General features: G+C 38.0%; 5 protein-coding genes and 4 pseudogenes across 7 annotated transcripts; 6 read left to right on the top strand and 3 right to left on the bottom strand.

Moving 5' to 3' along the window:
• Positions 1–2,746: 2,746 nt before the first annotated feature.
• Positions 2,747–9,671, top strand: LOC143530450 (small ribosomal subunit biogenesis GTPase RsgA 1, mitochondrial-like; annotated as a pseudogene).
• Positions 9,672–20,254: 10,583 nt separating this feature from the next.
• LOC143530449 (small ribosomal subunit biogenesis GTPase RsgA 1, mitochondrial-like) lies at positions 20,255–42,308 on the top strand. The gene is made up of 6 exons (XM_077025986.1): positions 20,255–20,543; positions 37,350–37,705; positions 39,670–39,891; positions 39,981–40,175; positions 41,061–41,152; positions 42,143–42,308. The coding sequence occupies exons 1-6, from the start codon at positions 20,255–20,257 to the stop codon at positions 42,306–42,308; spliced, it is 1,320 nt and encodes a 439-aa protein (XP_076882101.1).
• A 1,088-nt stretch (positions 42,309–43,396) lies between these two features.
• On the bottom strand, positions 43,397–43,824 carry LOC143530471 (signal peptidase complex subunit 1 pseudogene; annotated as a pseudogene).
• Positions 43,825–47,566: 3,742 nt separating this feature from the next.
• Positions 47,567–128,698, bottom strand: LOC143530448 (large ribosomal subunit protein uL22y-like). Its single transcript, XM_077025985.1, has 8 exons — positions 128,695–128,698; positions 128,617–128,651; positions 49,993–50,029; positions 49,036–49,076; positions 48,676–48,906; positions 48,326–48,428; positions 48,167–48,234; positions 47,567–47,614 (listed from the first exon to the last, which is right to left on the bottom strand). The coding sequence occupies exons 1-8, from the start codon at positions 128,696–128,698 to the stop codon at positions 47,567–47,569; spliced, it is 567 nt and encodes a 188-aa protein (XP_076882100.1).
• LOC143530470 (uncharacterized) lies at positions 55,327–71,898 on the bottom strand (annotated as a pseudogene). The gene is made up of 21 exons (XR_013134858.1): positions 71,688–71,898; positions 64,168–64,253; positions 63,977–64,078; positions 63,776–63,882; positions 63,582–63,682; positions 63,422–63,509; positions 62,911–62,999; positions 62,071–62,210; positions 61,813–61,966; positions 61,112–61,247; positions 60,915–61,011; positions 59,865–59,994; positions 59,717–59,776; positions 59,507–59,625; positions 58,668–58,792; positions 57,876–58,082; positions 57,633–57,775; positions 56,795–56,924; positions 56,562–56,644; positions 56,330–56,415; positions 55,327–55,549 (listed from the first exon to the last, which is right to left on the bottom strand). The product of XR_013134858.1 is annotated as an uncharacterized LOC143530470 (transcript).
• Positions 78,630–82,635, top strand: LOC143530469 (putative arabinosyltransferase ARAD1; annotated as a pseudogene). Its single transcript, XR_013134857.1, has 5 exons — positions 78,630–78,924; positions 79,018–79,268; positions 81,117–81,405; positions 81,485–81,580; positions 82,144–82,635. The product of XR_013134857.1 is annotated as a putative arabinosyltransferase ARAD1 (transcript).
• LOC143530468 (putative arabinosyltransferase ARAD1) lies at positions 87,304–95,218 on the top strand. Its single transcript, XM_077025999.1, has 4 exons — positions 87,304–87,888; positions 90,624–90,920; positions 91,000–91,095; positions 94,699–95,218. The coding sequence occupies exons 1-4, from the start codon at positions 87,304–87,306 to the stop codon at positions 95,113–95,115; spliced, it is 1,395 nt and encodes a 464-aa protein (XP_076882114.1). The 3' UTR covers positions 95,116–95,218.
• LOC143530437 (uncharacterized) lies at positions 97,107–103,888 on the top strand. The gene is made up of 7 exons (XM_077025978.1): positions 97,107–97,346; positions 98,251–98,512; positions 98,651–98,763; positions 99,742–99,835; positions 100,676–100,948; positions 101,557–101,894; positions 103,685–103,888. The coding sequence occupies exons 2-7, from the start codon at positions 98,356–98,358 to the stop codon at positions 103,886–103,888; spliced, it is 1,179 nt and encodes a 392-aa protein (XP_076882093.1). The 5' UTR covers positions 97,107–97,346; positions 98,251–98,355.
• On the top strand, positions 106,279–113,803 carry LOC143530481 (meiosis-specific protein ASY1-like). Its single transcript, XM_077026009.1, has 22 exons — positions 106,279–106,322; positions 106,484–106,540; positions 108,663–108,759; positions 108,853–108,921; positions 109,009–109,101; positions 109,213–109,339; positions 109,421–109,490; positions 109,584–109,625; positions 109,740–109,868; positions 109,946–110,038; positions 110,383–110,422; positions 110,511–110,552; positions 110,651–110,775; positions 110,874–110,886; positions 110,981–111,057; positions 111,145–111,249; positions 111,323–111,473; positions 111,568–111,644; positions 111,749–111,803; positions 112,421–112,590; positions 112,673–112,813; positions 113,756–113,803. The coding sequence occupies exons 1-22, from the start codon at positions 106,320–106,322 to the stop codon at positions 113,801–113,803; spliced, it is 1,824 nt and encodes a 607-aa protein (XP_076882124.1). The 5' UTR covers positions 106,279–106,319.
• Positions 128,699–133,047: the final 4,349 nt, after the last annotated feature.

The raw sequence follows: 133,047 nt of genomic DNA, 5'->3' as shown, positions 1-133,047 counted from the left end.
AAATCAAGAGTCAAGCTAAGTCTAACTAAATTTTCACATAAGGAAAATTCTAAATATTTATATGTACACAAGCTCGAAAAGAGATTTTTAATAGTTTATGCATATATTAGTTGTTTTGCGCAAATCAAAAGGATCTTTATAATAACAATATTTTGAAATAAAATATTTAAAAATTAGTTTAAAAGGCGCAATAAATAAATAAATTTAAACGTTTTTTTATTTCTGGAAATCACCCTAAATGAGAGTTCATGAAAATTTAATTTAGGAATTTTAAAAGTTATAATAAATATAGCAAATTAATTTAATAGATTTAAATAAGGTTTAATTTTGAAAATAGCTTATGTGTCATCCTATGTGGACACTTTAGAAACATGTCATGTGTCCATAATGATTTGATTTAATGTAATAGTAAGATTATGTAATGTATATCCAAAAATTAATGCCTCTTAAACCATAAGATTCATATAGATTTGCATACACTATACGAATATGTGTGATGGATCAGAATCACTCTTTTATATGACACATAAAAACAAATATTAAATATTACATAACATTAAAAAAATGTAGAGCTATTTACCGTGCAACCCCTAGAGGTGTAAAGAAGCCGAGTCGAACTTGACTTGTTTTGACTTACAAGAGCTCGAGTTCGGCTTGTTTTGACTTATAAGAGCTCGTTTCGAGCTCTTTTTTCTAAAGCTCAAGCTTGATTCATGCGTTGTTTTTTCAAGCTTGAGCCCTAATCGTTTATTATTATTTTTTAACTAAATTTATATAAGTTTTTAACTATTTTTATATGTTTTGAGAAAACCTTAAACGAGCCTAGGCTCTGATCAAGCTCGTGTATTAACTTAAACGAGTGAAAGCTCGGCTATGTAGTGTGAAACTAATACATAAAAATCCAAAAGAGACAAACTTTAAAATATACAAGGCTTGTTAAAGTCTGGGCTCGGACTCAATAACTAAACGAGCTTTATTTGAAGCCCGAGCTCGAAAAAACTCGGCATGTTTGCCAACCCCGTCACAAGCATACATTAACTATGGTTAAAGCCTTACCATACCTAACCAACATCTAGTGTTTAGTTATATACTTATGTAGTTATGTGCAGTTGGATAAGGTCTTTTATACAATACCAATAGCTTTACAAACAAAACATAGATTGCAATGGCTCTTCAGTTGATACAAAGGTTAAATGTTTGTTAGATTTTGTTAATGGAGTTGCTAATATTCTAATTCTTAAACTCTTTGACCCTATACTTGTTTAACTCATAATCCCTTTCACAACATTTTTATAAAACTAAAAGGAATAATTAATACCATCCCAAATGTTTTATACAAAGAAGTATTTATAATGTATTTTTAACATAATCGTGTTCTTTCGTTCACCTTTAAAATTTTTAAAGAAATTATTTGTTTCAAATAATAATTCATTGTATTAATTTACACATTGACAGACCCCGTGTAATACACGGGTTCAAAAGCTAGTTATAATTATGTAAATATGTAGCTAATACATTTAAATTAAACATACAAGGATAAGCATGAGTAGGTCTAGTTCGATCATGAGTCAAAACTGCACCTATAACCGATGTCTTGGTTTTTAAACTTTGTAGAGGATCAGTTTTAGTTACAAATGGTTGGGTTCTTTCGGTTTTAAGTAAGTACGAGTCAAATCAAAATTCATTTTTAACTAACCAATACGAGTTTTTATTCGATAAAAGTCAATGAAATACGAATTAAAAGCTGGGTGGCTGAATTTTAGCTAGGGGTGCAAACGAGCCTAGTTGCTTGCGAGCCACTCGAGCTCGAATCAATAAAATTATCGAAACAACCGAGTTTATTCAAAATTGAGCCGAGCCCAAGCTCGAGCCTTATCTGGGAAGCTCATTTAGACTTGTCGAGCCTTGTATATTTTAAGTTACAACTATTTTGGACTTCTATGTATTAAGTTATCACAGCAGAGCTCGAGCTTAGCTTTAGCTCGTTTAAAGCACTATACGAAATTGAGTCGAACTTAGGCTCATTTATATTTTCTCAATATATATAAAAATAATAAATATATATATATAAATTAATTAATTAATAGATAACAAAAAAGCCGAGTCTGAGCCGAGCTTAGACTAATTTATAGATTTTCTAAAATTATATAGAAAAATAATAAAAAATGTATATAAATTAATTAACAAACAATAAAAAAGCTGAGCTCGAGCCAAACTTAGACCCATTTATAGTTTTTCTCAAACTATATAAAAATAATAAAACATGTATAACATTTAATTAATAAATAATAAACAAATCTAGTCCAAGCCAAGCCGAGCTCAAGCTTGAAAAACAACTCATAAAGAAAAAAATTTCGAAACAACCTGAGCTCGAACTCAATCCCTTGTATGTCAAGACGAGCCTAGTCAAGCTCATGCTCAGTTCGGCTCGTTTACAACGGACAACTTAACTCCGTAACGCTTGAAGAAAGAACGTAGAAATAAAAAGAAAGAAAGCAAGCAAAAAACGACAACGTTTCAAATGCATGTCCATTGTCCAAAACCACCGCATAAACCCTAACAACCACCGATGACGTCACTTCCATTTCCGATCACCTGCAACCACCACACACCGTTAACATCACAGTCCGTACGCCGTCACCGTTACCGTTACCGTCAACTCACGTTCGCCGTTTCCAGAAACCGCGAAACCGTATTGAAAAAAGCCAAACAGTATCTACGTAACTCACGTGACGCCGTTTAACTTAACGGCGCCGATAACCTCCGTCTAACGCCGGACCAAGCCGTCGGAACAGTCGTGTCCGCTCAAGCGAACTTCATGCGCGTTGTAATTAAACCGAATAAATCGAATAAACCGAATAATAATAAACTTAATGAATTAGAATTACATGAAGAATATTATTATGGAGTGGAGTTGTTGTGTTCAGTTAGGAGTTTGTTGAAGAAGATTAAGAGGAGAGTGATAGTAGGCGATACGGTGTTGGTTCGGTCGATCGATTGGATCGAGCGAAGCGGAATGATAGAGAACGTGTTTGAGAGGAGGACGGAAGTAACCGATCCGCCTGCAGCGAATGTGGATCGGTTACTGGTTGTGTTTTCTTTGGATCAGCCGAGGCTGGAGACGAAAACACTTACTAGGTTTTTGGTTGAGGCTGAGTCGACGAAGCTTCCGTTTACGCTTGCTTTGAATAAAGCGGAACTCGTAGATGAAGAGGTTTGCATGATATATGATATGATGTTATTTATGATATTTTGGTCGATTAATTAACTAACTAAATGCTGAACACGAACAGAGGCCATGTTTGTTCAATTATATTTGTAAACAATCGATAACGTGTTTGTGTACGTCCGTTTATGTTAGTTAATGTTTGTTTGTTAGGTTTTTAGTACCTTTTAGCAATGCAGTCAATCTCGGTGACATATCAATGGTATCTCGGTTATCGTTCCTCATGTGAAATATATATTGCAATAATGTCAGCTATATTGACCGATATTTCACCGATATTCCCAATATCATTGTTTTAAGTCTTAATATTCAACTTTTAGTGTTTAATGTTGGTGTTTCAATTCTTAATCAGTTCCTACTTGCTACAATTGTTAGTGTTGCAAAAGGTTAATTTATTAATAGTAGGAGAATATAATGAATTGTTACCGTTAAAGTGCTATATATATAAATTCTGCATGATATTAAAATTACCAGTATCTCACCGCGATAACCGATATCTAAGATATTGGTCCTCGACCGATCTCCGATATTTTTCCGCATTAACTGCTTAGCTTTTTAGTGACTTTTCTAATCTTATCATAAATATTTAAGCAAAATTATTTACTATCAAACAAAAATGTATATGAGTAATATGTGATTAATTAATATATAGAACTAACGAATGAATATGAATGTTAAATAAATATTCACCAACACAAAGTTGGTAGTCGGACCAACCGTTGGCACCAGCTATTTTTGGTTAGCCAGATCAAATAAAACATTGTTTGCGTTCATGTGTGTCGTTTGTTTGCATTCGTGAATGGTTCACAAACAAGTTCATTTCCTTAATGAACAAACATGAGCAATAGGTTTCGTTCAGTTAGCTGTTCGTGCACGCACTTGTCTATTAAAAGCTTAACAGATGAACATGAACAAAACCTTGTTCGATTCGGTTCATTTACAGCCCTACATGGAATTAGGTCAGATGTTGTATTCATTTAAGATTATGCAGTAATCAGTAATCTGCATTAGTGTATGTTCATTTATAATACTTTTCGGTTTCATGTATTATTTTATTTTAATGCTGACTGCGAGTAAATGGAAAACTATTCTTCGCATCTGGGGTTATGAACCGATCATTTGCAGCGTCGAGGCCAAAACCGGACTTGATTCTCTGCAACTCAAATTAACAAATCAGACTTCTGCCAAGTGGTGTCGGAAAGTCCAGTTTGATTAATGCTTTAAGAAGTGATCGCTTTGGTTTTGTGTCTGCAGAAGTGGATCATTGGGCCAACTCTGTAAGATACTAAGATCTCAACTTGTTTGCAGGGCCATCTTCGTGAATTTATATATCTCGGCTAAATTGAGATAAAAAGGCCCATAAGCCCTAATGAGTAATGAAGTACATAAACTAGGTTTTTCAAAATGACATTAACGTTATAACAGTAGATATAGCAAAAATGTAGTAATAAAGTCAAATACAGTAACAGCTAACGGCTACAGATGATTTTGGTTTGGGCCATAACCTAAACTTTACCAAATGGTTTATGAATATAAAAAAAATTGTTAGGGACTATAATTTTAAGATTTATTTTTTAAAATATATGTATATATGTAAACAAAATATATGAAAACTTTTTGGTCCCAAAAAAAAGTGACTCGGCCGAGGGTGCGACTCGCACACCTCAAGAGCCGGCCCTGTTTGTAGTTTATTGATTTAAACTTTCAAATTGTAATTAAATCTGTTTCGTTTCACACAGATTTCAAGAAGCAAGTAGCTTGAAGACCAACGTGTTGGTGAAGTATAATAGCCAAAAAAAAGAAAAAGAAAAAATCAACTACCAATAAATAAATGAATTTCCACTGAATTATAATGAGATAATAACAATTGTTAAATAAAATATAAAATAATAACACATGTGTGTGTTTCGTATCATAGTTAGACTTAATATTTAAACGAGTACATAAAAATTGAACCATGTACCGAGGGAAATTTAATATAGTTGGCCTCTATGTAATAAATTAATAATTCTAAATATATTACCCACACACATACATGGAAAAGATATCTAGGAAATAATGATAATATAAATAAAAATGGATAAGTTACACTATAAAATGGTGAATCATATGGCTACGTGAAAGCCATCCAAATTCCATATTTTATCACTGTAAATTTGAATTATTTTATTTGAGAAGCAAAACTTCTTTGAGAAGCAAAGTGATCATAAGATTTACTATAAAATGCCAAATTAGGAATCCTTACAAGCTCACAGAAATCATCTACCACTCTTCAAGTTTTGAACTTCTTTTTATTCATGCCCAGTGTCATGAACTCTAACTACCAATAAACCACCAACAATTTTGAAAGGTATTTATTCTTTTACTATTACCTTATTTAATAATTTAGAAATTGACTATAATTGAGAATATAATAAATATTTATAGGTATTATTTCTACGGGATTTTAGAAATTTTATTAAAAGTAATATTATTATTTTAAGTATTAGTTAACAGAATTTGATACTTCATATTATATATATATATATATATATTTAAAATTCTATGAAACAAGAACTTAAATTTACATACTAAAAATGGAATGTTGTAGTTTGCATAATAACCATGAATAAATTAGTATTTTTTTTATGTATCTATTAATTAACTAGTAAACTAAAAATGCAAATATTTGTAAACTAGTAAACTTATATTTTTCTCACTAGCTATAAATTATAAACATATCTAGTTCAACCAACTAAGCATACAAATTTGTAACATATGGGATTTTTGTTCTATGCTTATTTATATTTGTATTAAAGCTTTTCTTAGAAATAAAGTTTTTAATAACGAAGTATTACTAACCAACTTAGTAAAATAGTCAAATATGATATGATTATTTAATAGCATTAATATTAGTAATAATCCACATGATCGTTATATTATGAACTATAAATTTAATTTATTAATTGTACAAATTACAATGAACTCTACGTCAGGTTATATTATTATTATAAAAACATCCAAATAGCAATCATCAAAAAGTATTTTAAATACAATATATAAGTTTTATACATAAACATATTAAATGTTTAAAATGAGTTTACATATCTCAAATGTTCACTTTAAATTTAACAAATATAATTCTAATTTGAATATAACTCATATGTAGATAATTACTAGAACGCTCGTGAACAAGTTATTATTACCTTGGAATAATAAAGGTACGGATCCTTACCCCCGCTCTCGATTGCTTTCATATTCAATTGTTATAAACCCATTATTTTCATATACATTGGAAATTCCCCGCATCTTTAAAATATCGATTCAGTTGACTTTCCGTTGAATTGCTATTCTGACTATGATATAGTTTGTCATGCGATAGAATTATGTTAGTTGTACTCATTATCGCATGTTCCTATATATGTTACGATAAAATATTTGCTATGAGTTATGTGAATAAGATCATTTGTATTCCGATACCCTGAGTGCCGCTTCTCGTGGAGTGTCCCACGAGCATGTTGTTGCGGCATCGACAGCATGTGCACCACCCGTGACGGTGAGATCAGTTCACAGCGTCTCTTAAGTACAAGTGGTACATATGACTATTAGGAGGCGTATGGATCGGTCCTAGGATTAATATTAAAGAGATGGATAGCGGGTATACCAACTTGCCATCTCGTGTGATAAATATACAGGAGTAGCTACCTGTCTATTATTACGTTTTATGTTTCACTCATGGGTACATCCGTATGATACGACTGGATTTATTTAATAAGATTACTTTGCATCGTATCACTTGTTATACGTTCATTCTAAATGATGTCCCATTAAATCCTTAATTGTTTGAGCTTATTATTCCGTACTGAGCATTTGGCTCATTCCGTTGTTACTTATTTTTTTTATACAGGTACACAAGTTACTTTGGGTGGGGTTAAGAGAGAAGAATAAAGCATCATAATCCTAATAAAATATCTTTTAAGCATGTTAGTTTGTAAATTAGACTTAAGTTTTCTTGTCTAATGTATTATGACTTTGACAAATAAATAAATAAATATTATGACTTTTGTTCAGAAACCATGTGTATTGTGACACGTCAGCCCCTTGCGGGCCGGGGTGTTACATGAAGTGTCTGCAAAAAACTGGAAAAGGAAAGCAAATGACTCGCCATGTGTCTTTGCTTCCATTATCTGGTGGAGGATATGTTGCTGATACTCCTGGTTTTAATCAAGTGAGTCTATTGAAAGTTACACAATAGTCCCTTGCACTTTGCTTCCCAGAGGTCAGTCTTGTATTGGCTTATAAATGAACTGAACATTCGGTGAACTATTTGACGGGAAATCCGTTTATGTTTGTCCATTTAATAAACAAGCAAACATGAACACAATATTTTGTTCATTTAGTTAAATGAACGAACACGAGCAAATATCCCATCTGTCCATCTGCGTTCGTGAATGTTTATTTATGTTCTTTAAAATATTCCTTCAAATTTATTTATTCCTAATATTAATTTGAAACCAATGTGATTTTCATATTTTTAAAACCCTTTGTTAAGATATATTGTTTAATTTTGAAATGTTTGACGTAATGATGATGGTATTTTAGACTTTAATTTGGATATTCACATTTAGTTTTAACTTGTGTCGGTTTATTTTCTTTCATATATGTTCATATATGTCTGTTTATGTTCGTGAACGAATGAACACCTTTTTTTTTCAGCACGACCAAGTAAACATATATGTTCATGAAATGCCGTGTGTTTTTGTTTATTTAATAAGCACAATGAAAATAGTAGCATAGAAGAAAACACATGAATCGGGTCAAACAAGTAAAACGTTGCTTAAAGTTGACCATGTAAATATTTTCTGGAAAACTGTTGTGTTTTGTATGTAATGTAATCACACTACTTGTATATATAATTACACTATTTGATTTGCACGTTAATTTAATTTGTATTTGATCCAAACTCTCTCTCTATATATATATACATAGAAAATATATAAATAAAGAAGATATTAAAGTTTCGAAAGTCGAAACTTTTAACAAACAAAATCGGTTTGTTCGGAAAATATAAAATATAATTAACTAATATATTTATGAGTCTTGCATGTTAAATGAATCTCTAGAAACAAAATACATATGTTCGGTTATGAAAACCCGACATAGTGTCAAGCGGTCAACCCAACCCATTTGACCTGTTACACAACCTGTGCGACCCTTTGCTACCTATTTATTTTGGGATCTATTTTTGGTCTCAAAACCACCTAAAAGCTTTTACAATGATATGATTATTATTTTTTGTCAGGTTCGGAAAATTCTTTCGGACAACGAACCATTAAAACGTGCATTCAGTAACTGTTTGCATGTTGAGGGCCCCAAATGTGCTGTGAAACCCGTGTGGCGCGTTGAGAAACCTGCAGCGTGTTGCCATGAGGAACCTGCATGGTGCCTTGAGGAACCTGCATGGTGCCTTGCAGAACCTAAGTGTAAAAGATATAAACACTATTTCCAGTTGCTTGAAGAGATCAAAGTCAGAGTAGAATTCCATTTGCGAACTCTAGGAACCAAACGCGAGGGCGATGTCAGGTATGCTCATAATCTTCTCGAGTAAATATTTATTGTAATATTAAACTATGAGATTTTAGGCCTGTAAATGAACCGAACGCTCATGAACTACTCGGTGGGAAGTTTGTTCATGTTCGTTTATTTAATTAAACGAATGAACATGAACAATCTTTTTGTTCCTTTAGTTAAACGAACAAATGAACATGAACACACGTTTTATGCGTTCATTTATGTTCGTGAATGTCCATATATGTTCGTTCATTTACGAGTGTTTAATTTTTAATAAATATTATAGTTGTTATAATTATATAAATGTAAGCATAAACGAAGCTCGTTTAAATTTAAACAACTAATTTAGATGTGTTTTTGGATGATTTGTGATGCATTGGACTTGTTCTTTTGTGTTCATTAATGCCAACTTATGTTCATTTACGGTTGTTTAAATTTGTTTGTTTATGTTCATTTGTGTTTGTTTACGTTCCGTGAACTGTTTAGGTTTTAAATGAACGAACATAAACGAACACAAACATGCCCATTTTCTTAATAAACGAACATGAACAAAAAAAAGTGTTCGATTATATGTTCGTTTGGGTCATTTACTGGCTTACATAAGAAAAATATTAAGAGTTTAAAAAGTAAGGGTAAAGTTGTCACGTTTTGAACAAAAAATGTTTTGATCAACTAACCCGTTCGACTTGGAATTATACTTAGATTCAAAATGGGAGATATGGGAATCAAGCTAGCTGAACCGAGGTTGGATCCTAAGAAACATAGGAGACAATCGTTTAAGACCACTAATCAATCTATACTAAATGACTTGGAGAACGAACTTGAAGATGACGACGATGAAAGCTATCTAGACGATGATCCGGTCATACATGCAACAGAGAACGAGAAACGGTAAATTATGCCACTTGCTCAACAACAAAGTAATTCGTAAATACTAGGTTTTATCCGTTAGTCGTTAAGGATTTTAAAAGTAATTTAGTTTCACCCTTTTGTTATGTTATTATTTTTAGTTTTGTACCATTGTGAAGAAACACTAACCGGACCCCGGACAGATTACGGGTAACCTGGGGGTTAGATAGATGTTTCCCACGAGGGGTTAGACCCAGAAAAGATGGTTCTTCTGATAACCTGCAAAACAGACACCGTGAGCTTGTCACTGAGAAGGGGGGGGGGGTTCCTCCTTGTGACCACCCTCCGGCGTGAGAATCAGACTAGATTGCTCTTTAAATATAAATGTATATTAAGAGATTGCTAGAGCAGATATCAGGTATAATATGATGATAATGTGATATGATATGATAAGATGAGATGGTCATACCATTTGTGGTATTTATAGCCGAAGGTAGGTTTCCAAGGAGGTGTGGCCGGCTGCAATAGTATTCCTGTTCCACCAACAGTGGCCTACGCACGTGCCCTGCTGGTAGTTGGTGGGTAGGCAGCGGCTGATAGTGACCAGGCCTGCTGTGTACTATTCCTTTTCCACCAACTGCCGGCTATGCACGTGGTATGACAGGAGTTGGTGAGTAGGCAGCGGCTAATAGTGACATACAGTACAGGAGCATGCTGCTCGCCATACTGTTGTCAATAAGCTGTCGTATCTTTAGTCAGATCTTTTGCCCATACCTCGTCAGGTACAGTACAGAAGATCTTCCCGTATCGTACGGACTGGCTTATGGGCGAGAGTATTCCCCCTCCCGCCTTTGTGCGGGATTGTCCCCGGCTTTGCTCATTCCTTCAGGTGACACTGAGTGACTGAGAGTTAAGTGCCTTGTGCGTGTAGCCTTGCTGCGTGGGTGGCCTTCCCTGATGGCTTGTATCCGCAGCTGCGGGAACAGGCAGAGTCCTTCACCATTGGGAGGCATTTCCTGCGGGAACAGCTTGCGTACTGCGCGTAAGGACGTCACGTCTCTGAGCATGGTGGGTCCTGCGGATCCAGTTGGTTTCTGCGCAGACGTCCCTCTTCAAGGTGAGTCTTGCGGGTCCAACTGGGCTCTGCTGGGACCTACCTCTTCAAGTCCCCCCAGTCCAATGTTCTTCTCATGAGTGTTTAATAAAGTGAGGTGAACTTTTGGACTTAAGCAAAGGGTTTTGAAAAGGGTTTTTTAAGGTTTTCCATGGGGATTCTTCCCGCGGAAGTCCTTGTCACTTGCAGAAATTCCCGAGTTTCCTGCTTGATCTTTGGGTATGATGCGGGTAGGTCTGTAACCTCCTCGCAAGTCAGGAGCGTTGAGTCCCACTTGTGTGGATTCTCCATGAGGTTTTGGTAGTTTTGAACATAGTGATCAATTATGTTAAAACCACCAATTCCATCCTGGAGCTTCAAACAATGTAGTTGACGACGTTCCCGCTATGCGGGGATGTTATTTCCGTTTCCGCAAGCATTGCCCAGGAGATCCTTCTTGGTTTCAATTCCCTGCGGAGCGCTAGGTATGTGAAGGGTTTTGCCTTGACACTGTACCCGCGCTCGTCTTATGGTTACTTTACTTCCAAGGTATTTCTGGCGTCAATTCCCTGCGGGTGCTAGGTATGTGAAGGGTTTTGCCTTAACACTGTACCCGCACCCGTCTTACGGTTACTTGGTTGCCAAGGTATTCTTGGCTTCAATTCCCTGCGGGTGCTAGGTATGTGAAGGGTTTTGCCTTAACACTGTACCCGCATCCGTCTTACGGTTACTTGGTTGCCAAGGTAAGGGGTATTTTCCCGCTTACTTTTGAATCTTTTTGAATTTTGAAATTCGAAGAGTTGGTGAGAGGATAAGAACAGTCCAAACCTCTGAAACGTCGTGCGACGGTTTCTTCTGACTGTGTCAGGACGTGCAGGAAGTTATGGTGACGTGACAGTACATGGTCATTCCAGACGCTTTTTCAGGCGCGTGGGCGCGATTTTTCGGGCGCGTGGCCGCGAAATTAATGGTATGCGTCCTGTCAACAGCTGTTGCCAGCTTGCTTTTTGCCACGTGTCATAGTTTCATTGCACCTTCGATTTCTCTCTCTTCCGCATTAAATGCATCGCATTAATTGCGATTAGTATATAAAGGGGGAGAGGGTTCTTTGTAATCCACACTTTCACTCTTCTCTTCATCTTCAGAACGATTTCCGGCGAATACTCATCTTTCAGTCGAGCATTCTCTTGAAATCGTTTTCTTCTTTCTTTTGCAAGATGTCGTCTCGTGATCTCGAATCTACAGCCGATGACAAGAGTACTGCTGGCGAGTGCCAGTGTGCTCTGCCTGTCGATCTGTATCAATACGTCGTCAGGAAGTTCATGCTCGAGTCTCTCGAGCCTAAGTTTCCTGAACCCCATCAGACGGTGTACGATGCCCCCAGAGGCAAGATCGGGGTATATGCTGCATCCTTTGTTTATGGGAATCTTAGGTTCCCATTGACAAAGTTTGTTTACCGTGTCCTTGAGAGGCACGGTGTGCACCTGACCGAGGTGCATCCGATGGCGATTGCCAAGGTTCGCCACTTCGAGTGGGTGTGCCGGATTCTGGGCATTGAGCCCTATGTTGACCGCCTGATGACCTTCTACTCTTGGAGGTGCATCCAGGGGTGGTATACTCTGATAACCCGGATTAAGGGTTTGAAGATTTGCGCAACCGAGCGCAGTCTTCGCTCGTGGAAGCGGGAGTTCTTCTACATCTCCGCTCGCGCCATCCCCCTTGCCATGAAATTCAAGAACGGGCAAGCACTTCCCAGCCTTCACGCCTCCAACTACCAGGAGGCGGAATGGTTCTCGAAGATATCCCGGGTCCAATCTCCGGTTTACCGGTTTGCGGAGTCCGGGATGGTGATGCTCGGGATGAGCCGGGTGTGGAAGGATGCGGATGCGCGAAAGATTCCGATCGTCCTCGAATACGGTTCGAACTCTGTTCCTTACGGTATGCCTTGTTTCTTTTTGTTGATTTAGAATTTCTTCTAACTTCTTTCCTGTTTATTTCAGAGGGGAACGACTTGCAGTCGCTCATGTACCCGCGGGAGGCTGACGGTCCCGCTCGGATGGGTACTCGCGCTCTAGACGAGAACGAGTTGCCCATCCTAGAACAAACGGCTGGATCGGTTCGTGGAGGTCTACCCGCTAGGCCACGAGATCCTTAGCGCTAGGCGGCCAGGTAAGGCGCTATTCGACCCTCGACCCCTCAATGTTGAAACCTCTGCTGGAATTCCTCTAATCGTATGTTCTGATGAGGAATCCGCAGATGGTCCTCCGTTGGTGCGGAAGAAGAAGGCTGCCGGCGGGAAGGGGAAGGAGAAGGTGGCCTCCACTGCCGATCCAGTGCCTCGGTCTGACTCAGAGGCCGAGAGCGAGGAGGTGGCGGGGAACCCCGGTGGTGATAAGACCACCGCTCCGGAGGCTGCGACTGTCACCTTCGGAGAGCCCCGGATGACAATGGTGACCGGCGTGAAGAGGCCGGCTCCATCGGGTTCATCCCCGCCTGTCCGTACATTTAGGCTCAAGAAAACCCGTAAGTACAAACTTCCTTTTATCTTTAACTTCATAGCTTAATATCATTAACACTTTTCTTCTTTGTGCAGGCGTGGATGTTGACGCATTCCAGGGTGGAGCGCAGAGTACTCCGCCCATGACGGTAGGTTTGGTCAGCCTACCTGAGGCGACGACCCAGGCGCCTGCGCCTGCTTCCGCTGGTTCAGTTGCTCACTCCTTTGAGCCGACTGTTCCAGCTGTGATGACGTCACCGCCGGCTGTGAGTGCTATTTTTACCGCATCTTTCACCGAGCCGGCGGTTACTTTTGCTGCGGATTCCGCAGCGGTGACCGCGGCGACTGTTACCATGCCGCCTCCGTCATCGGCCACGACGGCCGATCCTTCAGGTATGCCTGGGGCTTATCGCCAACCTCTGCCTCCTTCCCATCTGCCTGACCTCTTGGATGGATTTCCCTTGGGTTCAGGTGATGGGATTGGCGGCTATCGGCCTGTTATTGACCCTACAGGTGCGTAGGGTTCTTTTGGCCCTTTTCATATTTTTATCATCTTTTCCTAACTGCTTTATGTTTTTTGCAGTGTCGGATTCCAATGAAGTGTATGTTCCACGATGGAACATTCGCCGAGGAACAACCCTTCGCACCCCTGTGGAGTGCGTGGAGTGGGCTCGTCACGCTGCTCCCAGTGGTGCGTTGGGGGAAGCCATGGCTAGCTACCAGGAGGGTAGGCTAACCAATGAGCTTCGGGTTCTCCTGGCCCGGATGCAGCCGCGCGTCGAGCTGCTTTGTCGTGAAAACGACAAGTTAAAAGCAGCTCGTCTTCAAGAAGTAGCTCGGGCGCGGGCTGTCCGGGAGGAGAACGTAAAGCTTACCGCAGCTGCTGCGGAAAAGGAGAAGGCCTTCAAGGCCCTCGAGGTTGAAGTTCAGGCCCGGCTCGAGGCCCGTTCCAAGGCTGCCCAAGCTGTTAATGAACAGCTTCGGCTGGCTAAGGAAACTGCAAGGAACGCAACCGAGAGGGCCACCAAGGCTGAAGCTGTTGCTGAGCCTCTACGCGTGGAGAATGAAGAGCTTAAAGCCAAATTAGAGGCTCTACAGCAGGCTCATGATGCCTTGGCGATGGAAGACGCCAAAAAGCTCCAGGAGATCTTGGACCAGAGGGGGGTGCTTGACCATACTGAGCGTAAGCTAAAGGGCGTCGAAGAGGCTGCGGCTAAAGATGTGTTGCTTGCCAACCTCAACAAGAGTGAAGCCGAACGCGCCCGTAACGAAGCTCAAGCTGCCCTCCAAGAAGCTCTGGTTGCCAAGGAATGGCTTCTTCGAGAAGCGTTGTCTCAGGTAAGCTTTTTCATGTCTTTACGCTTTTCTTTGTAAATAGAAAAGGTTCTGATACTTGTATTTTTTCTTGTAGGTTGTGCATCGGGTCTTTGCTGAGACGTCTTATGACTATGCTATGAGCGCAGCCCTCAACGCTTCTCACGAGGATGGGGAAAAGGTCGGCTTCCTGCTTGGTCTAGGGTTCGTTGAGAAAGGCATCCCGCCTTCCAACTTCCCTTTGTATAATGTTGATACTGAAGCTGTTTATGACCAAGCAGTGAATCAGTATGCCGCCTTCCCGCATCCGGTGGTGGAGAAGGTGAACCAAGTTGCTGCTGCTGATGATGGGCTAGCTATCTTTAAAGCTTTCCTTGAACTACCACGCTCTACTGATGGTGCTGGTCCAAGTGGAAGTGGCCCTGAAGCCTGATCCTGAAGATCCCTTCCCACTGCTAGGATAGATTTAGCTTGTATAGATTTATTTTCTTGTAGGCGGGTAGTTACCCGGCCATTCTTGTAATGAATCATTGTGAAATATAAATCTTTGTGCGGGTAAGACCGCTACTTTCTTTGGATTCCTTACTTTATAAACGTTATATGACTTGCATACTTTAGTTTAAATTAGCAATTTTCCAAGTGTTTAGAATAAGTTAACCTTTGAACGTGGTAGATAATAGGTTGAAGTTTTGCTTCCTTTTTCATGATTGTGCGGGTAGGACCGTCACTTGCACTTAGCAGGATGGCTAAACTTTACCATCTGACCTGCGTGGAGGTTTTCCTCATCTTTTTTTGAAATTTCTAAGTCTTTAGGATAAGTTAACCTTTGAACGTGGTAAATAATAGGTGTGAAGTTTTGCTTCCTCTTTCGTGATTGTGCGGGTAGGACCGTCACTTGCACTTAGTAGGATGGCTAAACTTTACCTATATCTGACCTGCGTGTAGGTTTTCCTCATCCTTTTGTTAGAAATTTTCTTGAATAAGTTAACCGTTCGACGCGCGGTTGTCGATAGGTTAGTGTTCAGTTTTCTCTCATGATTCATGCGGATAGACCGGCACTTTCATTTAGTGGGATGACTGAACTTTTCCCCTTCAACTGACCTGCGTGAAGGTTTGCCGTTTTTTGGGTTTATGCGGGTTTTGCTGCCTTCCCCAACCAACGACTTTCCACTTAATTATGCGGTGAAAACCAGCATATTAGTGTTGAATAAATTAACCGTTCGACGCGCGGTTGTTAATAGGTTAGTGTTCAGTTTCCTCTATCATGATTCATGCGGATAGACCGGCACTTTCATTTAATGGGATGACTGAACTTTTCCCCTTCAACTGACCTGCGTGAAGGTTTGCCGTTTTTTGGGTTTATGCGGGTTTTGCCGCCTTCCCCAACCAACGACTTTCCACTTAATTATGCGGTGAAAACCGGCATATTAGTGTTGAATAAATTATAAAGTATAAATGTAAAATCATCAGCGTCGATGTTCTAAGGAGAATCATTTCCATTAGAAGTGGCTCTTGGCCTTTTTACAAATTTGGAATTGATCTACATGCAAACTGTGTAATTGAGCTCCCTTCCATGTTGTTGGGATGGGAGTGCCATCGAGCCGATACGCACCTGGTTCGGGATCTCGTTCTTTACGCAGCATGTAGTCTCCACATTGAAGCTGGAATTTTTATTCGTGTTTTCCCCAGCTGGGGTTCTACACGCATCAGCCTGCTCAGCGTTCATTGCGCCACGAGGTGCGCGAGCGTCCCATCTCTGACAAATGCTTCGACCATGCCTTTTACGTATGTGCATTCTTCAGTGTTGTGGCCTTTTGTCCTGTGAAAGTCACAGTATTTGCTCCGATCAGCATTGGGACGATGTCGGATTATTGGAGGTTTTGGCCATGGGAGCTCCTCAGTGGCGAATATCTCGGTGACGCTTTTGGTGAGCGGCGTCCATCTGGAGTTCTGGTTAGACTGTACGTTACCCCTTCCGCCTAACCGATGTTGCAAGCCGGATGAGGTGTCAAAGTTTACCCTTGACTGCCAAATGCCTAGCTTCTGTTTTTTGTTTAATCGGGCGGTAAGGACGTTGTCTTCTCTTGTTTTCTGGGTGTAGAGGTTTGTGCTCTGTGGGAGATCTCTACCCAGTTGCTTCTCCGTTTCCGCAAAGCGTTTAGCTGCTGTCATGATGGCATCCCATGTGGATGGCATGCCATCTTTACCCGTTAAGGTGCGGATGAGCTCTGGGTCGTTCGCGCCCTGAATAAAAGCAGCGCGAACAAGATCTTCGCTACTGTTACCCAGACTTAGCTTCTTCGAGTTGAAGCGAGTGATGAAGTCTAACAAAGATTCATCTTCCTCTCGAATGCATTTGAGGATTGTCCATTGCTCCTCGGTATACTTTCTTTGCTGGCTGAAGTGTTGGCTAAACTTCTGTTGGAAGTCTGCCCAGTCGTAGATGTGGTTGACTGGTAGACGATCGAACCACGCTCTAGCAGCCCCAACAAGCGTCATTTGGAACATGTAACACCACGTAGGTTCCGTCCAACTACTGACGGTTGCCCCCGCTATGAATCTGTTCAAATGATCATCTGGGTCAGATATACCATCATATGTGCCTATGCTGGACATTTGTTTGGCACTTTTTGGGGCAATTGCTTCCGCAATGTCCCTTGCAAATTTGGACGTTCCCGCATTAGCAACGTTTGGTCTGAATGTTTTGGAGAAGTCACGTGGACTTCCACCTGTGTTTTTTGGTTTGAAGGCTTCTCCAAAATGCCTTCTCGGTTGGGAGTCCGTTTCCTTACGCTTCCCTTTTGCCCTATGGCGAGGGTTCGCGTCGGTGTCGGATCCCTCCGAGTCATCGTCCAAGTATTCTTCAAATTCGTCAGCCTGTTGGACGGAACGCAAGCGTTCGTCCAACTCAGCTTGGAATTCCTTTTGACGTGCCTCCGCCCATGCCTTAACTTCATCGAGTGTTTGGCGGGGGAGTCTTGTTCGTTTCTCTAACTGGGTATCGGTGATTCCCAGTGAGCGATTATTTACTGCACTTGCCCCAGCTTGGGTAACTGGGGTAGTGTTCGTAAAATTTACTTCACTTGCCCCGGCTTGGGTAACCGGGGTAGTGTTTGTAAAAACTGTGTAGCCGGTATTCCCCCCAGTAGCTGGGGTTGTGGTTACCGGAGTTTCTTTAACCATCTTTCCAGAAGTTTGAAAAAACTGGAGAAAAATGAAGTTCTAGCTTTTATGCACGGATGGCGCCAATGAAGAAACACTAACCGGACCCCGGACAGATTACGGGTAACCTGGGGGTTAGATAGATGTTTCCCACGAGGGGTTAGACCCAGAAAAGATGGTTCTTCTGATAACCTGCAAAACAGACACCGTGAGCTTGTCACTGAGAAGGGGGGGGGGTTCCTCCTTATGACCACCCTCCGGCGTGAGAATCAGACTAGATTGCTCTTTAAATATAAATGTATATTAAGAGATTGCTAGAGCAGATATCAGGTATAATATGATGATAATGTGATATGATATGATAAGATGAGATGGTCATACCATTTGTGGTATTTATAGCCGAAGGTAGGTTTCCAAGGAGGTGTGGCCGGCTGCAATAGTATTCCTGTTCCACCAACAGTGGCCTACGCACGTGCCCTGCTGGTAGTTGGTGGGTAGGCAGCGGCTGATAGTGACCAGGCCTGCTGTGTACTATTCCTTTTCCACCAACTGCCGGCTATGCACGTGGTATGACAGGAGTTGGTGAGTAGGCAGCGGCTAATAGTGACATACAGTACAGGAGCATGCTGCTCGCCATACTGTTGTCAATAAGCTGTCGTATCTTTAGTCAGATCTTTTGCCCATACCTCGTCAGGTACAGTACAGAAGATCTTCCCGTATCGTACGGACTGGCTTATGGGCGAGAGTATTCCCCCTCCCGCCTTTGTGCGGGATTGTCCCCGGCTTTGCTCATTCCTTCAGGTGACACTGAGTGACTGAGAGTTAAGTGCCTTGTGCGTGTAGCCTTGCTGCGTGGGTGGCCTTCCCTGATGGCTTGTATCCGCAGCTGCGGGAACAGGCAGAGTCCTTCACCATTGGGAGGCATTTCCTGCGGGAACAGCTTGCGTACTGCGCGTAAGGACGTCACGTCTCTGAGCATGGTGGGTCCTGCGGATCCAGTTGGTTTCTGCGCAGACGTCCCTCTTCAAGGTGAGTCTTGCGGGTCCAACTGGGCTCTGCTGGGACCTACCTCTTCACATTGCATGCAAGAAACCTTAGCATGTAAAATGATGACCTGGCCTTTGCCATGTCACATGGTGAAAAAAAATGACGAAAAGTTATATTTTAATGTAACAAACACATTTTATATTACAACTAAAGTAACATTATGATTACAAAAGCCATGCCATTGAAATATAGCAATTAAAGTTGTAAACGAAAGCGATTTTGGAGGTTCCAAGCATGAAAGTACACTTTGAGCGAGTTTTGACACGTTTTGTTTCAGGAGTAGAACATAGATGAATATGAAGACCTATTGATTATTGTTAGTTTATCAGCTTTGTAAGTCAATCTACAAGGTGGATTTTCCGCCTCTCTCATCTATTAAATATTAGATATAACGTGTCGAATTCTGTTTAAGTCTAGATTTAATCTTCCGTCTCTCTCTTCTATTAAATAGTAAAGATTTTATTTAATTTGGTAAATAATATGGTTACATTATAAGTTTTTTTTTCTAATGTAAAACGTCTTTAATAATGATTTGGTTTAATTCGGTAAATAAACATATTGCCCGTGAGCTAATGCTGGAGGGATAATGGAGAGACTTGGTGTTCCATGTGATCCGGGTTCGATTCATGCTCCATCGTTTAGTTTTAGCAGCACCATGTGTTGATGAGAGACTAGGCGAGCATGTGATTTTCACTAGTTTGATCCCTGAACTTAACGAGTTTTATCTCATTGCAGTATCGCTCCTTCGGGTGAGTGTTCACGGGCGTTCACTTTAGGTGAAGGTTTTTCCCAAATCAGAAGACGAGTATATCATGATTTAGGTGTTGTTTGTTTTTTTTTTGAAAAATGTTTGCGCATGCTCTTTTGTCTGCGCCGCACAGACATTGCCATCTGCAGTCTGTTTGTTTTTTGAAGACATATCATTAAGAAACATCTGCGCGAACTCTTCTTGGTGCAGACTTGACCCATCAACTTATAAGATCTTCTAAGGTCTGCAGAGGTTTAAACACTACCACCACCACCACCTGCCGTCCACCACCACCACCCGCCGTCCGCCACCACCACAACCCAACATCCATCACCGCCACTGTCCATCACCACCACCCACCGTCCACTTACCACCACTATCGTCGTCCAACACCACCACCCACTACCACAGTTTGTACGCCACTACCAGTTTATTTAAGCAATCTACAAATGTTAAAAAACAAGCAGTTTTCTTCTTACAGACTGCATATGTTTGGTCCACATTTTCTTCTACAGATTGCATATGTGATCCGCAAACATTTTACCTCTGAAAAAACAAATAACACGCCATTCTTTTTTTATAGCATACGGAATATACACCTGTATCCGTATTGTTTGTAAGAAGAAGGTAGAAACAAACAGAATACAAACCAAAACGACGACGTTTCACAATTCACAATACAACAGTACAATCATCTTCTTCCACCAATAATGACTGAAAACCACCTAACAACCACCGTATAAACGCTAACACTAACAACCACCACCGATGACATCACTCTCCTTCACACTCCTCCGTCATCACCACCACACTCCGTTCACCTCACCTTCTTCCATCCGCCGTTACTCCTCCACCTCTCCGTTCATCCGCCGTTACTCCTCCACCTTCCGTCCACTCTCGTTAACCGTTTCCAGACACCGCAAAAACCTAACGCGTAAATCTCAACCGCCGAGTAAACACCTGCTCAAAGCATGTGACGCCGTTAAACAGTTTTCCTCGTTAACGCCGTCACTTAACGCCGCTGATAAGCTCCGTTTGGCTTCCGATCAAGCCGTAGGTAAAGTTGCCTCAGCTCAAGCTAATTTCATGCGCGTTGTTATCGAATCGAATAAACCGAATAATTTAAATTGAAGGGGTATGCACCCGCCTTAACATCGAGCGGGGCGGGTCAACCCACAAGATATAGACAAGAGGCTTGGAATCAGGATGTCATGAAGACACAAAGCCAAAACCTATGCGCGTGGCGCATATCACATATGCTCACGCATCACATATGCTCACGCATATCACATATGCTCACGCATCACATATGCTCATGAAACATCTGCGCGTGAGAATAAAGAGAAGACCTTGCGCATCCCCGGGATAGGCGCATAAAGGACAACACAACAAATGAGACAATAGTCTAATCCAAATCAGGATAATGACAACCATGATTGTACTCATCAGACAACCTTCCAGAAGGTATCTTTTAAGGAATAAAGAATGTGCTGATGTTGACAGCTGCCAATGAAGGGTGGACAACTCAGCAAAACCCATGTGCCACCACGTGATGGCACATGGGTCAGGTAAAATACCTTGGTCAGAGAATAATCAATGAAAAAGCACCAGGTGTCCTAAGTACACGTGGCGCGAAGCAATAAGAGGAGGCCAAAAAGGCCCTAATTGGGTCTGAGCCCAATCATTGGAAACCCTAATACTATAAATACCACACCACCTCCACAGTTGGGGTCATGCAAGAAAATATATTCTAAATCCTTTACTCATTCTTACATTCTGATTATCCTCTCCTACAATATCTTATTCTCACACCGGAGGGTTACCCCAAAGAGGACCCCTCTGTCCCTTTCTGAGGGGTAAGTTCACGGTGCTGTTCGTTTTGTAGGTGGAAGAACTCGTATCTCGGAAAACCATCGGTGATATAGCACACTCGTACCCGAGGAACGTTGATCGTATTCAAGTAAGTCGATCCACGCTTCTTCATTGGCGCCATCACCTGTTACAACGGCAACAAAACCACTTTTTCATCAGTTTTCTCTCTGAAAATCTTTACCATGGTTTCCGGTGTTCGAAACAGCGATCAAGTTCTGGAGGATAATGAGCTTGAGGATGTTATTGAGGGACATCAGGTTCTGAGGGCGCCGCGTGACACTGCGCGCACCACCAGTAACCATCCCTTCAACACAACACCTCATGGTCAAACTGAAACTCCCCCAGACGATCTCACGTTCCAAAATCTGACTGGTACAAAACAAAAAGGACCAATAGGCCCGGAAGTTGAAACCAATGACCCTAAAGAATGGCTCATAAACGAACAACGGCGTTTAATGGACAAATACAATTAGTTGGTAAAGCACAAAAAGTTAGCCGATTTAACACAAAGGCTCGCATTTGATAAACAAACCATTCAGGGAACAACAAAAAAGACGCGCGCGCTGGAAGACGGTCATTCTGTTCACACCGAACAAGCTGATATTAGTGATGAGGAAGAGGTGCACAGCATGAAGAAGACGCGAGATACTCATGCAGGAGGTTCACAGCTTCGCGTACACATGCACATAGCACCTGGAGCCAAAGCTGATATGGATTTATACACACCATACAACCCACAAGCGAAAGGGCAAGTGGACGTAACCACATCATATAGGCCAGCCATCTTGGTAAAACGTTCAAAATTCTCTGAGCGCATTGCGCAGGCTCCCATTCAACACAAAACCAAGATGCCAAGTGGTTTAGGAAAGTACGATAGCACAACAGATCCAGATGATTTCTTACAAGGTTTTTATAACACTGGAAACTTTGAAAGCTGGACGATGCCAACATGGTGTCACATGTTTGCTCGCTGCCTCACGGGTGCAGCGCGTGTCTGGTTCGAAAGCTTGCCGACAGGACAAATCGATGGGTTCGAAGAGCTATTGGAAAAGTTCCAGGCTCACTTTGTACAGCAACGCAGACACACGCGCGACCCCGATGACATCATGCACTGCGTACGCAGGAATGATGAAACAATTGAAGACTACATAACTCGTTTCAATCAGGAATCTCTTGCAATTGGAGGCATCACTGAACAACTCTTGCTCGTGGCCTTTATACAAGGTGCGCGCAGTGATCAACTCCGCAGAGCTCTCGTGAGCAGAGAAGGCATGCCAACCACTTGGGCTAAGCTTATGGAAGCATCGCGAGTCTTCGCGCGAAATGAAAAACAAATTGCCCAAGACAGAGCAAGAGATAAAGGGCATCAAACAGAAGCACCACGCAACAATGCAAGAAGGGGCAAACAAAACTCTGTATGGTCCAGGTTGCAACAAACCAATTATTCTCCTGCAGAAAATCAAGCGCAACAAAGTTCACCCCAACCCCAAAAAGACATTCTTAATCGCGGAGAAGGTGACAAGAAGGAAGGTGGCAGAGAGCCTAACAGACCTCTACCAAGAATATGGACTCCCCTCACCAAAACGCCTTCGCAAGTGTTAAGCACAGAGAATGTCCAGTTTAAAAGCCCCAGGCCATTACTCCATAAGGGACCACCAAACAGTGGCAAATATTGTGAGTTTCACAAATCCACAGGGCACAACACCGATGCATGCCACCATTTGAAGGATGCGATCGAAAAAGATGTGAAATCAGGCAAGTTGGCTCACCTAGTAAAAAACCCAAGACCAGAAAATGAACAACCAGACGGAGCCTCAGCCAGTAAAAAATTCAAAAGAATCTGTGTAGCTGAAGGAGGAAGGCAAGGGCAAAGATCGAGGAAGAGAAGCGCGCAAATCCAAGGGGATTGGCGCGAGCAACAAGTAATCTTTCCAAGAATCAGAGGAGGCCCGTCTATCAGCAGTCCTCTAGTCATCACTGCACACATCGCTCATTATGAGGTGTCAAGAGTCCTGGTGGACACCGGTAGTGAGTCAGACATCATGTATGAGCAATGTTTCAGGAAGTTGGATCCAGAAGACCAAGCAAGGCTCGAAGTTGTGAGTGCACCAATCTCGGGTGTCTCAAACGAAATTATTCACCCCCTAGGTCAGATACAATTCGAACTAACTATGGGGGATGAGAAGCACAAGCGAGCTGAAATTCTCAACTTCCTGGTCTTGCCCACCACTTCATGCCATAGTATGATCTTGGGTAGAGGAACAATTGCCCAATTCAATGCCATACAGTCACCAGCGCATGGCGCGTTGGGATTCCCAACACCAACAGGAGTAACATTTGTGTATCGAGATCATTTATGTGCAGTAACAAGTATACCTCGAGAAGGGAGAATGAAACTTCCAGTGGCAAACAACGCGCCAGAGGAATGGATTCTCAACCCAAAATTCCCAGAACAAACAATCACAATCGGAGCTACGATATCAGATGACACAAGAGTGAGAATGAAAAGATTGCTCACAACGTATATGTCAGTCTTTGCGTGGCAACATTCTGATATGACTGGGGTTCCGCGAGACCTGGCGCAGCACTCTCTCAACACATTCAAGTCCGTGGAGCCAATTGCTCAAAAGAAAAGAGTCATGGGAGACGAGAAGACAAAGGCCATGAATGAGCAAGTAGAAGATCTACTGCGCGCGAATATCATTCGCCCAATACGATATCAAACATGGGTAGCCAATCCTGTGATGGTAAAGAAGAGCAATGGGTCATGGAGAATGTGCATTGATTTCAAGGACCTCAACAAAGCGTGTCCAAAAGATTGTTACCCCCTCCCAAACATTGACGCGAAGGTGGACTCTGTGGCGCCATTTAAGCTCAAATGTTTCCTGGATGCCTATAAGGGCTATCACCAAATTCAAATGGCACCACAGGATGAAGACAAGACTGCTTTCAGAACTGACAAGGGTGTTTTCTGTTACACAAAAATGCCCTTTGGTTTGAAGAATGCAGGAGCCACTTACCAAAGACTCATGGATGCAATTTTCAACGAGCAGATTGGAAAAAACTTAGAATTCTACGTGGATGATTTGGTGATTAAAAGCAGGGAGGAAAAACAAATGCTTAAAGACATCGAAGAAACCCTTCGGCGCCTAAAGGAAGTAAACATGAAGCTCAACCCGAGCAAATGCACATTCGGCGTGGAAGAAGGGAAATTTCTCGGCGTAATGGTCACCAAGGATGGTTTCAAGGTGAACCCAGAGAAGGTGGAGGCTATCCTCGGCATGGCCTCACCATCCACCATGACGGAAGTTCAAAAGTTGAATGGTAGATTGGTATCAATTAACAGGTTCCTAGCAAACCATGCAAGCAAATCTACCCCATTCATTAACACATTGAGAAATTGCTTAAAGAAAAGCCAATTCAAGTGGACGCTTAAGGCCAAGCAAGCTTTCAGTAAGATAAAAGAATGTCTAATAAATCTGCCTGCGCTCACAGCTCCACTACCTGGTGAAACTTTAACGTTGTACTTGTCAGCAGGAGAGCGCGCCATTAGCGCAGTACTATTGGTAGATCGCAAGGGAATCCAAACACCAATTTATTATGTAAGTCGGGTGCTGACAGATCCTGAGACGCGCTACACCATCATAGAAAAGTTAGTTTTATCACTAACGCATGCGTCGCGCAAGCTGCACAGATATTTCAATGGTCATCCTATTGAAGTCCTGACTGATTACAACATCCAGCAAGTCTTGCGACGTCCCGCGCTCTCAGGAAGGCTGACAAAATGGGCGCTGGAATTAGGGGAGCACACGATCATGTAACATCCCGAAATTTCCAAAATGATATTAATTATATTACTTAATAATAGAGGGAAAGTTTACTCGGGTTATCGGGAAATAAATAAATAGAGTAGGAGTTGGTATGGGTCGGGCTAGTGTTGGGTAATGGATATGGGTTATGGACCTGGGTTATGAAAGAAGGAAGGAGAGTCCATGGGCTTAAGCCCATGATCCCTAAATATAAATACCATTAATCACCATTTAATCCTCATTCTCACATATTCCATACACCACCAAAACACACACAACCCGAACCAAGATCCGAAGGCGAAATCCCGAGCTTGTTGGTGCTGGAACGTTGTGACGGACCAAAACAACATCAAGGCTTAACCGTGTTCGTAGTTCGACTCGTTCAAGGTACATTTATAGTTAGAAATCGTTCGTATAGGTTCGGTTTGATTTGAGAAATGATAGATCTGAGTTTGTATGGTAAAAACGAATCCAACAAAGCTAATCTTACTGAAAATGGTTATGATTTGATGGGTTAATCGATTGATAAAAAGAACCCGTAACCTATATGCCTAAATCGCACCCTTTAAACATCGATGTTAGGTCGATTTGATGGTTGGGGTTTGTAGGCGCTGGTCAGACGATCCCGTGGGTACCTAAATCGAGATATTTGGTTAAGAAACGAAGGTGATTAAGGGATTTAAGAACGAACAGTAGCTGCAGACGACAACTTCGCCTGCAAGCTAAGTTTGCCTGATGAACTTCGCCTGCAAGCTAAGTTCGCCTGATGACAACTTCGCCTAAAGCCAAGTTCGCCTGATGACAACTTCGCCTGCAAGCTAAGTTCGCTTAAGGTTGAACTTCGCCTGCAAGCTAAGTTCGCCTGATGACAACTTCGCCTAAAGCCAAGTTCGCCTGATGACAACTTCGCCTAAAGCCAAGTTCGCCTGATGACAACTTTGCCTAAAGCCAAGTTCGCCTGATAACAACTTCGCCTAAAGCTAAGTTCGCCTAAGGTTTAACTTCGCCTAAAGCTAAGTTCGCCTAAGGTTTAACTTCGCCTAAAGTCAAGTTCGATTAGAGAATAGATTAAAACGATAAGTAAAAGTAAGCTAATACTAGGCCACCAGATTAGATCAGGCGAGTATTGATACGTGTAACTTATACAGTCAGCCGAGCTCAGTTAAAGAAGGGATTTACAACTATCAGAGGAAGAAGCAGAGTTCAGGTAAGTTTCTAGCCCCATTCCTTGTTATGTTTTCGGGGCTGTGTGCATACTCGACGTGTTGTTAATACATTTATCCTAAGTGATAAGTGTATGCCATATGTGATATATGTGATGGATATGAATGATTGTTTGTCAGTACGCGAACGATCTTCGGATATTGCGCGTACTGTCAGGTTAAAAATAAAGGTACGAATATTATATATCGAAGATGTATGAATATTACAAATGAATACTTGTCGGGGCGTGAACGATCTTCGGATATTGCACGTAACGACAAGGGGTATGGTTGTTAAATGAAGGATGTAAAGAACGCCTAGAATGTTTTTATGCTATAATGTAATTATTGTATATGTGAAGTATGTGTATACAGGTACACGAATGGTATGTGAGTTCTACGTTCGACATAGTAAGTTAGGATGGCAAATCCCTCTAGCTTCTGTCGGACATAGACTCGGCTGGTGATGGCGTAGTTAAGGACTGCGAGCCTTATACGTGATGTAGATGATAGATATAAACGTAGATAGAGACGGTAGGCCTTATACGTGTTATAGGAGATAGACGCCAACGTAGATAAGGACGGCGGACCTTATACGTAACGTAGATAAGGACTGCGGACCTTATACGTAATGTAGATAGGCGTCATCACAGGAAAGGACTGTGGACCTTATACGTGCTTTAGCATGGGGGAGGACTGCGGACCTCGTACGTGCTATGAATTAGGTTGCAACATAGGGAAGGATCATGGACCTTGTACGTGTTGTGGATGTATGATGGTATAGGGAAGGATCGCGGACCTTGTACGTACCATGAATGGTGAACATAGGTAAGTTCTGCGGACCTTTTACGTGTTCACGATCGTGAGTACAGGTATAGACGGCGGACTATGAACGTACTCTCGGTAGACTGAGGTTAGTGATTGTAGATATGTATATATGTATGGTAGTAAGTATGTATGTAGAACAGAAGGGTAATTGGTTAAGTATGGATATGTATCTTCGGATATGTATGTATGTGTATGTATTGTGTGGCGTCCGATTATCTAGAACTCACTCAGCGTAGCTGACTTTTAGTATGCACGCAGGTGAGTAGGATGAGGCAGCTCGCTTGAGGAGACACGTGGCACTGAATAAGAGGCTGGCATCGGAAGACTCAAGACGTTTAAGTTAATGTTCGTTAATTTTGAAAGACAAAATGATGTTTTAAGACAAGACGTGTTTTGTTACGAAATGTTTTATGAAAGCTTTTATATTCCGCGAATGTTTTAATTAACTCTGATATTTAGAACTGCGTTTATGAGTAAATCCAATGCTAAAGTAGGGCCACCGGTGACGGGGCCTTACAAGATGGTATCAGAGCAAAGTTCGAGAGATTTAAGCATCCTACATGCTTAGACTCGAACAGAGAATGGGATTTAAGTAAGAAAGGAAAGAAGATGCCAGTTCAAGAATGCCATGTGTCGCTCAAGCAAGATCAGTAAAGGTAAAGTGTATGATTAAATGATATATGTTAATGAGAAAGAAAAGATACGTGAACGGCAGGGATAGGAATAATTGATTGTTTGATTTGACTAACTGCTTAAGTAGAACCGGCACAAATAGACTCATAAAGGGAAGTGTATAGGACACGGAAAGCAACGTGATCAGCTAGTCACAGCTGGCTACTGTTATTACCTGTTAGCCTTGCTATCCTTGTACTAAATAGTTCCTTGAGTGATGATGTTTGTGTTTTCCCTTTTAGAATACTAATGGCTGGAGCTGGAGAATTTGTTGGAACTGGGGGTCGCACTGGACGTCGTGGCAGGCCTCGTCTTGTCCGGCAACCCTCGGTAGAAGAAGCTTCCCACACCGAAGATGAAGGAAGCGCAGCTGGAGGATACCAGAACAACAACGAAGAGGTTCAACTTAGCCCTGCAGTTCAAGCAGCCATTGTTCAAGCTGTAGTTGCTGCTGTGAAGAACCTGAATCCCAAAAGATCTGCTGGAAACCGTGAACGAACTGCTGAAGGGGCAGGTGGTGATGGTGGGAAGGATGGGGGAGGAGAAAGAGAGGCCTCGAGTGAGGATAAGTCTGTGAAGGTCGATGACAGGAAAAGAGGCCAAGATGGGTGCAACTATAAGTCCTTCAAAGGATGCGACCCACCAAAGCTGACTGGGTTGGGAGACGCAATCGCTACTCTCCAATGGATAACCACTATGGACAAGATTATCCGTATTAGCGAATGCCGTCCCGACCAAGCTGTGGGTTATGCTACTCAGTCATTTGAGGGAGAAGCTATGTATTGGTGGGAAAGTGTGGAGCAGAGAAAGACTAGGGATGAGATCAAGGCGTTGAGATGGGACGATCTGAAAGAGTTGGTGATGAAGAAGTTTTGTGCAGATGCCGAGGTTGAAAGGACGGAGATGAAGTTCCTGAATTTAAAGGCCGGTACGATGACGCATCGTGAGTATACTACTGAATTCAACCGACTATCTAGGTTGGTGCCTGATATGGTTGACACTGAGGTCCAGAGAATCAAATGTTATGTGAGGGGATTGCCACAAAAAGTCGCATGTTAGTCAGGGCAAATAAACCTGCTACTTTTGACTCTACTGTTGAACTTGCAGAAGTGGTTTACGCTGACCTGGCTGAGGACGATGTGGTGGTGGAGGAAAAGAAGGAGAAGAAATGGGCTACCTCTGCTAAGCGGTCTGGCGAGATGGTGACAACAACTGATGAGAGGAAGGCCAAGGTTGGGAACAAGAATGCATGTAAGACGTGTGGGCGAGTGCACCGGGGAGAATGCAAGACTGGGACAGACAGGTGCTATCGGTGTGGAAAGAGTGGGCATTATTCTCGAGAATGCCCTGATCGTCCAAAGTGCTTCAAATGCGGAAAAGCTGACCACATGGCTAGGGATTGCAAGGAATCAGGGGCGGGAGGTGCGAAAGGATAAAGACTTGGGGAAACTGCAGAGAGGAACACTTGATGAAGAAATAATTGCTCATGCAATGGTTTTATTAAGTTACTTTTGCTTAAGGACTTGTTTTGTATTAAGGTTTAAAACTTATGTTTATCAGTGACGTGTAATATGTTGAGGTTGGTTATGAATGATTATTATGCTATGATGAAAGGTTGTTTTAAACAATAGTGTTAAAAGTACTAATCGAAGCCTTGGAAGAATGAGATGAGTCTTGGTACATCGAGGGTCTCATGGACGAGCTACCTTAAATAGCTAAAACACATGACCACCATTCGATGACTACAAGTCAGGAGTAAGAAGGATAACTCAGAAAGCAAAGACGATTCAATAAAGTGTGTAAATATAAGAAGTTTTCCTTTTATAGGGAATAAGTTAGGTTTCGGGGACGAAACCTCTTTAAGGAGGGAAGACTTATAAGCCTCGTCCAGCAATCAAGGGACAAGTCTTAGCTGATTTCATTGCAGAAATCCCTGAAGGAAAAGTCGAAGAGGCTCAGCGCGAAGTAGACCCTCCGCAAGCCAATAATGAAGAAAACGTTTGGAGATTATTCACTGATGGAGCTTCAAACAACGAAGGGTCCGGCGCAGGCCTCAAACTGGTGGATCCAGAAAATCATGAGTATACTTACGCAATCAGGTTGGATTTCAAGAGCACCAACAACGAAGCTGAGTATGAAGCCCTGCTGGCTGGTTTGTGCATCGCGCACAAATTCGGAGTTAAAAAGCTAGAGGCTCATGTAGATTCATACCTGGTAGCAGCACAAGTCAATGGCCTTTATGATGCCAAGGAGAACACCATGCCTCTGTATCTAGAGCAGGCAAAGAAACTCACCGAACAATTTGACTTTTTCAGAATCATACACATTCCGCGCAGTGAAAATAAATCTGTCGACGCGCTAAGCAAGATGGCATCAACCAGCTTCGATCATTTTGGCAAAGATGTCAGGGTGGAAGTAATGAGCAACCCGTCAGTGGGAGCGAAGTCTGTTCTTGTAACTCATACAACACCTTCATCATGGATAACTCCAATAATGGAATTCTTGAAGGAGGGAAAGTTACCAGACGATCGCGCACAGGCGAGGAAGATAAGACACAAGTCGCAGAACTACGAAATGCTCGATGGTACGTTATATCGACGCTCTTATCTTGGACCACTCATGAAATGCCTAGGCGCTGAAGAAGCAAGCTATGTGATCAGAGAGATACACGAAGGAATCTGTGGAATACATGCTGGCCCGCGCATGGTGATCGCCAAGGTAATGAACGCAGGTTACTATTGGCCGGGCATGTACTTGGACGCGTTAAAAGAGATCCAAAAATGCAAAGCGTGTCAGAGCTATGCGCCAAATACCATGCGGCCAAAGAACAACTTGATTCCGGTGACCTCTGCATGGCATTTCCACAAGTGGGCAATCGATATTGTGGGTCCCTTACCACAAGCGCCAGGGCGAGTAAAGTTTTTGGTAGTGGCAGTAGACTATTTCACAAAATGGGTTGAAGCCAAGCCACTGGCAAAAATCACAGCCGAGGCAATGAAGCAATTTATTTGGAGCCACATCGTATGCCGTTTTAGCCTGCCCATGGAAATCGTGAGCGACAATGGCAAACAATTCACTGACAGAAAGATATCCAGTTGGTTCAAGGAATTGCACATCAATCAGGTCTTCACTTCAGTATACCACCCTCAAGGGAATGACCAAGTGGAACGCGCGAACCAAAGCTTGCTGAATGGGCTGAAGAAAAGGTTGGAGGGAGAGTCCCATGCATGGGTCGAGGAATTACCTAATGTTTTGTGGGCGCACAGGACATTAAGCAAAACCAGCAATGGCGAGTCCCCGTTCAGCCTAACCTATGGAACAAAGGCTATGATTCCAGCAGAGATTGGATGCCCATCCTATAGAGTGCTCATGATGACTAAGATGGATAACGAGCAAGAAAGGAGGTTGGATCTCAATTTACTTGAGGGACGCAGAGAGGCGGCTATCATCAGTGAAGCCAAATACAAGAAAAAGCTAGAAAAATACTACAATCAGCGCGTGAAAGAATGCCACTTCAAGAAGAATGATTTTGTCCTTCGGAACAATGAAGCTAGTCGCGCAATACCCCCGGGAAAGATGTCTCCCAACTGGGAGGGACCTTATCAAGTCTCGGAAGAATTGGGAAAAGGCGCATACGCTTTAAAAGATTTAAATGGAAAGAAGATCCAGCGCACATGGAACGCAGCACAACTTAGAAAATGTTTCATGTAACAGTTGTCAAGATTTAATTAAGGCTTTTTAAGCCGTTACGAATAATGATACGCTCTACTTTTTCTTAATATGCGTTCTATTACCTTTTGCATACATGTTTCACACTTCCCTTTATTAATTTTGAGCAATATGACAACATTGTATTGACATCAAACTAAAAATAAAACGAAGTAAAACATACATGCGCAAGCTTCACGCTCAGACGCGTTAACGAGTTTTAACTCTAAAACGTCAGGGCCTTAGCCCAATAATATGAGCCTTAGCTCAAATTACTCATAGCGTGAGCTTCAAGCTCAGACGCGTTAACGAGTTTTAACTCTAAAACGTCAGGGCCTTAGCCCAATAATATGAGCCTTAGCTCAAATTACTCATAGCATCCATCCTACGTATTGCGCAGCTGGACCATAAAAATACCTAAGCACAACTAAGGCAAAGCACATGCCAAAGCATAGTTGTTAAGGTCTCAGGTCGGGGCCGCGCATGGGATTATAATGGATATAGGCAGAGTAACACATACTGACACGTAAAGGCTAAAAAACTCATGCATAATTCCCTATAATAAATGCACGATAACGTCGCGCAAAAGAGGAATAATGAAATGCCAAGGCACGTGTCAGCATATTCAGAATATCGCAAAGTAACTTGAAATATGACAACTATTAAGGATTAAGTAAAAATAATTTCCTTACAACTTTGTTCAAGTTTCAATGTGTAAGCATACCTTATATTCAACAAGCACACACATGCAATATAAAGAGATGAATTGGGAATGCGCAAGATGCGAATAAGGGAAAACCAAAATTTCATTCCGAAACATAGAAGTTTACAAATTTACAAATGATGAGGTAAAAACTACAAACACACAAAAAAAAAAGAAGGGCTTTTCAAGTCTCTATGTTAATATCAGCCTCTTCATCTTCCTCATCATTATTTCCTCCCTCAGCATCTGGCGCAACCCGCTCCTCTTTATCTCCAAACTTACCATAATCAAGCTGTTCGTCTTGAATATAGTCGTCTTCTGTCATGATAGCGTCAGGAGTAGGTCCTTTGGCCACGCCAGAGCCGCTGGCAGAGGTAGCGTTGCCCGCGCCATCATTACTGCCACCAGTCCCTTCACATTCATCAAGTAATTTCTTTAAAGCGCCAAGATCGGGCTGGTCAGTAAGCGCGGCTATCTGCAAGTCACAAGGAACAGTATAAGTACAAAAGATTATGAAAATAAGTCAAGTAAACTCATTAAGGTTAAAATACCTGCTCAAGGATGGGAACTGGAGTATTCAAGTACTTCTCCCCCACCTCAGCCATGTCAGCGCAGGCAGCGTCGAGCTGATAAGGGTAGTCGGATGGATTATTCTTTAGCATGCCATATTCATAACCATCCTTAAACCCCTCAGCTTGACCCACCAAGCGCGACGCCGCATTACAATCCATCACAAGGGTCTGAAACTCGTCTGAGTATTTCATCGCATAAGCGCAACGAGTCACACCCTGTGAAATCAGCCATTGACGGTCCTGCGCGAGGGAAGAAACAGACGTCTCAAGAGCAGGGATCTGAGAGTTTAACAACTCAACAGTTTCCTTGGCTTGTTTTAGCTCTTCTTTGTCAGACGCCGCTGCCGCCAAGGCTTCATTCTTTTCCGCTTGCGCAGCATCGAGCTCTTTCTTCAGGCGCGCAACCTCACTCTCCAATAAAGATTTGTCAGTATTAACATGCGCAATAGTTTGGTCACGCGCATCTGCTTCCAACTCCAGGTCACGCGCTCGACGCGCGTACTTGGCCGTGTCTGCCTCTGCCGCTTGCAGCTTCTCCCGTGCAGCTTGCAGCTCAAGCCCTCGCTTCACAAAAGCAGCGTTGGCACTTGCCCGGTTCTCACTAAGTTCTGCTTGGAGTTTCTCAGCCCTCTCTCGGACATCAGAAAGATTCCAAGCAGAAATCTTAGCCTCTCGCTTGGCCTCCGCAAGGGCATCACGTACCTTTATATAATCACTGCGAAGCTCTTGGGAGGCAGCAAAGAACGCAGACCCAGCAAAAAGGTGGTCATTAAGCAAGTCCACGCGAGCGCGGTCCTCTTGGAACCTCCTTTCAGCTGGAGGAACAGAGTGAGCCCAAAAGTCTTCACATACGCCCAAGGATTGGAATGAGCTCTCTTAAGTGATACTCCAGCTCGGGCGGTATATGTGATCGGCTCCCTACAAACACAAAGCAACGCAAAGAAAGGTTTTAGTTATCTAAACACCAATTTGGAAGTCTGCGCAGCGGAGCAAAATAAACTTATACCTGCGGAGAACCGGCAGAAAGGTTAGCGCCAGCTGGTGAGCTCCTGCCTGCCCCATGAGAAAAAGGCTGCGCCACGAAATCTCGTGGCGCTATAGGGCTTACGCGGCCACCATCAGAATCTTCAAAATTAACCTCCTCATCATCCTCTATAACAGGTCTCTTCTCCTGCGACTTGGAAGAATCAAAAATAGTCTCACGAAGAGGGCTGCGCGCAGGAGGAGGTGAGGGAGATCTTGACGCTGTTAGAGTAGTGCGAAAAATAGTCTCCTGCTCCTTAGTGATCCCAATGAGGGGAGATTCAGTACTTGTTGGAGCAGGAGCAGAACTAACGGCGCCAGCGCTAGCAGTGCCACCAGCAGCTTGTGTACCAGCTATTATTCCTATGAAAAAACCAACAAGGAGAAATGATTCATGACTTGAACTAAAGGAAAAAATCAGACAATCAAAGCGCAATAAATACCTTGGCGCACCGCAGTCCGCGAATTAAGCATCGCCATGAAGTCCATTTTCCCCCTTTTTGAGGGTAAAACAGGGGACTTCAAAACAACCTTAGGCGTAGCCTCGGCACCTTGCTGCGCCTGAGGTTGAGCCACCAACGTTACCGGCTCTACAAACATTTGAGTGAACAAAGCTTCATTAATAACTCTATTGGAATCACGCTCATAAGACCACAAAATATAAACAAAGTATACCTGTTGGAGAAGACGAAACAGCAGGCGCAGCGCCGCTTCCCATTTCCGCCGCGCGAAGAGAGGAGGTGGCAGCACCATACCTCGTGTGGACTGGAGGATTGCCCACACCTCGAGGCAAAGAAGACGAGGAAAACTGGGAAGTAAAACCCTCGGTTTTCTCAAGTCCCTTCGCCTGAGTAGGAGGAAGATTCTGGGCAACAGAGGCATCATCTTTTTTCTGTTTTTTACTGGCCCTTGCGCCAGTTTTGCCTTTAGCCTTGCGCTTGAGTTTTTGCGCTTCAGCTTCTTCCTCCTCCACAAGCTCCAACTCATAATTAGCGAGCGCATCTACAATACGCGCAACAGAAATGTTAAAACCAAATTAGGTACTCTAAGGGCCTAAGCACAAATACAAAGGCTTACCAGGCGCATCGCTTTCAAAACAAAATTCTAAATCGACATGGATGAACATATCATCGAAGCGATCAGGGAAAGCAACTTCCCCAGCGCTCAGCGCGACAGAGCCACCTTCCATATGCTCGTCATAGGCGGCGTGGATGTATTCCCTGCTTTCTGCATAAAACAAGACAAGTGATATCAGCAAAACGAATTATAATCGCGCAAAATTAATACAATGAACAAACAATTCACCTGAGCCGTCAACATAGATGACAGGCTCAGTCTCGCTGCCAATCCACCTCTTGCTCATGCCAACCCCCACCAACGCTTCCTCGCAAATTTTTCTGGCGGGGGATGGTTCAGCAGATAACTTCTTAACCCACGCGCCAGATGGATTCTTAAGAACGTCATCATCCGCGGGCGCGGAAGTAATTGCGCGCATAGTCATGCGGATGGGAATCACACCAGCCTTGATATAAAAGAATTTTTCAGCCCAGTCATGAAGGCTTTTGAAGGAAACAGTGCAGCACTTAACCTTCTGACTGCGCGGTGTGAATGAGAACCAAGAATCTTGGATTTTCGGCTTATAAAAATATTGAAAGCGCCGAGGGGTAGGCTCCTCGTGCTGAGCTTTGCACATGAACTCAAAATGAGTCATGCGCACTAATCCACAGGGATGAACCTGAGATATATGAATCCCGTAAAACTGGAGGAGCGCACCTATAAACCTCGTCATTGGAAGACGAAGATTACAGTGGGTGAAAAAATGAGAGTATAAAGAGATATAGCCGGCGGGAGGATCCGCCGCCGTCTGCCCGGCTGCCGGGAGCAGACAACCATACTCAGGGAGAAAACCCTGAGAAGCAATGAGACTATCAAGATCATGTTGTTTCAACTTGCAGGGAATCTCATCCCATCTCTTCACCGTCTTGTTCTTCCTTCCCTCCTCCGACGAGGCCTCGGCAACCCTAGTACCCTTGCCGGTTTTCTTTAAAGTAGACATAACCACAGATTTTACACGGCTTTTACTAGGGGAAATTGTGGTGTCTGGGTTATCAGACATACAATTGCGAATCGAACAATATGGTTACCTTAAGCACGGAAATCTGGAAGCAAAGATAAAGGCTCTTAATCGGAATGTAAATTGAAGAAGCAAAAGCTCTGAAAATGACAATTGAGATGAAGAAAAAACCGTTCAAAAGGTTTGGTTTTATAGGCCCAGGGGAGAGAAAGAGAAACAAGTAATAATCAGATCTACGCTCACGCGCCCCCACGCGCAGGCGTAGGCCAACATAAGCGCGACACGTGTTCCTGACACTGTATGAGGAGACGTGAAAGGCAACTGTAGCACCTCGAGCACGCGAAAGTTCTGACACATAACGTCTCCATCTTTGATGCATGTCAGCATCAACCAACCACGTGCATTGACGATTCGTTTTAACCAAAGGGATAGAATTTCGCGCAACGCACATATGAGAAATGAAAAAGAAAAGACAACCCCCTATTAAAAGAGCAAACTATTAAGTCTAATATCTATCTTACCTCGCTCGCGCGAGACAAGACACACATTAGACTGGGGGGGCTTGAAGGGGTATGCACCCGCCTTAACATCGAGCGGGGCGGGTCAACCCACAAGATATAGACAAGAGGCTTGGAATCAGGATGTCATGAAGACACAAAGCCAAAACCTATGCGCGTGGCGCATATCACATATGCTCACGTATATCACATATGCTCACGCATCACATATGCTCACGCATCACATCTGCGCATGAAACATCTGCGCGTGAGAATAAAGAGAAGACCTTGCGCATCCCCGGGATAGGCGCATAAAGGACAACACAACAAATGAGACAATAGTCTAATCCAAATCAGGATAAGGACAACTATGATTGTACTCATCAGACAACCTTCCAGAATGTATCTTTTAAGGAATAAAGAATGTGTTGATGTTGACAGCTGCCAATGAAGGGTGGACAACTCAGCAAAACCCATATGCCACCACGTGATGGCACATGGGTCAGGTAAAATACCTTGGTCAGAGAATAATCAATGAAAAAGCACCAGGTGTCCTAAGTACACGTGGCGCGAAGCAATAAGAGGAGGCCAAAAAGGCCCTAATTGGGTCTGAGCCCAATCATTGGAAACCCTAATACTATAAATACCACACCACCTTCACAGTTGGGGTCATGCAAGAAAATATATTCTAAATCCTTTACTCATTCTTACATTCTGATTATCCTCTCCTACAATATCTTATTCTCACACCGGAGGGTTACCCCAAAGAGGACCCCTCTGTCCCTTTCTGAGGGGTAAGCTCACGGTGTTGTTCGTTTTGTAGGTGGAAGAACCCGTATCTCGGAAAACCATCGGTGATATAGCACACTCGTACCCGAGGAACGTTGATCGTATTCTAGTAAGTCGATCCACGCTTCTTCATAAATGAATCGGATAAACAGGAAGGTAGTGGAGTGGAGTTGTTATGTGTGGTGAGGAATTTGTTGAAGAAGATTAAGAGGAGAGTGTTGGTAGGTGATACGGTGTTAGTCGGTTCGATCGATTGGATTGATCGAAGAGGAGTGATAGAGAATGTGTTCGAGAGGCGGACGGAGATACTCGATCCGCCCGTGGCGAATGTGGATCACCTGCTGGTGTTGTTCTCGTTGGATCAGCCGAAGCCGGAGGAGTTTTCGCTCACTAGGTTTTTGGTAGAGGCGGAGTCGACTAGGATGCCGGTTACGCTTGCGTTGAACAAGGCGGAGCTTGTAGATGAAGAGGTATGCATGATGTTGATGCGTTGATAATATGTTGTTATGTTAGTTACTTGTAATGTATCCTGTTTTATGTATGTTTCTAGAATTAGACAGTAGACACTATTGGATTATGATATATAATTAGGTATTTAGGTCACATTCTGTGTTCATTTAAGATAATGCAATAATTAGCCATTTCTGTTACATATTACACACTATCTGAGTATTACATATAGTTAGGTCAAGTTCTGTATTCATTTAAGATGATGCAATAATCTGCCATTTTTGTTTGTTAACATATCTTGTTTAATGGATGAGTGATGACTGATGAGTCTAGGTGCATTAGCTTCTAGAGTTAGACTATCTGATTGTCACATATAATTAGGTTAAATTCTGTATTCTTTTAAGATAACGCGAGTAATCTGCTGTTCCTGTTATTTACTAATAATATATCTCGTTTCATGGATGTTTCTAGGTATATTAGCTTCTAGAGTTAGAAACTATATGATTTATCACATATAATTCGGTCAAGTTCTGTATTCATATAAGATATTTAAGATAACGAGAGTAATCTGCCAAGTTTCATGGATGCTTCCAGCTATATTAGCTTATAGTATTAGACACTATCTGATTATCACATATAATTAGGCCAAATTCTGTATTAGTTTAAGATGATGCAATCATCTGCCATTTTTGTTTGTTAGTTATAACATATCTTGTTTCATGGACGAGTCTAGGTATATTAGCTTTTAGAATTAAGACACTATCTGATTATCTCATATAACTAGGTCGAATTCTGTATTCATTTACAATAATGCAATAAACTGTCATTTGTGTTAGTTCCTTTGTAATAATTTTGGTTTTATAAATGTTTCTAGGCATATCAGCTTCTAGAGTTGGGTCAAATTTTGTAGTCATTAAAGATAATGCAATAATCTGCCATTTCTTTTTTGTTACCTATACTATTTCATGTTTCATGATGTTTCTAGGTATATTAGCTTCGAATTAGGCACTGTCTGATTATCACATATGATTAGATCAAATTCTGTTTCATTTAAGATAACACGATTATTATTCCATTTCTGTTAGTTCCTTCTATCCTGTTTCATCTATGTTTCCAGCTATATTAGCTTTTAGTATTAGATGCATCTGATTATCACATAAATAATAAGGTCAAGTTCTGTATTTGTTTAAAATAATGCAATACCATGCCGTTTTCTGTTAGTTACTTATCAAGTTATAATATATCATGCTTCCTGGATGCTATTAGGTATATTAGCTTCTATAGTTAGACACTATCTGATTATCACGTATAGTTAGGTCATGTTCTCTATTCATTGAAAACAATGCAATAATCTGCCATTTCTGTTAGTTCCTTCATAATATATCCTGTTTCATGGATGTTTCTAGGTATATTAGCTTCAAGTATTCGACACTCTTATTATCATATATAATTAGGACAATTTCTGTATTCATTTAAGACAATGCAATAATCTGCCATTTCTGTTAGTTTCTTTTATCCTGTTTCATGGATGTTTCTTGGTTTATTAGCTTCTAGCATTAGACACTATCTGATTATCATATATAATTAGGCCAATTTATGTATTCATTTAAAATAATGCAATAATCTGCCATCTGATTATCATATATATAATTAGGTCAAGTTGTGCATTCATTTAATATATTGCAATAATTTGCCATTTCTGTTAGTTTCTTCATAATACTTTTGATTTCATCGATTGTAGTAGCATATCAAGTATCAGTAACTCTACAATATCTGATTATCACATATAATTAGGTCAAGTTTTGTATTTATTTAGGATAATGCAGTAATCTGCCATTTCTGTATGTTCCTGCATAATATTTTTGGTTTCATAAGAAGTATGCATTACTTCTCGGATAGCAAGAATCACTAGATATACAATTAGGCTCATTACCCGCTAACAAGGTGTATATTATTTTGAACATGACTATTCATCTTATTGCAGACTGTGACTTCATGGAAATCCAAGCTTCGCAGCTGGGGTTATGAACCGGTCATTTGCAGTGTCGAGACCAAAACTGGACTTGATACCCTGCAGTTCAACTTAAGAGATCAGACCTCTGTAATTGTGGGTCCAAGTGGTGTTGGAAAGTCTAGTTTGATTAACGCGTTGAGAAGCAACCGCTTTGGCTTTGGGCCTGCAGAGTTGAATGATTGGCCCAACTCTGTAAGATACTAAGATCTCAACCCTGTTTGTAGTTCGATGATTTAAATGTTCAATTTGTAATTAATTCTGCTTCATTTCACATGTAACAGATTTCAGGAAGCAAGTGGCTTGAAGATCAACGTGTTGGTGAAGTGTCAGCAAGAAGTGGCAGAGGAAAACACACTACTCGCCATGTGTCTTTGCTTCCATTATCTGGTGGAGGATATGTTGCAGACACTCCTGGTTTTAATCAACCGAGTCTGACGAAAGTTACAAAACAATCACTTGCACTTTGCTTCCCAGAGGTCAGTCTTGTAAACTTGTTAGCGAACTCTCGGTTTGAGTTCTCATACCAAGCTTGTTGGTAAATGTGGCTATTTTGACCCATTAAAAGGCCTGTAAACAAACCGAATGAGAACAAGGCAGGGGCATGTCCTTGTTCGTTCGTTCTTTCAGCTTTAACCGAACAAATGATCAAACACAAAAAGTTAAACGAACGGGGTTTTCTTGTTGGTGTTTTTTCCTTAAAAAAAGGTGTTCATGATCATTTGTTAATAGTGTAACTGAACGGTTCATGAATGTAAACAAACAAATGTAACTGAACATAGATGAACGAGTACATCAGCAAACACTAATTAAAAGTAAACGTGAATATTAATTAATATACATTAAAAAGAACTACGCTTAATTGTAGTGGATGATATTTTAATTTAATAAGACTAGACTAAAGTGTAATGGGCCTAACAATTTAAATGAATACATATACGAACAAACTTAAAACAAACTATAACGAACGAGCATTCACGAACATAAGTGAACAAACTCTCATGTTCGTTCATCTAACTAAATGAGCAAAAAGTTTTGTTCTTATCCGTATGTTAGTTAAATAAACGGAAATGAACGGGCTTCGCACCGAACGGCGGTTCGTTTACAGGCCTGCCCATCATCTATGAAAATAGTAGCTTAGCAGAAAACACATCAGATGGGTCAAACAAGTAAAATATTGCTGAAAGTCAACTATGTAATATTTTATGGACAAAGTGTTTAGAATGGTCACCCCAACTCGTTTGACCTGTTACGCAACCTGTGTGACCCTTTGCCACCTTTTCTTGTTGGGATAAAATTTTTGGCTTTTACAATTATAATGATTAGTATTTATTATCGACTCATTGAACTTCTGTTATTACCAGGTTCGCAAAATTCTTTCAGAAAGTCAACCTTTGAAATGCGCATTTAGTAATTGTTTGCATATTGGCGAACCTGCACTGCACTGCCCTGCCTTGTGAAAACTGATTGGGAAAGATATCAATACTATTTCCAGTTGCTTGATATAAACAAGATATATTGTTTAGTTATTTTTGTTATAATTTAATATATTAAATAAAAAATTTATACAAATAATAGGCTTGTGAGCCAGCTTGTTCTCGATATTTTACTCTTAAATTAAAAAGAAAAAAAATGAGTTTAGTAAAGTTGTCACTTTGACTTGCTCATTTTGACTCGTGACCGTTTGACTAATGCAGATTCAAAATGGGAGATATGGGAGTCAAGCAAGCCGAGCCCCGACTGGAGCCTAAGAAACACAGGAGACAATCTCGTAAGACGACTAATCAATCTATACTTCATGACTTGGAGAACGAACTTGAAGATGAAGATGATGATGCCCCACTTGCTCACCAAACTTGAAGGTGGTGATGTATTTATCTTTCAAAATTACAATTGTGAAATTTCTATAGCTAATAGGAGGTTCTTATTTAGCTTCATCTATATTCATTCTATAAAGATATCTTGTTATGGATTAGTCGAATCAGATCACCAGATTATGTTTTTTTAAGATGCTCAAAACAGGTCACGGGTATCTTTAATGCATAAAACCTCGTCAATCTTTTTTACTATTCTTACTGATATAATACATTGTTTGTAATCTTACTTGTACACAACTAGCGGTGTAAACAAGTCTAGCCGAGCTTAGCTCGTTTCGTGCTCTATTTCTAAAGCCCGAGCTCTGCTCGTGAGTTGTTTTTCATGCTCAAGCTCAAGCTCGGCTTTCACTTGGCTTGATTATTGTATATTAATTAATTTATATACATTCATAGTAATAATTTTTATATATAAACAAGATATATTGTTTAGTTATTTTTGTTATAAAAAATTTATACAAATAATAGGCTTGTGAGCCAGCTTGTTCTCGATATTTTACTCTCAAATTAAAAGGAAAAAAAATGAGTTTAGTAAAGTTGTCACTTTGACTTGCTCAGTTTGACTAATGCAGATTCAAAATGGGAGATATGGGAGTCAAGCAAGCCGAGCCCCGACTGAAACACAGGAGACAATCTGGTAAGACGACTAATCAATCTATACTTCATGACTTGGAGAACGAACTTGAAGATGAAGATGATGATCCAATCATTCGGGCAGTGGAGAATGAGAAACCGTAAAACATGCCCCACTTGCTCACCAACATAGTAAGTGGCCGATTGTGTGAGAAGCTGACTCAATGACTGATATGCTCTTTTGTTGTTTCTATTGTAAAGGCTAATGTAGAAACTAGATCTCCTGCGGTAAAAAATGACCGCTTCGTGAATCTTAAATGGTCAAATATCAAATCTCCTCTTGGGTTTATTTTGTCTTGAACTACTTGTTTCATTGTAAAAAAGATAAAACTTTTGTTTTCAAAATTATTCGAGACGTTTAGGTTCAGAGGCATGAGACCAAATAAGCTTTTTGTATGACTAAAAGAAATGCTTCTTTCTAATCATTTTTAGATAACAGCATTTTAATAAAGCAAATCATTCATAATTTATATACTCTTTTGATATATTTACACATCAGGCTTCTCTAGATCTTATTATATTCGACTAATTTTGACAAAGCGCCTGCTAAAGACGTCAAGGTGTTTTTGCAATTTTCTCGTGTTTGTATTGTAGGTAGGCGTGTCAAAACCCCTACCTCTTCAATTCTTATATCGACCAATTTTGACCCATATGTTTATGAAGTCTCATCAAAACTGTCGAGATGTTTTTAAGTCGTTACGCTCCTCATGTGTGCGCAAAAAACTGGTTTAGGAACCTTAACCTGTTGGTAATTTGGAATCAAAACCAGTGTGGCAAAAAACGGCTAGGAACCGAACCGAACGGAACGCTGGTTAGTGATCTGGTTAGAAACCCCTTTGTTGAAACCAGTTAAAATCAAACGAAACCAGCAAAAATCTTAACCAAGTTTGAACCAAATCGTTCTTTTTCCACTCGAAAACCAGTTTGGGCAGGAAATTTTGAACAAATTGTTCTTTTTCCACTTGAAAACCAGTTTGGGCAGGAACTGGAACCGGTCTACGCAAAAACCAGTTTTAACTTTTGTTGAACCATACCGAACTGGTTTGCGAAAAATAAGATTATCTCGGTTACCAAGTCGGTTTCAGTTTAAAACCAAACCAAAAACAATTTGTGATTCAACTTGGTTCAATTTGTTTTTATCGGTTTCAAACCGAATCATTAACTTCACAAACCAAGTAAGATTAATTAAGACATTTGATTTCTCACCATCATAAAAATCTAATCCTGGTTATAAATAGTTTATCCAGCTAAACATTTTTAAAAACCGAAAAACATCAGTTCTGATATAACCAATCAAACGACTTCTACTTCTTGCCGGTTTTCTTCTTTGAAACTGGAGCTGTAACCTGTGGTTTAGGATGCTTTTCGGCCTCACTTGGGTCCAACCATTTGAGTGGATGGCGGTTGAAGAACGGCCAGTTGGGAATGGCGGTCAAGATGGTCAACACGACTCCACCAGCGTACACGTATATCATTAACTCAAACGAACCGACGACATAGCCTGTGACGAATGCTGCAATTGCGAATACTACCAGCATTATTTGCATCAGCTGCTCTGCTACCTTTTGTCCTTGCCAATCCATCTGTTAGTCAAAGGGCAGAATCGTAATTAGTATCATCGGTTTAGCACTTTTTAAGTGACAGGTTGGATAACAGATCGACATGATGTCTTTTATCTTTACAACTTTTTAAGGGTTGAGCACGCCAAAAGGTAACTTAAATCTAATCAAGTTATATAACCTCATGTTGACCAACTTGACATAAAGTAAAGTACATCAGATTGAAACGCTACAAACCCTAATAAATTCCAACTTAACACCAGAGCTACAGCTTATAACTGCAAAACATTTAACTTTAACTTGCTATCGAAACATATATTGTTCGATTTCAATCTACAGCACTGATTTCAATTTCTCCAGATCTGTATACACAATTAAGATCAGACTCTCAAAGACAACAAACCGACAACAAAGCAAAAGGTCGATGATTAAAGTCAAATAAAAAACAGTAAACGCAATCAACTACCGGTATCCTAATTACAATCCGATTAGAGATTAATCTTGAGGATACATAACTAATCAAATATTGATTTTTTTCCAAATTATATGAATGAAAATTGTTGCAGTTTTCTAATAATTAATGGCCACTTAACTCTAATCAAGTTATATAAACTCATGTTGACCATAAATTAAAACATAACAAACCGAAACACTACAACCCCTAACAAAAACCAATTCAACAACACCAAGCTACAAGTTATCAAAAACGTATAGCGTTCGACTTCGATTTCAATTTCAATCTAAAACACTAATTTCAATTTCTCCAATTCTGTGTGTGCTATCAAGATCAGAAACATCAAGCAAAAGATCAACTGGTCAACATTTATAGTCGAATCAAACACAATAAACACAACCGACTACCGATTTTCCATAATTACAATCCGATTAGCGATTAATTGTACAAAACACATAATAAATCAAGTTATATATACATATATATATAAATATAAACTCATGTTGACCATAAACTGAAACACTACAACCCCTAACCAATTCCAATTCAATGACACCGAGCTATAAGTTATCAAAACATATATAATTCGATATCAATCTTCAACACTAATTTCAATTTCTCCAATTCTGTATATATGCAATTAAATCCGAAACAACAAACAACACAACGAACCGATAAACGAAACAATAGCTCATTCGGTCAACATATAACGCCAAATCAAAACGGTAAACTTATTCGACTATCGATTTACCTAATTATGATCCGATTAGCGACTAATCGCACAAAACACTAATTAAAACCTAATCTACAACGCACAGCAAGTGCGAATTATGATCCGATTAGCAATTAATCGAATGAAAAAGTGATTAATCAGTAAATTGTTAGGTTTTAGGTTAAATTATGCACAACGAGTAGCGGCAAATGATAATAAGCTTAGATCTATAACGAACAGCAAGTGATAATCGTATACGAATAAGATTGAATTGAAACAAAAACGAGATCTGATGAGAGAAGACTCACTGTGATTATTATCGACGGCTAAAATTTAGGGCGTCTGTTAGAACTGAATTTGGGGGAAGAATATTATTATGGTGTATATATATATATATATATATATATATATATATGGAGTCAAATGCGGTTTTATAACAGTGATTTGTTTAAATTTGCGGTTTAGTTTAATAGTTTTAAATTAGCGATTTTTCATTTATATGATTTCATTTCACTTGTAAATTGTAATTAAACCCGAATTCACTAATCACGTTAAAAATGGTCGTTAAACCCATCAGCGTGTCCTTCACATGAGGGGCAGTTTTGTACTTTTCTTTACCAAAATCTAGCCTTTCTCCGAAGTCGATGACTATTCATCGCGATTACCTTAACACCAAAGGAGAGTTCGACCCAATGCTTTATTTCTGTCCTAGTTGATCCCGATTCGACATTAGAAGTATATTGATTTTCCCCCAATAACCGAATGTTCCTTAAAAACCTGTGCCTTTTTTAAAATATCCTGAATAGTTCCTGTAGCTGAGTGCCTTTTTCAAGGAAATAGAGAATAGCGGAACGTTTAATAAGTTTGATTCTTGATAGGATCATAAAAACCCTCCAATCCCTCATGTCAAGGGGCTTGCGAATTAGGACTGGGGCTTATTTAGGGAGAAAAAAGGACAAAACTGTCCCTCACGTGAAGGACACGCTAATGGGTTTAACGACTAGACTTAACGAGATTAGTGAATTCGGGTTTAATTACAAGTGAAATGAAACCACATAAACGAAAATCGCAAATTTGAAACTATTTAACGAAAACCGCAATCTAATTTTATGTATTTATGCACTTGTAGTAAGTAAATAAATGTGTGAAATGAGTCCCTAGACTTCATATAAACTCAAAAACGAACATCTTAACCTTATCCCGCATGTCACATCAGCTTCTTTAACCTTTACCTTCTTTCAATTTCTTCCCACAAATGTAGGCGTCAGGCATATTTTGGTATTCCTCGTTTTGATTAAACATAAACTTTGCTTTTAATCGTGTAAATTTTATCAATTATAATCGGCATCCAATTAATATTGTGCTACCGGAATATAAACTGTTAAGCACATCATCTGATCTACACGGGTTTACGGATTCTAATCAGGTTGTGAATTTATTAATCAGGTTTGTGGGTTGTGAAAAAATAGGTTAAACGTGTTAGCTGGTAAAATGTTTAACTAAGCGTGTTGGTGAGTGACCTGATTAATTAAACAGACTGGCGTCAACCGAAACACAACCTACGACGCTTTTTTTAAACAGATAAATATGAATACAACTAGTTTATTATATTAGTAGGATTTGAAAACCAAACCCAAAACCTTTTTATCATTATTGTGTTTGCCAAAAACTGGTAACTAATTAAATAAACAATGCATTTGCTTGAGCTTCAGCTAGCAAAATCATCTTAAAAAACATTCATCTATAATAAATTATTTTAAAACATAATATGGCCATCTAAAAAAACAATAACCCAAAAAAAATACACACATACTATAATAATTCACCTTTAAAACGTTATGAATAATAATGACCAGATAAATAAATTTGGAACAAGTTTTCTTCAAATGTTTGCTATGCATTTCGGTGTTAAAACTAAACTAAAACTTTAAATTTTTAGATTAAAAAAACCTGATTTAATTTACCAAAATTCAATTCAATGAACCTAGAGGTGCACAAAACAACCGGTTCCGGACACGACCCGATGGTTCCTACCCGAAACTGGACCCGACCCTACCCGCGGGTATGGACCGGGTTTTGGGTTTTCCTCTGAAACTGTACCCAGAACCAACACGGGTTCCGCCAATCCCCGATCAAAACCCTGTCGTACCCTACCCGAAACCCGAAAAAAACCCAATGGAACCGGTCAAATACCCGACTATACCCGAAACCAGTTCATACGCAGACCTGTTTTTGACTTTTGTTGACTATACCCGGTTCCGGTTCCTACCCGGTTCCAGTTTATGAGAATACCCAGTTTGTGCACCTCTAAATGAACCTAAGGTCAAGTGATCGATGCACCTCTAAATGAACCTAAGGTCAAGTGATCGAATCCTACAGTACGCATGTAGAACGAACAGATCAATCATTCAATCCAGGCCCGCTACTTGAACGAATTAATCAATACGAAATACTATGATTTGATGAACAAAGCAGGCAATCAGAACATCTTTCATCTGACAACAAAAGAAAACATCCAACAATCGATTATACTCGCCACAAAAACGAAGGTGTCCAACAAAGATTTGTCTTCGAAACACATGACAAAAATAGTTCAAAACTGTTTCTGGTCAAAACCTACATCTTACTATGACATGAACTAAGCAGACTTCTTTGTCTTTCCACTGGTTGCCAGTTGCGATTCCGCCTGCAGCAACAGAGAACCCGCATTAGATACTTTATACTTATCTTAAAGAATCCCGAATAAAGATACTATTATAAAAATAGCAATAGATGAAAAAAGGTAATTAAAAATAACAATAAATGTGAAAAACAACCCTCTGCTGGATTCAAGTGACCTTTAACTGAGACTAAAAAATCACGATAACATTTGATACAGTTATAAACGCTTTTATTATATTAGTATAATCAACTGGTGTTTCACTTATAAACGCTTAAACAAAAGAATGAAATGATGGTGTAAAGTAAGATTTTTGTTGTGCAAGACTAAAAATTTATTTCCTAAAAACAATTTTACTTAAACAAAAGAATGAAACAATTTTACCATTATTAGTAATATGACTAATGAAAATAGATTAAAATATTAAAATGTAACATAAGAATTTGAGCGATTATTAAATTATACTTTTTTAATATATATAAATTTTTAATTAAAATATTCATAAAATAAAAGGATCCAATTACAATAAAAGAACGATTATAAAAATGTGAAAATTAGGAGCCCAGGGTATGGGGTTACCTCTTTCTTCACAGGCTCTTCCTTTTCAGACAAAGTCAACTCAATGTGACAGGGAGATGACATATAAGCTGTAAAACAAATTTTCCAACCAGTTAAAAATATATCTATATATAACACATCTAACCTAAATTTCCTCAAAATAAAATCACGGATACTTACGGTTGATTCGCCCATGAGCTCGGTATGTTCTACGCCTTTGTTTCTGAGCTTGGTTTACTTGAATGTGAGAAATGAAGAGCACATCAACATCCAATCCTTTAACCTTCATTCAAAACAATAACAATTATTATGTTTTTATGTCAAATTCCAATAAATAACAAACTTTTGGATTCATGTTATAAATTATCACAAATAGTTTGGTATGAGTAAAATCATAAAATAAAAGTGATTAAAAAAACAACTCATCACTAAATAAATGTGCAAACACAAAAACACACTATTAAAAGATATGTTTATTTGAATGCATACAATTATTTTAAATAAAAGCAAAAGGTTTTAAAACAGGATACCTCAGCATTGCTTTCAGCATTTTTGAGTAAATCCAAGATGAATTTAGCTGACTTGGCAGGCCACCGACCTTGACCATTAGAGTGCCTGTTTTTCGCCTGAGCTGTACGCCCAACACCCCTGCAAAAACGGGTGAATGGTATAGCCTGTTTGTGGGCCAGAACATCCTCCAGGTATCTCTTTGCCTTGATCAAAGGCAACTTTCTTATGGCATGAGCGGTTTCTCTCGTGTTCTACAAGATTGTAAACAAGCTTTTAAAAATTAATTACCGTCTATTACATAAATATTTTACACTATATACAGGTGCAGTGGTGCACGCATACACCACTCTTTGAAAATCATAATAAAATTGAGAAAGTACCTTGAAATGACATCTGAGATCCGAACCTCTAGCTTTGCAGGCTGTAAAATAAAAGGAAAAAAATTCAAAACCAAGAAAAACGACCAAAATAGATCATTGCGAAAAATAAATATATTTCATATGCATCTTGGTAAAATAAATCTAAAAAGTAAAATCAATGCCCTTGCCAGGGAAAAACATTGTTACAAACCTAAACCCCTATTTGTAAATGTTACCCAATAAAAGCTAGCATAATCTCAAAATTCAATCAGTTAATTATTAATTAACAAAAATGTAAAACGGTCAATTAATTAAACTTGTTAATTTAAAAAACATGTAAAATAAATTAGTGATGTATAACTAAGAGACATTAGTGTTGCAAACAAGCTGAACTGCTCAAAACCTACTCCAGATCGACTCGTAAAATAGCTCAATCGAGCCAAGCTTAAACGAGTCCGAGATTCACTTATCAAGCTCAAACCGGCTCGCGAGCCTTAACAAGCCTATTACTTATATAGCATTTAATAAATATATATATAGTTACAAAAACATAACTAAATTAATTTATATATAAAATTATATATATAAAAATAAATAAACACGCGCGCAATTGTACATGCATAAAAATTAAGCCGAGAACAAGCCACGCTAGAGCTTAGAAAACTCCTCACTGCCGAGCTCAAGCTTTAGCAATAGAGATCGAATGAGCCACACGGACCTCAAGCTCTGTCTAAGTTAAGCGAGTCAAGCTCGGGCTTAGCTCAGCTCAGCTCTGCTCTGCTCTAGACATTATAACGTTTTCAAACATCATCCAGTATCTGGTAAGTTGAGAGAGAATTTAAAATCAATTATTATTATTATTATTCTAAATGCTCAAATCGCTGCTTATAAAACACGACATACAACACGCACATTCAACATATCATAACAATTTATACAAACACGAATCGAATATGTAATAAATAAATATCGACTTACACTTTGTAGGATTATCAGGCTCCTTTGAGTATTTCACCTAAATAAATAATTAACAACATAATCCATTACAAATTGTTGTTAATTATCAGATTATTATAATTATAATACAAAATGTAACACGAGAAGTACCATTATTGCTGCGGCTGCTGGTGTTTCAATGAAGGATGAAACCCTAAGTGGTGGTTATAAATAATTAAATATAACGATGGTGGGTTGTTAGTTGTTATTGGGCTGGGTTTGTAATTGGGTTGTTAATGGGCTATTTGGAAAATCTTTGGGCTTTCTTTTTTCGATTTATACTTGATTTATTGTTAACCAGGACTAGGATAGTGCCCGTGTTACACACGGGTAAAACATATTTAAAACGTAATATATATGTGTATATTATAAATTTAGTAAAATACAAATGTCATATATATATATAAAAAAATGATACCTTTATATAAATTATGAGACATTAAATTGTTACTTTAATTCAAATATAAAATCATACAAATACTAACAAAGATAAATAAAAAGTTAAAACATCTTTATAACTTATAACATGATAACAAAAAACGCATATTAATTGAAAGTTAATTGTCTGATTAAATCAACATCCAAAATGACATCCCTCATACACAATTACTTAAATATAACAAAAATAAACATTGTGTAAATTTCAGCACAGATACATTAGATAAACAATAAACACTTAGTGATAAGGAAATTAATTAATAAAAAGAAAAACTTTACATAGACGTAATTGAAGAAATCATACCTTGATGGTGTTTATGTTATCCAAAACAATTTTAAACCAGTAAAATGTCAAAACCTATGAATACAACACCTAAAATTAGTTACAATTTTAAATAATACCCCAATTTATATCTTAAATTACTGCAAGATTAATAATAATGAAACCCGTATTTGAATTAATTACAAATTAAATATTTTTCTAATTAGATTGCATGTATAAGTTGTTTCAAAGGATTTTGATTTTAATAATTTCTATAAATAATTTTGAATGAATAGTAATGAAAGTTTTCATTGTATTTTGAGAAATATTTATTTTATGGTGAAACCGTTTAAAACCTAATGAGTTAGTCAAACCTGTAAAACAAACATTTATTTCAAAAATTTAAGAGTTTTAAAAGAGCATTTAAACAATTTATAAGATATAAACATTTGTTTTTAAATTTATAAAGTTAATTGATTAAGTGTTTAAACTTTTAAACTTAACATATTTAAATAAAGTCAGCTACTATAAATTGAAAGATTTAAAATTTTTAAAATGAATTATGATTTATTTTTTTGTGTTTATTGATTGATAAATGCTCGTTAAATCAATTACTATTGTTTGACTAACATTATACCAAATGAAGGAATGTGTTAAATATAATAAACTAATATTTGTAATTATTATAACAGTTAGGTTCCTATCCATATATAATAAGATTTTCAATTTTTAAATTGATAGATCATCAAAATAAATTAATATTAGTGAAACTTGAAAAAAAAATGCGTATTAGAAACAAAAAGTCACAATATAAAAACATAATTTTAAGTAACTAACATATTAAATATCATATCGATTTAACCGATAATTTAAAAAAAATCATACCTTTAAACCCTAAATAGATTAAAACATAAATCAATTAATATGAATAGATTAAATATCAAATCTATTAACCGTTAGTATAAAAAATCATGCAGTTAAACCCTAAATCCAATAACAGTGAATCAATTTGTTGTTCTTTACAAATATCGATTACACACTAAAATATAAATCATACCTGATAATTGCAAACGATTAACATATTTGATGTTGTTTTGATTATAAAACCGACAAATCATGAAGAACCGGTTATAGATGAGGCGAAAAATCTGGTTACAAACGATGGGGAGCGTTATGATTTTTGAACGAAGCATGTGTCTGTTAAAGAAAAAACGATGAACAATTTAAACCTAGTAAATTTAATAAGTGTTTTAATTTTAACAATAATTAGAATAATTAATATCATAATTACATTAATAAGTTACAAAAATATAAAAGTCAATATCATTGATTAAAATTTTATTGTTAATATGTGGAAATTAGATTTATGGAAGGTTGATGACATGGAAGTCTATGTGGACAACCAAGGTGAAGGACATGTGGACAAAATTGTGTTGCTTTAATATATTAGTTAGATTAGATGGGTGAGTACTAGAGGTGTAACAAACCTGTTTGGTCAACGGCTGGTCAAAACCAGTTTGATTTATACCGGTTCGGTTTATAAACCGGTTTAGACACAAGATAGGCCGGCCTGGTCATGTCGGTTCGGTTCGGTTTATTAACCGGTTTTAGCCGGTTTTAAACCGGTTTTTTCTCAAACCAGTTCTGTTTAAAACCGGTTTGGTAGATCTTAAGGGGAGCCGGTCCTGAAACCGACGGTTTGGTAACCGGTTTGGGTGAAACCGGTTTTAAACCCAAACATGTTCGGTATGGTTTGCCTAAAACCGGTCCCAAACCGGGTTTTTTGTACACCTCTAGTGTGTACGGTTCGGTCAGTTCGGTTAGTTTTTTGGTTTTGGTACGGTTTGGTTAATTTCGGATAATAACCGAAATCATACTTGGGCTTAAAGTTTTTGCGTAGAAAATAGAAATATATGAAATGGATGCATAAAGATAAATATATGATATGAAGGTATAAGTTTGTGAAATGGAGGGTTTGGTAGATCTTAAGGGGAGCCGGTCCTGAAACCAACGGTTTGGTAACCGGTTTGGGTGAAACCGGTTTTAAACCCAAACATGTTCGGTATGGTTTGCCTAAAACCGGTTCCAAACCGGGTTTTTTGTACACCTCTAGTGTGTACGGTTTGGTCAGTTCGGTTAGTTTTTTGGTTTTGGTACGGTTTGGTTAATTTCGGATAATAACCGAAATCAAACTTGGGCTTAAAGTTTTTGCGTATAAAATAGAAATATATGAAATGGATGCATAAAGATAAATATATGATATGAAGGTATAAGTTTGTGAAATGGAGATATAAATACATATAAAGGATGTATAAATACACAAAATTGTCTTATAAACACATGAAATACTTGTATAAAAGCCATAAATATATTAAAAATTGATAGGTTCAGACTGGTTCATTTCGGTTATCCAAGGGTACAAAAAATAACTGGTTATCGATTGTCGGTTAATTCAGTTAGTTTTTCAGTTTTCGGTATGGTTTGGTTAATAACCAAAATCAAACTTGGGCTAAAACTTTTTACGTAGAAATACATGAAATGGATGCGTAGAGATAAATATTTAAAATGAAGATAGAAATACATGAAATGGATGCATAAAGATAAATATCGGAAATGAAGGTATAAGCTCAAGAAATGAGGATATAAATGGATGTATAAATACAAAAAATGAGGATATAAATACATGAAATCGATGTATAAATACACGAAATTGTGGTATAAACATGAAATACATGTATAAAAGCCATAAATATATGAAATTTGAGTGGTTCGATTTGGTAAATTTCGGTTAACCGAGGGTACAAAAATAACTTATTATCAAGTCGGTTAATTCGGTTTTAGGTTCGCTTTTGGTTTTACGCACACATAAATAAATGTTATGGTTTAATATTGATAAGAAATTAGGTTGTGTGTGGGGTGACTCCCATACCACCTCACACACACTTTACAAAGGATGCTCTGCCAAACCACAACACCACCATCATTATCAAAGGGAGCAAACACATTAACACTGATATTCTAACAATGAGATGGGATCCATCGAAGCCAACCAATCACACTTTTTAAATTTATTTAATTTGTTTTTTTTTTAAACACAACAAGCTTGTTAAAGGGTGGATTAGTTAAAATCCATTGCCTAAGTTGCAAAGCGTTATCCATTTTTTAAGCTGTACGACGACACATAATCTTAGGCTATGTACTATGGATAACAGGATGCAAGAAAACAAAAAAATATATATATATACAAAAATGATTTGAAACCGTAAACCAAATCGAATTCTTAATTTTTTCTTGCATTAATCATTTAATGTATAGTTTAACCAAATGTAGCATTTGTCCCCATACCAATCAACAATGTTAGTTTGAGCACATGCTGGAGCTTTACTCAAGCAAGCAAATGTAGCATTTGTCCCCATTCCCAGAATGTTATATATTTAGATTGCTCTCACTCAAGCAAGCATGGAATTCGTATCTCGTCCCACAACCAATACGCCCAAAACACATCGGTGATATTTAAGACGGTACTTTACTTATGACTAGATATATCTCATGTGAATAAAATAGATCAATGTAGATGTAGGGTTTGCCTAAGGTGCTACACCGTTCATTTCACTCATGCATTATCAAACCAACAAAGAAAACGAAAACGAAACACAATAATTTGGCAAACTACATGGACTAAATCTGTAATATTTAAAGATGATCAAATTAATAAAACATGCAGTTTAACTATTATTAACAATGTTTTAAAAACCGGTTTTTTACTCGTACCAGTTTGAGCTAAAAATGGTACAACCGGTTGAACCAGGTTATACCAGGAGATTCAACCGATTGAATAGTTTATTTTATAATTACCTATAAATGCAACTTGAACTCCAAAAATAAGCCAAAAGTAAATCATTCCATAATAAAAAATAATCCAAATCCAAAAGTTAATCCATATTAAAGAAAATAATACAAAAGCACTCACTTAAAAAAAAATAGTCCTAAAGTTTATACGTTTCAATGTTAATTGCTCGGTTAAAAGTAATTTTGAAAAAATAATGGGCCAAAAATATCAAAAATTTCTCAGACTTAAAACCAGGTTGCCGGTAAAAACCGGTATTTTAGAAAAAAAACCGTCCGTTCAATTTTGTAGCAAACCAGCCAAAAATATCAGGCTTAAATTACCAGGAATTGAGAGAATACCCCAAATGAATTTGACTTTAGTCTGTTTCCAAAATAACTCTCATCAACTAGCACTAGTTTGAACTAGTTTGATGTGAACCTTTAAGAGTAATTCATTAAATTAGTTAGATCTAAATTAATAACATAACCTTCGTATGACTCACTATGCTAAATACGGATTAACCGGTTTAACCGAATGGTTTGAATCAGTTTTTAAAACACTAATATTATTAATATGAGATGCTTGAAATAAGAATTAAATAAAATTATTTTAGTTACATGATACTTGAAAACATAATAGTTTTCAAGAGGTTTTTTGATCATGTAAATGAAAAATCTTTATTTTTGTAATTTCTTCCCACACTTATGTTTAGCAATAAATTTCTATAAACCACCACTTTTATCTTTTAACCAATCAAGTGGTTAATTTTGCATGTTCATCTTATAAAGAACACTAATCATGAAAACATTTAACAGTGCCGAAATACAATGTCTGTAAAATGAATAAATCAAAGTACGGTATTTAGACTAGAAGATATACGTCGACAAAAAACTTGAAAGCGTGATGGTATCCACCCACTCGGGGAAACGACCTCTTAATGTCTTCATCGAGTCCATTAAATATTGTTCTAAAACACCAACATCAATACGTACATCTCCTGGACCATCGGTCTGCAAATTAAAAGATACAAATTAAACGGGCTGTTGGGTAATTAGCTAAAGCATGGTCGGGTCGACCCAAAATTGCTTCTCGTCCTTTTGTTGGGTAATTAGCTTCACAGATTTATAAGTAAAAGTAATAGACTTGCAAAACCTATGCTATTTCAAGAATATATAATTTTGACAAAAAAAATTGTGTTTAAGATTACCCGTCGGGATGTGACTATTACCCAAAATCTGATCTTCAACTTGCCTCAAAAACTGACTTGTTATTAAATGCTCGATTACACTCCAAAAAATTATATAACTAATTTCAACTTTCTAAAAATTTAACTTATTACTTATAATGCTCTATAAGATTATATAAAAAGCCATAAAACATCAGTTTGAAATTCGGAAAATAACAGAGGTCCATTGACAGAAAAATAGTCGAAAGGTTGGACCGTTGGCAGAGATTTTTAAAGATGGGGTTATTATCGGTCAATACACAAAATGGGATTATTTATTTCCAATTTGCCATATTAAAAATAAATTCAGTATTTGATTCAGGTAAACTGATCCGCGTAATCGATCGCTTAACTTATTACTTATAATGTTTTATAAGACTATATAGAATATTAAAAATATATTCAGTTTTTGAATCAGGTAAATTGGCTTGGGTAATCGAGTGGATATCACTTGATTCCATACCTATCCTAAACACGGAAATTTCTTAAAAACCAATCGCATACCCGATATATTTTAGTGATCAATGGTTTTAAGTGCTAACAGTACAGCTAAATAAAATTTTACCTCCAACCAAAAGGTCCAATTTTCATTTGCTACACCGCTTAATCTACATATGTATGATGGAGGAGCACCTTTAACAATTTCAGGGGCTGCAAAAAACGTAAAAAATTAGAATCGGCAATTAATTTCGGTTATTATCTACACACCAATCAAATAATTCGACTAATAGTCAAAACAATTCCATATAAAACTAGATAACGGGCCAAAGTTTTCAATATGATGACAGTTAATTCACCTGGAAGGGTACTGTTTGCAAATGACCAACCAGAAATGGGGCCCGTTATGTTGAGGACGGAAACCCATACCTCCTTCAAGGAACTGAACATAAACAAATAACAGAAAACCGTCATTTAACCATTCTATTAAATAATTTGAGTTTTATTTTAACTGTATAACAGGGCAAACATGTCCAAGTCAAACAAATTAGTTAAAAATATACGAGGGTTGAAACTAGTTACTTTCACTTACCCTAAAGAAAATTCCAAGTGAACTCTATGGTCTCCTGCTTAGTAGTTGACATGTGAGGAAAATATTTGTAATGTCTCGTGATTTCGTCTTTTAAGCTTCGTAAAAACAAGAAAGACAACGGATATATTCCCTGACAGAATGAACAGCCATGATCAGTAGGTGTTACATGTTATGGTTTTAATCTCTTAACAGTTCAAATGGGTAAAATAAAATAATAACTGGCTAAAAAGAAAACAAACACGTTTGACCCTATGCAACCGATATCGCCGACATATCCCATTATATCGGTGATACATCGGTTATCAGTCCCTTGGTAAAATATCGGTACTGATAATATCGACGATATTGACCGATATATCACCGATATTCCCGATATCAGTGTTTTAAGTCTTCAGTTCCTATTTGCTACGATTGTTAGTGTTTTGCAAGTTGCAAAAGGTTAATTTGTTAATGGTAGGAGAGTATACTGGATTATTAATGGTAAATTGCTATATATATGAATTTTACATGATATTAAAATTACCGATATCCCACCGCGATAACTGATATCTCAGATATCTGTCCTTGGCCGATATCCGATATTTTTCCGCGTTAACTGCTTAGGTTGGACCTAGACAAAAAGAAGTTTCGGGCCATTTGGAGAAAAAGGTGTTTTTGGTTATGTCTTTACCTCTAAATGTTCAAATGGATAATAACATCTAAAAAGAATTAGATTATTAAAAGATATAAACTTTGCAACCTGGCCCAACCCATACCATACCGAAAACTGTAAATTCAACCTCCCCAACTTTTCACCTCTAATTTGAAAAAATAAAATTACTGTTTTAAGAGTTGTTACCATCCAATCTTCTCAAATGAAAAATCTGAATCCACATGCAGCTCTTTTGCAACTTCAGGAGCATGTTTGAAAAGGTAAGATAATGAATTGGAGTCCACTACAGACAAGTCGTAACTGGTATCTTTAATATTTCCTGAATGAATCTATTAAATCAGAGGAATTAAAAGTTGTTATAAGAGAGATGTACAGCATACAGGACAAAAGAAAGGCGGCACTTAAAGTAGAGATATATTTTATACCTGCTGTAACAACAGTATGCTGTAGAATGACACGTTTTGGTGCATCGTAGCTGTATGGAAAAAACTGTGATGTGAGGGCCAAGGCAATCACACTGGTATGCAGCAAGAACTGCACAATGGATGATCGGCCTAACCGGTAAAATGGGTCCCACACACACACCAGTCACTGCTCCAATAGTTGCTGCCACTATAACATCAGGAATGTAATACCCTGTAACCGTCAAAACAAGAATATCTTAGTAATCTTTGGATAAATGCTTAACATGTTAAATGGGCCGATTTGTATGTGTTTTATCTTAAAACGGTCCACGTTAGAAAAAACTGGGCGAACGGGTCAAAAGGATTGAACACCACCCACACACGATTTTTAACATGCGCAACCTCTTGAATCATTTTACTCAAAGAACTAAATTATTGTCTTATAAATAATAAATGGGAAACGCAAACCATAGCTATTAGACAGTAGTTAACAACTACAGAAGGTTGTTTTTGGTTAAAAAATATTTAAACAAGTTAGTTTATTTCTATAAGGTGATTTGTAACTATGGAAATAAGTTGGTCAAACTAAGAAGCTTTTGTCATAAAAAGTTCGCATTTCACTAAAAAAATTGTGTGATAACAATTGAAACACTAATGGCTAAAAATATACAAGTTTTGATCAGCCCACAATTGGCATATATAAAAGCAGATATACTTTTACTCTAAAACATTTATTCAAAATTATGAAATTTAGTTTTGAGGAATAGCAGAAGCCAGGTTTGTACATAAATAAATTTACCAGTTTTTTGGTACTAACCATGAGGAGGTGGAAGCGAGCCCATCATACCCATTTTCTCAATTAAAAACTGAGCTAAAAACCCAGAAAAATAGACAGAATGCAGAAGGCAGGGTATCGAAGGTACAACTAATAATGCTGCCGGCCTGTCAAAACAAATTAAAGTTAGACATCAAAGTCATAAAACACACATAACACCAGCACTAAATATTACTAAACTATATAGTAGGAAAATACATTAAATCAACTGTCATTTGAGCTTATTCAAGTTGATAATAGATGGCTGACTCAAAGAAAAAATGAGCAGGTAACTATTGGTACAAGTCCTGTTGGGTTGACCTGACATGTTTTTTTTTCCCGAAAACTTAGTTTTGTTACAAGTAATCAGTGTGTCAAAAAAGTTTGATGTGTTCTTTGGCATCACAAATTGAAAATTGCATAAAGTCTTAAAAAAGTGACTTTAGGCCTTGAAATAATAAATTAATAATCTTTAGTTATTGTGGAAAATCATTAGGACTTTTACTTGATTCACACATAAGTCCTTACTCCTTAGACTTGATGTGTGCATAAAAGTCCTTTTTGGCATGATTAAGTCACATGAGTTTATTAAGGGGACCTTTTGCAAAAATAAGGCCCATGGACTTATGTTGTAAGTTCATGGACCATGAGTATACAAATTGTGTGATGGTCAGCATGTTTGACCAGTTTCTATTTTTGTTATTATTATTATTATTATTATTTTCTCATTTTATATGTTTTGGAGAAAAATAACCCAATTGACTCATGCGTAAGGAAATGGGTGAAAATTGCCACCTTTAGAAAACAAGGACAAAAATGAAACTCAGAAGCCAGTGCATTACCTTTGTGATTCAGTACCATAATACTTGACAGATAAACGATACAAAATCCATGCGGGAACCATAAACGCAGCTAATGACAAAGTCAAGAAACCTCCACTTAATCCAAAAGAGAAATAGGCCTGTTTTAAAAGGTTGTATTAGCTTTACCAATCTGAAAAAAACAATTATGCCATAGAATAAAACGAATTGTAATAATATATTAATACACACCATACTGATAGAAGCATATAAGCCAAATGCACCCCAATACCGAGCTTCCTCCACAAGTTCCTGTGAAACAAAATAAATAAGTAAACCATAATTCACAAAAAAAAAAACATAATAAAATAAATAATTAGAAAAATGATAAAAAGCAAACCTTTTTTGATGATTTGAGAATATAACGATCTTGAGAGATAGGAAAGAAATTCCAACAAACTCTTGGAAATAACATCCCAGCAAGTGAGCATGGTATAAACATCAAATACGCCAAGCAAGGATGAGCAAACCTACATTTGGGAACAGATTAAATAATTAAAATAGGTCAGATATGAAAACATAAGTAGATAAGGGTTGAACATTTGCAACTACTAAACTCAAATCCCATTAGTAGAGGTGGTAAACTCATCCTAGCTACTTATGAATGGGTCAGATCAGGCTTTTAAAGGATCAAATGAGTAAATTCATAAATAGCTTTAAAAATGGGCTAAGCATGTCGAACGGATGCGTGAAACGAGTCGAAAGCTGGCCAAAGTATACTTTCAACGCGCAGAATCTCCTATTATCCTAAATCGTTTTATTAGAAAGAGTGAAACTGGCATATTCACGGGTTGACCCAAACACGGCCCGTTTGACCCAAAAATTTATTATTTTTTATCGTTCACATATTAATGCTTTAAATTTATACTTTTTCAACAACAAAAAAACAAATTTATATAAATCAATTACATTTTAATTATAAAAATCTTAAGTCCATTACCTTTTTAGTTCTAAAATTTGGCAATAGATAGCCAAGCGAATTAATTTATAACATAAACACATTTTAAGAAAAAAATTAAAAGATAAATGGTTAAACAGGTCAATCCATGAACCCATCAGTTAGCCCAAACATGACAAAGGTTAGCAGCTTCGATTCAAAACTGACCAACCCGTTTATACCAAGCCCAAGCCCGCAGACTTTGTGTTAGATTGTCATGTCAAAAATTCACACCCTATAAAGGTTATATTATTACAGACGAACTTTAAATTTTGTAATCATGCTTGACACGGTAATTAAACAAAACTTGAGAAAAAAATTGACAAAAAAGAATAATAACCCAAGTACCGTACCCAACCTGTTTTGACCCCCTTACACGAACCACCTATTTTGCCACCTCTACCAATTAGTAACTTGTGCAAGATAGTAACTTCAAGAAATTATCTGCCTCACCAATTCATTGACTGTCCAGTAAACAACAATCTCAAGATAGAAAATATAATCGGCAATATAATTCCGAGGATGAACCCGATAACATGAAACAAAGTTCCTGCAATTCCCAGATCACATAAACAATTGATCAAATGACAATCTTATATGTTGATGTTAATCTGAAAACAATAACTGCTTAAACATGCAGAAGTGACTACCTTTCATGAAGTCAAATAAAGCAGCAAACGAGCATAATAGACCGTGCTTTGAAAACCGCAGAAAAAATGGAATAAGTAGATACATTGCTACAGGTATACTATGAAATATCATCCCTTGCCTCCTAGAATAGTAAACCTGATTAAAAATAATAAGCTTTAGAAAATCAACAGATATTTAATAATAAGCAAGATGGGAGTGTAGACTAACATTTCAAAAAGGGTTAGTCTTTAAATGGGTTATTTTTAGAACAGGTCAGTTAGGATTGATGTGCCAACACATGTTGTCCAATTCTTTACTACGGGGCTGTTTGGGTTTCCTTATTTTTACCTCCTTATAACTTATTAACTTTTGTAAGTTAAAATAGTGTTTGGATAATATAACTTATTAAACCTTTTAAAGAAGGAAAAGGAATTTTTCATAAGTTAGAATTGAGTAACTTATGAAAAACTCCTTATATAAGGTATAAGGAGGTGCAAATAAGGAATCCCAAACACCCCTTAAACAGTGAGTGCATTAATTATGATCTGTTGATTAAAGAAACAATAGTATTACAATAATAATCTAGATCTTTGAATATAATAACAGAAAACGTATGCCCGTTTTCCTATAGTAAAAAAGGAAAGTATTTGACTTAGAGATAAAAACACAACTCAATGTACCAACTCTAAGGATTATTGGGAAAGTTTTAGTTGTAACATACCAGGAACCATGACAAATAATCAAAAAACATAGGATGTCCATCATCATGTTCTTCAGCAAGTCCACGATCGTGAGCATTTTGAAGCTTTGATGAGTTAGTGAAGGCTTTAACCACACTAAATAAGTTATCTCCACGGGCTTGAATGCTTCCAGGTCTAGTTAATAAAAAAACGTGCATGAATTAGAGAATTTACATGAATAAAGTGGTCATAAATTGTAAATTAGTGAACTGTACCAAAGTAGCAGTGGTAATTCATACAATAATCTTTCTACCGAATCAGTAGAGGTATGGTAAAAATAACCCCGTTGGACAAAGATAATGTCTAGTCCAGGAATGCTCCCAAAATCAGTGGCAAACATTCTGTAATCAGTATCGCCAGGAACAATGCCAAAAATATCCTGCATGCAAGTAAAAAAACAGTAAAGATAAGTTGACTTGATAAATAGAAACAGCTTCATAGATACTGAAAATGGCCTATGGGAAATGAAAATCCTGACAATAATTTGTGTTATGAAACTTATAATCTGATCATTGTGATTCACACGGCAAAAATCGGGATTTTTTTCGTGTTTTGATGAAGTGATTCTGAGCCAAATTATCTGATTATTTAGGTGTCGTATAATCAATTTCAGAAAATCAGTTGCAACCAAACTTATAAATATATATATATATATATATACAAGCGAAGAGTAAAATGAATGACTTACCCTTAAGTATAAAACTTTATTTTAGAAAATGTTTAACTACCTTTCTTATTGTTAAGAATAACATCAGGAAAAAATAATAATTGCTGGAATCATTAATGAATGACATTATTGTGGATGATAGAGAATAATTTGTTATATTTCAAGTTTTTAAAAAAATTAACTATACAAAAGAATGTCCTTTTCTGTCAGATTTTGTCAAGCACTCATCTAGTTTGATTATCTGATTATTACAGCTTCACTGTCTCTTGCAGCATGTTTTAATAAAATGATTCACGTAACCAGTTCAAAGCTAAAGAAAATAACATAATATATATTTATAAATCAAAACAAAAAATTTTGATCTACATAAATATTTGTAAATATGATTGAAGCAATAGAGAATTGAAAAAACCTGTGCTGCACTATTGCCCATAGGATGTATAGCTGATTGAGCATAAACTTGTGAAGGCCAAGACCCCGGTCCAGATTGGCAGACAAAATCTGTAATTTCAACAGATATAATTTCTGGAGAACATAATAACACCAGAACATAAACATAATAACACCAGAACATAGACATACAGAAAGGGGCCATGTTAAGGAAACTCAGCTAAACAAAAGATAAAATTGTCATGCTTCTCACCTATTTACTTAAATCAATCAGTTTTATAAAAATATTAACAAAAACCAAATACCTATTTAATCCTTATGTATTCTAACTTTAGATTATTATATGAAGTTATTCAGTTTGAAAGGAAAAAAAACGTTTACAATTTGGTTGGTAAAACATGTACTGCAAAAGGGAGAAACTTCTCATAAACATATAAAGAAAGCAATATTAGTTTTAATGTTTGGCATTATTAGAAGGCACATACGCCATTTATATTTTCATATAAGTAGCTAAATAGACTTCAACTACTTACCAAGCCCTCCTGCTCCAGAAGCTTCCAAATTGATGAAGGCTCCGATTGTATTACGCCATTTATGTGTTGTTATAAATCCATGTGAACCCTGAGAAATAAGCAAATTAATGGCTAATAATAAAGAATTTGCACGTAACATGTAAAATGACAAATCACTTACAAGCATAAAAAGTTCTTCTGCGCCATTGAACAGAAATATAAGCGGTTTAGGAGGTGCCCACCCAGAATCAATTGTCATCCTTGCCACCTCCAATATCGATGCTGCAAGAAATTTAAAAAAAATGATGAAATTATGTAAAATATAGAAGATGAATATACAATAAAAATAAGGCAAATTGTAAAAATGAAGCTTACCAACACATGAACCACAGTCGCTGGCCCCTGGTGAACCAGGGGGGCTATCAAAGTGTGCATTCAATAAAATGGCAGGGTCTGTATCTTTTGACTCTGATGATGAAACCCTGCAAATTAGCCAAGATTTAAGTCATTAAACCCATTTATTGTTAATTAAACCATCAACTAATGCAATGACCGACGAACATTACATTGAAGTACCTCATTACTATGTTTGTATGATTCCTGTATCCAAGAGATAAGCTGTGACCTAAAAACATCATATTGAAAGACCCATTAGCTATATTTTCCTCAATTTCAATCCTGTAACAATAAAACAAAACATATTGTATTGTTAGTTGTATGTTTACTTTGAAAAACATTAAACAAAAAACATGTATGTGTATACCAACCTTACATTAGATCCAGCACGATCCTTCAACATTTCCAATTGTGTCCTTGTATATTTAGCAGCATCATGTAAACCTTGGCGCCCTTCCTATCATCAATCACATAAAAAGATCTATTAAAAACAAATAACTCACGTGACTTTTTTACACAACTAAAATAATTTGTGTATTGTTGCCTACCCATGTTACATGTTCATAGGATGTTAACTGTTACTAGGTGAGTTGGTTCCGTCACTCATAACAACTAAACAGCATGTGCACCAGTGGGGACCAAAAAAGTTTGTAATAAATTGTCTCAGAATATAAGTTGAGTATTAAGCGTAAACAAAAAGATTTGACGTGACCGATTAAAAAACATAAACTTTCTTTACGTTCAGCATTCTTTTCTTCTTTTTTTCATTAAATGAGTTGGTGAGGTGGTCCAGCATGGTATGACATCATCAACTAGATATACTAAATGAGCATGATAAAGAAGACTATGGTGGTTGGTGATTTTGCAGCTGCGATTCACATCAAAGTACACCACTTAATATTCTTAGACTATGCACAACTACATAAGGCAGTGGCATAAATTGGTCAAATAGTGAAAATTAAGGCTAGCCTATGTGCTGACATGCGCATTCCACTCACCAGTGTAATCATATGTTGATTATACTTTTTATTTTTATTACTGACCTGCAAACTCATACACACTCTCAACTTAAACCAAAATCATTACATTATCAACCAAAAAAAGAAAAACACAAAGTTGAGGACTTAAAAACACAAAAGTTCCAAAGTATAGGGTAATGATGGCAATTTTACACACGGAAACCACCAAAACGCCATAAGAGATCAACTGAGAGCCCCATCAGTTAATATCAGATGCAGTAACCATTAGGGTCCAGGTCGTGAGCTACTCAACGTCAGCTCATTAAAAGCTCGAATCGAGCTCAAGCCTTAAAATAAGCTTCTTTAATTAGCATTCTTAAGCCCAAGCTTCACTTATCAAGCTCGCTCTGGCTCATGAGCCTAAACAAGCCTATTATTTATAAGAAAATTTAATTAATGTGTTAAATATATGATAATATTTACACACACATATTATATATATAAAATATAAAAAGTATATAAAACTATGTTAAATAAAATTGTATTAAATATATGATAATATATATATATATAGGCATATTATATATAAAAAAATAAAATGCATATAAAATTATATTAAAATATATATAAAGTTATTAAATATAATGTATAAAATTAAAAAATATATCAAATTATGATAAAAATGACTAAATAGCATATATTATGTTATATAAAAAGCTACAATTAAAATATATATAAATAATTCAAATAAAATAATTAAAAATGTATAGTAATTAATTAAAAAATAAAATTAACAAGTCAAGCCAGAGCCAAATCAAACTTGGAAAAACGATTCACGAACCGAACTCGAACTTAGAAAAAGAGCTTGAAACAAGCCGGGCTCAAGCTCGTTCTCGTGAACAACACCATACCCTACCAATTCCAATCACCACAAACAAGCACATACACAGCTTCAATCACTTAACCACACAATTCACATCTACACTACAATAATCTATAGACAATCAACCAAATTCGTGTGCAAAATGTATATAAAAGTTATAATAATATAATATATAAAATTAAAAATATATAAAATTATGATAAAAATAACTAAATAGTATATATTACGTTATATAAAAAATTACAATTAAAAATATATATAGATGTATATCATAAATAAATAAAATAATAAAAAATGTATAGAAATTAATTAATTAAAAACAAAATAAACTAGTCAGACCGAGCCATAGCCAAGCTCAAACTCTCGTAAATCAAAACGAGCCAAGCTCGAGCTTATCGTAAATCAAATCACACCCGTTGGACCCGCAAGACTCACCTTGAAGAGGTAGGTCCCAGCAGAGCCCAGTTGGACCCGCAAGACCCACCTTGAAGAGGGACGTCTGCGCAAAGACCAACTGGTTCCACAGGACCCACCATGCTCAGAGAGATGAAGACCTTACGCGCAGTACGCAAGTTGTTCCCGCAGGAAAAGCCTCCCAATTGTGAAGTACCCCGCCTGTTCCCGCAGCTGCGGATACAAGCCATCAGGGAAGGCTACCCGCACTAATAACAAGGCTACACGCACAAGGCACTAACTCTCAATAATTCAGTAATGTCACCTGAAGAAGGAATGAGCAAGGCGGGAATACTCCCGCCCAAATGAGCCAGTCCGTACGCTTCTGGAGGATCTTTTGTACTATACCTGCCAAGGTATGGACAAAATAGACAAGATCTGACCAAAGCAGCCCATGAACCAATCACAGGGTGACAGCTCACTGACAACAGTACGACGAGCAGCACGCTCTAGTACTTAATGTCACTATCAGCCGCTGCCTACTCACCAACCCTCATCGTGGCACGTACATAGCCTGCAGTTGGTGGAAAAGGAATAGTACACAGCCGGCCATGTCACTATCAGCCGCTGCCTACCCACCAACCACCAGCACGGCACGTGCGTAGCCCACAGTTGGTAGAAAATGAATATTATACAGCTGGCTGTACCTGCTTGGAAACCTACCTTCGGCTATAAATACTCCAACACCTTGGAACGGTATCATCATCTTATCATATACTCTCATATACTATCTTATACCATCACATATCTTATCTGCTCTAGCTATTTCTCTTAATATACACTTGTATTCAGAGCAATCTAGTCTGATTCTCACGCCGGAGGGTGGTCACAAGGAGGTACCCCCCCTTAGTGAGGAGCTCACGGTGTCTGTTTTGCAGGTCATCAGAAGAATAACCATCTTTGCCGGACCTAACCCTCGTGAGAAACATCTACTTATCCCTAAGATTATCCGTAATCTGTCGGGGTAACTTAGTGTTTCTTCATTGGCGCCATCCGTGCATAAAAGCTAGAACTAATTCTTTTTTAATTTTTTCAAAACCTCTGGAAAGATGGTTAAGGTTACTCCGGTGCCAAGGCCAACGAGTGACTAAGAAACTCCGGTAACCACAACCCCAGCTACTGGGGGGAACACCGGCGAGAACACAATTTTTACCAACACTACCCCGGTTACCCAAGCCGGGGCCAGTGCAGTAAATAATCCTCCCCTAGGATTCACCGATACCCAGTTGGAGAGACAACAGACGAGGCTCCCCCGCCAAACACTTGATCAAGTTAAAGCGTGGGTGGAAGCACGTCAGAAGGAATTCCAAGCTGAGTTGGATGAACGCTTACGTTCACTCCAACAGGCTGACGAATTCGGAAGCACTCGACAACAGCTCAACATGAGTAATGAGTGCGAGTATGATAAAGATTGGGAAGAATCTGACAGTGACGCAAACCCGCGCCATAGGGCGAAAGGGAAGCGTAAACAAGCAGATTTCCACAGAAGAAATTTTGGAGATACCTTTAAACCAAAAAACGCGGGTGGAAACCCACGTGACTTCTCTAAAACCTTCAAACCAACTGTTGCAAATGCGGGAACGTCCAAATTTGCAAGGGACATTGCGGAAGCAATTGCCCCGAAAAGTGCCAAACAAATGTCCAACATAGACACATATGATGGTATATCTGACCCAGACGATCATTTGAACAGATTCATAGCGGGGGCAACCGTCAGCAATTGGACGGAACCCACGTGGTGTTACATGTTCCAAATGACGCTTGTTGGGGCAGCCAGAGCGTGGTTCGACCGTCTACCGGTCCACCACATCTACGATTGGGCAGACTTCCAGCAAAAGTTTAGCCAACACTTCAGTCAACAAAGAGTATACCGAAGAGCAATGGACGATCCTCAACTGCATCCGAGAGGAAGATGAGTCTTTACTAGACTTCATCACGCGCTTCAATTCAAAGAAGCTAAGTCTGGGCACTATTAGCGAAGATCTTGTCCGCGCTGCTTTCATCCAGGGCGCCGAATACCAGAGCTTATCCGCACGTTGACGGGTAAAGACGGCATGCCATCCACATGGGATGCCATCATGACGGCGGCCAAGCGCTTTGCCGAAACGGAGAAGCAACTGGGTAGGGATCTTCCCCAGAGTACAAACCTCTACACGCAGAGGACTAAAGAAAACAACGTCCGGACCGCCCGGCAAAACAAAAAGAGGAAGCTTGGTATTTGGCAGTCAAGGGTAAACTTTGGCACCTCATCCGGCTCGCACCCTCGGTTAGGCGGAAAGGATAACATGCAGTCGTCGAACCGGAACTCCAGATGGACGCCACTCACCAAAAGCGTCACCGAGATATTTGCCACTGAGAGGCTCCCATGGCCAGAGGCTCCAATAATCCGACAGCGTCCAAATGCTGATCAAAGCAAATCCTGTGACTTCCACAGGACAAAAGGCCACACCACGGAGGAATGCGTAGCCTTGAAGGACGTCGTCGAAGCATTCGTCAGAAATGGGAAACTCACTCATCTCGTGGCGTAATGGACGCTAAGCAGGCTAATGCGTGTAGAACCCCAGTTGGGGAAAACACGGATGAAACTGCAGCTTCAATGTTGGAGACTACATACTGCGTAAACAACGAGATTCCGAACCAGGTGCATATCGGCTCGAAAGGCTCGATGACACCCCCATCCCAAGAACATGGAAGGGAGCTCAATTACACAGGCTGCATGTAGATCAATTCCAAACTTGTAAAGAAAAGGCCTAGAGCCACTTCTAATGGAAATGATTCTCCAAATCACATTGACGCTGATGGTCTTACATTTATACTTATGAACTTTCCAGACTGATATGCCGGTATTCACCGCATAAATATGGAAAGAAGTAAGTCGTTGCGTGTGGAAGGCGGCAAAACCCGCATAAACACAAAAAACAGTAAAAATTTCTAAGGATGAGGAAAACCTTCACGCAGGTCAGTTATAGGTGAAGTTTGGTCATCCCACTAAATGAAAGTGACGGTCCTACCCGCACAATCATGATAGAGGAAACTGAACATTAACCTATTGACAACCACGCGTCGAAAGGTTAACTTATTCAAAACACTTAGAAAATTTCTGAAAAGATGAGGAAAACCTTCACGCAGGTCAGTTATAGATGAAGTTTGGTCATCCCACTAAATGAAAGTGACGGTCCTACCCGCACAATCATGATAGAGGAAACTAAACATTAACCTATTGACAACCACGCGTCGAAAGGTTAACTTATTCAAAACACTGATATGCCGGTATTCACCGCATAAATAAGTGGGGAAGTAAGTCGTTGCGTGTGGAAGGCGGCAAAACCCGCATAAACACAAGAAACGACAAAAATTTATAAGGAAAATATGAGGAAAACCTTCACGCAGGTCAGTTATAGGTAAAGTTTGGTCATCCCACTAAATGAAAGTGACGGTCCTACCCGCACAATCATGATAGAGGAAACTGAACATCAACCTATTGACAACCGCGCGTCGAAAGGTTAACTTATTTAAAACACTTAGAAAATTTCTAAAGAAAAGATGAGGAAAACCTTCACGCAGGTCAGATATAGGTAAAGTTTAGCCAAGTGAAAGTGACGGTCTTACCCGCACAATCACGAAAGAGAGCAAAACTTTAACCTATCATCTGCCACGTTGAAAGGTTAACTTATCCAAACTACTCAAGAAATTGCTAAGTTAAACTAAAATATGCGTGAAACAAAGATTCAAAAATAAGAGGGAATATACCCCCTTACCTTGGTAACCAAGAAACCATAAGACAAGTGCGGGTACAGTGTCAAGGCGAAACCCTTCACATACTTAGCACCTGCAAGGAATTGAAGCCAAGAATACCTTGGTAACCAAGAAACCGTAAGACAAATGCGGGTACAGTGTCAAGGCGAAACCCTTCACATACTTAGCACCTGCAGGGAATTGAAGCCAATAATACCTTGGAAGTCAAGTAACTATAAGACGAGTGCGGGTACAGTGTCAAGGCGAAACCCTTCAGATACTTAGCACTTGCAGGGAATTAAAACCAAGAAGGATATTTTGGGCCATGCTTGTGGAAAGAGAAATAACATCTCCGCATAGCGGGAACGTTGAGAACTAGATTGTTTGAAGCTCCAAGATGGAATTGGTTGTTTAACATAATTGATCACTGTCTAAAACTACCAAAACCTCATGGAGAATCTACACAAGTGAAACTCAACGCTCCTGACTTGCGAGGAGGTTACACACCTACCCGCATCATACCCAAAGATCAAGCAGAAAAGTCGGGAATTTCTGCACGTGACATTAGGAAAACCGCGGGAAGAATCCTCTCGGAAAACTTTAAAACTAAAAACCCTTTTCAAAACCCTTTGCTTAAGTCCAAAAGTTCACCTCACTTATTAACAATTCATGAGAAGAACATTGGACTGGGGGGACTTGAAGAGGTAGGTCCCAGCAGGGCCCAGTTGGACCCGCAAGACTCACCTTGAAGAGGGACGTCTGCGCAAAGACCAACTGGTTCCGCAGGACCCACCATGCTCAGAGAGATGAAGACCTTACGCGCAGTACGCCAGCTGTTCCCGCAGGAAAAGCCTCCCAATTGTGAAGTACCCCGCCTGTTCCCGCAGCTGCGGATACAAGCCATCAGGGAAGGCTACCCGCACTAATAGCAAGGCTACACGCACAAGGCACTAACTCTCAATAATTCAGTAATGTCACCTGAAGAAGGAATGAGCAAGGCGGGAATACTCCCGCCCAAATGAGCCAGTCCGTACGCTTCTGGAGGATCTTTTGTACTATACCTGCCAAGGTATGGACAAAATAGACAAGATCTGACCAAAGCAGCCCATGAACCAGTCACAGGGTGACAGCTCACTGACAACAGTACGACGAGCAGCACGCTCTAGTACTTAATGTCACTATCAGCCGCTGCCTACTCACCAACCCTCATCGTGGCACGTACATAGCCTGCAGTTGGTGGAAAAGGAATAGTACACAGCCGGCCATGTCACTATCAGCCGCTGCCTACCCACCAACCACCAGCATGGCACGTGCGTAGCCCACAGATGGTAGAAAAGGAATATTATATAGCTGGTTGTACCTGCTTAGAAACCTACCTTCGGCTATAAATACTCCAACACATTGGAACGGTATGATCATCATATACTCTCATATACTATCTTATACCATCACATATCTTATCTGCTCTAGCTATTTCTCTTAATATACACTTGTATTCAGAGCAATCTAGTCTGATTCTCACGCCGGAGGGTGGTCACAAGGAGGTACCCCCCCTTCTCAGTGACGAGCTCACGGTGTCTGTTTTGCAGGTCATCAGAAGAATAACCATCTTTGCCGGACCTAACCCTCGTGGGAAACATCTACTTGACCCTAAGATTATCCGTAATCTGCCGGGGTCACTTAGTGTTTCTTCACTCGTAAATCAAAACGAGCCAAGCCCGAGCTTATCGTAAATCAAATCACACTACCGTTTTAACTAAACACATAACTTCAATCACGCAATTAGACAATTCGCATCTACACTACAATAATATATATATAATATATAAACAATTAATCAGATAGGAGTGAAAATATATACTTGACGACCGTCAATTTCATGCGCCAAGACACGAATATGCTCAACGGCTCGTGCTTCGAAAAAGCGATCGACCGGAGCGTCAAAACCTAACGGCGTGATGAACTTCATCTGCATAACGTAATACGCCTCCATTGACATCAATCCGTACGTAACCGCTAGGGCTAACAGTAGCTTCAATCCGGCTTTATCGCCGGAGCTTAACCTAAACATTAATAATAATAATAATAATAATAATAATAATAATAATTTAAAGCCTTAATAATTAATTAGTTAATAATAATCGATTGAGATCTGGAGGTTTTGAAGAGTAAGAAGAGGAAGAAGAAGCCGGCGGGATTTGAAATGAAAGAGTGTAAAGTGTTAATCGATCGTTTGGGGTATTTATAGTGGGAAATTTATGAGAATGCGAGGTGGGTAGTACATAGTTAGAAAAACCCTGACAGGGTATTAATCGTTGTTCTCCACTTCACTTATTAATTTTGGGTTAATCGGTCAATGGTCAAATCCGGTAAAAATCGGTGGTTTCTGACGATATTTTGATCAAACTCTGTGGTTTTTGGCGAGATTCCTACCAAAATCTGCGATTTTTGGCGAGATTTCGACCAAAATCAGTAGTTTTTCGCGAGATTCCATCAAAAACTAGCGGTTTCTAGCAAGATTCCAACGAATTTCCGACCAAAATGTGTTTATGTGTGTATAAAACTGAAAATTGCATATAAAAATGTGTGTCGTTATATATAAAATTGAAAGTTATACAATAAAGTCGGATCTGATTAATCGTTAGTCCCCACCGTCCGACTAGCGACTTGCGATTTTTACAACACTGGGTAGGAGCGTAAAGAATCGAAAGTTAGGTGAATTGTTGGTCAATTATTCGGCGGGAAGTTTGTTTATGTTTGTGTTCATTTATTTAATAAACGATGAAACAGTGTTTCAATACGGGTGTTTGAATTTCTAATTAACAGAGACCAAGCTATTTGAATCACCGTTTCGAGATAAGTTTTACATCAGTCGACCCGTATCCTTCTTCTGATCAAAAACCTATAGCATCGGCTTGAAACTCGAAAAAAACTTAACGACATCATGTGTTTTTTAACGAAAAACCATTGATACAAAAATAGTTGAAAGGTTTGACCGTTGATAGTGATTTTTAAATGTAAGATTATTATCGTTGAATACACAAAAATATAAGATTATTTGAGATTATTATCGGTCAATACACTAAAGATAAAATTATTTATCCCCGATTTACGTTAAAATAAAAGTCTTTTTAAAATGAATAATCTTATAATTTTCCCATTTCCAGAGAAATTAGGTGATTGATGTGATGTGACGTACTAAAATTATAAAATAGGAGTCATGCATATTTGACCCTAGGGTCCTTAATTTTGGCACGACATTGGTAACTGCTTAATTATATGATGATTCTAGGAGTCGTCGGCTGCTAGGACTCTATATTTGTTCTAGTCATGTGAAATGCTCCTAACAAAGATGGGTTCGGCACCGGTATTTTATCGATTTTAAAAATCGTTAAAAATAGATACGGATAATGAAAATGTTCGAAGAGTTACAGCACTAGTGATACATGGTATTTGAAGGAGAAAAATCGGCAAATACCGATTCCCGAAGTACCAATTCCAAAAACCTCAAAAAGTGGCACGAAATTGTAACAAAAATGTCTGATACAGTGTCGGTGCGGTACTCTACCGATTCAATACCGTTTGTTCATCCTAGATTCTACCTAAGGGTGTAAATAAGTTGAGCCGATCCCGATCTCAACTAGACTCGAGCTCGGCTTGTGTTAACTTATGAGAGCTCGTGCTTGTCACGTTTTGAACTCTTTTTTAAAGCTTGAGCCCTGCTCGTAAGTTATATTTTTGAGCTCAAATTTGGGCTCGACTCATGTATTATTTATTAATAATTAATTTATATAAGTTTTTAATTATTTTTACATTATTTGAGAAAAGCCTTAAAACGGGCCTAATTTTGGCTCGAGCTTAAACGAGTCAGAGTTCGGTTTTGTAGAGTGGAATTAATGGGCAGCATTTAGGAAGAGATCAAACTTAAAAAACGATGCTCGTTCGCTCAATAAGCCTAAACGAGCTTCCCGTACAAAGCTTGAGTTCATACTCAATAAATAAACATGCATTATTTGAGGCTCGGGCTCTAAAACACTTGGCTTGTTTCGAGCTTTTTAACTATTTGAGCTCGAGTAGCTCGCTAGCGGCTCGGGCTCGTTTGCACCCCTACACTGATCCTCTACTCGAGGTGTGTATGGGTTGGTTCGGTTATTGGGCTTAATGAGAACCAAAATGATATGTCGGTTTTAATGTTTTATAGTTTTTGATAATTTTCCAGCTTTTACGAATCTAGTTCTTTTTTTTTTTCGGTTCGGGTTTCTTAATTTTTACATCTCCTTGAGGATTTTGGGTCCAAAAAAAAAAGTGAGCCAAAATATTTGGACTACTATGTGTATTAAGTTATTATAAATCATTTATAGTTGGGATAAATAAAACTTTTAAAATTTATAAGTTTTGTTCATTTTGGTTTTAATTACACACGAAACCAAATACGAAAAAAAGTTTCGTTTTTACGAAAATATATAACAAAAGCCATCAGTTTTTATGTTAGTTTGTGAATTCGAATCGGTTTTTCGGTTTCATACAAATCTCTACCTTGTACATGTGTGCATTATTAATTGAAAAGGTGGACTTGTTGAAATTAAAGTGCATTGATTAGGCTACCTTTTATAATTCGGATATTAGTTATTAGTTATTTGATTTAGAAAATTTTCGTACGGACATTAATGATTTGATAAATATGTTAAAAGTTGAAATAAGATGCTTAAGGAAAAATACCAAAATTGAAGGATTATGTTTTGATCCATGTCTTCCTAAACATGATATTGTTAATTTATAGTAGTCTTGTAATGTAAGGATGTCAATGAGCTTAGTACCATATAAGTATTATTCTGAATTTCTCAAAAACATATGTGCATGTATCAAGAATGATTGGTTCGATACCAGTACGACACCTTATGTAAATATTTGATAAATGCTGATATATCATGATCTTCTTAAAAAATCAGTACCGAGACAGTACTGATACCCGATACCAGTTCACCCCTATTGGGTAATTATTATGCAATCATTAAATCAAAGCAAATTGATTAGATTACATTTTTATGATTTGTTTACTTTATTTATGATAATTTAAACCGATTTGATTTACGTATTTAAGTCTAGATTGATTGTTTACACTCAAGGAGCCCGGAAAATTATTAGAAGTCTAGATCGATTATTTATGTATTAAAGGCCTCTGGTATTGCTAATCTCTAATTATCACGTGGTTATAATGCAATCATTGCATAATCAACATGATTTATTTTCCGTTGTTTATAGTACATTTGGATCATTTGCTTCCGAAGTTGTTGCATTCATGAAAAAAGTTCAGTAGCTCGAGCACAATAACTTATCGACGTCGAATAACCATAGCTTTGTTTTCAGTATGATCAATTTTGTCATTAAAAAATGAGTCATGCTAGAAATGCAGCATCGTGTTTTAAATCATGCCGTGCTTAAACGTAGTATTGCTAGAATGCTAGTCTCTAATCTTATCTGGCTATAGCAAGATCACTTAATCAAAGCAATTTGGTCAGATTGTCTAATTTATGTTTTTATTTGTCTTTAATAGTTTAATTTACGGCTTTAAATTTAAATCATCGGTTTACATCAAACCAAACTGTAAACAAAGGATCGTATTTTGAATCATGTAATGTCTAAGCATAACATTGTCGATATCTAATCTTATATTCCTATTACATTATCATCAAATTATAGCAAATTAGTTGTTTGTTATTTTTGAACGACAATTTTTTTTACTTTATATGACTCGAATCCCAAGTATTTAGGTGTTTTAGAGATTTTTTCTCTGTCACTGAGCCACCAATCCTAGGATAAGAATAAATCAGTTAAGTTAGGTTGGCCTTTTTTTTTTTAATGAGATACTTTTATACCTTTAAATTATCATCACTTTACTTGTATGATTTTCGATTCAAACGTGTAATGTGTTGTTCACAACTTCACATCAAATCAGACAACCCATAAATGAAGGATGGTGCTTTAAATCGTGTGTCTATTATGCAATAATTATATCAAGGCAGGTAATTTTAATTTTTTGTATACTTCTATAAATTAAGGGTCAAGTTATTATACAAAGGGGGCAAAAATGAGAAAGATTTGTAGTAAAAAAAAAAACTACTCAAACAAAATAATGAAAAATTAATAAAAAAAAATCATAACTCAAATTTTAGTACAATTTTTTTTAATAACATTCATGAAAAATAAAATGATCCAATTACAATAGAGAGGCAGGTAAAGCGGCATTTTGAATAGCAAACCCAATCTTACTGAAAACAAAGTCTTTTGAATACAAAAACGAAAAATGTAATAACACAAAAATGTTTCCACAGTCTTTCTCGTTCTAAAAAATCGAAAAAGATACAATGTTGAGTGAAAAAGAGCACCGTGTCTTGTTGTTTATCATTGTGTTTTGTGTTTATTTTCGTCATTGATTGTGTCTTTTTTTCTTGATATTGTGTTATTTTGCTCAACATTGTGTCGTATTTTGTTCGCCATTATGTTATATTTTGCGATCTGTTATGTCTTTTTTGGTTTGTCGTTGTGTTGTTTGTTTATTTTCGGCATTGTGTCTTTTTTCTCGGCATTGTATCTTTTCGTCGTGTTTTTTTTTTTGTTTTGGAAAGGAATGACGGGGGAACATTTTGGTCTTTTAATTTTTTTCGTTTTTTATTTATATATTGAGTTATGATTTTTTTATTATTATTTTTTTTAAGGGTTTTTTTGTGTAGTCACAAATCCTTCTCACCATTATCATTTTTATCACCCTTTGCATTTTAACTTTACCCATAAATTAACATCGAATTTTAATAATTAGCATTTAGTTTAAACATGAATGCCCACTCGTTTATAAATGAGATTTTTGTTTGTAAAAAAAATGTAGATATAAAAAGTATGTATCGAAGATGTTTACTTACAATTTATTAAGCATCACGATGGCCAATGAGATTTAGCTTAGCTGACATTGGAAGGGAATGAAGATTTGCATTGAAAACCAAAGGTTTGAAGTTCGAATCCAATTATAATCGGGTTTTATCGTAGTGGGGCTGGTTTTCTCGAAATAAAAAATGGTGGACTTGAGTTACCCAAACACGATTTGTGATTAAAGGTGTATGGATTACCTTTTTCATTGGGTTATCACCGTTTGCCAAATTTTATTCATGATTCGTTAAAAAACTAATTAAGCATCACATCATGTGCTAAAAAATAATATGAAACAAATAAATTAATTATTTCATAACTTTTATTTATACATTCTGGGCATTTCTCGAATCACACACTTTTTTAGGACTACAAATAAAGATTAAAGACAATAGTTAAAAAAATATAAGTGATTAAGTGGTGAGAGAACTGTCTAGAAAAAATACAATATAATTTAAAATTAACCTCTCCCAATGTGCTTTTTTTTCTTTTTAACCACACGCGATCTCACATGTAAATCTATCATGTTCGGGTCAAGGTCGACTCCTCAATCGCCGTGAGACCATACCTTCCTGATGTGCGGGAATTGATGGAATCGCAAACCCTTGCCCCTTGTCGGGTTCGAACACGGAATTAAATTAATGATTCATCCCTTCACCCAAATGTCTGTCTAACTGGCCCGAGCAGGGATCGAGCCTACGCCTCCACTAGGGGAGGGCAGACCTCTTACCACTAAACCAACTTCTATAGCACAAACGGGAATCAAACTTGCGTCTCCACCAGAGGAGGGCAGACCGCTTATACCAATTTGCTTGTATTCCAAATCTTTTGATACGGATTATTATTTCAAATTTTGTTGATCTAATTTTTCTATATCGAAACCAGCTAAACTCGGTAAAAATCCAATCAAAAATCGAACCGAAACTGATAGTAAACAAAAAAAAACCCAGTTTCAATCAGAACAGAAACTGCTCATAAACCAGTTTGGACTTTTGTTGACTAAACCGACCCGATTTGAACCTGAGCATTTTAGGGTTTAAAACCGGTTTATGCACCTCTAATTGCCATCACCCTCAAGATTAGAGGTGGGCAAGAAAACCGGTAAACTGAACCGACTTTAAAATTGAACTGAACCGAACCGTTTTTAACCGATTATGTAGAAACCGATTTTGAACTAACTGGAACCGTAGGTTCGGAACCTGTTTGCAGTTTTCTCTACCGAAACCGGTTAACTGAACTGAAACCGATCGTAACCTGGTCAAGAAACCGATTATGTAGAAACCGGTTTAGAACCGATTGAAACCGTAGGTTCGTAATTTGTTTGCAATTTTCTCTACAAAAACCGGTTAACTGAATTGAAACCAATCACAACCTGGTCAAGAAACCGATTATGGAGAAACCAGTTTTGAACGATTGAAACCATAGGTTCAGAACCTGTTTGCAATTTTCTCTACCGAAACCGATTAACTAAGCTGAAACCGATCGTAACCTGGTCAATAAACCGATTATGCAGAAACCGGTTTTAAACGACTGAAAACCGTAGGTTCGAACCTGTTTGCAATTTTCTCTACCGAAACCGATTAACTGAACTGAAACCGATCGTAACCTGGTCAAGAAACCGACTATGTAGAAACCGGTTTTGAACCGATTAAAACCTGCTCGCAATTTTCTTTACCGAAACCGGTTAACTGAACTGAAACCGATCGTAACCTGATCAAGCAACCGGTTTCAACCAAACCGAAATCAATCACAACCCAGTTTTATAACTTTTGTTAACTAAACCGAACCGGTTTAGGGTTTAAATCCACCCTCAAGATCCCATGCAGATCCTAAAGCACCGTGAGATGTATATACAATTATACATATACACACACCAACAAAAATGATTACTAAATCCATTATCACACTAATCATAACCCTAATCATCACCATCTTCATCACATACTTGCTTTCATTCAGCGGTTTTCGAGCCGTTGATCTCACATCTCAATTCTCTCAATTCTCTCAATTCTCATTCCTATCATCAACCAGAAAAGACAGTTTTAAGCTTAATCCCGTACCGTGCCGCACCGGATCACCGCTCCATGTGTTCATGTACGATTTACCAGACCGGTTTAACGTTGGCATGTTGAGCTCGAAATTAGCGGGAAAAGATGATAATAATAATAATAATAATAATAATAATAATAATAATAATAGCAATGTTGCTATGCTAAGCCAGAAGTTCGCCGGAAAAGATAATAATAATAATAATAATAAGGTGAGGGTTGATAATATGCCGTTGTGGCCGCGGCATTGGGAGTTGAAGCTGCGGCAGCATAGTTTGGAGTATTGGTTAATGGCGTCGTTGTTGTGTGGAGAGTGTGGTGGTGAGGCGGTTAGGGTTTTGGATGCGGATGAGGGGTCCGGATACGGAGATTGATAGGCGGAGGTGTTCTACGTGCCGTTTTTTAGTTCGTTGAGTTTTAATATGCATGGGAGGATGAGGGGTCCGGATACGGAGATTGATAGGCGGTTGCAGGTATGCATGTAAATGAACTGAACGTTTAGTGAGCTGTTTGTGAACTGTTTGTGAGAAGTTCGTTTATGTTTGTTTATTTAATAAATGACTGAGCATGAACTAAAAGTTTGTGTTTTTTTAATTAAATGAACGAATGAAACAACATGAACACATGTTTAGTTTGCTCATTTATGTTAATGAACATTCATATATGTACGCTTATGTTTGTTCATATATGTTTTTTGTGTTCATTTAAGTATGTTCATATATATTTGTTTATTTATGTTCATTTATGTTTGTTTATGTTGGTGAACTGTTTGTGTAGATTTTAAATAAACGAACACGAACATGTTCATTTTTTAAACAAACGAACATAAATAAACAAAAAGTTTGTGTTTGTTTAATTAAATAAATGAGCAAAACAACATGAACACATGTTTCGTTCGTTCATTTTATGTTTGTGAATGTTCATATATGTTCGTTTATATATGTTTGTTCATATATGTTTCTTTATGCTCATTTAACTGTTTAAGTGTGTTCATTTAAGTATATTCATATATGTTTGTTTATCTTTGCTCAATTATGTTCGTGAACTGTTTGTTTAGATTTTAAATAAACGAACATGAACACTAAATATTTGTTCGATTAAGTGTCTGTGCTCGTTTAAAGTTAAATGAACGAACACAAGCATACCCTTATTCATGTTTGTTCAGTTCGTTTACAGGCCAAATTACCGAATCATACTATTATAAATGCTTATATGTTTATGGTGAATCACTGACTTAATATTATTAGGATTTAATTTTTTATAGCAAATAATTTCAAATTAGTAGAATAACTTTAGTGATTCATATTTACATTTTTTGCAATGTCAATATGACCTATATTAATTTATCTTACAAAACGATTACAATTAAGTGGGCAGGTAAATGAGCAACAAGTTGTGCCACAACCCCCTTTTCATGCATAAAGAGAGTGCAATATTTCATTGTCTTTGTCTACTTCTGTAGACGCATATAAGTTAATGCAGATGTATGCTGCATTGTGCAAATTCTATGAATATATGTCCGAATTGTTGATATGCATAACGATGCTGACGATTAACAAACTAAGATGATAATTTGTAGCAACATATAAAAAGAAGGCGCGGCAAATCCTTTTTATACTTCTTTTAGTTATTTCACACTTGATTTCTTTTTCACATTATTATAATTAATCTACAAGATAAGACTTTTAGTCAAGTTTCTGGTTCAATGAACACTGTAGATCATATATGGTGCATATAAATAGTGGATGGTTATGTGTTAATTAGTGAAGTTATAAATTTAAGTAATTAAACATATATTTGGACCACGTCTGTAAACGAACCGAACGTTCGGTGAACTGTTCGTGAACCGTTGGAAGGAACAAGTTTCGTTCGTTCATTTATGTTCATGAACTTTCGTATATGTTCATTTATTCATGTTTGTTTATGTTTGCTCGTATATGTTCATTTATGTTCGTTTATGTTTCTCTGTGTTCATTTATGTTTGTTTGTGTTAATTTAAGTATGTTCATATATGTTCAGTTATGTTTGTTTATCTTTGTTCAGTTATGTTTATGAACTGTTCGTTTAGATTTTAATTAAACGAGCATAAGCGAACACGAACTTGTTTTTAAACAAATGAACATGAACACTAAATACTTGTTAGATTAAGCGTTCGTGTTCGTTTAAAGTTAAATAAACGAACATGAACATACCCGTGTTTGTGTTCGTTTACAAGCCTAATATGGACAACTTTATGGCTACGCGTCAATATAATATTATATGTTATACAGTTATAGTAATAATATGGACATAACATTGATTATATATTTGTACAACTACAGGTTGACATCCTTAAATTCTTGAGGCAATCCAAATATTGGCAACGGACCGAAGGAAGAGACCATGTAATCCCAATGCACCATCCCAACGCTTTCAGATTTCTTCGAGAGGAAGTGAATGCGTCAATTCTAATCGTTGCAGACTTCGGGCGTTACTCTAAAGTCATGTCAAATCTGCAAAAAGACGTCGTTGCCCCTTATATGCGTGTAATGGAGTCTTTCTTGGTCTCTAGACCCTTCCGGCTCACGAGCCACCCTTCTTTTCTTTCGAGGAGGAATCGTGAGAAAATCCGTATGTAACCAATAAACTTGAACATATATTTCACAAAATGTGTATATTTGGATTAAAGATTAAGTAATGTGATGCGCAGGAAGGCGTGGTGCGCGCTAAGTTGGAGAAAATATTGAAAGGATATGATGATGTTCACTATGAAGCTAGCAATACAACAGGAGAAAGCATAAAAGCTGTAAGTTACTTATATAAAATCTTCAAGTTCCTGACCACATTTTAGGATGTTAAGTATGATGTCTATTTCCTTCAAAACTTATATAATATCATGTTTGCTCAACATAAAATTATAGTATCAAATATATTCATTTTCAAATTTATGACATTTACATCCTTGTCTTAAATTTGCATTAGCATATAAGAGTACATGTAAAGAGAAGGGTATAATGGTCATATCATAAATTGTATTTAATGAATCGGGTCTTGGGTTATAATTAAATTTAAGTGTTCTGAATGATTTTGATGTTATAATGTGTATATGTGTGGGCCCTTGAGTGGGTAAAAATGAAATTGCACTAATTTTGACGTTATTTTACTAATTTCGTGAAAATAGCGTTAAAAGTGGCAGAAGGTTAATCAGGCATCATATGATGGCGTTGATAGCCAAAAGATAGGTCCCGATGATTGAGTGTTATGTGTCTTATGTCCAAAGCTTGATGCAAAACTACTATCGAGCCGGGGGTCTCACCTCGCGCAAGTTTTCATAGCTATATAATATTAATATGAACTTTGGTGCACCAGTTTTCTCAAGGTATGCGTTCGTCCAAATTCTGTCTAAATTCGGCCGGTGACTCCATCCTCAAACCGACTGTTTGACGCTATCGTGAGCCATTGTGTACCCGTGATAGTGAGTGACAGAATTGAACTACCATTCGAAGATGAACTAGACTACAACAAGTTTTCAGTTTTTTTCTCGGTTAAAGAGGTGTTAACTCCCGGTTACATGGTCCAACAACTCAGAAAAATCCCAAAAGAAAGATGGGTTGAAATGTGGAAAAGACTTAAAAAAGTGTCGCATCATTTTGATTATCAATATCCTCCAAAGAAAGACGACGCTGTTAATATGATATGGAGACAGGTACGGAATAAGGTTCCTTTTGAGAGACTTGCTGTAAATAGAGCTCGGAGATTAAAAGTGCCCGATTGGTGGCGGTGAGTGTCGAGCCATTGACTTAGACTAGGCATGTATGGTCTTACGTGGTCTAGACAGGCCCGACCGACTCTCTTTATTATTATTTTTTTTGTTTTCATGAATTATAGGACATAGGTGCATTGCTTCCTTTGATGGGAAAAAGTATAGCTTATTTATTTTTTTTAAAGATATATAGGTCTTTTATTTAAATTAATCTCAACTCAAATTTGGTTTAAAAGTACTTAGTGTCATCTATCTCTATCTTGGTCTTGAGTTTGATGTGTGTCTGGGATGCGTTGGTAGTAAATAAGGGTTGGTTTTCATAGTCAAGCACGCCCGTGTGATCGCAAGAGGAGTAACCTTTTAAAATGTAACGTGATGTCATGATTAGTTATGTTATGCAATATCCTATGCAAGTCTCACATCATTTGGGTTTGCAAGGGATGTTTGACCTCATCACTAACGTGTTTTGAGCACGCTGATAATAAAGCAATAAAGCATGCTTGTGTGAGTAGTTGCAGAATGGATGACCAAGCACTATAAGCTCATAATGAAAAAGGAACAATATTCACGAGTTATATGTGACATCTGCCCAAATCCGACCCGACCCAGGTACCCGTTTTCGAATCCGATTCTTTTTATGATTAAAAATTTGATTAATAATCTTTGTAAATTTAACATTAAATAAATCATATATATATATATTTTTATATTACTTACTAATAATAATAATTCCTTTCCGCCGTCCCGCCCCTTTTTCTCTCTTGTCGCCGTCCCGCCCCTTTTTCTCTCTTGTCGCCATCTCGCCCTTTTTCTCTCTTGTCGCCGTCCCGCCCCTCTGCTTAACCCTTAAGCCTGGAACCCCTTTTTCTCTTAACTCTTTGCTTGTCCTTTGGTTCTTCCCGCCTAAGGATGTCTGCGCAGCTCCACGCGCCAGACTCCTTACAAGGAAGCCTGCGTGAAGACCAGCTGTTCCTGCGATACGCGAGGCGAACTGTTCCCGCAGCGCGCTAAGAATGGTAGTTCCTCCCGCGGCGCGCTAAGGATCGTAGTTCTTCCCGCGGCGCGCTAAGGATTTGTAGTTCTTCCCGCGACGCGCTAAGGATTGTAGTTCTTCCCGCGGCGCGCTAAGGATTGTTCTCTGTCTGCCTTCGCCCTCGCGCGCGCTCGAGTCTTCTCGCGCTGGACCTTAAGTCTTTTTTTCAGTTTAGGTCAGCCTGTATGCTTTTGAAATATCTTATCTTTGGTATGAGCACTGTAGGTCAGTTCCGACATCTGTCCGAAAAGCCACTTTCGGCGCAGCATGCGCACCAATCCTATTGGTTGACAGAAAAAGTGACTGACATAATCTTTTGAAATCTTCTTTTGCATGTCTTGAACAGTGCTTTATCTGACACCTCCCATGCTTTGATCTGTAACCTGTCAGCTTTTCCCCATCCCCTGCAGCTGCCGGCATATCTTTTGATATCTTTTGCTTTTGGTTTCTTGTGCTTTTTAATATCTTTTGCTTGATTTGATAAGATATTTTCCCCTTTCAAGGGATTGTGTTCCCTTGGGTTTTCCTATAAATTAAGCTAATTTCTTGCTTATTAACACTACACACACTACACTTAAACACTCCCCAAATCTCTCTCTCCCTTTGCTCTCTGCCGTAGTTCCTCAGCAACGCCACTCCTCTCTTTGCCTCTGCCTTCTCTTCTTTTCTGCCCAGAAATCTCGGTAAATAATTAATATATAATTTTTCCTTTTAAATAATTTGTTTAAGTGACTTACATATATTCAAGACATAAAAACCAATCGTTAAACCAATAACCTCTTATTTATAGGTTAACCTGTGCTTGTTTAAAAGTTGGTTCTTGCATTATCTTTCAACGCACCTTTTACAGGTGAGTAATCTCGTACTTAATCCCCTTTTATTTTTAACGTTTTGGGATGTTCATGTGTTCGTACAACTTGAGTCTTAAATTTGTTTATGAAATTTATGTGCGCAAAACCCCATGTGTTATGGACGTTTACTTGGCTGTTTATTTGTATGTGTGAATCATTAACCGCTTTGTTCGGCCTATTCCGAAGTTTTCATGGATCCATTAGATGAACACGGGAGACCTATCGTTTACGGTTTTCTTGTTTTGTTTACACATGCACGTATAATTATTTGTTTTTGTGCTCGATTGGGAGCACGGATTGAACTATGAGCTATGATCTATTTAGGCTTGATCACAATCTGATTACACCCTATGTTAAACCCCAGTTAAGCACATGTTGCGCGCAGTGTTTGTTATTATCTATTTATATCTATTAAACTTTATTTCTCACCGACACGCAAGTGTTGACGTTTTATTTTAACACATGTTCAGGTTTGCTGTAGCTGCTTTTGGGAATCTCAAGGACACGTAGGATGTTTTCCTTTTCTTTGGACCTAGATTAAAATGTAACAAGACAAATTATGTTATTTGAATATTTTGAGTTATGATATGATTTATGTTACTTTACGATTTGTGTTCTGCGCGTGCGCAATGAAAATGTATTTATTAAATATTGACACCCAAATAGTGTCGTGAGTAATGAAACAATACGTGGCGCCCCGATGTATAATCCGCCATCGGTCGGGGTGTTACATTATACTCGATGAGTTTGGATTGTGAAAGTATAGTATATGTTCACTTTTTAAAAAACTGATGTTCATGTTAAAGAAAATGTAAAGGAGCATGCCGTATATAGAACAATGTATTATATATACCATTGGCTTGTCTTCGATAAAACCAACTTTTAAAATGTTTAAAAGGTTATTCACTTTTTGTATAGTTCATTAACCTTTTATAATCTATTTTTTTTGTAAGTATAAAAGTGAGTTACGTTTATAACCTCTTTTACGTACATGAAACCATAAGTTAAGTATACACCAAAACCGTTATAACATCCTGCTATCTCATACAAGCCGTGAACCAACATTGTTTGTTGCCCGCTCGTGGCTTATAAATTTGTTTTGGTTAACCAAGTAAGTCTTGTAAGCTTTTTTAAGTCACGAATAAAGTTCCCATAACCATATATCTTTTTTCCTATGTAAACACTATTAAATTTACTTAAGATAACACAACCATATATAAATACCAAAAGCTTATAATCATTTTTATAGGACCAAGGTTTGTTAAGTTTGTCAAATGGCAACACAAAATGTTTTTTTGGGGTAATACCCGATATTCTTTGTTTGAATTAGTTAAAGCAAAAAACTCATTATTTAAGAAACGGTTTAATTTGCCACTACCGGTTGATATCATGTCTATAAAAGACTACCAGTATATGGTTGGAAATTGGAACACCATCATCGTCACATTATATGCGCGCATATACTGTATATATGTGTGAACCCTCGGGTGGGCAAAAGTAAAATTGCACTAATTTTGACGTTATTTTACTAATTTTGTGAAAATAACGTTAAAAGTGATGGAAGGTTAATCAGGCATCATGTGGTGGCGTTGATAGCCGAAAGACAAGGGTACATGCACCAATCAGCCGGCGTCCCGATGATTGAGTGCTATGTGCCTTATGTAATATGTCCAAGGCTTGATGCAAAACTACTATCGAGCCGGGGGTCTCACCGGAAGCAGCCTCTCTATCCCCATGGGGTAGAGGTAAGGCTGTCTACATCTTACCCTCCTCAGACCCTACCATAGCTTTGCTATTGGTGGGATATACTGAGTACGATGATGATGATCATCGTTAAAAACCACCGTACATTTCAACGCCTATCGCCAGAATTTTGTACCACAAATAACATACATTATAATATGTTGACCAACAAAGGCTGGTTATCTGGGTACACCCGTTGGCAAAAGGCCATTCACACTCGCGATCGTAAACAACCATGGTTACCTCGTCCGCCACCAATTCTAGAGAAACCAATCGCCCAAAGGTAGGGGTGCAACCGAGGCAGAGCTCGACTCATTTAATTTGCACAGAGCTTGAGTTCGAGCTCGGCTCGTCTCAAGATTTATTTTCAAAGATCTAGCTCGGCTCGTGAATAGATTTTCAAGCTCGAGCTCGGCTTGTTTACTATTTATTAATTATTTTTTATATATTTATAATTATTTTTGTGTATTTTTTTCAATTATAATTTTATGTATAAAATAATATATGTTATTTAGTTTATTTTATTTATTTTTTATAACATTATATATGATTATAATTAATTATTATTAAATATATATATATATATATATATATATATATATTAAAAAATTATATAAATAACAGGCTCGTTTAGGCTCACGCGCCGGCTCGAGCTGGGGCTCGAACTCGTTTATTAAACGAGCTTACTTGCATGCTCAAGCTCGGGCTCGATCAAGCTTTTTCACAAGCCAATCTCGAGTATCTCACAAGCAGCTTGTCTCATTTTACTAACAAAACCAACATTCACACACCACAATCTGTCACGAACGAGACCCAAACCGAAGACCTCCTCTTCATGACGTCACCGATGCTAAACTGAGTATCGAAAAAAAAGTTAATAATAAAATAATAATCCTAAACGACACCGTATCGAGTATCGTATCGACTCCCCGTGTTATCCCTGTACCCCTAATAACATATACATACACCTCACTTTTACCTTTCCAATTCCTTATACACCAATCCTCCGTTACCTTCAATCTCACACCACCTTTATTAACTAACCTATACATACACCTCTAAACTATACATACACCTCTTCATATGCACAATTATTATTATGAATATAAGCATAAACATAACCGATTTAAACCTCAAAAATGATTAGTAAATCAATTATCACACTAATTATCTTCCTAATCATCACCATCACCACTTACTTCATCTCAACTAACGGCTTCGGATCTGCACGCATCGGAGCCGTTGATTTCAGATCTCAATTCTCTCAATTCTCGTTCCTGTCGTCCACCAGAAATGACTCTGTACCGTGCCGCACCGGATCACCGCTCCGTGTGTTCATGTACGACTTGCCGAACCGGTTTAATGTTGCCATGTTAAACCGGAAATTTAATAATAATAATAATATTAATAATAATAATACTAATAATAATAATAATAATAATAATAATAATAATAATAATAATAATAATGATGATGTTGTGGTGACGGTGAAGAATATGCCAGCGTGGCCGAGGAATTCGGGGTTGAAGCAGCAGCATAGTGTGGAGTATTGGATGATGACGTCATTGTTGTGTGGAGAGTGTGGTGGTGGAGGTGAGGCGGTTAGGGTTTTGGATGGGGAGGAGGCGGAGGTGTTCTTCGTGCCGTTTTTTAGTTCGTTGAGTTTTAATACGCACGGGAGGAATATGACGGATCCGGATACGGAGATTGATAGGCAGTTGCAGGTATGAGTTGGTTGTTTAGTTGGATTATTAGATGTAGGTTTGTAATTGTATTGTTAAATGTTAAGGACTGGCAAACGGGTCGGGTTTGGGTTAAGGGGCCGAACGGGTCGGTTTAATAAATAGTTGTTATGGTTCAGGTCGGGACGGATTGGGGTCAAAATGCCTTGCTAGTTTTCGGCACTGGTTACGCGTGCAGCGCAGGTTATGTGTGTGTAAATGTCGGTTACATGTATTTTGGTGCTGGTTATGTGTACTGGGGCCGGAAAATGTGTTTAACCAGAGCTCCACACGTGTAACCGATGTCAGCTACGTGTGTTTATTGGCTGTTACGCCCCTAGAGTTTGTTACACGTGTTTAATGCTGGTTATACACGTTCAAGCGTAGGTTAGGCATGTTTTTTAGTTTGTTGAGTTTTAATATGCATGGGAGGAATATGACGGATACGAATACGGAGATTGATAGGCAGTTGCAGGTATGAGTTGGTTAAGAAGGTGTTTAGTTGGATTGTTAGTTGTAGGTTTGTAATTGCATTGCATATTACTGGTAAGTGGATCGGGTTTGGGTTAAGGAAGGGTTATTTTAGTTTGGGTCGGGTCGGGTCGGGTTAAAGTGGGTTCAGGTTGACGCAGGTTTCGGGTTTTGGGTCAAAATGCCTTGTTTGTGTATTCAGTACCAGTTACACATGCAGAGTAGGCTGCGCGCCTAACCAGAGCTCCCCACGTGTGACCGACGTCAGCTAAGTGTGTTTACTGCCGGTTACGCTCGCGGAGTTGGTTACACGTGTTTAATGCCGGTTGCGCGCTTTCAAGCGTAGGTTAGGTGTGTTTTTTAGTGTGTTAGAGTTTTAATATGCATGGGAGGAATATGAGGGATCCGAATATTGAGATTGATAGGCAGTAGCAGGTATGAATTGGTTTAAGAAGTTGTTTGATTATGTTAGAATGTCGGTTTGAAGCAGCATATAGGACTGGCAAACGGATTGGTTGGGCGGGTTTGGGTCAGAACGGCTTAGGATCGGTTTCAAAAAGAATTAGTTAAGAAGTTAAATTGTAGTAGATGCAGGTTTGTATTATACTGTTTTTGATTGTTTATGGTGAATCACTGACTTAATATCGCGCGCATTATGACTTAGTTTCATCAGGAATTAACTATTTATAGCAAAGAGTTTAAATTAGAATTTGCAGCTATACTACGGAATATGTGATTATGAGCTAAGGAATCCTTCATTGTCCTATCGGATTGCTTAATTCACTTTCATACCAGTTAATTTTTTATAATTCATCATTCATAACCTGCGAATAGTATGGTACTGGCATTTTAGTTCTTTATATGTTTAGTGATGGGTTGGCTGTTGGCTTGACTTATCAATTAGTCACCACTCATCAATTTGGAGAAAACTATAAAGCCCTAAGCAAAGTTAAGTATCTTTTTCTTTTGAGTGTCATTTACTCATTTTCTGTTCTGAAAAAGAAGAAAAAGATTGCCAGATAAAAGGTATATCATGATTTCCAATTCATAGTTGGATTGCAGACAGTGGCGAAGCTTGGACTAAGACACCGGGGGGGCGGGGGGGGGGGGCTCAAAATGTATACAAAATTTCACAAACAAAGGGGGGCGTGCTCAAATTTTTGGGCGAAAACGGCTAATTTTACATTATGTATCAAAAAATTCGGCCGAAAATGGCCAAATTTTACACTACGTATAAAAAATTTCGGCCGAAAACGACTAAATGTTACACCACGTATAAAAATTTTTGGCCGAAAACGGCTAAATTTACACTACGTATAAAAAAATTTCGAACGAAAACGGGTAAATTTACACTACTGCGTAAAAAAACAGGGGGGGGGGGGGGGCGAGGCCACCCCGGGCCCTAAGCGACCTTCGCCATTGATTGTAAACGCCTTGAACACTGCAATTGTTAGATATTAGGGGCTGTTTGGCAATCTTGTGCTACTCTTAATCGGTCAGCATGCTTCTAAAACTTACCCATTAAGAGACTCCATGAACTATTAGGAGGTGTCTTTTAAGTGAACCAAGCACACTCTACCTTTCACTGATTCAGAAGTAGCCATTAAGAGGCTACCAAACAACCCTTAAGTCTGATTAGTTTTTTTAGTAGGATGGCGTGGTTAAAATCTTAAGAAATTTTCAGATTTATGGGTGGAAAATTTCAGTGTTTTTATTTGTAATTCACAAGCAAAGAACTTGCAGATACATGTTGTTATGTGTGACTCTTGTTTAAAGGTTAATAATGTGTAAGTTAAGAATTACTCTGAATATATGTTGATGGTTTACAAACCAAGATATAATTTGTGAAAAAAATAAAAAAGGTGTGACTGATCCTTTTTTACTTCTTGTAGTCCTTTTGCATTTTTTTCTTGTATTGTTATAGTTAAACTCCATGACGACATATTTATTCAAGTTTCTGTTTCATTAAAGATTCTAGATCATTAGACATGGATCTAACTTAATGTAACAGACAAACCATATACATATTGGATGGTTATGTGTTAATCAATTAAGTTATACAATAAAACACACTAAACATATTTGGAGAATTTTATGGTTGCACATGAATTATGTATCATATTATGCAATGTAAGTAGCATGTAATTTTCACCACGCTTTTAGACCACCATGTGGAGGTGACAAGTTCAACCCCATTTTTGAAAACGGGTCGAGTTGGTTGTGTTTTTTTTTTCAAAATTAATGATTATCTGTTTGTAAATTTACAGGTTGACATTCTTAAGTTCTTGAGGCAATCCAAATATTGGCAAAGGACCGAAGGAAGAGACCATGTAATTCCGATGCACCATCCCAATGCTTTCAGATTTCTTCGAGAGGAAGTGAATGCATCAATTCTTATCGTTGCAGATTTCGGACGATACTCTAAAGCCATGTCAAATCTGCAGAAAGACGTCGTGGCCCCTTATATGCATGTAGTGGAGTCTTTTTTGGATGGTAATTCTCTAGACCCTTACGACTCACGAACTACGCTTCTTTTCTTTCGAGGAAGAACCGTGAGAAAATCTGTACGTAACCAATAAACTTGAACATATATTTCACTAATTGTATATAATCGAATTAAATAGTAAATAATGTGATGTGCAGGAAGGCGTGGTACGTGCTAAGTTGGAGAAAATATTAAAAGGATACGATGATGTTCATTATGAGTCTAGCTACGCTACAGGAGAAAGCATAAAAGCTGTAAGTTACTTTTATAAAATGTTCAAGTTCTTTATTGTCGAAGAACGAAATGAATCTGACCTGATCCATGACGATGTTTCCACGGATTTTCGAGATGAACGAACCACGTCTTGATCTTCTTCTCCGGTTGCTTGAGACCTGCAATGGTTTTTCGGGGGTGTGGAGGTGACTGCTAAGAAATCTCAAAGATCTCTTGTTTACAGACACAAAAAGTGGTGGTGGCTCTTATTGAGCATGACCCCTGAATAAGGAGGTGGAGACCTCCTTATATAGAGAGCCTCATGGCCACCATCATGGTACCCTAATGGGCCTAGCCCAGTTAGGGTTACCTCCACAAAACCCCCTCAGCCCAATAACATTGTATTAGTCCATATAATAAAATAAGCCAATCATAATAAATTTAGGGTCGTAAAACCGGGTTTAGTACCATACCCCTACAAGCCCCCCAAGTCCAGCGTTGCTCCTGGGCGCGTAAGCGTCTAGGTGGAGCGCTGGACTTTATAAGGTGTGTTAGGCCATGAGGCGGTTTTTTCCCTTTTCTTTGGCCTTGTCTTTATTGTCTTTGAGTTTTGAGAGGTTTTCTCCATGATGGTGACATGTTGTGAGCTATGAGAATGATAAAAGCTTGCGCGCGAGGCGTCTTACGAGCTATATGAATAATAAAAGCTTGCGCGCGAGGCGTCTTATGAGCTGTAGGAATAATAAAAGCTTGCGCACGAGGCGTCTTACGAGCTATAAAAATAATAACAGCTTGCGCGCGAGGCGTCTTATGAGCTATAAGAATAATAACAGCTTGCGCGCGAGGCGTCTTATGAGCTGTATGAATAATAAAGCTTGCGCGCGAGGCGTCTTACGAGCTATAATAATAATAACAGCTTGCGCGCGAGGCGTCTTATGAGCTGTATGAATAATAATGAAGCTTGCGCGGGTTGCGGCTTACGAGCTATAATAATAATGAAGCTTGCGCGAGTTGCGGCTTACGAGCTATAATAATAATAATGAAGCTTGCGCGAGTTGCGGCTTACGAGCTATAATAATAATGAAGCTTGCGCAAGAGGCGACTTACGAGCTATAATAATAATGAAGCCTGCGCGCGAGGCAGCTTACGGATCTTATGAGAATAATGCAGCCTGCGCGCGTGGCGTCTTACGAGCTATAAGAATAGTAACAGCTTGCGCGCGAGGCGTCTTATGAGCTGCATGAATAATAAAGCTTGCGCGCGCGACGTCTTACGAGCTATAAGAATAATAACAGCTTGCGCGCGAGGCGTCTTATGAGCTGTAAGAATAATAACAGCTTGCGCGCGAGGCGTCTTACGAGCTATAATAATAATAACAGCTTGCGCGCGAGGCGTCTTATGAGCTGTATGAATAATAATGAAGCTTGCGCGGGTTGCGGCTTACGAGCTATAATAATAATGAAGCTTGCGCGAGAGGCGACTTACGAGCTATAAGAATAATAACAGCTTGCGCGTGAGGCGTCTTATGAGCTGTAAGAATAATAACAGCTTGCGCGCGAGGCGTCTTATGAGCTGTATGAATAATAAAGCTTGCGCGCGCGGCGTCTTACGAGCTGTATGAATAATAAAAGCTTGCGTCTTATGAGCTGTATGAATAATAAAGCTTGCGCGCGCGGCGTCTTACGAGCTGTATGAATAATAAAAGCTTGCGCGCGCGGCGTCTTACGAGCTGTATGAATAATAAAAGCTTGCGCGCGAGGCGTCTTATGAGCTATAATAATAACAGCTTGCGCGCGAGGCGTCTTATGAGCTGTATGAATAATAATGAAGCTTGCGCGAGAGGCGACTTACGAGCTATAATAATAATGGAGCTTGCGCGTGCGCGTAGACTGCGCGTCATGCGACGCGCGCAAATGTTGCATGCGCATGCGCATAGGCTCTGGCTTTGTATTATGCGCCACGCGCAGATGTTGCATGCGCGTGCGCGTAGACTGTGTGATATGTGTGAGCATGTGGCGTGAAGCCGTATGGGTTTATGAGGATTCCCAACCTTTAAGTTTGGCGCTTGGCCTGACGGGTTTATGAGGATTCCCAACCTTAAGTATGGCGTGTAGCCATATGGGATATTATGAGGATTCCCAACCTTTAAGTATGGCGTGTAGCCATGTGGGATATTATGAGGATTCCCAACTTTTAAGTATGGCGCGTAGCCATATGGGATATTATGAGGATTCCCGACCTTTAAGCATGGCGCGTAGCCATATGGGATATTATGAGGATTCCCGACCTTTAAGTTTGGCGCGTAGCCATACGGGATATTATGAGGATTCCCGACCTTTAAGTATGGCGCGTAGCCATATGGGATATTATGAGGATTCCCAACCTTTAAGTTTGGCGTATAGCCATATGGGATATTATGAGGATTTCCAACCTTTAAGTTTCGCGCGTGGCCTGATGCGCGCATGCACGGCGATGGAGTGGTGACTCGTGAGCGCGCGTGCGTGGCGGAGGTCTCTTGCGCAAAACCCACATGGTGGTTCCCGCGGCGGCACGTGCATGGCTGCAGAGTGAGAATCCGCGGGCGCGCGTACATGGCGGCGGAAGTCTGATGATTTTTGGATCTGCAACTTAAGAGTTAGATCTGCAATTTTAAACCTAAAGTCCAGGTCTGTAATCTAGATCTAGATCTGTAAATCAGATCTAGATAGATCTGAGACTCGGAGCGGATTTAAAACCATCACAGATCCGGAGATTGATCATTCGAATCAGGCAGCTTCTTTTTGCACAGATCTGGAAGCCTCTTTTAGATCTATGGATCTTTTTGAGCTTTAATAGAACAAGCCTTGAAGGCCTTTTTCTGTAAACTTCCAGATCTGGGTTTTTCCTGGGAGAGATCTGACAGCCGAGAGGAAGATCGAAGGGTAGTTCGTTGCCGTCCCACGGATGGCGCCAATGTCGAAGAACGAAATGAATCTGACCTGATCCATGACGATGTTTCCACGGATTTTCGAGATTAACGAACCACGTCTTGATCTTCTTCTCCGGTTGCTTGAGACCTGCAATGGTTTTTCGGGGGTGTGGAGGTGACTGCTAAGAAATCTCAAAGATCTCTTGTTTACAGACACAAAAAGTGGTGGTGGCTCTTATTGAGCATAACCCCTGAATAAGGAGGTGGAGACCTCCTTATATAGAGAGCCTCATGGCCACCATCATGGTACCCTAATGGGCCTAGCCCAGTTAGGGTTACCTCCACAAAACCTCCTCAGCCCAATAACATTGTATTAGTCCATATAATAAAATAAGCCAATCATAATAAATTTAGGGTCGTAAAACCGGGTTTAGTACCATACCCCTACATTTATCACATTTAGTATGTTAAATATAGGATAGTTTTATATATTCCCAACATAAAATTATAATATCAAATATATCCATTTTCAAATTTGTGACATTTATATCCTTCTTAGAATTTGCATTAGTCTACGAGGGTACTTGTCTTAAAGTTTTATTTAATGAATTGGGATTGAGTAAATATGAAACTTAAGTGTTTTGAATGAATTTATTTGACATGTTTTATTTAGTTGGGTAAAACATTATGCCAGTTTTGAGATTATCTAATATTAATATGGTTTTTGTTGCACCAGTCTTCTCAGGGTATGCGTTCATCCAAATTCTGTCTAAATCCAGCTGGCGACACTCCATCCTCAAACCGACTGTTTGATGCTATCGTGAGCCATTGTGTACCCGTGATCGTGAGTGACCGAATTGAACTGCCATTTGAAGATGAACTGGACTACAACGCATTTTCAATTTTTTTCTCTGTTGAAGAGGCGCTAACTCCCGGTTACATGGTCCAACAACTCAGAAAAATCCCAAAAGATAAATGGCTCGAAATGTGGAAACGACTTAAAGAAGTATCGCATCATTTTGAATATCAATATCCGCCAAAGAAAGACGACGCTGTTAATATGATATGGAGACAGGTACGGAATAAGGTTCCTTTTGAGAGACTTGCTGTAAATAGAGCCCGGAGATTAAAAGTGCCCGATTGGTGGCGGTGAGTGTTGAGCCATTGAGTCATACTGGGCAAGCCCGGTCGGCCCTGTTTGTTATTTTTTAAAAGGATTTTTATATGTTTTACTGTTATTCATGAGCCATAGGTGCATTGCTTCCCTTGATGGGAAAAAGTATAGGTTTTTTTTAATATACATAGGCCTTTAATTTAAACGAATCTCAGTTTCGGTTTGTTTCAAGAGTAATCAGTGTCATCTATCTTGGTCTTGAGTTTGGTTTGGTTATGTGTTTTGGACGTGTTGGCGGTTACTGAGATTTGGTTTTCGTAGTCAAGCATTCTTCTGTGAGTAATTGCAGGATGAGTGACCTTTTAGAATGTATTATGGCTTTCGTATTCAAGTTCTCTTATTTAGGTTCTCCAGGTGGTCGGGGTCATTACTCGGAGTTCTTGGCCACGTAGGTCGGGTAGTATGGGGAGACCACCCCTGCCCAACCGAGCAGTGTATCGAGTAGTTGGAGCCGAGTATATGTACTTGGGCTGCGTGCATGAGTGTAGTTGGAAATGCTTTGGTTGACTTGAGGTGACATTATCTCATTAGTTAATTGTTGGGTGAATAACCCTCCCCCCCTGGGCAGATTTTTCCCAACAAATTAGTTCCACCTTCTTGCATTTATACATAAAAAAAGATTAAATAACAATTGTTGTCGAACAATTACGTGTTTTTATAAGAATGTGAGATTCCTTATGCTTACGTGGAAGTGACGTGATAGTCTTGTTACCACTTATTATTACCTTTAGCTAATCCACTTCACTGCACATAGTATTAGGGGCTGTTTGGAACTCGCACGTAAGTCATTAAGAGAGCTGACCGATTTAGTGACTCCATTCAACATGTTTACAATAAATATGACCAATTAAGAGGTTTACAGTTTGTGAACCAGACACACTAATGCTGACTAGGGACGAGCTTTCCCGAATACTCGTATTCGTTACTTACAAGGTATCGGTATTCATTACTTACAAGGATGGGTACATGCACATATAAGAGTATTTAGGTATTTTGTACGCGTTTGGAAATATAGAAGTTATATTGAGAATTTTCATATATATGTCTAAAAATAGGTCCAAACGATTATTAATCATACAGTCCAACCAATACGTGTACCAATATAGCCAATTAGGTAACCTTCCCGTACCGGTACCCGTATCGATTCAGTTTATCTGTTATTCGTACCCCGTACCAGTAGCAAGATTATTAACGATTTGAAAAAGCAAACAAGGTGGTATCTAAACAGGTACTGTATTGAAATAGTATAAGTACCCGTATCTTAAGAGGAGGGAAAATAATAAAACGAGTAGCGTTAAGATAATAATATTAAGACTTTAAAGTAAACTAAATATAATCTAGAGTACCACTATATAAAACTGTAAATTAACCAAATACATTAAATAATAATAATAATAATAAAATATTACCAAAATTTATCTCTCACAACTCACCAATAGCTCTTCTTCCCACGCGCCAAACCCATTAATAAACATTCACCTATTCTTCCACCATGTCACGCGTGCCTTACACGAGCCTTTTATGCAAATACGGAAACAAAATCACCAAAACTTGATTTTTTTTTGAACAACCAACTAATCATTCAAATGAGCTACCGACTAAATTCATCACATCGGGATACGCTTGTTTTTCGATATGGGAAAAACCCTCATTTAAGGCTAACGCCCATGAACACTCGCCCGAAGGCACGACAATGCAACGAAATAAAACTCGTTTAGTTCAAGGATCCAACTAATGAAATCCACTCATTCGCCCAGTCTTCCTCTCCCATCATCACCCTGGTGCCATCGAAACTAATTACGATTATACAATAACAATAACAATAAAAAATATAAATAATAATAATCACAGTAATAAATATAAATAATAATATTATTATTTCAACAAGACAAGATTTATACAATAGCAACAGTAAACATAAATAATAATAATAATAAATAATAATAATAATGAAATCTTTACTATCATCAGCCCCAAATATTTCGTTCAGCATCTTTTTAGGTTTTCCCTCTCTTTCTTTTGGAGGGAAAACTCGTAAATTTCGAAGCTTTTTGCTTCAAATTCAAATTAATTTCACTTCCCTTTTGTTTATATTTTAGATCCATCGCATATTTCGCCTTTCTTTTGACCGTTGTCTGGACTCACTTTCTTTATCAACAGCTACTGTTTGAACTGGTATTGAGCTGCAAGATTGATCCAATTGGAGTCAGGTATGCTGATTTGTTAATGTGAATAGCTTTAATTAGCTGTTTTGTTTGTGGGTTAGTTTTGTTTTGGTGTAATTCGGGTTTTTAGGGTTTTGAATTTGGGGTTTTGTTGGTTGTTAACTTAGGGTTTTTTTGGGTTATTTGTTATGTTAAAGATTTGAACTTTAGTAGCTGCTTTATGGGTTTTGGGTTATGATTCTTGTTACATATAGTTTGAATTTAGTAACTTGATTTACATATAGTATGGCTTTAGTTATTTGCTTGTTTTTATTTATGCTCATGATTCTAAATGCATTGTAACTAGTTTTAAGAGCTTCTTGATTTGTTTAGTAATGTAAAATATGTCAATTTTAGGAAAAAAGAAAGAGCTTTTTTTTGGTATGTGTTTGTGGGTGGGGGGGGGGGGGTTGTTTCCGGAGTAGGGGTGTGCTCGGTTCAGTTTGGGCAAAAACAGAACCAAACATTGAAACTTTGGCTTTTGATATTTTCATAACTATTTGATGTTGGTTTTACGGTTTTGCAATTTTGGGCCGCAAAAAGAAATTTGGCCCGAAATAATGAATTTGGGTCTAAATCATTTTTTTAATTAATAGCTAAATGATTATTATACATTTAGCCTAAATTATTCGAGTTACGTATTTATTAAGTTTTTAGAAATTAATTAAAAGTAAAAACTGTTTGGTTTGGTTTTTATAACATGCAAAACTGAACCGTGACTTCAGGTTTTAAGAAAACATAAAACCAAACCGTCGGTCCTTGTTTCAGTTCTTTTTTTTTCCCATTTTGTTGTTTTCGGTTTTTCCGGTTTTGATTCGGGTTTTTTGGTTCTATGCACACCTTGTAGTGTTGCTGAATTAGGGTTTAAATCTAATATTTACAGCTAGTTATCATAAAAACTTTAATGTAGGAAACTTTATGATGTTCAGGCGATTTGAGGGAGATCATAACTTATAAACATATCAAAGAATCGAAATTGATAGACGCCTAAAGTTGGATCTTCCTAAAGTTTGAGATGCAAACCAAGAAAGTATCAACGGGAAGAAATTCTTCTAAAGCAGTTGGTAGTCCAAAAGTTTCACGGAATCAGAAGAAGGTTCCAGAAGATGTTAACAACCAAGAGAACAAGGCGTCTCAGATGATCACGTCTTCCGCTAGAAAACAAAAACCTGGTAAGTTGGTTATCTTTATTGCGAGTTATAAAACTGATTATCTGATTATTTTTGACATAAGTTGTGAAAATATTTTTTTGGTCTTTGTATAAACTATAAAGTGATTAAATACCGTGTGATGTCTATTGTAATTAGCAGCAGTCACTCGCACAAGGAAAAGCAAAGAGAATGTTGACGTGACTAATTTAAACGCTAACATATGCTCTGAAGATGATTCTTATCTTGCAATCAACATGTCCGTGGATTCAGAGGTAAATCATATATTTGCCATGTCTTTTTTTTTCTTTTACTTTTATTTTATCAATGCCGCATAAGTTGGTTCTTGACTATTGCACAGTCAAAAAACATAATTTGTGACTAAGATAATATATTAGTTTACTTTTCTTAAATAAGATTATAAGACTACTTCCATTGGCAAACCAATGGTGGTTTGCTCCATTATTTAGAATACAAAAATATTAAAAAACTTTGAAATGACAGCAAACTAGTTTGCAACCCATATTGGTGCCACATGTCACCATATGAGTGGACATATTTTTAATTTCTTTTTCTTTATTCTTTCATAATAATTAGTTTTATGTTTAGTCTTAAGTTTTGCTAATAACTTTTAATAATTATGTTTTAATAAGAATTTAAAAACGCAGCCTTGTTCAGTTTTTTTTGTGAGCGTATAGGTATAAATTTTATTAAAAATGAGTTAGTTAAAAAAATTATTTTTTAATATAAATTAATATTACTTATTTAAATATGTCTGATGAATATAGTTTTTTTAATATTTTTAAAATAAATATTTTGTTTATTTTTTAAATAAAACTATTATTTTTTATATTTCTAGCCACTTAAAAAACAATTATAAATTATATTTATTGAATAAAAAATAATGAAGGTTGGGTTGCTAATGAGGATGGGAAGTTTGGGTAATGATTGGATTTGGTATGTGGAAGAGCGAGAAATTAGTTTTATAATAAAAATTGGGTTGGGTTGTTTCGCTAATGAGAATGGTCTAAGAGACGGGAAATCGAATACTTGCATCAAATTTTAGTGAGAGGGACATGGTATGTCTGAAGGTTCTAATTATTTTAACTTTTAAGTTGATAGTATTTAGTTTTGGACTGTCATTTTATGAGATATATTTTTTTAAATCTGCATTAGACTAATGGTTATTATTATATTTTAAGGTCAGTTTCTTGAATTTATGGTTCTCACTAATGCTTTTTTGATATGCGCAGGGATGTAATGTTACCGAAACTTTTGTGAACGGAACTATATTTTCTCCTACGTTCCATATTTCCAGAGCCGTTGATGGAGAAATTGCAGATGGAGGTAAATAACAACATTGCTAATTTGATCATAAATTTATAATAAACTTATTAATACTAGCAAAGGAAATTCTGTTTACTTAAAAGTTATTAATATACAATTTTAACAAGTGTTTTATAGGGTAAAGTTAAAATGCAAAGGGAGACAAAAATGAGAAGTGTGAGAATGATTTCAAAAAAACCCCTTAAACATAATTCAAAAATAATAATAAACAAATCATAACTCAATATATAAATAAAAAACAAAAAAAATTAAAAAACCAAAATGCCCCCCCCCCCCCCCCCCCCAAAAAAAAAAAAAAAAAAAACTGACAAAAAGACACAATGATGAGAAAAAACACAATGCTGAAAATGAACAAACAACACAATGATAAACCAAAAAAGACACAATAGATCGCAAAATATAACACAAAGGCGAACAAAATATGACACAATGTTGAGTAATATAGCACAATATCAAGAAAAAAAAGAGAATCAATGACGAAAATGAACACAAAACACAATGATAAACAAAAAGGCACAATGATCTTTTTTTATTTACTCCACATTGTGTCTTTTTCAAGGGTTTTTTTTTTGAACGAGAAAGACGGTGGAAACATTTTTTGTGTTTGTATTAAAATTTGAGTTATGATTTTTTTATTAATTTTTCATTATTTTTCTTGAAGGGTTTCTTTGTGGCTACAAATCCATACTTCTCATTTTTGTCCCCCTTTGTAGAATAACTTGACCTGTGTTTTATAAGCTGCTTATAAATGAATATGAATTGGTTCATTAAGTAAAACGTGGATATATTTATTCTGTTATATTTTATGTTACTAACTTACTCTCTATTGTTTTGATGCAGATTTAGGATGTGGCCTCTCTAGTGAAGTTTCAGCGATATACCAATGCATGAAAGACTCAAAATTAGAATGTGTTGATGAACATGATCATGATCATACGTCATCTGATGTTCAAATGGATGAAGATGAATATGAAGAATTTGATGAATTTGACCCTTATTTCTTTATAAAAAACTTGCCAGAATTAGCATCGGTGGTCCCCTCTTTTAGGCCCACGTTACTACCCAAACAGACACGGAGTTGCCCACCAACCACTCTTGTTTTAGACTTGGACGGTCAGTAATTCTTCTTATCTGTTTATTTTACCAGATATATTTTTTAATTAATTGTTAACAAGAAAAAAAACGATTAGGTAAGATTTTTGAGTCTTTCACTAGGTATAACGGGAAACTGGTCAAACGGGTGAAATGCATAAAGTTACCTAAAAATGAAACCGGTCAAACGTTTCAAACTGGCTAAACTGGTTGAAAGTTGCATAACATGCTTTCAAATTCCTTACAATGACATAAGTTTTTGTAAAACAATTATCTTGTCATTATAGCAATGCATTTATTCTTGTTATGTTTAATACATTAAATATCAAAAAAATGTAATTGAACGGTTTCAAAAACTCAAAAACCGATGTTTCGGTTTGGGCATCGGCCATGCACACTTCTACATTTTTTCTAAAAGTTACACGTTTAGTTCAATGATTTTCACACGGGTAACTTGGTTGGTCTCTTGCTTAGGATGAGGTTATCCTTTTCTGTTAAGTGGGTGTGAAATGACAAATGTACCCTTTATAATTAAACTTATGGGTAAACCACATAGACCTTACCGGCTAGTGGGAAATTAGTTTTTTCATTTTTATGCAATCCATTGAGTTGACTTTTTTTTTGGGCAGAGACTTTGGTGCACTCAACACTTGAACCTTGTGAAGATGCTGACTTCACGTTTACTGTCAACTTTAACCTCGAGGACCATAAAGTCTACGTTCGTTGTCGTCCTTACCTTAAAGAATTCATGGAAAGGGTGGCTGGTCTTTTTGAAATAATTATTTTTACTGCTAGTCAAAGCATTTATGCGGAACAGCTTCTGAATGTTTTGGATCCCAAAAGAAAAGTATTTAGGCACCGTGTTTATCGTGAGTCTTGTGTCTATCTCGAAGGAAATTACCTCAAAGATTTGTCTGTTCTTGGTCGGGATTTAGCACGTGTTGTCATGATTGATAACTCGCCACAGGTATGTAACCTTTTTAGTTATGCTTATGTTCGCTGTTTTGTGAAAATTAAAAAAGATTATTTATTGTTTTGACTGCTAAATGGATGTTTGAAGTATCCTTGAATAAGGGCAAATTGTGTTACAAGTAACAGTCTTTCGTCTGATTATTGTTTTGGATAATTTTTTTATTTAGTAATTTACCTATAAAGAAGTAACCATCTTCCAGATTTTTTTTTTTTTTTTGGTGAAAGAACTTTCAAATTTTTTGATTTAAGATAATTTTACTCTGGTCAAATGGGCATGGTAGCTTACATCTTGTGTTTTGACCATGCTGACTTTTTTCTGATGTCGCATTTTAAAACTGGCAATAATCTAGGCAAGGTGGAGTGTAAATGAGCCGAGCTTGGCTAGGCTTGAGCTCAACTCGCTTTTTTATCTTTTAATTAATTTATGTAGATTTATAATTATATGATATACGTATTTTAATATTTTTATCTAGAACATAGCATATATGATGTAGCTAGTAATTTCGTAATTTTATACTTAATAATAATTGTTATATAAATATATATTATATTTAGTATATTAAATAAATTTTCTTATAAGTGATAGCCTTGTTTAAGTGAAGCTCGGGCCGAGGCTCGTTTATTAAACAATGCTTAATTTTATGCTTGAGCTCAGGCTCGTGCTCGTTTAAGCGAGTCAATTTCGAGTAGCTTGGCTCGTTTACCATAGGCAAGGCTTGGTAGTATTCCGTTTTGTTTTGTCTTTAATAAGGCCAACCTGTCATACCTATTTACAACCTGTTTACCTGATTAGCTTACAACCAGCTAACCTATTTGACCCATTTAGATAAACGGGTTTCATGCAAAGTGTCCAGGTTACATGGGCTATGTGATACCAACCCTCCACCTAAGGGTGCAAGCGAGCCGAGCCCGACCTTGGCTCGTTTAACTTACATAGAGCTTGAGCTCGGGTAGTTTCGAGCTCTGTTTTCAAAGCTCGAGCTCGGCTCGTAAGTAGATTTCAAGCTCGAGCTCGGCTCGTTTACTATTTATCAAATATTTTTTGTATAATTATTAATTATTTTTATATATTTTTTTCTATTATAATTTTATGTATAAAATAAGAGAAAATTACTATTTGTGTCCCTGTGGTTTTAGAGCGGAGACATAATGAGTCCTCGAAAAGTTTTTTGAACTGGTTGAGTCCTTGTGGTTTTAGAAACGAACAATTTGAGTCCCTGTGGTTTCAGTAAAATTAAAGTTTAAGCTGAAAGTTAAGTAACGGCAGAGACTCAAATGGTTCATTTTTGAAACCCCAAGGACTTAACCAGTTCAAAATATTTTTCGAGGACTCATTATGTCTCCGCCCTAAAACCACAGGTCATAAAATAATATATATTATTTAGTTATGTTTATTTATTTTTTCATAACATTATATAAATTAATTAGTAATTATTAAATATAAATTTTAAAAAAGCTATATAAATGACACTCTCGTTTAGGCTTGCGAGCCAGCTCGAGCTTGATAACTGAAGCCCGGGCTTGGGCTCAGGCTCGATTAAGGTCATAAAATAATATATATTATTTAGTTATGTTTATTTATTTTTTCATAACATTATATAAATTAATTAGTAATTATTAAATATAAATTTTAAAAAAGCTATATAAATGACACTCTCGTTTAGGCTTGCGAGCCGGCTCGAGCTTGATAACTGAAGCCCGGGCTTGGGCTCAGGCTCGATTAAGCTCGGCTCCTTTGCACCCCTACCTCCACCTGATATAACTCGTGAACCACTTTTATTGCAGGCATTCGGCTTTCAAGTCGACAATGGCATACCGATAATCAGCTGGTTCGATGACCGTTCAGATCAAGAGCTTCTTTCCATAATCCCATTTTTGGAAAGTTTAGTCGGAGTTGAAGATGTCCGGCCAATAATTGCCAAGAAATTTAACCTCCGAGAGAGAATAGCTGCAGCAAACTGTCCTTTAGCCGAAGTCCGAACAACTTGAACGGTAAACTGAACATCTTCAAATATCATGAAGAGTGAAGTAATAATCCAGAGCATCATGCAATAGAGTTTGTTGTCTTTTACTTCTACTTTGATTTTTTTTATTAAGTTCGCGTCGAGTGGCAAGTAATAACTTGTAGGTTTGGATTTGTGTTGAATGTCTTAATTTATTTTTTCTGAATAACAATGTATTTAAACTTTAAAGCCAATGTTATATTTGGCTATACTTTTAAAATTACCGTAAGAACCGAATAACTTACCGTTGGAGCATTTTCCAACCGTAAGGAACCCGCTCTAGCTTTTCCCAGTATTGGGTTGTAATCGGTTTGAATTGACTCAATATGGTTAAAAGTCGATTTTTCAAACTGGTAACCAGTTTTGTATACCACTAGTTGAGGTCATCATCAATTCGGGCATGACTCATGATGAAGTGGTACTGGTTTGAATAGAGGTGCACAAACTGGGTATTCTCATAAACCGGAATTGGGTAGGAACTGGTTCTGGATATGGTCAACAAAAGTCAAAACCGGGTCTGGGTAGTAACCGGTTTGGGGTATAGTCGGGTTTTGACCGGTTTGACTGGGTTTTTTTCGGGTTTCAGGTAGGGTTGGGTTTTGACTGGGTATTGGTGGAACTGGTCCCACTGGGTCCGGGTCGGTTCCGGTTCTGGGTACAATTCTGGGCTAAACCCAAAGCCCGGTCTATACCCTTGGGTAGGGTCGGGTCCGAAACCGGTTTTTTTGTGCACCTCTAGGTTTGAATAGGTTAAGCAAAGAGTTTTGGTTTACACATGCTTCTTTAGTTATGTTTGATAAATACTTCTTTAATAAGGTTTCGGTACCCGAAAAAACAGAACAGAACCAATTATGTGTATTTTTATAGTATCAAAGGTTATATGCATTTTTCTTATTGTTATGTAATATACTATATATACAAATGCGTAATAACATATTATTCCGTGGTAAAAAATTTCAAACACAAATTTTCAGGCCTGAATAATGACCATTTATCTATTAACTGACATATTGGTTATAGTTATGATTTTGACCAAAACATACTCAAACTATGCACACCTCTTTGCTAATAAGTTATTAAACTCAAACCATACATTCATGCTTCTTGATTATCATATTTTCCAAATTTATTTTCGACTTAAAGCTGTATATAACTTAAAAGTAACGCATTTGCTAGTAAGTATGTCGATTCCCAACTGAAAATGAATATTGCGTTACAAGTTATAAATCGACATTACACCTAAAACAACGTGTGGTTAGGCTCGTTTGGATAGCTCATGCTGATGATTGAGCACCCGCTTAGCCTAGACAACTTCCAAAGACAACTTCCAATTATATCTTCGATCTTTACATGTTTACTTTCAAACATATATTCATTTCTAGCTTTCCATATTCTCCAGCAAGTAATATAATAACGATCCCATGAAACGCCTCCTCACATTTGATCAACTTAACCGATGTGTGGAGATCTAACAAATCTCTAATTGTAAACTCATAACTAGGGGAGACTTTATACCAACAACTTATATGCCCCCACACAATTGTCATGTTTTAAAATATTTGGTCACATGGTCTGCCGACTCATCTCCCGACTCGCATAAACAGCACCGACTATTGTCCATCGGGATATTCCTTCTTTTAAGGGTCACATTCGTTGGAATTCTATTCATTTTCGCTCTCCAGTAGTGTTGTAAAAATCGCCAGTCTCTAGTCAAGTGGTAGGGTGAGGACTAACGATTAATCTGGATTCATCAAGATTAATCGAGATTAATTGGATCGAACTTAAATGTATAATTTTCAGTTTTATATACACATGCACACATTTTTATATGTAATTTTTAGTTTTTTACATACATAAACACATTTTGGCTGGAAATTGACTGGAATATCGTTGGAAACCGCTGACTTAGGCTGGAATCTCGTTAGAAACCGCCGATTTTGGCCAGAACCTCATTAGAAATGGCTGATTAAGTCCCATTAATCTTGATTTTGGCCGGATTTAATCATTGATTAATTAATTAACCGACTTACCCAAAATCATTAAGTGTAATGAGGACTACTGATTAATCATAGATTAATTGACACATAGTTGGGATTTTTCCAACATTGCTCTCCACACATGATTAAAAAATAAACAAATAAATAAATATTTCTTTTTATTCACTCGTATCCTATATCTTACTCTGCATCCACGTGTAACAACGAGCTAACGCCGTTAACTTTTAACGGCATCATCTAACGCTTTCCAAACAACCCACAACGTCTTCTGCATGCACCACACCACTAACCAGTAACTAACCCCAGTCACCACCTCATTTAACCACAGTTAACCCCTCACTATAAATACTCTCACCACCTCTCCCGCCACGTCACTCATTCATTCTTCACTCACTCACTAACCTTCAAAACTCTCTGAAAATGGTAACAAGCTTACAAGCATAATAATAATAATAATAATAATAATAATAATAATAATAATAATAATAATATCTTCATCTCTAATTAACACTTAGATCTAGTATCCGTACGTTTAATATCGACTATTCACTAGCTGATAACTTGTTTTACGGTTCAATTTGCAGGTTGTTGCACAGAAGCTGAAGGAATCGGAGATTACTGAGCAGGATTCGCTTCTTCTGGTAATCGTTTTGCTTCGTATTGCAGCTTGAATGCTATTATTATTATTATTATTATTATTATTTGCTTCGTATTGTGATACTATACTCGTTCGTGTATATAAGTATTCCGTTCGTATTGCATTAATCTGTTCTCGGTCGTGTATATTCGGTTTAATTGAGTTCGTATACTCATCTATAAGCTATAATGTTGAATCTGAGATCACCAAGCATGATTCTATTCTTCCGGTAAATGGTGGTAATCGATTCGCATCGTATTTTGCCCTAACTTACTTGTAATGCTTTTGTATTGATAGAATTGTAGTTTATGACACGTTTTGTGATGATTTATGCTGTTTAATTCGTTCATCGTTTGTGCTACTATACTCATTCGTGTACATAAGTATATTCCGTTAGTATTGCATTAATCTGTTCTCGTTCATGTATTTGATGTTTAGTTAAGTTTATATATACTTATCCGTAAGCTATAATGTTGAATCAGTGATGACCGAGGTGTCCGAGCAGGATTTGCTTCGTATTTTGCCCTAATTTACTTGCAGTGATTCTGTTTGCATAGAATTATATTTCTGATGCATTTCGTGATTCATGCTTTTAAGCTCATTCATCGCTAGTGCTGTTCAGCTCGGATGCTGCGACTATTATTATTATTATTATTATTTGTTTGTTTATTTATTATTATTATTATTTACTTCATATTGTGCCCTAACTTACTTGTATATTGCTTGCGTAAAATCATAAGTTCTGATACGTTTCGTGATGATAAATGCTGTTTCATTTGTGCTACTATACTCGTTCGTGTATATTCCGTTCGTATTGCATCAATCTGTTCTCGTTCTTGTGTATGATGCTTAATTATAGTTTCTGATACATTTCGTGATGATATACGCTGTTGAATTCATTCATCTCTAGTTTTCTGATGATTGCGAGTCGTTGTGCATTAGATATTGTTGCTTTGGCAGTCGTATTGCATTTATCTGTTCTCGTTCGTGTGTATTCTGTTTAATTAAGTTCATATACGAATCCGTAAGCTATAAAATTGAATCAGATATCAGAGACCAGGATTTGCTTCGTAATTTGCCCTAACTTACTTGTAGTGGATTTTGTTTGCATATAATCAAAGTTTCTGATGTATTTCGTGATTTATGCCGTTGATTTCATTCATCGCTTATGTTATTGAACCATAATTTCTGACACGTTAAGTGATTATGCTAATCGTATTGCATTCATCTGTTCTCGTTCGTGTATGTTCTGTTTAAACAAGTTCAGATACTCATACTTAATGATATTCAAATCGGTAATCGCTGAGTTCTTAAATTCGTTGATGATGTGGTTTCCGGCGGTTGTAGTTATAATTTTGCTAGGTCTGATCTCTGTTGACTAAACGATGACTTAAACTGTAAACGAACAGTGAAATAGAGTCGCTACAAGTTTCTATTTGATTTGCGATCAGTTAAGGATGATTTAGGTCTGTTTTCAGCTCAAAAGTTTAAGAACATGAGATTTTAATTGTTGATGGTAGTTATAATCATTTTACATTAGGATTTTTCCTTGCGTTACTGTTTTTATAAGTTAGGTTAAAATTTTGGTATGTAGGAGCATAAATGCATATGTTGTTAGACATCTACTATTTTTATCTGCTCAAAATAAATTCACTAGCACCTTTGTTGTTGTACAATATGGAATATACAAGTTGTTTAGTGCAGAATAGAAGAATGTTTAGTACTACTTGCATTTAGGAGAGGTATAATGTGACTTATACGTTTATATGGTTACATTACATGTCCTGAATGATGCTATAATGCAGAGAATGTTTGTATGAAATTTGAAGCAAAGTCCAGTTTTCCAAATGATTTATCTCAAATGCCAAAATACACTCATTTTTTCGAAAGGAGTCCATAACAATTGATTACACATTCTTAAGTGACTGGTTGAGTTCAATCTCATACTGCTAAGTGCTCACATCATCAAAGTCTCATAGCTTTGGGATATGTTAGATTATAGGTTTAACATTTTGATTATAAATTAATGCTGTAGCATTTGAGGCTAAATGTGGAGCCATTAGTTTACCGTTTTTGTGTCTGACTGTCTGATTGTCAATTTTGGAATCTAATGAGCTTCAATATAGACAAGGAACCTGTTACGCATAGCAATATTCAATATCAGTTATATCAGAGGTCTTTTTCCCGAGAAATACTTCAGTGATAAGGGCGTGCCAGCCTTAGGTAAACGCCACCATGCTTTTTGGAAAAAAAAATCTATTGTCTAACTGATAGGCCTGACCTTATTTAATGACTTTGTTTTTATCGTTTCCACAGAGATGAAGATCAAAAAGCTTATGCCTATGGATGCAGAGTCTAGAAGACTAATTGACTGGATGGAAAAAGGCATAATGAGTTTATGTGCTTTTGAGCTTTACTTTTTGACTTCTTGTAACTTCTATTTGGTGATAATACATGTCTTGCTTTTTGCAGGTGTATATGATGCTTTGCAGAAGAAATATCTCAAGACACTGATGTTCTGTGTGTGTGAGTCTGTAGATGGACCTATGATTGAAGAATATTCCTGTAAGATTCCATGAACTATTGCAATGTGAACTAGATGATATAAATTTTGATCAACATTGTAGTCTTCCTTAGTGAATGGAATTTATGATCTGTACATATATTGTCTTGCAGTTTCTTTCAGTTACTCGAATTCTGACAGCCAAGAGGTTTCTATGAATGTCAATCGAGATGGAAACAAAAAGCGAGGGGAAACATTCAAGTCTAACTCCACAACAGATATTACCCCTACTCAAATGAAGTAATTACCATTCCCAGATGAATAAGTTAAAATAGCCTATACACATTGCGATCTTTATTAATATCAAAAACTCTATCTCAGGAGTTCTGCTTGTAAAATGGTCCGCACGCTCATTCAACTGATGAGAACACTAGATAAGATGCCAGAAGAGGTGAAATGCACCACGGGTCAACATATTTTAAATGTAGTGAGACATTAACATAGTTTCCTATCTTAATTTGACTACTTTTGACTACTGTTTCAGCGCACCATTGTGATGAAACTCCACTATTATGATGATGTCACGGTACGACCCTGATAACCTCTGCTCTTAATGTTTACATAAACAACTTATCACCATCAAGTGTTGCTGGTTTGAGAATAATAAAATAACTGTGAAATATGTGTTTCTATCTTGTAGCCTGCTGATTATGAGCCTCCATTCTTCAGAGGCTGCACAGAGGAAGAGGCCCATCATGCATGGACCAAAAACCCTTTAAGAATGGAGGTTGGGAATGTCAACAGCAAACATTTTGTCTTATCTCTGAAGGTAACCATTGTTAGTTAAATAGCAAACTTACTGATTCAGAACAATAAGGTAGGTTGTAATTTTCTTGATCTTTACAGGTTAAAAGTGTTCTTGATCCTTGTGAGGATGATAATGTGAGTTTGGGAGGTGACTCAATGCAGGAAGATGGAGACAGTGATGCTGAAAGTGAGGTAAAATACCAAATATAATATCGCAAAACCCAATCTTTTAAAAACTATATTTGCTGATCTTGGAGTCATAACATTACTATGCATGACCCGCTGAACACGGGTAAGTAAACAATCATATATACTATTCAAAAAGGGGTAGCGGCGCAGCTTGTTGCCCGCTTGCCTTCTGTTTCGATGTAATCCAATAAACAATCATATATTATAATATGTTGGTTATTGATAATAAAAAAAAATATAATATTAATTTTCATTTTAAGCTTTACACACACATTATATATGTATGGATGTATGTTTTACTTTTACAAGCTTTATACTTTTTTGGTAACTTATACATGTGATTTCAGGCCAGCATATCTGATGATGAGTACGTAGTTGCACCTATAGGTAATTACGTGTCAACAAAATTTAACTGACACTACTTGTTCTGTCATCTTTAGAAATAAACTTTCAATAACTACAATTTTGATGCCAGATAAGCAAAAAGAGAAACAAGATGATACCATGGCTGATGAAGGTGCTTACTATGATCAACTTTGTTACACATATTTCCAAACATTGTATGATTTAATTACAAGATAAACTGAGGCCAATTATGTCATTTCAAATAAGCAGATGATACTCAGGATCCTGCTGAAGATGAACAGCAACTAAACCGTGTGAGGGATTGGATCAAATCCTATTATCAAGAAAATGTTGATGTCACTGATGTTCTCTCTAATTTCCCTGACATCTCATTGGTAACTTTCTTGTGGCACTAATTACTAACATCAACCATTTTTTCTTAATTAATATTAATCATGCAACAATGACATAATCTTCTGTAATGCATTTGCAGGTTTTGCTTGAAGGTACCCCGGGAATCTGACTGGAAATTAATAATAAAGCTAAGTTCTGTTTTCACGATTAATACTATTCTATTTCTCTTGTTTTTTCTTCTTCCAGAAATTATGGACAAGCTTGTAACCGAAGGCGTTTTAACGAAGACTGGAACCGAAAGCTTCACCATCACGAAGCCGAGGGTAATCTAGTCTACTTATATCTCTTCATTTTCCAATACCTTTATAACCACTGGTCAAATCTAATTATTATATAACTTTTAACTATAGAATTTGGAGTATGAATTTGATGCTGTGAAAGAGGAAGCTGATGCGCGTTTGGCACCTGGAAAGAAAAGTCTACCCACTACTGGTGAAGATCATATGTACATGAAAGTAAGCTCTTTTACAACATCCTATATTTATATTTTCAAAAAATGCCATTGAATCGGAGCTCGTTTAATTTCAGGCACTCTATCATGCTCTTCCAATGAACTACATTACTGTTTCCAAGCTTCAAATCAAGCTTGGTGGTGAAGCCAACCAAGTTACAGTGCGCAAGTTAATGGATAAAATGACCAAAGAAGGTTACATTGAATCATCAAATAATCGTAGGCTAGGTACATGTTCATAATATAAAAGTTTTAAGTTATGAATCATGATTATTATGAACTATATTATATTATTTTATTATTATCATTTACAATCATGCAGGAAAGCGTGTGGTGCATTCTGATATAACCAAGAAAAAACTTGCGGAAGTCCAAAAGGCCTTGGACATGGATGCCATGGTACTAAACAAGTTATATATAATCATATATTGTCTTTTATCTGTCTTTTAACTTTGATTTTTCAAGTCCTAATCTATTTATGTATTCGTTATCAATTTGATTAGGTGGAGGACACAAATGAAGTTCATAACAAATCCAACCTTTCGGTAAACCAAGCAGGTGCATATAATTTCTTTTTCCCAATTACTATTATTATTTCATAAACAATTAGTGTCAATGTAAATTGTAAACAAGCCGGGACGAGCTCGATTTGTTTGTTGTCTTAATTTAGTTAATTATTCTATTTATATACACATAATTGTTTTTGTATATTTTTATGTTTAACATTATGTATTATTTTGTTATTTTAACATACTTTTATATGTAATAATTGTTATTATGTAAGTTATATCTAATACATTAAATACCAATTATTGTATATTTTTATTCATGTAAATTTTGTATACATTCGCTAGCCTAGTTAAGCTCGACATGTGAAACATGGCTCGATTTGAGATTTTAGCAAGCCGATCTTGGTAGCTCACAAGCGGGCTCGGCTCATTTACACCCCTAGTGTCAATGATGATATAAAAACGCTTGTTATTTTGTTAACACCCTGATTTAGGAGGTTTTTGAATTAAAGACACTTATTTAACCTGTTTTAGCTTTAGCTAAATTTTTTACTATACCCGACCGTTGGAATAAACTGATGGAAACCGGCAATTCCATGAAAATTTAAATGAAAATCCCGTTATGGAAAATTAATGATCTCTCTTATTGGACAACAACTTGATCAGGGGCTAACTGTCGGGACACATCTACATTAGGTGGACTGCATTCCATCGGGTCGGATCTCACACGCACGAAGGGTAGATCCGACATGCGCCAAAATGGTTCCACCTTTAGCGATGCGACAGTCACTCGGTTGAGAGAAAATGGACACAACACTCCCACAAGCAACATTCAGGTCATTGCTATTTAACATTTATGTTACTTTTCTTTAATTAATTAACTATTATAGTTTCCTTATAAGTATATATGTTTTGCAGCCAATAGCTTCAATAGAGAGCCATGTGACAGCAGGAGTTGACAAGGGTAGAAATGGAAATGTCAACCAGGATGACAAAATGGATACTGTGGTTTGTAGTGGTCAGTCCACCCTTAACAAGCGTTCCCAAAAAGCAAGCACGGTACGCATATACGTCCTACTAATGATAAAACTGATTCATCGTAAATGTGGGCCCGAATGGGTTGGGTTATGGGTCAAAGTGGATTGGATTGGGTCAACCCACAAACATCTTTTTTATTCATCAAAAAATGATATATTTATATTAATAAATATAACTTATTTTTTGCTGAAATACATTTGACCATCTATAGAAACTGAGATGAATTTATCTCTTCTAAATCAATGGGCCGGGCCGAGTCGGGTTGGGTGAGTCGGGTTATGGTTCAAAATGTTTTGGATTGGATTAAGATGATCCACACAAACACTTATTTATTTATTTCCTTAAAGTTATAAGTAACAAAATGTGTTCAAACTATAAAAAAGATAAACTTTTTTTTTTTGCTGCATACATTTGACCTGTTAAAAATCAACAAAAACAGAACTGACCCGTCTATGGAAAATGAGTTAAATATCTCTCTTCTAATTCAATGAGTCGGGTCGGGTCGGGTGTGTCAGGTTACGGGTCAAAATGGGTTGCATTGGATTAGGCTGTGAACCACAAACAATTATAACTGTGTTAAATTAAAAAAAATGATATTATAATAATTATAAACTTACTTTTCTTATAAAGCAATTTACGAAGCTTTAAGCGTCTTTTAACTTTTTTTTTAGCAGATCCGACAAGCTAAAAATTAATAAAACGCGGATAGACCCACAAACACGTCCTTTTTCGTTGAATTCCTTGATTTTTCAAGTAATCTATGTGTTAAAAACTTAAAATGATTAACATGACAGCATACCTTTTTCTAATAAAACAAATCTCAATATTATTTTAACTTCTTTTGCTGAACTAATTAATCTAAAGTAAAAAAACAAATAGACCCTTTAATAAAAATGATTATTTTTTTTTCATAAACTTAATATTATGGCTTTATTTAAAACTCTTAATTTTATTTATTTATAGGTGAAAGAGCCAATCCTCCAATACTCAAAACGCCAGAAAGCCGAGTGAAGTTAAAGGTGAAAAAAAATATGATGCAATTTTTAGTTATTTCCACGTCATATTTTAGATAAAATAAATCGGGAGATATTATATAATTGAACTTAAACCTTTTCTTGTTATGTTACTTTACCCACTATTGAATATTGTCACATGCATCCACATATATTGATTTTAAGTAGTGTTCTTATTTTCGTACCAAATAGGCTATATGTTGCTTTTGCTTTACTATTGAATATTATTATAACTTGCTATTAGTTAATATAGATGGAATTTGTGGATGTGATGTGATGTGATGTGATGTGACGTGTGTATGAAACCTAAACAATTGAACCGAAACAAAACTGATGATTTAGTTACATTTCTGTTTCGGTTTTGTAAAATAACTAAAACCGAATTGAATTGAATTTATTAATTCTTAAGTAATTGATAATTGTTTAATATATAGTTTAATGCAAGACATATTTAGCCTCAAATGTATAATAATCAATAAAATATTAATTAGCGAAAAAATTATGCCCAATAACATTATTTTCTAAAACTTCCTTTTGTTTCGGTTCAAATTTTCGAGCCCAAATAGCAAAACTGAAAAAACCAAAACCGAATCAAACCCAAAAACTGAAAGACCGAAACCAAAATGTTCTAAAAACTCCGACGTTTTGGTTTTTGGTTCGGTTTTAGTTCAAAACCAAACCTGAATGACCATGCACACCTATAATCAGATCCATATATAATCTGGATAAATTGTAAATAAAAAAATTTGATGTCAAATCATCCCAATTAATAGTACTGTTTAAACATGTGTTTGATCGAAACCCGAATCCATTGGGCCAGCCTTGAAGTGGGTCAACCCAATATGAGCACATGCTTTTTTACCAAAGGTTTAATTTTGGGGTGTCCTCTAAATAATATATGTTAAAAAGTGGTAATAATAGATCCTATAAACCTGTGATCATAAGTTGACTATAAAAAGAAACGAAAAGTAGAGCCCCAAAGCATGTTGACTTTGCAATTCGCCTTCTGGAATAACAGGTTCGAAACGTAAGTTTTTTCATATGGTGGGTTCTTTATTAATGGTATTTATGTGAGTCCGATCTGGAACATTAAAATCAGTATGGACATTTAACATTTTGTTTCAGGATGACTCACTTGGGTATTAGGGATAGTTCCATACACTTTTTTAAGAAAATACTTGTTAGACCTTCTTCGAGCCGTCCTTTTTTTAGAAATGTTTTTTGCTTAAACGACGCAACTTATTGCCTGCTTGCCTTCTGTTTTAATGTAATCAATACCTTGCTTATTTGTTAAGTTAAACAAACAAACGGGGACTTATAGCTTTGTTTTTCATTTAAGTTTAATAATATAATATAAGGGGAGGGATATTTTGAGAACCTTATTGAGTTTTAAAAACTTAAGAACTTCATTCTTGGCCACACATTTAATTAAATGCATTAGATTATGTGGTTGGGATTAAATCTGATTAAAAAATCAAAGTATGAGAAGAGAATAAAGATGTAAATGATTACACTAATTTTTACGTCCGTTACACATATGTAAAAAGTCGGCTCGGTGCGTAAAAATTATGTAATTTTTTTTACGTATATGCAACTTACATATATTACGCATGTGTAAAAAAAAATATTTGTTACGTTGAGTTCTTTCGAGTTCTTAAAACTCAAAATGGTTCTCATTTGAAATCTCCCTATAATATAATACTCATAACTAAAATAATTAGTTTAATGAACAAATTGGTTTTTATAATTAAGAGTGTAGTATTAGTGACAAAATAAAGACAAAAATCAAAATATTTAAATCTATATAGCTTAATCTTGTTTTCATAAAAATCCATAAACCTTTATAAAGTTTATGAATAATTTGATTTTGTACAAACCAATAAAGCAAACAAATTCAATTGCTAAAAACTATATGCAATTAGGTATAGTATAACAAATGTACTCCAATTAAAATATTATACAAAATCTTATCTCTTTAACATAAAAAACCAAATGAAGTGCACCATAGCATGTTCATATATTCTTCTATAAGAGCAAATGCATGTCATTTGGCTCCTAACAAAGTTAGTGTTTGCATATAAAATAATGTCACATTTGTTCAAAAGGTCACAACATGGATTCTCCAATATCATCTTTCAAACGTTCAGAAATTGGAAAATAATACATATGTCAAGTCATGTGACAATTTTTCTTTTTATAAAATATTGGAATATTGGTTTAAATAATTCAAATTATGCAATATTGACAAATAACAGTCCAAACTTTAAACTTGGCTAGTGGTGGTCCCAACTAAAGGGATATTCTTTTTAACAGACCATGACTAACGGATGTTATCTCTGTTAATGATGTGCTGATGTGGACCTTCTTCTCCGGCTGCATCACGCCAGAAACCTGCAACTCTCCTCCATTCTCCTGAATATCGTTTCATTGTCTTCCTCCCTATTCAAAACACATTGAAAATTAGTAAATGAAGTAGATTTTATCTTCTTTTATGGCAAATCCTAGATCTCAAACCCGATCTTATTTTCAAAAATTCGAAATCAATGTTACACGATTTACAAAAATGTACACTACGTAATTTTATACTTTTTTCAGAAATAATTAAAATTAGAAGGCTAGGGTTCATAATTTCTCATTCTTGAATCTTGATACATAAACATATAATTGTCACACTCAAATCACAAAAACCAAGTGTTAAACGAGTCGTTTTCATGTTTGAGACTTGTGTTAATTGCGCCGTCTCTATCATGTTAAACACCATAAGACATGATTTGCCAGTTAACACAATCATAAGATACACTCAAACCACCTTGTTCACGGATGCAACTTTGATAATGACCCTCCGACTCCTGTGAAAATAGTTCCTAGGTCTGCCACTATCATATTGCCAAGTATACCAACTATACTCCGGTGTAGCAAAAAGTAACTAGAAACGATTCTAGCAAGACCATAATCAAAAAAATATAAATTTTGAAATCTAAATGAGTTAACGAGTCAATCGAAACAGGACCCGTTTTTAAAACGGGTTATGCTTACCAACCCCAACTTGAATTTTATTTTCTTCTTGTGTTCGAGTCATATTTCAGGTTATGTCAAGAATTTGTTGCTCTTATGTCTATGGAAGTGCTTGCCTTTGTCCTTTGAAAATACTGAAAATTAATCATTGTGGATGCTATATTTCATTAAGCTCTCTAGCCCAAGTGACTTTTAATTTTGATTTTTATGATGCATTTATGTTTATGACATTTTATGATGTATTTTTATTTCTTTGACATCTTGTTTAGAGCATTCACAAAGGTACTCCTATATTTACGTGATTGGGACGGGCGGAAAACTGAATTAACTGAAAAATCAAACAGAACCGAAGCATTAACACTACGGCTAATTTTTTGTTTTTTTTTGAAAAACCGAATTTTCAGTTTCGGTTCAGTTTTCCATTTTTAAAAAACCGAACCGATTAATGGTGATGTAGGTTATGAATGATGAATACTGGGACTAAACTTTGAAGATGAACAAGATGATGAATGAATATCGGAACTAAACTTTAATTTTTTTTTATTAAAAACTTTGTTGAATTTTAAATTCTATTAGTCTAGCAACTTTGCACTCTAATACGCTATTACAAGCTTAAAATCATTATTTTTATTTTTAAAATATTTTTGCAATGTCTAGACATAATTGAAAAAAAAAACCCTACTATAACCAAACTGAAACCGAAAGTAATTGAAAAACCGAAAATTAAACGGTTTGTATATTAAAAAACCGTTCACTTCGGTTTCACCTAATAACCAAACTAAATTGAACCGTGCTCAACCCCAGAAAATGCTACTCTCTATCAGTAAATTTGGTAAGACACTGTTCACTTAATCATTGTCTTTAATTTTTTAATACTTTTTTAAAGTGGTTATGAGTGAAGAAGAAAAAAAATGCAATGATAAATGTATAAAAATATTATTTAATTGCAAATGAGAAAAAAAAACCTAGTAATTCTTAATTTAATTATTGAGATGGAGATAGACAATTATATTTGTGTGAGTTTTACTTAGAAAAAATAACATAAGGTGAGTGATGGATCCATGACATATCCATAGATTTTATTAAGGTAAAAGAACAATCATGGTAACATAAACAACAAAAGTAATTGTGCTCTTGTGATTAACTTTATGTTGTTACATGTGGTAAATTTATAGGTAACAACCTAATAAATTTATTGGGCTTGTGATAAGAAACATGTGGTCTAGAGTTATGATTTTTTAGATTTTTTACAATTTGAATAATTGTTATAAGTTTTTTAAGAGCCATGAGGGTTAATAAAAGTACTAATAATTTATATTAAATATTTGAATACAATAAAGTTGATTAATGAAATAATTGGACCAAAAAACTCGAGGACAAAAAATAAAATGATATATATATCATATCATATCATATTATATGCATCTTTTTGGGTATCTGCTATTAATACAACGCTCAAGCTCGTTAACAAACTATGGCTTCAAACGAGGTCGGTAAATTAATCTTCTCTTACCGGTCTGATTTCAATTGATTCTTCATTCATGTTTTACGATTATCAATTAAAATCACATGTTTTATTTGTTAAAGAACTGGATTTATGTTTTGTGACAGGCTAAGATCGAGCAAAGCACGACGGAGCTCAAATACCTAGGGCTTTGGAATAAGATTGTGGTGAGATTCGTGGTAGTACTTTCAAATGTATATGATTTGACAAAGGAAAACTCTGGTGACTACAAAACAACGGTTGTTTCCATAGAAAACATAGTCGCCCTCATCTTCTGGCCAGTGTACAAGAGCATCAAGGACTTGTTTGAATTAACTGTTGTGTTTGTTGATGACAAGGTAAATATACATACACATGCATTTTTATTTATGAGACTGAAGAATGTACTTATTGTTTAATTATTTGTGTGTTATCTGGGATGTGTTCTTTCGTTTCTGAATTTTCATTTTTTACTTTAAATAAATTTGTAGGATTATACCGCGTAACATGGTTTATAATATTGTGTTAAAAAATGAGAGTACATAGAATAAAAAATACAATTAAAAATTAAACATAAAATGAGAGCAGATATATCATAAATATTATGAATAATTAAAAATTAAATCGTTTCATTAAAATTAATTATGGTAATCCTGGTGTACTGGTAGGGAGCAGAGGTGCACAAACCGGTTTAAAACTTAAAACCGGTTCGGTTTGGTCAACAAAAGTCAAAACCGGTTTATGATTGGTTTCGGTTCGGGTTGAAACCAGTTTCTTACCATGTTATGATCGGTTTCGGTTCGGGTTTTGATCGGTTTCGGTTCGGGTTTTGACCGGTTTTTGCTCGGTTTTGGCCGGTTTCGATTCGGTTAACCGGTTCTGACCCGGTTTTGGTGGAGAAAATTACAAACCGGTTCCAAACCTACGGTTTCATTTGGTTCCAAACCGGTTTCTATATAATCGGTTTCAAACCGGTTTGGTTTCGGTTCAGTTTTCGGGTCGGTTCGGTTAACCGGTTTATTTGCCCACCTCTAGTAGAGAGTTTGGGTTTCTTAATGGAGTCTCAAGTTCAATTCTCACTTACAACACTTTGTGGGGGATATCGGGGCTCTATGAAGGAAGACTGAGATCTTTGTGATTTTCAGTTCGATCCTGAGTGCATCCGGGTTTTACCACCAGTGGGCCTTCGGGCGGTGGGTTTTCTCCGGAACTGGAGATAATTTGGAGACGCTTAAGGGCTCTATACAGCTAGGTTGGGCTAGCTGGCGGTGGCCTTTTGCCATTAGATCACCCCGTACGGAGTACCTAGGCATTCTATGCAGTGTTTTAAAAACCGGTTCAAACCAGCCGGTTAAATCTCACAGCAGGCCGGTATTTTGAGCCCGGTATTTTTGGCCGGTTTGCTGGACATCGTACCGGTGGTTTTTTCTAAAATATCGGTTTTTACCAGCAAACCGGTTTTAGGTCCAAGAAATTTTTGATATTTGCGGCCCATATTTTATCAAAATTACTTTTAATCCAACAATTAATATTCAAAAGTCTAAACTTTTGGACTATTTTTTTTAAATTGAGTGCTTTTGTATTATTTTTTTAATATGGATTTAACTTTTGGATTATTTTTTGTTATGAAATTATTTATTTTTGGGTTATTTTTGGAGTTAAAGTTGTATTTATAGGAAATTATAAGGTGAATTATTCAACCGGTTGAATCTCCTGACATAACCCGGTTCAACCGGTTGTACCATTTTTTAGCCCAATCCGATACGAATAAAAAACCGGTTTTTAAAACATTAATTCTATGTTTGTTGTTTGTTCAAGAAAAAAAATTAATTATGGTAGAAATGTGGTTGTCATCAAATTGACACGTGGGGAAAAAAACCCTTTTTTAAAAATAAAACCGTACAAAAGCTTCTAGATTTTATTTCTAACATTATTTTGTATTTAAAAATAGGAAAAATTCCATAAGCATTTAAAGATAAAATTTAAAAATAGAAAACAAATTTCAAGTTTTAGGTATCATTTGTAAGAAAGATAAAATTCTCAAAATAAGCATTTATGAAAATAAATTTCCAGTTTTAGGTACCATTTGCAAAAAATTTCAGAAATAAATATTATAATTTAGTCGTGACGAGTAGTTTGTAGAACCAATTAAAACTTGTCACATGTCTTAAACTAACCGTAACGAGCACGTTCACTAATCATTTACTCGTCACGACTAAATAAGTTTCACGCCTCACAATCAACATCCACGAGTAATTCATAAGTCCTTTAGTCGCGATGACTAGTTTACCTGGTTTATATTTCCTACAAGATTAGTTTATTAGTAGTTAACTCGTCGCAACTAGTTTTATCTTATAATCTACTCGTCGCGACCAACGGCTTATGAATTACTCGTGGGCGTTGATTACGAGACATGAAACTTATTAGTCGTGACGAGTAAATGATTAGTGAACGTGCTCGTTACTGTTAGTTTAAGGATACGTGGAAAGTTCTAATTGGTTCTATAAACTACTCGTCATGACTATTTCTAATACCTATTTATGGAATTTCTTACAACTGATACTTAAAACTTGAAATTTGTTTTCATAAATGCTTATTTTGAGAATTTTCCATTATTGAAAACTAACTACATGCATGCAATTACATAATAGAGGAGATCATATATATCTATATGTACACTATAATAAAAGACTACAAATTTTGCTACTTTCACATTAAACATTACCTTTTTTTAGAAATTATATTTTCTTTATATCCTAAGATAAAAAAATAAAAAATATATATTTACAATTTAGATCTTAGATGCTACTTCAAAATTAAAGAGCTCCAACAATTTTATTGGTTACTAATCATATAACCATGATATAAATAACAAATAATAAGAATATCTCACAGAAATAGTCATTTTCCTAACTTGTATTTCTTTGGTTATTTAAAAACAATTGCATACTTAAAGTCATGGCTTACATGAATTTAATCTAATAATAGTCCACAAATCATGTTTTACGTAATTATATAAATATGGATATATGATTTACTTATTAAATACGGGAAAACATATATAAATTTTAGGTTGTCCAAATTTAAAATGTTGTTGGGCACACAAATAGGAAATGGCCGCTATAATTCGTTATTACTAGCAAATGAGGTGTTTTCATGATATGGATTATGGACTGACTGGTCGTAGGATGAAGAACCGGATTCACAAATTAGTTCGGTTCGTTGGGTTGGGCTGATTACACTTTTAGTGATGTTTTGGTATCGCTAGGACTTGAATCTAAGTCATACTTAAAAAACTTGTAGGAATGAGCACTTGATATAAGAATTAGACAGGAAACTCAAATTACAGTAAATCAGTTTGGATTCATGTTAGGGTGGTCTAAGGGGATACACATTCTATGGGTATTAATTGAAAATTATAGAGAGAGGAAATGAGATTTTAAGGATAGTGTGCTACGTCGAATGATTTGAGATAGTCTTGAGGAGAGAGGGATTCATGGGAGGCATATAAAGTTAATTAGAGATATGTATGATGGAGCTAAACAAGTGTCTAATGCCTATGAGAGATACTGACTTTTAGCCTGCGGAGGTGGGCTTGCACCAAGGATCCGTGTTGAGCCCATTTCTTTTTACGATAGTCTTGAATGAGTTGTCAGCTGATCCAGAATGCAATCCAGTGGAGCATTCTTTTTCCTAATGATAGCGTGTTAGTTGGGGAACGAGGCTAAATAACTGGTTAGAGGAGTAGTGAGCAATTTTAGAGTGCAAATGTATAAAGATAAATCATTCTAGAACCAAGTATATTTAATGTAACTTCAGTGGTGCAACGATGAGAAGAAACATGGCGATCATTAGAAATTCAATCATTAGAGATGTTGTAATATACTCTTTCCTATAACCCAAATTCTTGTTAAAAGCCTGGTTGTTTCGCAGTCAGCCAAATTCATGTACTTAATTTTAGAATCATTTGTCTATAGTGACAGTATATAGATAGTGATGGAGCTTATCGCGTTAAGGCAGGATGCTGCGTGTGGAGATTGACCATGGAAGTTTTGTGTGACAAGATGATACAAGCGCGAAACTTGGAGTTAGCCACCAAGACGATACAAGTTGGACACAGATAGGGTTGCAACCGACCAACTATGTTATCATACTAATTGCAAGGCTACCGAGAGAATACAAGCTCGAAAGTTGGAGAAGAAGAATGAGGATGTTAAGGTAGATGCGTGGACATACAAGACCAGACAGAACAATAAATGAGGTTTTTTAGGAGAAATTTTGAGAGTGGCATGCATCTTGGATAATGAATGAGAGATTGAGATGGTTTGAACATGTGAAGGGGAGACAAGTGATGTCCCCGGTGAGAACTATGGAAAACCTCATTGTGGATGAAAGAGGAAACAGAGGCAGACCTAAACTGGTAAGGGATAAGCAGATAAAACAAGATTTGCTTGACTTGCACCTCACATACTCCGTACTCGGGGATAGAAGTCCTTATAAACATTGTATTAGGGTTTTGGACTCTTTTAGGAGTACATAATCTTTTCTTTATTGATACTTAGACAAATACTCTAGATTTTCATAGAGGTTCGGTTGAAAAATAGGCCATCAGAACAAGAGTAAAAGATGAATGAGGTTAACAGGTGGTTTTGGTGTTTCTAGTGGGTCACAACTAATTTAATAGTTTTTAATAAGATAATTTTACATAATAGTAACTAAATTGTCAATGAAGCCTTTATAAAATTATTATATAAAGTCACTTAACTCCCATTAAATATTTTTATATTATACCCTTTACAAATTTAGTGAGAAAAAGCCTTGTTACTAGTTAATAATGAATTCTTGTTTCTTTGCTATTATCTTGTTTTTCAAATGCATTTGAAAAAAAATAAATAAATCAATAGCAACCAAGATTCATATATGTTTTGTATGCCCCACTTGATATAAAAATTTTGCAACACTTGAAAATGAGAGAGAAAGTTAGAACATTTGATAAATGTTGAATATCTAATGAATGTGAATGACTTTAAAGTAAATACTTAAAAACTTAGAAACTCTTTATACACCATGTCAACTTATTTTGACCTGACCTCCTTAGTTAATTACTATAACATAAACAATTTGACATATGTTTTACTATGTGAAGACTAAAGGTACTAACACACATTTTCTTAACATCAGTTTGATACATACGCTCCACCTTTCATAAGAAGCTTGTCATTGGATTCAATAATCTACTCTACGAAGCTAAACCTTTAGCCAAAAGAATAGTAACCACCACCCAAGCCATCACTACACCGCCAATCACCGCCACCATTTTCTTCCTTCAAATTACGAAATATTTCATTCAAAGCATCACCCCGCTTCAAAAAGGTTCCACCACCACTACACAACCTGTCGAGTCGACGCCAGCAACTAACACCACCACATCCTCGGGCATGGGCTCCATCCTCCAAACGAGTACCGGCTTAGCCAGCCAAGCAGGGGGAGTATTTGGTAATATAACACAAGCTATAACCACCAACACAACCGATTTAGCCAGCCAAGTAGCCAACACAACAACCTCAGCGGTCACTGGGGCGGTTAGCTCTGGATCCTCCACAGCTACGAAAGCATTATTACAAACGGCTTATAAGACAATAGAGCTTGCTGCCATCCCGGTATTAGCTCAAGTGTGGTATCAAGTCACCAAGGATCACCCTACATTTTCAGAATTTGTTTTGCCGGTGGTGGAAGCTGTGGCTAAGTTGTACAATAAAACGGTTGATTCCTATTGATGAAATTAAAGCTGCATACAAGTTGGTGAAGACTGCCGGCGATGGTTTGTCAGCTGTTGGAGATGTATTAGGAGGGGGTTTGTCAACTGTTGGGAATGTTGCAGGTGGGGTCAGCGAAGGTTTGTCGGCCGTTGAGAATGTTGCAGAGGAAGGTTTGTTAGCTATTGGGAATGTAGTAGGGGGAGGTTTGTCAGCTGTGACGGGAGGTTTGTCGGCTGTTGGAGGCTTGTTTGGAACCAAAAACATTAAGTAGCAGAAGGTTCTGACTTTAAGAATGATGATATTAAGTTCGTTTAGCATATTGTAATGTGTGTAACGTACACACATGAACATCTTAAATCTTTGTGTAATAAATGAGAAAAATGATGGTATTATTATTATGCTAAATTGGACTCTTTTAGTTAACTTTGGATTGTTAAATGTTTCTACAATGGCCATTGTGTAATAGTAAGGGTGTTTACGGTTTGGTTTCGAACCGTAAATCTTCCAACCAGTCATTGGTTTAATTTCATACACGATTTTTTTCTTTACCTTTCGGTCGGTCTCAAATTTGCAAATTGTAGAAAGCCTACAGAAAACAAACCGTATGTAACTAGACCGAAACATTTAATTATACTTTATACTAGTTTGCAACTGCTCTCTACTTATATCTAGTAGAGATGCCTTTTTATCAAGGAATATTTTGAACAACCGTGACACGTGGCATATGGTCCTAAAAGCCTTGTTGCACTAATACGAATCTCCATACAGTTTTTTGTACTCTTCGCAACAATGTAGACGTAATGTCGGTGCGTACTAATGGCTTTTACGCTTATTGTGGCTAAATTATAGGTAGGGAATGCTAAAAGTTATATAAAAAACTATCACTAGCGTACGAAAAACGTTGCGCTTTGCGTCTCGTTTTTAGGCCTTGTGGCCTTGATGGGTGAAGAAACACTAAGTGAACCCTGGACAGATTATAGATAATCTGGGGGTTAAGTAATGTTTCCCACGAGGATGAGGTCTAGCAGAGAAGGTTGTTCTTCAGGGGACCTGCAAAACAAACACCGTAAGCTCGTCACTGAGAAGGGGGGGTTCCTCCTTGTGACCACCCTCCGGCGTGAGAATCAGACTAGATTGCTCTGAATATAAGTGTATATTAAGAGATTGCTAGATAAGATTGAGATATCAGATGATGTCCTTACCATTCCAAGGTGTTGGAGTATTTATAGCCGAAGGTAGGTTTCCTAGAAGGTACAGCCGGCTGAATAGTATTCCTGTTCCACCAACAGTGGACTACGCACAGGCCATGCTGGTTGGTGGATAGGCTACGGCCAACAGTAAAGGTCGACTGTATACTGTTCCTTTACTGCCGGCTACGCACTGTTCCACCAACTGTAGGCTGCGCACGTCCCATCGTAAGGGTTGGTGAGTAGGCAACGGCTAATATTGACAAACAGTACTAGAGGGGGCTCCTCCTCGTATTGTTGTCGGTGAGCTGTCACCCTGTGATTGGTTCATGGGCTGCTCTGGTCAATTTGTCTGTTCCGCCCATACCTTAGTAGGTATAGTACGAAAGACCTTCCAGAAGCATACGGACTGGCTCATTTGGGCGGGAGTATTCCCGCCTTGCTCATTCCTTCATGTGACTACTGAAGTAGCTAATGCCTTGTGCGTGTAGCCTTGCTGTTAGTGCGGGTAGCCTTCCCTGATGGCTTGTATCCGCAGCTGCGGGAACAGGCGGGGTACTTCACCATTGGGAGGCTTTCCCTGCGGGTACAGCTGGCGTACTGCGCGTAAGGTTATTTGAGCATGGTGGGTCCTGCTGGAGCAGTTGGTCATTGCGCAGACGTCCCTGTTCAAGGTGAGTCTTGCGGGTCCAACTGGGCTCTGCTGGGACCTACCTCTTCAAGTCCCCCCAGTCCAATGTTCTTCTCATGAATTATTAATAAGTGAGGTGAACTTTTGGACTTAGCAAGGGGTTTTGAAAAGGGTTTAGTTTTTAGGTTTTCCGTGGTGATTCTTCCCGCGGTTTTCCTGATGTCACGCAGAAATTCCCGACTTTTCTGCTTGATCTTTGGGTGTGAAGCGGGTAGGTTTGTAACCTCCTCGCACGTCAGGAGTGTTGAGTCCCACTTGTGTGGATTCTCCATGGGGTCTTGGTAGTTTTCAACATAGCGATCAATTATGCTAAAACCACCAATTCCATCTTGGAGTTTCAAACAATATAGTTCTCGACGTTCCCGTCATGCGGGGGTGTTATTCCCGTTTCCGCAAGCATGGCCCAGAAGATCCTTCTTGGTTTGAATTCCCTGCAGAGTGCTAAGTATGTGAAGGGTTTTGCCTTGACACTGTACCCGCACTTGTCTTACGGTTACTTTACTTCCAAGGTATTCCTGGCATCAATTCCCTGCGGGTGCTAAGTATGTGAAGGGTTTTGCCTTGACACTGTACCCGCACCTGTCTTATGGTTACTTGGTTGCCAAGGTAAGGGGTATTTTCCCGCTTACTTTTGAATCTTTTTGAATTTTGAATTTTGAAATTCGAAGAGTTGGTGGAAGGATAAGAACAGTCCAAACCTCTGAAACGTCGTGCGACGGTTTCTTCTGACTGTGTCAGGACGTGCAGGAAGTTATGGTGACGTGACAGTACATGGTCATTCCAGACGCTTTTTCAGGCGCGTGGGCCTGATTTTTCGGGCGCGTGGCCGCGAAATTAATGGTATGCGTCCTGTCAACAGCTGTTGCCAGCTTGCTTTTCGCCACGTGTCATAGTTTCATTGCACCTTCGTTTTCTCTCTCTTCCGCATTAATTTCATCGCATTAATTGCGATTAGTATATAAAGGGGGAGAGGGTTCTTTGTAATCCACACTTTCACTCTTCTCTTCATCTTCTAAGCGATTTCCGGCGAATACTCACCTTTTCAGGCAAGCATTCCCTCGAAATCGTTTTCTTCTTTCTTTTACAAGATGTCTCATGATCTCGAATCTACGGCTGACGACAAGAGTACTGCTGGCGAGTGCCAGTGTGCTCTACCCGGCGATCTGTATCGGTACGTCGTCAGGAAGTTCATGCTCGAGTCTCTCGAGTCTGAGTTTCCTGAACCCCACCAGACGGTGTACGATGCCCCCAGAGGCAAGATCGGGGTTTATGCTGCATTCTTTGTCTATGGGAATCTTTGGTTCCCATTGACAAAGTTTGTTTACCGTGTCCTTGAGAGGCACGGCGTTCATTTGACCGAGTTGCACCCCATGGCGATCGCCAAGATTCGCCATTTCGAGTGGGTGTGCCGGATTTTGGGCATTGAGCCCTATGTTGACCGCCTGATGACCTTCTATACTTGGAGGTGCATCCAGGGGTGGTATACGTTGATAACCCGGGTTAAGGGTTTGAAGATTTGCGCGACCGAGCGCAGTCTTCGCGCGTGGAAGCGGGAGTTCTTCTTCATATCCGCTCGCGCCATCCCCCTTGCCATGAAGTTTAAGAACGGGCAAGCCCTTCCCAGCCTTCACGCCTCCAACTACGAGGAGGCGGAATGGTTTTCGAGGATTTCCCGGGTCCAATCTCCGGTTTACCGGTTTGCGGAGTCCGGGATGGTGATGTTGGGGATGAGCCGGGTGTGGAAGGCGGCGGATGCGCAAAAGGTTCCCATCGTCCTCGAATACGGTTCGAACTCTGTTCCTTACGGTATGCTTTGTTTCTTTTTGTTGATTCTGAATTTCTTCTAACTTTTTTCCTGTTTATTTCAGAGGGGAACGACTTGCAGTCACTCCTAAACCCGCGGGAGGCTGATGGTCCCGCACGGATGGGTACTCGTGCTCTAGACGAGAACGAGTTGCCCATCCTCGAACAAACTGCGGATCGGTTCGTGGAGGTCTACCCGCTAGGCCACGAGATCCTGAGCGCCAGGCGGCCAGGTAAAGCGCTCTTCAACCCTCGACCCCTCAATGTTGAAACCTCTGCTGGAATTCCTTTAATCGTATGTTCTGATGAGGAATCCGCAGATGGTCCTCCGTTGGTGCGGAAGAAGAAGGCTGCCGGCGGGAAGGGAAAGGAGAAGGTGGCCTCCACTGCCGATCCGGCGCCTCGGTCTGATTCGGAGACCGAGAGCGAAGAGGTGGCGGGGAATCCCGGTGGCGATAAGATCACCATTCCGGAGGCTGTGGCAACTGTCACCGAAGAGCCCAGGATGACGACGGTGACCGGCGTGAAGAGGCCGGCTCCATCGGGTTCATCCCCGCCCGTCCGTACTTTCAGGCTCAAGAAAACCCGTAAGTACAACCTTAGCTTTTATCTTCATAGTTTAATATCGTTAAACACTTATCTTCTTTACGCAGGCGTGGATTTTGACGCATTCCAGGGTGGAGCGCAGAGGAGTACCTCCCCGCCAATGACGGTAGGCTTGGTCAGCCTACCTGAGGCGTCGACCCAGGCGCCTGCGCCTGCTTCCGCTGGTTCAGTTGCTCACTCCTTTGAGCCGACTGTTCCAGCTGAGATGACGTCGCCGCCGGCTGTGAGTGCGATTTTTACAGCATCTTTCACGGAGCCGGCGGTTACTATTGCTGCGGATTCTGCGGCGGCGACTGCGGCGGCTGCTACCAAGCCCCCGTCATCGACGGCCGATCCATCAGGTACGCATGGGGCTTCACGCCAATCTCTGCCACCTTCCCATCTGCCTGACCTCTTGGATGGATTTCCCTTGGGTTCAGGTGATCGGTTCGGCGGCTATCGGCCTGTTATTGACCCTACAGATGCGTAGGGTTCTTTTGGCCCTTTTCATATATTTTTTCTTTTTTTTTTTTTTTATATATATCATCTTTTCCTAACTGCTTTATGTTTTTTGCAGTGTCGGATTCCAATGAAGTGTATGTTCCACGATGGAACATTCGCCGAGGAACAACCCTTCGCACCCCTATAGAGTGCGTGGAATGGGCTCGTCACGCTGCTCCCAGTGGTGCGTTGGGGGAAGCCATGGCTAGCTACCAGGAGGGTAGGCTATGCAATGAGCTTCGGGTTCTCCTGGCCCGGATGCAGCCGCGCGTCGAGCTGCTTTGTCGTGAAAACGACAAGTTAAAAGCAGCTCGCCTTAAAGAAGTGGCTCAGGCGCGGGCTGTCCGGGAGGAGAACCAAAGGCTTTCCGCAGTGGCTGCGGAAAAGGAGAAGGCCTTCGAGGCCCTCGAGGTTGAAGTTCAGGCTCGACTCGAGGCCCGTTCCAAGGCTGCCCAAGCTGTTAATGAACAGCTTCGGCTGGCTAAGGAGACTGCGAGGAACGCAACCGAGAGGGCCACCAAGGCTGAAGCTGTTGCTGAGCCTCTACGCGTGGAGAATGAAGAGCTTAAAGCCAAATTAGAGGCTCTCCAGCAGGCTCATGATGCCTTGGCGATGGAAGACGCCAAAAAGCTCCAGGAGATCTTGGACCAGAGGGGGGGTGCTTGACCATACTGAGCGGAAGCTAAAGGGCGTCGAAGAGGCTGCGGCTAAAGAAGTGTTGCTTGCCAACCTCAACAAGAGCGAAGCCGAACGCGCCCGTAACGAAGCTCAAGCTGCCCTCCAAGAAGCCCTGGTTGCCAAGGAATGGCTTCTCCGAGAAGCGTTGTCTCAGGTATGTTTAGCTTTATGTCTTCACGCTTTTCTTTGTAAAATAGAAAAGGTTCTGATACTTGTATTTTTTCTTTGTAGGTTGTGCATCGGGTCTTCTCAGAGACGTCTTATGACGATGCTATGAGCGCAGCCCTCAACGCTTCTCATGAGGATGGGGAAAAGGCCGGCTTCCTGCTTGGTCTAGGGTTCGTTGAGAAAGGCATCCCGCCTTCCAACTTCCCTTTGTTTGATGTGGATACTGAAGCTGTTTATGACCAAGCAGTGAACCAGTATGCCGCCTTCCCGCATCCGGTGGTGGAGAAGGTGAACGAAGTCGCTGCTGCTGATGATGGGCTTGCTATCCTTAGAGCTTTCCTTGAACCACCACGCTCTACTGATGGAGCGGGTCCAAGTGGAAGTGGTCCTGAAGCTTGATTCTGAAGATCCCTTTCCATCACTAGCGTAGATTTTTGCTTTTGTATAGCTCTTTGTAATATTTGAATTTTGATGAAATAAAGATTGTGTTTGTTCTTTGCCTTGTTTATTTTACGCATGTTTTAACTTAGCAATTTCTTTAGTACTTAGATAAGTTAACTTTTTAACGTGGTAAATTATAAGTTTGTTTCGCTTCTTCTTTCATGATTGTGAGGGTATGACCGTCACTTACACTTAGTAGGATGGCTTAACTTTACTTATATCTGACCTGCGTGGAAGTTTTCCTCATCTTTTCCTTTGAAATTTTCTAAGTGTTCAGAATAAGTTAACCTTTGAACGTGGTAGATGATAGGTTGAAGTTTTGCTTCCTTGTTCGTGATTGTGCGGGTAAGACCGTCACTTGCACTTACAAGGATGGCTAAACTTTACTTACATCTGACCTGCGTGTAGGTTTTCCTTAAAACTTTTAACATTTTTAGCGTTGTGTTTATGCGGGTTTTGCCGCCTTCCACACGTAACGACTTACTTCTTCCCCCATTTATGCGGTGAATACCGGCACAATAGTGTGGGAAGTTCATAAGTATAAAGGTAAGGCTATCAACACATTGTGAAAGGAGAATCATTTCCATTAGAAGTGGCTCTAGGCCTTTTCTTTACAAGTTTGGAATTGATCTACATATAACATTTGCGTAATTGAGCTCCATTCCATGTTCTTGGGATGGTAGTGCCATCGAGCCTTTCGAGCCGGTATGCGCCCTTTCCCAGGACTTCTTTGATAATGTATGGCCCTTCCCAGACCGGGGCTAGCTTTCCCGGGCGTTCTTGGTTCGAAGCCTCGTTGTTACGCAATATGTAGTCTCCTACATTGAAGTTGCAGAGTTTTACCCGCGTGTTGTAGTACTTTTGCATTTGTCGCTTGTAGTTCTCTTCACGCACTGCGGCTAAGTCTCTGCGTTCCTCGGTTAGCATAAGGTCCAACCGTCTTTCCGCATCATTGTCTTCTGGCTGGATCAAGACCCATGGTGAGGGTAAACCAATTTCGACCGGGACCATGGCTTCAGTGCCATAAGTGAGACTGAACGGGGTTTCTCCCGTACTGGCCTTCTTCAGCGTTCTGTTTGCCCAAAGGACGTGCGGAAGCTCGTCCACCCAGCCGGATCTGTGTTCCAAGAGTCTTTTCTTTATGCCTTCGACGATGCTCTTATTTGCTCTTTCCACCTCACCATTACCTTGCGGGTGTGCCACTGAGGTAAAGGTGTGGGTGATTTGAAGTTCTTTCAGCCACTGCTGTAGCTTCTTGTCAGCAAAGTTGGTGCCGTTATCGCTCACCAAATTCTGTGGAAGTCCAAAACGACAAATAATAAATTCCCAAATAAATTTTTTGATATGTTTCGCGGTTGTTTGGGCTAAAGGTTTTGCTTCTATCCACTTGGTGAAGTAGTCGATGGCTACCACTAAGAACTGAACATTTCCTGCTGCTGTAGGAAATGGGCCTGTCACATCGATGGCCCACTTCTGAAATGGCCATGAAGAAGTGACTGGAACAAGTTTATTCTTCGGGCGGTGCGTGTTGGGTGCGTAAAGCTGGCAAGACCTGCATTTTCTGATGTATGCCAGTGCATCCATATGCATCCCCGGCCAAAAGTATCCCGCGTTGTTTAGCTTAGCTACAACAGCGCGGGGACCTGCGTGTACTCCACAGATGCCTTCGTGTACTTCCCTTAGGAGGTAGTCAGCATCTTGGTTGTCCACGCATCTTAAGAGTGGGCCAAGAAAGTTACGTCTGTAAAGGATGTCATCGATGAGTTGATAATTCAGTGCTTTACAGCGTAGTTTTCTTGCCTGTGTTTTGGATTCTGGTAGTGTACCTGCCGCAAGGTATTTTATTATTGGTGTCATCCACGTTTCCGAGCTGGTTTGGATGACACAAATTTCCTTGTGCGGGACCGAAGGTGCCTCGAGGAGTTCAATGCGGATATCCTTTCCTAAGTGGGTGAAGGCTAATGATGCAAGCTTGCTTAACGCATCCGCAGATTTGTTTTCACTTCGCTTGACGTGTATGACTTTGCAGTCATTGAAATCGCGCATAAGGGATTTTGCTTGTGCGAGGTACAGGGCCATTGTGTCGTTCACGGCCGTGTACGTCCCGTTGATTTGATTGGCTACCAACATGGAATCCACGTGGGCTTCCAAGTTTTTCACCCCCATCTTACGCGCAATTCTCAGCCCAGCCAAGAATGCCTCATATTCGGCTTCGTTATTCGTACTTGGAAAATCCAGTCGAATAGCGTAAGTGTATTCTTGGCCTGCTGGGTTGGTTAGTCTCAGCCCTGCGCCTGAACCCTCGTTACTGGCTGCTCGATCAGTGTAGAGTCGCCAGACATCATTGATGTCTTGTGCTGGAGAGGGTTGAACCTCTTCCTGGCACTCTTTTTCCCGCGATGCAGGCACTTCTGCAATAAAGTCGGCCAGAACCTGGCCTTTTATGGCTGGTCTTGGCTTATACTTTATCGCGTATTCCCCCAACTCAATTGCCCATTTGGCTAGGCGTCCCGATAACTCGGGTTTGCCTAGAACGTTTGCAAGTTTGAAGTTAGAGAGAATGGTTATTGGGTGGCCCTGGAAATATCGTCTTAACCTGCGTGAAGCGTGTATAAGTGCTAAGACTAATTTTTCGAGGGTAGAGTACCGGGTTTCTACGTCTGTTAGGGCACGGCTGACATAATAGATTGGCATCTGGATGCATTTTCGCTCTACTAGCAGGACTGCCCCGGTTGCTCTATCTGTTGCGGAAAGGTATAGGATTAACTCCTCTCCCGCTTTTGGTGCCGTGAGCGTTGGGAGTTCGATCAAGCGTGACCGAATCTCCTGAAAAGCTGCTTCCGCTTCTGATGTCCAGCGGAAGTGCGTTTTCTTTAAACAGTTTCTCAACGTTGACACAAAGGGAAACGACTTATCTGCGTGGTTTGCCAG

Source organism: Bidens hawaiensis, unplaced genomic scaffold, assembly GCF_021521415.1.
Source record: "Bidens hawaiensis isolate Kalapana, Puna unplaced genomic scaffold, B.hawaiensis_p1.1 tig00008946_1, whole genome shotgun sequence".
NCBI lineage: Eukaryota > Viridiplantae > Streptophyta > Magnoliopsida > Asterales > Asteraceae > Bidens > Bidens hawaiensis.
This window is presented reverse-complemented; position numbering and strand designations above follow the sequence as displayed.

Excerpts from the sequence above, each read along its gene's own strand:
- LOC143530468 (XM_077025999.1), top strand. The coding sequence starts at position 87,304 with ATGATTAGTAAATCAATTATCACACTAATTATCTTCCTAATCATCACC. Across the intron at positions 87,889-90,623 it reads AGATTGATAGGCAGTTGCAG|GTTGACATTCTTAAGTTCTT; the intron begins GTATGAGTTGGT and ends GTAAATTTACAG. Across the intron at positions 91,096-94,698 it reads CAGGAGAAAGCATAAAAGCT|TCTTCTCAGGGTATGCGTTC; the intron begins GTAAGTTACTTT and ends TTGTTGCACCAG.
- LOC143530481 (XM_077026009.1), top strand. Across the intron at positions 108,760-108,852 it reads TAAGGGCGTGCCAGCCTTAG|AGATGAAGATCAAAAAGCTT; the intron begins GTAAACGCCACC and ends TCGTTTCCACAG. Across the intron at positions 111,804-112,420 it reads CCTTTCGGTAAACCAAGCAG|GGGCTAACTGTCGGGACACA; the intron begins GTGCATATAATT and ends CAACTTGATCAG.
- LOC143530437 (XM_077025978.1), top strand. The coding sequence starts at position 98,356 with ATGCAAACCAAGAAAGTATCAACGGGAAGAAATTCTTCTAAAGCAGTT. Across the intron at positions 98,513-98,650 it reads CGCTAGAAAACAAAAACCTG|CAGTCACTCGCACAAGGAAA; the intron begins GTAAGTTGGTTA and ends TGTAATTAGCAG. Across the intron at positions 101,895-103,684 it reads TGATTGATAACTCGCCACAG|GCATTCGGCTTTCAAGTCGA; the intron begins GTATGTAACCTT and ends CTTTTATTGCAG.
- LOC143530449 (XM_077025986.1), top strand. The coding sequence starts at position 20,255 with ATGACATCACTCTCCTTCACACTCCTCCGTCATCACCACCACACTCCG. Across the intron at positions 37,706-39,669 it reads CGGAGCTTGTAGATGAAGAG|ACTGTGACTTCATGGAAATC; the intron begins GTATGCATGATG and ends ATCTTATTGCAG. Across the intron at positions 40,176-41,060 it reads TTGCACTTTGCTTCCCAGAG|GTTCGCAAAATTCTTTCAGA; the intron begins GTCAGTCTTGTA and ends TGTTATTACCAG.
- LOC143530448 (XM_077025985.1), bottom strand. Across the intron at positions 48,235-48,325 it reads AGCTCATGGGCGAATCAACC|CTTATATGTCATCTCCCTGT; the intron begins GTAAGTATCCGT and ends TTTGTTTTACAG. Across the intron at positions 47,615-48,166 it reads AAGAGCCTGTGAAGAAAGAG|GCGGAATCGCAACTGGCAAC; the intron begins GTAACCCCATAC and ends CTGTTGCTGCAG.